Source organism: Meles meles, chromosome 2 (genome assembly GCF_922984935.1).
Source record: "Meles meles chromosome 2, mMelMel3.1 paternal haplotype, whole genome shotgun sequence".
NCBI classification, from domain to species: domain Eukaryota; kingdom Metazoa; phylum Chordata; class Mammalia; order Carnivora; family Mustelidae; genus Meles; species Meles meles.
Genome location: NC_060067.1, coordinates 156,169,958 through 156,282,413, shown reverse-complemented (window position 1 = coordinate 156,282,413; position 112,456 = coordinate 156,169,958). Strand labels below are relative to the sequence as shown.

The window sequence follows — 112,456 nt, the reverse complement described above, 5'->3', positions numbered from 1 at the left end:
TGTCATAAGCAACTTTTGCTTTATCAAAAGTAACATTTAATTTTTTGTTTCAGAGAGTAATAAAGATAAAACGGTAGACTATTCAGAAATAATTGTGTTCCATTGTTAGTTCTCCGAAGAGGATGGGGAGCCAGCGGTTTCCAAGAAGACAGCAGGGATGTTTGGGGAAGTGCCAGAGCACGTGTTCTGGAAACTATCCAGGATGGCAGGCACCATGGACAGGAGAGAGTCCTGAGGAGGAGGACTTGGTCAGCCCAGGAGACAAGCCCATTTCTTTCCCAGGTTGTGTACTGCTGATTGAGAGGGAACAGTACAGGTGGCCTGAAGGGAATAGGGGCAGGAATTGAGGACAGGAAGTCTAGGAAGGTTTGGGGTACTGAAGTTCCTCAATACAGCAGGATCCTGGAGACAGAGGGCATGAGGTTTGCAGGTACTGAATTTCCAGGAGGGATCCCCTGAGAACCTTCTGGTCTCCCTCTTTCTATATCTGGCCTCTTCTGGAGAACAACATCCCCACTGGAATGCCCCTGCTCTAGGATCATGTGTACACAAACAGCAGCTTCTGGAGCCCTAAATCCATATTGTCTAGACCCTGACTGATCTGGGAGTGAAGCCAAAGCCACAATCCTTGCCTGCCTCTTGGAATGAATGCCTGATGCCTCAGAAGGCTCTGCAGAGGCCAGAGGACTCTAGAGTTAAGATATCAAATGGTTGGGGCACCTGGGTGGCTCAGTAGGTTAAACCTCTGCCTTCGGCTCAGGTCGTGATCTCAGGGTCCTGGGATTGAGCCCCGCATCGGGCTCTCTGCTCGGCAGGGAGCCTGCTTCCCCCCCCCCCTGCCTGCCTCTCTGCCTACTTGTGATTTCTCTCTGTCAAATAAATAAATAAAATCTTAAAAAAAAAAAGAAATCAAATGGTTTACAGTTTGACTCTGTCATTTATACTAATAGATATTTGTTGAGTACATACTATGTGCAAAGCACAGTTGTAAGCTCTTTATGTTGAACTGCCACATTGTCAGCAGGGGGAAGACAAGCAAGTCACAGTATCTCTGTATCTATTCATTTTGTAAGTGAGATATATATATATGGATTTATCATGGAAATATCAAAAAACAGGGTTTCTCAAACTTTAATATGCCAGTGAATCACCTGGGAATCTTATTTAGATGAAGATTATGACTCAGGTTTCTAGCAGGGTGCAACATTTTGCCTCTACAGCAAGCTCCCAGGGGCTGCTGCTGTTGCTGCTGGTCCAGGGACTGCACTTGGAGCAGCAAGGACTTGACAGTTGGTAGGCAGTTGGCAGACACTCAGTGATAAGTATTCTTTGAATGAATGATTAAATGAGATATTAGATGCAAAACACTCATAAACTGTAAAGTGCTGTGCAAGTGTATGTAAACATTATTCTAAGACAATAAGGTTGGGGAAGGACAAACTCCTAGAAGAGTAAATCTATAGAATAGCAGTGAAGTGAAGAATACTGTTTCTGCATCAGACTACCTGAGTCCAAATCTCACCACTCAGTGGGTGGAGCTTGGGCAAGTAATTTACCTTTCTGTGCCTCAGTTTCTTCATCTGTAAAATGTAGTGAAATGTGTACCTCAGTGGGCCAATGTGGGACTTATTGAGATGATTCACATAAATCTCTTAGCACTGGGCCTGGCATAGAGTTCAGTATGTTTTAGTTACTATTATTTGTCTCCTGGATTTGGGGCAACCCCAAAGCCCACAGGAGCCTGGGCCTCAGCACCTAGCTTTCTAAGGGCTACGCAACCAACTCTTCTGTCTTCCTTTGTGCCCCTGATTTCTCCAACAGGATTAAAGTTACAGTGAACATGAAAATCGAATATACAGCCACCTCACAGTCAGCGAAAAAGGAATAGGAGAAAAGCAGTAAAATCTGGTGAGGAATCAGACTGCCAAAGAAAGAGTTTGTGGATTCTGAGCCACAGAGAGGAGGTTTTACCTGTGTATAGAGGCATATGAGTTTTGTGACCGTCAGTGAGGTACTTAAAATCCATGGGTCGTATCTTCTTTGTGCTGGAAACATGACTGTGAGGAATATACATGTGTTATGTGGATAGTCTGACCTGCAGAGTCTGACCTGCACTAGTGCCTAATAAGCAGTAGGTATTTTTTTTAGCATGATTTCTGGGCTGACCTCTGATTGCTTGAAAATCAGGCTTTTATAGTCTGGTGACCACAGGCAAGAGAACATTGGTGCCCCCACATGGTGAGTGCAGTAACTGCAAGGGTGGGACCTCAGTGCCAGTCTCAGGAGCCTCCCTAGATGGGTAGGTGCTTAAGAGTGGCTCTTCCTCACACCAGCTCCATGGTTTTCAGCAAGTTCCCTCAACAATGGTGGGACAGGAGGGTTTGGACCAGATGATCCCCGAACCCTTCATGATCTGTAAATGAGTCAGACCTGGTCTCCCAATCCAGGTATCCTTTCTTCTAGCGGGGTTCAGTTTTCTTTCAGTTTGACTCTCCCAGGCCATCTACTGGAAACCTTGGCAATACTAACTTCCCCAAATCCTTAGCAGCTTGTGTCTTGTAACCCCATTGTATTCCTGAAGACTCCAGACCCATATCCTCCCATAAGGAAGAAGCTCCCAGGAATTCCTCAGTGAGGCTGTCCCCGTGGGAGTAGCTGGATTTTTAGGCTGCAGGGCCTCCTGGGAGCCTAAGCAGCACCAGGGCCCCTGACAACTGCCCTGAGACTGTTTGACTGCTTGACTTCACAGCTTTAATAGAAAGGTCCTACCAAGGGCCAGGATACCCTGGATGGAGCTGACCCGGTCAGTTTGGCCAACAGAGCCTTCCAGCACTGGACTAAACCAGAGCCTTGAAAGCAGGAGTTCTTAACCTGGGGTGTATGGAGAAGTTTCCAGAGCTCATAAAACCCTTAAAATAGTGAATAGTGTGCAAAATCTCAGGGCATGGGTACCTTTCTGAGAAAGTGGGTCTGGCTTTTATTATATTTTCAGAGGAGTCTAGACCCCCCAAATCTAAAAAAAAAAAAACCCACTGCCCCAAATTGCAGAAATTTACTTAGAATACTCTCTATGCAGGACCCTGCAGGAAGTCTCAAAGTGTGTTCCAGTTCCATGACCTGCGGTCCCTCTCAAACCTCTTCAGTGCAGCTTCAGTGCAGCTGTGTGGTGAGGGAAGACACCTGCGTCACTGGATTTAAGAAAATGCACCGGAACTAGCACATAGCATGCTTTCCCCTGCAGTGTGGCTGCCGCAGAAGACCCGAAAAATGTTTCCCGCTTCCCCTGCTTCCTTTGCTGGCATCAGGTTTCAGAGTCTATAGAACATTCCTCAGTCGCTCGTCACTGATGATAAATTCCTATCCTTATGAGGGGCATTTAGAAAGGACTGATGGCAATTGGTCAGGTGATGTAATTCTACTTGGGGCCCCAAACGAAATGTGGCTAAGAAGCCATAGCCTGCTTCTCTTAGGTTGAGATGAGCAGATTGTCGACAGCATCTAAGGGAATTGGAACATGTGTTTATACAACGGCTGCAACATCAGAATAAGTAGTCTCCAGGATGGCTACTTTGTGACATGATACTTATTGAACGTATAGCCTCTGAAACATTTTTAAGTCATTACTTAGGTCACAAGAAAAAGGTACAGTTTTCCATTTGAAGAACCTCAGCCTGGAGTCTCCAGAGGAAACTTTTCAGGTATTGGGACCCCGAGGTTTCATCTGTACCAACAAGAGCAGGTAAGATTGAGAGAGAGGTGGGGTGTCTGGGTGACCCAGTTGAGCATCTGCTTTAAGTTCAGGTCATGATCCTGGGATTCTGGGATTCTGGGGTCGAGCCCCACTTTGGGCTCCCTGCTTAGGGGGGACTCTGCTTCTCCCTCTTCTTCTGTCCCTTCCCCTGCTTGTGCTTTCTCTCTTAAATACATAAATACATAAATAAAATCTTAAAAAAAAAAAAAAGATTGAGAGGTGAGCCCCTTTCTTATAATTTCAGAGCTTTTGGCCCAATCCTGGATGCTAAACCGAGTTCAGTGTGTGTCTGGGGAATAATGTCTTTATGTCTTTTCCTGACAATTCTCACAACATGACAAAAAGGAAAGGCAGCATGGCAAGGATAATTTCAGGTTATTGGAGCAATCATGACTGCTTAGAACTCAAAGGGACTTTAAAGATCTCCGAGGTCCAAAGCATTTCACAGATAAAGATGCTAAGGGGAAGAGCCTTTTGGTGAACGGCCCCAACTCATGCAGCTAGATGACAGCCAAACAGAACTATAATTCTGAAATCGCAGGTTCCATCTTTGGCTCTTTCTGGTAGACTTCCTCCCTCAGTGTTTGAGGAAGAGGCATGGATGGAGATGGGTCTGGAATCCATTTCAGGAGTATACAACAGTGGTCCCCTTCTAGAACCCCTGGGGCCCTGTGATTGACCCAGTAAGAACCCACAAACTGTTTTTAAATAGTCAAAATGGCCCAAGGTAACCATCCATCTAATTGCCATATCAGGATCATAAAGCAAACCAAATTGGATGTCCTTGTCCTTGCCGTGGATGGGAGGTCAACCAGCTCAGTCTATCAGCTATCTGGCACTTGTTAGCAGGGATTAGCAGTTATGTCTTTCTTCTTTTAAAAATGGAGGTGTCACTTACATGTGGTCTGTTTTTGATCTATGAAAAATGAGGAAAAGCCTAAATAATCATGTAAATAAAACAATTTCAAATCATGAGAATTATGGCAGGGGTAGGATGGGGGGAAGGGAACTTTGGCCATGGTAAGGCTGGGAGCCATATTAAGGAAATCTCAAGGTTGAGCTGCACCAGGAAACAGTTATCAAGGATGTCACAGAGCCAGGGGGTACATGGGTTGACCTCCCGAAAGTGTTTCCCACCCATATCGCTAGAGCAGTGCTGGGGGATTCTTTGAATAATAGAGCATTGCCTTTAGGATGAAAAGCACATTACCTATTGTTTTGTTTGGCAGAGAGGCCTGGTCTTAGGCCTAGTGAGGATTCTGTTATTTCAGTCTTTTCTTACCATACCCATCCCCCATCCCAGCTCAAACGTCTCAGATAATCAAGAACCCTAGAAATAATGGACATTGCCAATTTTTTATTTTCTTGAGTTCCAAAGGAAAAGAACAAGGGAGGAAAGGAGAAGTCTAAATTGTTTACATCTCATTAGAACCATTTCATTTGAGCAACTCTACCTTATAGAAGAGGCCACACGAAGGGTGCCTGGGTGGCTCAGTGGGTTAAAGCCTCTGCCTTCGGCTCAGGTCATGATCTCAAGGTCCTGGGATCGAGCCCCACGTCAGTCTCTCTGCTCAGCAGGGAGCCTGCTTCCCTTCCTATCTCTCTGTCTGCCTCTCTGCCTACTTGTGATCTCTGTCTGTCAAATGAATAAATAAAATCTTAAAAAGAAAAAAAAAGAAGAAGAGGCTGCACAAGAGACTGCAGTCCTTGTAAAGGGTCTACAGTACAGTCTATTTACAAGTATTGTGCTTCTTCTGAGTAACTCCTAGCAATCAGAGTTTCAACTGGTTAGAAACCTGCCACTCCTCCGTGATTAGAGCAGCAGGTACCCCTATTTAAAAACCTCTTATAAACCTTATAAAATCCTTATAAAAGGATAGGTGGAGCTGGGCCCATCCTCGTTTCTCAGGTGAAAGGGGGCCACCGCAGTTGTAGGACAGAAGGCAATCACCAGAGAGCAGGGAGTGGAGAGGTTGGAGTGTGTGTATGTGTGTGCGTGTGCGTGCGTGCGTGTGTGTGTGTGTGTGTGTGTGTGTGTGTGTGAAGTGTAGGCAAGGAGGTCTCATTTATCACCCTTCACTCAGCAGGAGAAACTCCCTCTTTGTGTCCATCTGAAGACCTCCCCACAAAGGGCCTGCAACCACTTCTAGAGGCTGGGCCCGAGCGCTGGGTGCCTTGCAGGTTTTTTCTGAACTCCTCTGTTCCTGGTAACTGCCAGCACCACTGTAGATCACCTCTGAAAAACTGAACCCACGCGCTCCAGGCTTCAGACCAAAAGCAAACCGGACTTGGAAAAATGAGTTCTGTTTTCATGTTCTCTGTGCTTGGATTGTTTAGTTCTCACAGTTACTGAACAGTCTATTTGCAAGCGACATGCCACAGCTCCTAGAGGGGAGACAAAAATCCTCCTGGACCCAGTGTGGTTTAGAATAGCGGCATGCCCCAGGAGGCTGCAGGACAGAAGCCTCAGTGGCTGAAATAAAAGACACATCCGGGGGCAGAGACCTTGGGAATCCAGGTTCCACCAACTCCCAGGCTAAACTTTGAAGCTCTGAGGCTGGTTCTTGGTTATGGGATGACACACCTATTTGGGTTGTTATGGGAGATGGCATTTGGTGTTCTAGCTTCAAGCAAGGCAAGGATGAGATCTGAAGAGTAGTCTCCAGAGTCGGAAATGATCAAAAAGCAAAAAACGACAACAACAACAAAGCCTCCACTCCAAAAGCAGCTTTCAAGTGGCTATTTCTTATGCACTCAGTATTCAGGTGTGTCAAGTTCTAGGAGCTCGAGGGGTGGGAGGTTCATCCAAATAACCCGTACCCAGTTCCATGAGGTGCATGTCCAGTGAATATAAACATATTTCCACTCTTACCATCCCAAGCCAGGTATAATCACAGCTAAACGTGCTACAAAAATTAAAAAATGCTCTCCGACTATTATTTTAAACTGCACTTCCAAAGGTTTTGCCCTAGCAAGAGGTGAGAATGTGAAGGATTGATTAACCTGGACACATGCCTTGTCTGCTTCACTCACCACATCAGGCCAGACATTCACTGTAATGATGCCATCGTTGAGAGGGCGCCCCCCATCTCCAATCCTTCCACACCAGCCACTTCCTGCCCCTCTGGGAATTGCATCGTTTAGAATATCCTGATTGATAGCAACTTGACCTCTTCTGAGGATGGACGTGATCTGGGGAAGCAACCAAGTCTGGTGAGCAGGGAAGCTGAATCCAGCTTGCTGATACCATCTGAGCTGAAGAGCAAGTTATGACTCTGAATGAGGTTGTTCTGAAAGCCATTCCTAGGGGCCCCTGGGTGGCTCAGTCATTAAGCATCTGCCTTTGGCTTAGGTCATGATCCCAGGGTCTGGTTTGAGCCCTGCAACGGACTCCCTGCTTGGCCAGAAGCCTGCTTCTCCCTCTCCCACTCCCCCTGCTTGTGTTCCCTCTCTTGCTGTGTGTCTGTCAAATACATAAATAAAACCTTAAAACAAAACAAAACAAAAAAGCCATTCCTAAAGGGAAGTGGCAGATGTCTTCAGCCAAGACTTAGTCATCAGATAACGTGTGCTTCCCAAAACCAGCATAAATCCCATTAGGGTTTATGTTTTTGAATCTCTTATTACTCATAGTTGTCAGTCATTCACTACACATTCTTCTGGATTATGCCTATGTTTATTTAGTAGGTTTAACTCTTCCTTAGCAAATTTAAAAGCTTTTCTAATTTTACATAAAATATTGGTTGTCCTAAGTTTTTTTCCCCTTACCTGCTCAGAAATAATGGGGGGGGGTGCTCTGAAAAGCCAAGGCCACAGTTGCCCGTGGGTTTGGCAAAAGCCAGGTGAGAGCAGCAGGCGACCACCAAGAATAGCTCTGAATGGGGGCAGGTTTGCTGGTGTGGGTCCCATCCCACAGGTACTGAGTCAGAGGGTGGCCTCAGGCCCACTGCCCCCACTCCTAGCCCACTTTTACAATGAAGTGATTAAGCCATTCTGTTGCCTAAGCAAGTGAAGACAAATGGATAAGGGACAAGTTTTCATCTCTCTAGAAGCTGGTTTGGATCAAACCATAAAGAAGTGGACGAGGGCAAGAACAAGTTAGGGTGATCTTAAGCCAGGTGGGCTGGACAGACCACCGCCCTGCGCTCTGCCTCACGCCCCACCCCCCACCCCTGCTGGCCCTGAGGAAAGCTCTAGAAATGGCCCCCTTCATCAGACAGCAATTGTTGGGCCAAAGGAACTTTAGTTGATGGCTGGCCCGACCCTCTATTTGGAAACCAAAGCGTAGAGGTTACCGGGCAAGGTGGCAAAATAATCAGTAGCAGGGCTCAGAGGAGGGTTCTTTTCACTAGCTACCATCTCATATAGAAGTCCTGGCCAACTGTCATAAATGAGTGAATGGAGAACACAATTTTGTGCAGTCTATGGGCAGATCCGCGAAGGGGCCTCCGTGACTCCGGACTACCTCGCAAAGGGCAGCATCAAGCCTCCCAGTAATAATGACCTCTGAAGGAGGAGAAGGAAAAGAGGAGTACAGATGAATTTATTAGTTAAATACTGATTTTACAGCCATTCCACCTTAAGACAATGTTAACAGGTTTGTGGGTTAGGAAGGTACACGAGGGTGGCCTTCATGGAAGAAAGCGATGTAAATGATGATTAAAACAGAATCTTGGCTTAAAAATATTCTCTGCTACAGCCAGGAGGATTTGGGGGTCGGGAGCTGGGCCTCTGAGGGGAGAATGTAGGAAGGCCACAGTCAGCTATAGCTCTGCTGCTGAGGAGGCCCAGGAAAGAGGAGTCTCTGTGAGCCCCAGCATCACGGGCAGGAACAGCAACTCAGACCGAAGAAGGCCAATTCCAGATGAGCACAGGGCTGGAGGCTCCCACAGGGCCCACCCTCCGTGTCTTCTCTGTCATCGTCTTTCCATCTGAGTTCGGTTTTGTTGTGTTTGTTTGCTTTGATGTTGCAACATCCGGAGCTGTTTGATTCCCGGACAAGAGACTCAGACTTCCTGCTGAGGAAAGGAAGCAGGTGCTGGAGCTCCACACCCCTTGGATGAACTTGGCCTGCTGTCTGACCAAGAGGCACATCTCTACAGAACAAGAGCGGCCGTCAGCGAGATCCAAGTACAAGAGAGCCAGAATCCACAGAAAGCCCCTGCCCCGCCCAGGGGCCGGCCCCAGCCCCGGGGATGGTGTCCACCAGACATGCTCTCCGGAAGGATCTCAAGTCTTAGATGAGTGTTTGTCAAACTTGCTTTAGCAGCAGAACCTTTATGTACTTCCTCGGACCCTGACTGTGGGTGACAGGGTGGAAGAAGGATTTGGGGCACGGCTGAAGGGGAGGCTGCTGTGGCTAGACTGCCGAGCTCCTGTTTTGCAGAGCGAGACACCTGTTCAAGCTGAAGGCAGAGCTGAATCACTCAGCAGTGGAGGGATTTTTATTTTCAGAGGCCTTGGGCGGTGAGGAGAAGGGACTGGAGGTTTGAGCCGAGAGCCAGGGAAAGGAACTCGGGAGAGGCGAAGTTGCCAAGGTGTGATGTGGCCAAGGCACACCTTGCAGTGGGTGAAGCGGCCCTCTCCTCCCTGTCCCCGTGAAGCATTCAGTGGCATCGGGGCCACACCCGACACTTCCTGGGTCAAGATTCGGTACTGAGGAATGCAGGGGTGTGCCAAGCCTGAAGGGGGAGTGCTGGACAGAGGCAGCAGCGGCCTGGAGGGGCTTGTTGCATCCACACACGTCAAACAGGTGCCCTGGTTCAGGCTGGACCAGGGGTCCCAGCGCCTAGCCACCTCCACCCACCCTCAGAACCCCAGTGCTGGGAACACCATGGAAAAAAACCACCATCTCAGGCCACAGTGGTGGAAGGGAAGGGCAAAAGGACATCGAGTCTCTTGCAGGGGAGGGTTGGGGTGGAAAACAAGAGAGAAGTCTCTTAGTCCACAGAAGGGGCTTAAATGTGCTCATGGTGAAGGGTGGGTTCTTCCAGGTCAGAGTCTGGGCTCTTCCCAGGAGCCCACCCTTGAAAAGGCATCTGACAAAATCCAACACCCACTTCCCCTAACCAAACTGTCAATTTCAAGTTTCTTCCCAGTTGTTCTTCTGGAGTCATTCCCCAACAGAACGGGCTGGCTCCTGGGGCCCCAGAGCCTCATCGCTGCCGTCCTCCAAGTCCCAAGTCCGTGCAGGAATCTGAGGAGGGAAGGAGGTGACATTATGCAGTGATTATGTCCCCATGACTGTCAGACAAGGCCAGACTGTTCCAAGGGTCCTGCTTGGAGCTGGGCTGCGGTGACTGGCTGACAGAAGATGCGTAGCCTTGTGGGGAGAGTTTCAGGGCTGAGAGGACCGGGTGGATGGAGGGCCCGTGGCTGGACATCGCACTGACTGAGAATGTCTGTAAGCAAAAAGTATAAGATGAGCTCAATGGAGTCATTCCTCAGGACTCGGGATGGGGAGGGTCTGGGCTGGGAAGGGGAGCCCCATGACACAGATGTCCCCAGGCTGGCTCCCCCACCAGGAAAGGGATGAGGGGAGAGGACCCGAGGACAAGGTCAGGATAAGAAACCAAGCAGCACGTGTCTCGTTTTTCCAAACCCCTGTGCCATGGGATGTGAAGGGTCTGTGTGATTCATTTGCTGCTTCTGAGCACTGGGACCCAGTAGGGGTGTGGATATTGTGGTTTCTCAGAAGGCTCTGATAGTTACATGAGACATTTTCTATGGTTTTATCACCATCACCATCAGATCTCCATGCCCAGAAGGGGCTCCTGGCTCTCCTGGTTCTATGAGAACAGCTTCTTTACCTTGACAGTAAAAAGCTTTTTAGGATATAGCCTCCCTCAAGTGCACGTGGAGAACAGATCAGGACTAACAGGAAACAGTAACCAAGTGTGGGACTATCCTCATCCCAAACAGGGGAACCAAAGAGGGAAGGGGTTGGGGAGTCGGAATGCCATCATATTCGAAAGAGGGAAATGATAGTTTTGCTGACCCGTCTTCAGGACACATTTTGAGGCCAGAGCTGTAGCTGACCCTCATCAAATGGCACCGTGCCCGTGACCTCCACACCAACCCTCTGTGCCCACCCACCCTGCCCCTTGTAGTTTCCACACCTTTGCCCATGCCAAGAGGGTCATCTTCCTTCCCCTCTCCCTGTTAAAATCTATCCATCCTGAGGCCCCTGGGTGGCTCAGTCGTTAAGCATCTGCCTTCCACTCAGGTCATGATCCCAGAGTCCTGGGATTGAATCCCGGCATCGGCATTGGGCTTCCTGCTCACTGGGGAGTCTGCTTCTCCCTCTGCCCCTCCCCCAGACTTGTGCTCTCTCTTGCGCTTGTTCTCTCTCTCTCAAATGAATAAATAAAATCTTTTTTTTTTAAGGTTTTATTTATTTATTTGAGAGAGAGATAGAGAGAGAGAGCATGAGCGAGGAGAAGGTCAAAGAGAGAAGCAGACTCCCCGTGGAGCCGGGAGCCCGATGCGGGACTCGATCCCGGGACTCCGGGACCACGACCTGAGCCAAAGGCAGTCGTCCAACCAACTGAGCCACCCAGGCGTCCCAATAAATAAAATCTTAAAAAAAATCTATCCATCCTTCAAGGTGAAGGCCAAACCACCTCTCACTTAGGAGACAGGCTTGCCCAGAAAGCCCATGTGCCACCTTGTACAGCCCGCTACAGTCATATGGCCATCCCTCAAGGCACACAGCCTGACTCAGGTTGTGGGTTGTGTCCCAATGTGTCCCTTCGCATTCCCTGTGTCCAAAGGTCCCAGCATGGAGGAGCTACTCAACATTTGTGTGTCACAGCTGTGTGCCCAAATCATCCTAACTTGATCAGATGTGTTAAAACAGACCCTCATGCAGACAACCTCTAGCCTCAGTGGGGCCCCAAGGCCACCAAGCAACTCCTGCTGCCACCTGCTGGGGCCCAGCTACAGCTCCCGTGTTCCAGTGCTGACCCAGCCACCTGGTCCTTGGCGGGGTACCACCGTCCCACCGGCGGTCCTATGCCCCCCGCCTGGGGAGGGGTGTACCTGGGACATGGAGCTGCTGTGCCCGTAGTGGGACGACAGCCCGGGCTCTGTCTTGATGGGACGCATCTCTTCGCTGCTGCTGGTGGCTGCGTTGCTGGAGTTGCTGGAAGCGCTGCTGGCGGGAGGAAGGCTCTCACCACCCGAGGGACCTAGAATAAGGCAGAGTCAGGACACCCAGACCAGCGGCAGGGGCAAAGGGATGGCAGTCCTTGGAGACAGCCAGAGTAGGTCCATGCTAACGGCGTTATTTATAGTTGCCAGGGAGGGAGGCAGGGTCCTTCATGAGTGCTAGGCAGCGGTTCTCAAAATGGGACACACGAAAATACCGGAATTTCAAGGGAACTTTCTCAAGGGACGGGCTCACCACCCCGGATTCCAAACCCTTGAGATCACATGTGTCTCAGGATTCAAAAGTGTCTGGATTTTAATACAGTATGTTACAGAATACTTCCAGTGGTGCCTGAGGCAACACCCCTTAATGAAGTACATTCATGGTTCTGCAGCAAAATACGTCAATCTCCACACATGAGATAAATAAAGGCTATAAATAGCGGAATCTGTTCACATGAGGTTTTGCTGCCTAATCTGGCTCCCTGGATCTGGAATTTCGGAGATGGGGCTGTTCCCCTGAACTAAATGCTCGCTCTCCCTGTCCCTGCGGCATATAAGGTCATGACGTTCCCCAGGACATGGTGCTGTACTTCTACAACAGTGTGGACACAGGCAGAGAGGCAGAGGGCCACTGGGCTGGGACATGGAAAATTCTAGCGAGACTTACTGCCCGAAGGGGTAAGCGCTGTGGAATCTGGGAAAGGAGAACTTTGGCTATGGTCTCAGCAGTGGAAAGGGGAAATCTGTTTGTCATGCCTTAGATTAAAAGATAAAGTTCCCATCGGATCAGCTGATTTATTTTCTGTGCAATGGCAGTTACTTCCCGTGAAATCTTTAATTGGGTAGCGGTGCTGAGGAGGGAGCACTCTTGATAGGAACATGAGTCGTCCTCACTCTTCACCTAGAAACTGAGATGGTACAGCGCCTGCGATGGAATACGGACCCGGAAGTGTAAAACCTTGGGGTTTAATTCCAGGTCTACCCACTCATGGCTGTGTGACTCTAGCTAAGTTACTAACCTCTCTGCGCCTCAGTTTGCTCAGGAGTAAAATGGGGATAATGAGTCATATGGGGAGCTTTAAGGACCAATGAACTACTAATGGTAAAACAGCTTTCTAAAATGCTAGGTACTACATGATGTTAACTGTGCACTGGCTTACAAATCAAGGCTTACTGATGGGGTCCTGTCTTCCTAGATCCCAGTTATCTCAAGGAGAACATAAAGGAACTGAGCTCTTGAATGGCCGGCTGCAGCAAAGAAGATGGAGGGACAAGTAGTGTTCTTTTCTGTTTCTGGCTCCCAACCGCTCCAGCTGGCCCACTAGTGCCTTTGCACCTGGCAGTCATCACGCACCTTGAACTGAGCCTGCTTTAAAAGCTCCCCAGATGTTGCATGGTGATGCTACTTCTCCCTGGGTTATCATTCTGTCCTGAATAGTGGGGGCTGCACAATGCTCTCATGCCTCACTAGCCTGGGCTGGCCCACCCAGCCAAGAATACCTGGTTTTCACATACTCCAAGGGCCACGGAGTTAGTCATACAATTACTCACAATTCTTTTCCTCACCTGCTGGTGTCTTAGATTTATTAAGGTTCTTGGGCTTCCGTTTTCTGGTCTGAATCCCCTCTTTCCGCATTGCAAGAGGCCTTGGGACCTAGAGGGTTACAAGTCAATATATATGGTTTTCCACTTATACATGATCTGTTACAGTATTTAAACATGCACACACACTATGAGAAGGCAACATCAAAGCAATTCCTCTACAAACCTCAGGGCTGGGACTAGGTGAGTCAGCCCCAGGCACACCTGGAGAAAGAAATCAAATATGTATTGAGCTCCTTTACTACACGCTGTGTTACACTCACCCTAGAGAAATACAGGCGTAAAGGCAACATTCCTTCCCTCCAGAGTTTCAGTTGACTGGGAAAGACAGACAAGCAGGAAACAACCAAACTCATAGGTGATGTGGGAGAATGGAGAAGAAACACTAAGCTGTGTTCCCAGCTAGGGAGGAGGGGAAGTGGTACAAGACCATATCAATGAAGGCTTCACTCAGGAGGTGATGCCTAAGTTGTGGGAGGTCAGCAAGTAGACAAGGGGCAGGCATTTCAGGCAGCAGGAACAGTTTTTGCAAAAACTTTAGTTTATCAGCAAAATCAGGACACGATGAAAAGGACAAGGGGGTGCTATTAATAATTATGCCAAGAAAATAGGCAGACACTGGGCCAGCCCCCGTGAATTGAGAGTTCAAGTCACTCTACTTAGAGCAGTTCAGCACTGCGTTAAGTCTAGTTGGGGCCAAATGTGGTCTTTCCATGGGGGGTGGGGAGCAACAAGAGATCCTGTTGGGGACACTGCCCTGTGGCCAGGTCCTGAGATAAACTGCCATGGACAACACTTTTATTGCACTGACTTCTCATAAACAAGCAGTGACTGTCAAGTGTCATGCTCTTGAACCACGCACAGGTGCCTAGACAACGGTCTGGGGAAGAGGCTTGTTAGATCATCTTTCAAGTATTTTTAAATAGCATGACTTCCCCACATTTGGTTTCTTAGGCCAGGTCAACCAAATCTTTTAATTCCTGGTCCCTGCTTGTCTCCTGGATGGGATTCATAAAGGCCATGCTTGAAACACTGAAAGAAAAGTAATTACCCACTTCAGAGATTAAACATGGAATGGTTAAGGGGTGCCTGGGTGGCTCAGTGGGTTAAAGCCTCTGCCTTCAGCTCAGGTCATGATCACAGGGTCCTGGGATGGAGCCCCACAGCGGGCTGTCTGCTCAGTGAGGAGCTTGCTTCCTCCTCTCTCTCTCTCTCTGCCTGCCTTTCTGCCTACTTGTGATCTCTGTCAAATAAATAAATAAAATCTTAAAAACAACAACAACAAAAAAACCCCCATGGAATGGTTAAGAGAAATGCAGCTGGTTAGATGAACCTGAACCTGCCTTCTGGTCAACTGAGAGTTGGATCCAACAGTATTCCCACCTTTGGAGGAAAGTGTCCTCTCTTCTCTCTAGCCCCCAACCCTGACTTTGGCCCATTTGAAGCCCATCCTGACCTCAGAAGAATATAGCCCTCATGTTTATGCCCACCAACCTCAATACTTTAAAAAAAATTGTGTAAAATACACATAACATAAAATCTATCATCTCAACCCTTTCTAGTAGTGTTAAGGATATTCACAACGTCATGCAACCATCACCACCTTCTGTCTCCAGATCACTTCTCATCTTGAAAACTGAAACTCTGTCCTCATTAAACACGAACTCCCTATTTCCCCGTTTGCCAGCCCCTGGCAGCCCCTATTCTACTTTCTGTCTCTATGAGTTTGATTAGTCTGGGTACCTCGTGTAAGTAGAATCACATGGAACTTGTCCTTTGTGACTGACTTCTTTCACTTAGCATGATGACTTCAACATTCATCCACCTGGTACTGTGTGTCCGGATGTCCTTTTAAAGGCTGACTGGTAATCCATTGCAAGAACAGACCACATTTTGCTTACCCAACTGTGGACACTTGGGTTGCTTTCACCTTTGGCTATTGTGAATAATGCTACTGTGGACATGAGGACACGCATATCTGTTCAAGGCTCTGCTTTCCATTCTTTTTGGATCTATACCCAGAAGTGGGATTGCAGGGTCATTTTCTAATTCTATTTTTTTAAATTTTTTTAAGGACAAAATCTTTTTAATACCTGCATAATATTCCTTTCCCCATTTCTTCTACCATTCCCCTATTGAAGAACATGAGTTTCTTCAACCATTTCCCTACTGAGGGTTTTTTTCCTCCATTCTCTCTATCACAGTGACTCAACAAACATCCTTGATAAACTTTTCTGCAGAAAGAGGTATATTTTCTTATGACTGGTCTTAACTATATTTTGGCTATTTTTTTCTTTCTCACTAACAAGAAAACATGGTACACATCTCATGAGGAGCACTGAACAATGTACAGAATTGTTGGATCACTGGGGCACCTGGGTGGCTGACTAAGTGTCTGACTCTTGGTTTTGGCTCAAGTCACGACCTCAGGGTTGTGAGATCAAGCCCTGTGTTGGCACAGGCTCTCTGCTCAGCACAGGGTCTGCTTAATACTCTCTCTCCCTTTCCCTCTACTCTTCCCCTCCCTCAAGTAAACTAAAAAAAAAAACCTGTTGAATCACTATATTGCACACCTGAAACTAAAATAATACCATATGTTAACTACACTGGAATTAAAACTAAAAAACTAATTTAAAAAAAGAAAGAAAACATGAGAAGATTCATGAAGACTAAGGTAATAATGCCCCCCCACCATCCCTCGGTCATCACTCCTGTCCTATGGGGCAACTGGAGTACCGGCCTCTTACGTTTCTTACACTTGAAAACATCTGCCAACATGTACGCACACATACAGATCTACACATGTATGTACGTGTGTGCTCATCCACCCATCCATCTGTATCTGTCTGTGTTTAACACAACCACACCCCCATAGTATGGGGGCATAGTATGTATATTACTTCACAATGTGCTTTTTTGTTACTCCAAGTCAAGATACATGGCTCTAATTTGGTATTTCTTAAATTTCTGCACAATACTCCCCATCATAATATCACCACAATTTAATCAACCATTCCTTTATGAGGCTTTAGGATGGTTTCTAGTTTTTGCCAGTACAAATGCTGCAGCAATAAACAGTTCAAATGTCATTACATACTGATTCTTTTATCGTTTTACAGGCTAGCTTCCCAAAAGCAGAGCTGCTGGTCAAAAGATATGTGTGTTTTTTATCCTTAATAAGTACTGCCAGGGACACCTGGGTGCCTCAGTTCATTGGGCATCAGACTCCTGATTTCTGCTCAGGTCATGATCTCAGGGTCCTGGGATCAAGTGCCACATTGGGCTCCTTGCTCAGCAGGGGAGTCTGCTTCTCCCTCTCCCTCTGTCTGCCACTCCCCCTGCTTGAGTGTTCTCTCTCTCTCTCTGTGTGTGTGTCAAATAAACAAAATCTTAAAAAAAAAAAAAAAAAAAGTACTGCGAGGGAAATTTCCCAATGAACACTTGCAGTAAGTCACATGCCAATCAATACCATAAGAGATCATTCCCCCAAATCTACACCAGCCTTTAACCACACCGGCTCCAGAGCTCGGACTCCCAGCCTCTAGGAATGTAGAAATAAATGTCTGCTGTACACAAGCCACGAGGTCTGCGGTGCTTTATGGCAGCCCACATGGTCCAAGACAGCCTTTAAGGTTCCTTCCAAATCTCAGTGTCTTTGCAGAGAGGGCAACGATGACGTCAAGTCTGCAAGTGGCAGGACCAGTGAGAGCTAGGGGATGGGGACGCTGGTGCGGCTGGGGGGCAGGGGCGGGATGGGCTACTCACGCCATGGAGCTTCATGTAGAGGCCGCAGGCATTGCACACCGGCTCACCCTCAGCGTTGCGGCGCCACAGCGTGGTGGTTGTGGTCTGGCAGTTGGCACAGGACAGGCCCACCCGGCGGGAAGCCGACTGCAACAGAGAAGCAGACCCTTCATGTCCAAGCGGAAGGCCCGCCGCTGCTGCTTTAGGTCGGGGGAGCCCCCAGGGGCTGGCCCGCCCTGAGTGGGTGGCGAGGTCATCTGGCAGAGGAGCCCTGAAGGAGAACCTCCGAGCAGTTGAAGGGCCAGATTCTCTCCTCAAGTTAGCCCTCCAGGCTGGGAGGGGGGCAGTACAGGGACTTCAGCCGCAGGAGGACAGTGAATTCTAATCCTCACTGGCATTAGTGGCATATCAATCATTCCTCAGACAGGGCCCTGGGGGCAGAAAAGCTTTCCTCAAAAGTAGAATAAATGTGAGGAAGAATTACTGCATTCAAGTGTCATCAGGGGCTGGATGGGCCTCGGGACCCCAAGAAAGTTAACCGTTAGGGCTTAACCCCTCTGTTCCTCCCTCCCTAATACACATGAAGCCTAGTTTGTGTTGGCCCAAATCAAATTATACTAGAAAAGAGCACAGAGCCAAGAACCAAAAACCCCATTACAAACCTTCCCAGCCATAGGGCCCAGCACACCCTGCTTAATCTCCCCTTGGGCTTTGGGTTTTATTAACCCATCAGCTGAAAACAGGGTAAGGAAGAGTTCCCCTTCCTCGTGGGGTTGATGTGAAAACAGGAGACGTCCAAGGCAAGGTTGGACTGGGAACCAGGAAGCCCGGACTCTGGTTCCAGATGGGAGAGTTGGTATCCCTGTGACCGCAGGTGAGGCTGTTGGCTGTGCCGAGCCTCACTTTTCACTTCTGCATAACGAAGGGCTTAAACTAGATGGTCTGGAACATCCTCGCAGCTGGAGCTAACTCTAAAGGTATCAGAAACTACTGTGTTGCCACCCATCCATACCTTCTTTTTTAAAGATGACTTGAGGGGCACCTGAGGGGCGCAGTCGGTTAAGTTTCTGCCTATGGCTCAGGTCATGATACCAGAGTCCCAAGATCAAGCCCCACCTTGTGGGGCTCCCTGCTCAGCAGGGTGTCTGTTCCTCCCTCTCCCTCTGCCCCTCCCCCTGCTTGTGCTCAATCTCTCTTAAATAAATAAATAAAATCTTTTTTAAAAACAAAAAAATAAAATATAAAAAAGATGACCTGAAGTCCAAAATTCAGACCCTGGGAATTTCCCACCAAGCTTGAGCCCCGACGCCAGCTGCCGAGAGAGGGAGAGACAGGCAGACTTGAGCAGTCGGGGTCCGTGCTTACCAGCCGGCGCTGGGGCTTGATCAGGGGCCGGTTGATGCCATTCATCTTGTGGTAGAGGCCGCAGGCGTTGCACAGGTAATGCCCCGTCCCGTCGCGCCTCCAGAGCGGGGTGGACATGGCCCCACAGTTGACACACTCCCTGCCTTCCGAGAAGTCATCAAACATATCTACTGGGTGGAAAAGAAGACGGAGGATTAATTCTTCCTGTTTGTGCCCAGAAACCTTAACTTCGGAGAATCCAGAGGCCGAGCACATGATGCCCTCTCCTTGCAAGGAGTACAAGGTGGATCAGCTTGGGGGGCCTCCCTTTTCCGGGCTCGGACCTCAAGCACTGGAGGCTCAGCTCACAGGACTGTCAAGGGAAGCAGACAGTCATACTCCTGGGTATCGCCGGCAGTTGCAGCAAGGCTCTCACTGGTCACGAGGAAAGGAAGACTCGACCAGCGATGGCCAGCAGGCTGCATTCTCGTCCCTCTCTCTCCTTCAGAGCCCCTAGCCCTGAGGTTCTCACCCAACACTGAATTCCGCCCAGACCTTTCTCCCCTCTTTTGTCCCTTCAAAGTTGAGATTCCTTTTCGCTTTCAATAAAAATAGGAAAACAAACAAAAGATTTACTCCAGAAAATTTAGAAAATAAAATGTGTAAAGAAAATACAAATGGGGGTGCCTGGGTGGCTCAGGCATTAAGCATCTGCCTTGGGCTCAGGTCATGATCCCAGGTGTCCTGGGACGGAGCCCTGCATCAGGCTCCCTGCTCAGCAGGAAGCCTGCTTCTCCCTCTCCCACTCCCCCTGCTTGTGTTCCCTCTCTTGCTGTGTTTCTCTCTGTCAAATTAAAAAAAAAGAAAATTTGAATGATATGTAATCCTCTGATTCCAAGATCACCAGTGTTATTAACCTTTTGTTCTATTCTAACCTTTGCAATACTTCATGTCTTGACACATACTTTGCCTAGTCGAGGTCAAGCTACATAATTTTGAGCCTATTTTTTTGCACGATACCAAGGCATGTTTTCCAAATTAGAAATTTTTCATCAACTCATTTTAGCATAGTACAGAATCCCATCATATCAATGTGCCATCCTTCATTATCATTAAACTTTTATTTAATCTCTACCCAGTTTCTGCTCATTTTGTGCACAAATCTTAGCATTTCTGCCTATTCCTTTGGATACTCCTCTAGGAGTAGAATTACTGAACCAAAGGGACTACATTTTTGGAAAGTTTTTGAAATTTTCAAACTGCCCTGCAAAAAGGGCTGTGATTCATTTTTGCTCATTTTTGTCATTTCAGTGTATCTGTATGATATGCTGTATCAGAGTTTGACAGTTTTTCCTGCTTATTGGTCCATAAAATACAGGTCCATATTGCAAGCAATGGTGACTTAGGGTCACTCACTTCCCTGGGCACACCGCCACCACTCTCAGTCTCCTGCACTCACTCACTCCCCGACCTCTGTTGTCCAGGTCTATAGAATTTTACAATTTACAAATTTCACTCATGCCCATTGCAGTTGCCCTGCTTGAGATAGGCTGGGCCAGGTTTCTTATTCTGTATGACCTGTATAAAGCCTGGCTCAGAACTTCCAGAAATCTCCCTGACTCCATATACAATGCTTCGTATTTTGAAGAATATTTTATATTCCACCCAGATTTTCTGTCCCTAAATGCAGCTACCCTGGTATTTGGACTATTCTTATCCTACTACCAGAGGCAAGAGTGGATTCCTCTCTCTTAACAGGGTGGGGGATACTTGGAGAGGAGGGGTTTTAAGAGCTCTCCCTCCACCAGGACCTAGCACTGGGTTTTAAGTCACACATTCTGCTAGTACTGTGGCCCAGTTACTTGCTGTAAGGGAACGTGGGCTGAAGAAGAGGATGGTGTGGGGCCCTCCCTCAACTCTGGGTACACAAACAGTCATTTGCACCTGCAAACAAGTAGCTGTGTGTCCACACCGAGTCAACAATGTGCAGGTGTGAGGGGCTATTTGCTCAGGCCAGGGAGCTGAGCACACACCGGTCACAAGAGAGGCTATTTTTGCACCTGGGTCACACTGAGAACCCTCCAGCAAGGTCACCTGCTTCCAGAGCCACATACAGAACGACAACTCCCGTCCCAGTTTGCTTCCCTGCGCCAGGGTGAGGCAAGGAATGAGCCCGCACACCACCCTCGCCACCATCACAGCCACCTCCACCTCCAAACCCGCCAAGGGCTGCCCTTGCCGGGAGACAGTCAACCCTGTTCACAGAAGGACCTTGGAGCAAGGAGAGGCACTTGCAATGTCGTCCTTTGGGCGGGTGTTTGCAGTGAACACTAGATGGCACTCCAGCCTCAAAATTGAACCAATATGTGGTCTTCGAGCCTAAATCGTGCTTGGGGATGGAGGACTGTTTCAGATCATTTTCCCAAGCCAAAGCTAATGCTTTGTGGGATTTTTTGTTTTTTTGTTTTTAATTATGGAAAGGTTTAAACACACTCAAAAGTGGACAGGATGAACTCTTATTTAATCATCATCCAGTCTCCAACAACTTGTGGCCAGTCTTTTCCCATGGCTCTCTCCACCCTCTTTCCTCCATCCTGAATAACTGAAGGAAATCCCAGACACTCTACCATTTCATTCATAAATATTCCAGTATGTAGGTCTCACAGATAAAGAATCACACTCTCCTCCTTTTAAAGATAGCAAACCGGGGGGCGCCTGGGTGGCTCAGTGGATTAAGCCGCTGCCTTCGGCTCAGGTCATGATCTCAGGGTCCTGGGATCGAGCCCCGCATCGGGCTCTCTGCTCCACGGGGAGCCTGCTTCCTCCTCTCTCTCTCTGCCTGCCTCTCTGCCTACTTGTGATCTCTCTCTCTGTCAAATAAATAAAAAAAAATTAAAAAAAAAATCTTAAAGATAGCAAACCGGGGCGGCTGGGTGGCTCAGTTGGTTAAGTGACTACCAGGTCATGATCCTGGAGTCCCGGGATCAAGTCCCGCATCCGGCTCCCTGCTCGGCAGGGGGTCTGCTTCTCCCACTGACCCCTCTCCTCTCATGCTCTCTCTCTCTCTCTAATAAATAAATAAAATCTTTAAAAATAAATAAATAAATAAAGATAGCAAACCAGGGGTCACTGGGTGGCTCAGCCTCTTGCATCTGCCTCTTGGGGTCCTGGAATCGAGTCCTGCATCAGGCTCCCTGCTCAGTGGGGAGTCTGCTTCTCCCTCTGTCCCTCCTCCCTGCTCATACTCTCTCAAGTCTCAAATAAATTAATAAAACCTTTTTGAAAATACCAAAAAAACAGATAGACAAACGGGCTTCTTTCTCATGTTCTGGTTTATCTCAAGAAGACCCTAGAGACAAAAACCTCATAATCTGGTCCTCTTTTGGAGGGGAAATCTCTTCTCTTCACACTTCTGGTTTTATATGCAGGGGCAGAATCTCAATGAAGAAGCCATCCTAGCAAGTACAGGTTTCTCTGCTACTTACTGGCCTTATTGAAACCCCGACCCAAAGGTTTGCCTTAGAAAACTCCTTCACACTTGTCTCACAGAATAGGTTACATTCAAGGCAATTATTTTACTGGCCAGGAAAAGGCCCTGGAGGTTGGCAAATAGGTATTTGTCACTAACAAGTATTTACTGAGCCTCTGCCATTATGTCCCAAAAGCTAAGAGGGAACCTTATTCTCAGATGGCTAATAACCGAGTTGGGCAAATTGGGCCAAAATACCAATAATGAGTTAATAATAATGCTCAACTCATTTTCAGAACACACCTTAACCAAGCTGGGATTTGTATGGCAGATATTTCTTGTCTAGGGTGGGAAGTGCAGAAGTCAGACCCATATTAAAGGGTCTGGTGTTAATGACAGTAGCCAAAGGAAAATACGGGATAGGAGGTCAAGGCCATGGTTCCTCAAGGGACCCTGTCAGATGTACCCAGTCTCTCTACAGTCCACACTACCCCTCCAAATCTACAGAAGTTTCCATGTTTTCTACCAGAAAGGCTTGCCATCCAACCTACTCAGTAACATGTTACAGAAGTTTAAATGATTATTATGAAGACATGGTAACAGGTAACAACCGAGGAAAATGTTTGGCCATCACCTCACATTAAAAGGGCAACACAGAAACTGCTAGGCCCACCCTGATGGCAGCTAAGGCCCCCAGGGAGGAGGGAGTTTTTGGTAGACCAGCTATTATAAAGTGGACTTTTCTCTTAAAAATGCCATTCTGGAATGCCATAGTTGTCTCTTTTAAAAAAAAATCTGGGGGTATCTGGGTGGCTCAGTGGGTTAATGCCTCTGCCTTCGGCTCAGGTCATGATCCCAGAGTCCTGGAATGGAGCCCCACATCGGGCTCTCTGCTCAGCAGGGAGCCTGCTTCCCTCTCTCTCTCTCTCTGCCTGCCTCTCTGCCTACTTGTGATCTCTCTGTGTCAAATAAATAAATAAAATCTTTAAAAAAATTAAAAAATAAAAATTTTTAAAAAATCTGATAAAAAATTAAAACAAAAACAGAAAGACTTTCGATCACCTTGAGCAGCTCCCAGTCCGCGATGGGGGGACTATTTTCCTCTCTTGCATCACACACACACACACACCCCTACCTTGGACAGAAGAAAGGGGAGAGCGAAGTTCAAACCCTGCTGCTTAGCAGCCAGGCTGCCAGAAGTGGGAGGTAATAGGCAGTGAGCCCCAGTGGCAGGAACATCCCCTGGTGTGAACCCTGGTAACCATCATCTCTTATGCCTTCATTAGAAGCGCGCTGGGTGGAACTTCCCAAAGGGCAAGTGGGCAGGGGCCCCGAAACCAGTTTCTCTGCCTGATTTTTAAGGGTGCAGCTGTGACCTTCACTTATGAAAGCCCTACCTCTCCAGTGCTGGGCATCACAGGAATGGGTCCAACCACTTAGAAGGCAGTGAGAATCCAACTCTCTCGGAAATGGGTCAGCATTACCCCACCTCCGAGGAAAGACTTGTAATAATAGTTGTAAAGTACTTTGCAAATAAGAGGGAAAACTCGCAACAATGGCTGTAAAGTGCTTTGTAAACACCAAATGAGATAACAGTGATGGATTATTGTTAGGTTTGGAGGGGTGGAGAGGGAGTTGGAAGACCCAGGACAAATCTTGGTGCCGGGTTTTTGCAGGGGGAGGGGATAGATAAAAGAGCTAGGAGATTTGGGAATCTGACCTTTCCACAAAGCAAAGCACAGGGGTGGGGGCCATGTGGGCTCAGAATTGTAAATTGTGTACCACTCTCAGACCTGGCCAACTTGGAGACTTGCAGGCAGAGAAGGAATGGCAGCACACGGCTGATGGTGTATCCCTGTGAGGCCACAAGGCTGCTGCTCATGGGAAATTGTAATGTATGACATTTAGCGATCAGACACACAAAGTGAACTGGGCCCTAACTCCGAGAATGGGGATCAAACGCCTCACCCCCATCCATGACCCACTTAGGAAAACATTGTTTTTAAAGAGGGAAGCAAACACAGCCTGATTTCTGAGGCATACGATTTCGTAGGGATGTCCCTAAGAATTATGGCAGATTACTTCTACCTAAGTGCCTGAAGAGAAAAATGTGGGCCAGGAGGTTGAAGGATCCCACCCCTGACTTCCCCACAGAGAAGTGACGCAGTCAAAGGCAAGACTCCGACCTCTCCCCTGACCTGCTCCATCCATCTTGGGGAACACACCCACAGGCAGGGCTAACAAGCAAGTCAGGGAGGGTGAAGGAGGAGTTCGGCTGCCTCCATTTTGACCTCAAACTTTTCAGGTGGGTTCTTCTCTCCAGTTTGTCTCTGAGCTCAGATGGAAGACCCAAAGGGCAAGGGATCCCATGCTGGGAATCAAAACTACCCCCTTTCTTAAGGAGGACTACCCTGGGCCAGCAAGATCCTGCCCCTGATGGACTCCGGAACAGTGATGGCTTTGACTCTCACTGCCCACTTGCACGCACCCACCCATGTTTGCCCCCTCCCCATTTTCCTTACCTAAACCTGAGAGTATTTTCTGAGCCTTTGAGACAGTCTTTGAGACGCTAATCCACTGTTTCCTGCTGTCAGCCTCACGGAAATAAATCCCCTTCTGTTTCACCACCACTCGGTCTCTCTGCCTTTGGATTCTGTCTGTGGGGCGTGGCCTGACCTGGTCTGTGTGGGGGCCCCAGAGCAGGGGTGCAAGAGCACCCCTGTGCCCCGACTACACTGGGAGAAGGAAAGGAGGATGAGGGAGAGGAGAAAAGGGGGAGAAAGAAGGGAAAGGAGTCAGAGGCCAGGGTCATGCTTAGCAACATCTGCTGGGCACTGCCTGAAAGCTGGATTTGTCTCTCAACCGCTGGACCTTGCCAACGTGAGTGCCAAGCCACCAGGTGGGTGCCACAGAGCCCAGTTCTGCTCAGGCCTTCTGTCTTCTGAGGGGCTTGCGCTCACTAAGGAAAGCCTGGTCTCAAGCCGGAGCCCATGTCGAGCCCTCTCCTCCACCTTCACCCTTCACCCTCCTGACCCCACCGACCTCAGGCCCTTCACTATTTCTGTGGGGGCACTGACGCCCCAACATCTGACATGTGCCTGCTCTCCTCGCCCCTGCAGCAAGGGTTGGGCATAGAGATATATCAGACAAAACTGGGCAAACATCCTGCTCCAAGTTGTGTTGGTCTAGCTGGAGATACACAACCCAAAACAAAGAACTACACGAAATGTGACAGCAGCAATGGCTCCCGGGGTCTACCACGCACCCGCACTCCTCCACCCTCGGCTGCACATCTAGCTGTCCTAGACCATGCTGCGATCTATCTGGGGAGAGAAGACACAGAAACACAATGGAAACTGCCCATGCTCTGCGCAGCTATTCAATGCTATAAAACAGGGGCCAGAGGGGATGCAGGGCCTGGGCAGTGAAAGGGGAGGTACCTTCCCAGAGACCTCCCCAGAGCCAAAGGGGCTTCAGGATCAAAGTCCCCAGCCCCACCCATATGTCTCTTGCTGAACCCCAGCCCCATGTCCCATCCAAAGTTCACCAGAGATTGTGCGTGGATTTCCTGACAACCCTGGCTCTGTCCTCGGGCCGGCGCCTGGGACTGGGGCACAAGGAACAAACAAATCCTGAGGTTTTTCTGGCAGCCTGAGTCTTTGGTCTTCTGGGCTTTGTCAGGCCTGGCCTGTGACAGGGGCTGCCAAGGGGAAGGCAGACACAACTCAGGCAGCGTCTGGGCTGGCAAGGATCAGTGCACCTAATCTGAAAGCTCTTGCAGCCACCGAACAGCAGCGGCTCCTGCCAGGCCTGGCCAGAGTAGCCCAGCCTGGAGCCCAGGGCCGCTGCTTCCGGGTGCTAAGGGACAAAATGGCAGCGCCTCATGGAGATTACCCATTCCATTCTGACCATGGTGCCCTGAGATGCAGAACATTTTTAGCATCTTACAATCAAGAAACAGAGAATGATCTATATGAAACATGTAGCATGCTACATTTCTTAATAGTCACTGGATGATGTGAGAGACCTTTAAACTTTTCTCCAGGTGAATATTGTCATTGTAATGGAAATAAATTTTCACCTTTACACACACACTTGCACGCAAACAAAAAATACTAGCGTTCATCTACGTGCCGGGCTTCAAGCTTGGAAGGAAAGTTAAAGCATGCGACTCAGGTTAAAAAAAACAAAACAAACAAACAAACAAAAAACACCCATGAAGAAGCAAGAACATTCTGAGAGGAAGGAAAAAGCACCAAAACCAAGAAGGGAGGAAGAGAGAAAGAAAAAGAAAGCAAAAGGAGGAAGTAAAAGAACAAATGAGCCTGGAGAAAAACATTTACAGTCCCTTGCCAAGAACTGATAGCCCCTAATACGCTAAGAGAACTGACAAATTACAAGGGAAAGATGAGATGAAGGCTCCAATCTGTGACTAGACCCCATCACTGAAGGGACTATGCAAAGAGTCAACCATTTGTCTTTCCTTTCTGTGACCAACTGCCCCTCCCTTGCAGATCTACTAAGCCCCCGAATATCTGTCCCCAGTCCTACGTGGTCTATGCTCCTATGGGGGCAGAGTGGGAGGCTCTGGAAGAACGTTAATGTGCTTAACGTGGCTCAGAGAAGATCCTGCTGAATCAGCAGCACAGCTGGGATTGCAAACCCACACTCACTGACCAGTCTCTTAACCGTGGGCCCAGAATCCCACGAGCTCCAGCTCCTGACTTCACCCCCCTACTGGGACCCAATCCTTTTCTCCAGCCGCAGTGTCAACAGGAACAGTCCAAAAATCAGAATATGGAAGATAGTTAAAAGTCACAATATCACAGCTAGCGGCAGGGGCTCAAAAAGTCCAGGACCAGGTGCTCTGTTTTCCCGACTCATCTGATCCCAGAAGCATCTGAAGGCACATCTGTTTCAATGCTCTTCAGCACACCAAATTAAGAAATGCTCCCTAGCCTTCACTTTTGTGATTAGATTTTGAGACCTTCAAGAATTCCTACACATGAGACTAGAATTACAGCATAAAGGTTTCCCCACAAAGTGCGGGGTCACTCTCTAGCCCCAGGAGAAATTTCTTGGTGTTGTACTATTTGAAGTTGATCCTCAGTGATGACTGGGTCCTGAGCCTTTGGCATTGTACAAAATTAAATCCATTCATGACAGAGACTGCCACGTTGCTATTAAAAGTTCTATGGTGTTAGGGACTGACGTATGACTTCATTTGCCAGATCTGGAAATTAAACCCTCATACACTCCCAGGAGAGGGTCTCCATGGCCCCTTCCCACTGTGATCCATGAGGTGGGATACCATCTTTAAAGGAGCCCAATGAACAAAGCAAAAAAGGGAATACTCAAATTGTAATTTGTAATTCCTATTTGTAAAACTTTCCCTAATGTTGTTACTTTGTCCTAACACTGTTTTGCCCAGTTGTCTCCTCTGGGCTTCTCTCTCTGGGCTTCACTCTCCCTGCTTCCTGCCCATTGCCATCCAGTGGATGAGAAGTCTAGAGTCCTCCCTGTGGGACCTCGGGCAGAGGCCCACGGAGTGTGAGCTAAGACCAGTTAGCCTGCAAGAGCCTGAGTCTCCACAGGCTGCTGTGTCCAGCGGGTACCCAGTCCTGATGCCCGTCCCCACACACCAACCCTCTTAAATATGGAACCACTGGGTTTGAGTCTCTGCCTTCGGCTCGGGTCGTGATCTCAGGGTCCTGGGATCGAGCCCCGCATCGGGCTCTCTGCTCAGTGGGGAGCCTGTTTCTCCCTCTCTCTCTTCCTGCCTCTCTGCCTACTTGTGACCTTTCTCTCTGTCAAATGAATGAATAAAATATTTAAAAAAAAAATATGGAACCACTGGCTTGCCCTTTTTCTGCAAGGTCTGACTAGGATGCCACTTCATTCGTCCTCTAGAATGAGACACTTCTGAGGGAGAGGAGCTGATAAGTAATTACTCTGGGACAACAAATTTAAAATCGGGATGCGTGGCCCCTCTCAGCAGATTGCTGGCTGTAAGACCATCTCACTTATTCCCTCTGTAGTCCCTGCACTCATTTCTCCCCAGTGTCACCAAGTGACTTATCACTGGGCTGATTTACTGCCTCCCACACAGGGTGCATGCAGAATGCAAGGAAAGAGGTGTGTAAAATTACTCAAAATGCTGGGCTCCCTAGTTGGCTGCTGATATCTCACAGCTCCAAGGGTTCTGGTTTGCTTCAGCTCCCTGGGTCTGGCCTTAGGCTCAGCTCCAGCCAAGAGTAGGCTGTGTGGGCATTAGCAATTGAAAGCATCTGCCACTTTTTGGAATCTGGGTACTGAGCCCAAACTGCACCCTTCCTTCCCTTCTTCATTGGCTATGCCATCGGTTAGCTCTGAACATCCCCTAATCATTGGTCCCCTTGGGCTGACTCATCTCCATTAAACTCTAAGTCTCCTAGAGGGCAGGTGGCCTAGGGTCTTAAAAACTGGAAATGATGTTTGGGTGATTCCATGAACATTCAAGGGAAGAAACCAAGTTCCAGAGAAGGTGAGTGACTCACGTGAGATTGAGATTCCAGAACATTCTGTGACCTGATCCTTGCCCTCCCCGGCACCATACCACTCTTAACGCTGATTCACTCTATCTGCAGCACTGGGCATACAGCAGAAACCAGTGCACATTGACCGATCAGATTTCAAGAAAATCCAGCATCCTGAAGTCTCTAACAAGACAGCAATAATGCTGTAAATCTAAGGCTCTGCTTGACAGCCTGGCCGTACTCCTGGACACACGTAATAATTCAACTGAGGTAAATACACAGGGTCAGAGGTTCTCATATGTATATAATGTGTGTCTATATAATTATATAACAGATGGATGGTAGATACAGAAAAGAACTCCATGATGCACTGATGAAACTGTTCGAATAATACCCTGGATCACATCAAAGGCACCCCCTCCAAAAGACAGAGGGAAATGTTTATTTTTAAGATGTTCATGGCAAAATACTGGAAACAACCCCAAGGTCCATGGATAGGGAAATGTGGAAGAAAACTGAGATGCAATAAGAAGAAAAAAAATGGGAAAATATGAGTTGATTTTTAAAATGACAATTACATAAGATTTTCTCCTCCCATAACACAGTTTAAATTCATTAATGAAGCAATTAATAAATAAGCATCTGTGTATCTAGGGAGGAGCACAGGAGGCACTGGGAACAGCAGGGCAAAGGTCCAGAGCCTGGGGGGAAATGGACAGTTAACAATAACACCAAGAGACCACTGAGTGTGTGGTTCCATTTCTACGAAATATCCAGAATGGGCAAATCCACACACAGGACATAGATAGTGGTTGCCAGGGGCAGGAAGGAGAGGGAATGGCAGTGACTGTTACTAGGTATGAGGTTCTCTTTGGAGTATTGAAAATGGTCTACAATTGCTTGGGAGATAAATGCACAACTCTTGAATATACTAAAATCCCATGCATAGTACACTTTTCATTTTATTTTTTAAGTACGCTCCACGCCCAATATGGGGCTTGAACCCATGACCCCACAATCAAGAGTCCCATGCTCAGGGGCGCCTAGGTGGCTCAGCCATAAAGCGTCTGCCTTTGGCTCAGGGCATGATCCTGGGGTCCTGAGACTGAGCCCCACATAGGGCTCCCTGCTCAGTGGGAAGCCTGCTTCTCCCTACCCCCTCCCCTGCTTGTGTTCCCTCTCTCCCTGTCTTTCTCTGTCAAATAAATAAATAAAATCTTTTTTAAAAGAGAGAGACAGAGAGTCGCAGGCTCTACCTACTGAGCCAGGCAGGCCCCCCTGAAGAATACACTTTAAATGAGTGAACTTTACAGAACATAAAGTGCCTACAAAATGACTAACAAAAATTTAAATGAAATTTTAAAAAAGCATCTCTGCCTAGGAATGGGAGGATTGGAGATGTCTACTTAATGTCTTCAATTTCCTGGGATCCTCTCATTCCAAAGACAAAACGCCTTCTCTATCTTGGGCCCAAATGCCTCCCCCACACAGGGTCAGCCCCCTCTGGGCCCGAGTGTTCAGTCTGGCGGCAGCTATTCTTCCCACCCCACAGGAGGGAAGAGAAAGGCTCTTTCCAACGTATAGGACCAGGAAGTGCGGGGATGTATACGAAGAGCTAATCAAAAGCTGCCTCGCCAACACTGGTTCTGCATCCTCCAGGTTCTGGGGTGCGTAAATGTCCCTCTCTAGGCCTCCTGCCAACCTGTATCAGTCAGTCATTGAAATGTGCCCTGGGAGTGGGGTTGAGGGAAACAAGCAGTCCCTGCATTGATGGTGAGTGTGACATGGTACAGCCTGGTTTTGGGGGCCAGGGGGAGTACAACTGGATTATATCTTAGCAAAAGCATGGGCCATGTGATCTAGAAACTCCATTTTCAGATGGATTTTCATTCAGAATTTATCCTACAGATGCACTTGCACTTGTGTAAAATGGCTCATATATGAGAATATCTATTGTGCGGTTGTTTTGTTTTGTTTTTGCAACAGCAGAGAATTGGGAAACAACTTATATGTTAATCAATATGGAACTGTTTTACTCAAAGTACACTATGTAGCCATAAAGAATAAAGATCTGTCATGTATTAATATGGAATCTTTTCCAAAATACGCTTTGAAATAGGAGAGGCAAGGTACAGAACTGTACATATGATACCCTCTTACAAAAGAGGAGTCTATACACACACTGTTTGCATATATAATAATACCTGTAGAAGGACAGACAAAAAAACGGATAATGTTGATAATACTGCCCTGATAATACTTTCAGGGGAACCTCCAGGTGGCTTAGGGATGCTTTTGTTCTCACATTCTTGTGACTCTTTTGAATACTGAACTATGTTCATTTATTTCCTATTTGCAATAAATAATTTTTTTGTATGTAAAATCGATAAGTAAATAAATATGCCGTAATATCACCACTGTTTCATGAAACATTATTTTAAATTTAGAGCAGGTTCTATTTAGGCCAGTTTCTATTTTCTGATTTCCCATACAAGCATCTTACCTCCTCCCATTTTCCAAGTGGGTTCTCAGTCTCACCGCCCACTGTCTTCCCACACCGTGCCCTGGTTCCTGTCTCAGGGGGTCCCCAGACAGGCTTCCACAGGCAGGATCAGGCTCCAGGCAACACTGGATCTGACTTGGCTTCTAAAGCTCAATTATACACATGTACACTGCCCATTTAGACCTCGTTCCTTTTATTATAATTAGGAAGACTGAGCAGGGGCTTTGGCCAGACCCTCTCTCTCAGGGCCATTTGAGTAGACTTAAACCAGGCCGGTCTGGGCCCGGTGGACTCTGAAACCCCTCTCTGGCTTGTTATACGCTGGCAGGATAAAAAGGAAATACTGAACAAATTGCTAGACGAGCTCCCTCAGGGACCAAGACAATGGGTCTGGAGGGAAAAGGCTTTTCCTTCCAGCCCAGCAGCTGTCAAGAGGAAACAACTTCCCTTTCGCCTCCTGGAATGGCAGCAGCCAGCCAGCCAGCCAGCCAGGGAGATTTATGGAGTTATAATGTGACCTCTTTATTGCTCTGAATGCTAGGGAGGCATTTCAGGGGAGATTTACGCCTTTTAGAAGGGGAGGGGAGCCAAGGTGTAGAAACATATACAGAGGGCTATTTTCCCTTCTGGGGGTTTCTTGAGGATTACTTGATCAAACCAAAGTTCAATTTAGTCACCACCGCTTTACATCTTCTGCTAATCCACCTAGTTTTCCTACAAGCTTTTTGCATGAAGTGTGGAGTCTAAGGAGAATCAGGAGGGATCTGCTTTGAATTCAGTTAAGACAAACAACAGAAAACCAGGATGAAGACCGTGTACAGCCATGCTAGGAAACTGTGCCTCCCTAGCAAGGGACCTGGGCTATCTTCATTTTACCTGTCTATGCCTAGGATCGGCTTTGTAAATGAGGGTGCGAGACCAGATAATCTAGGTCCTTCCTAGTTTGAAAATTACCCAGAAAATTACCTAGTTTGAAAATTAATGTCAGATCAAATGTATGAATTGCTCTGCTCCAGTGATTTTTCTGTCAGTTGCTGTTTTGAGCTGTGGAACCCTTTCTTCAAAGAAAATTTTATTTGAGGAAGTCTGACATAAAACAACGGAAGAATACAGCGAATGAGGTGAAAGGAAGTCCCAGACTCTTCTCAAATCCCCCTCTACATACTATTACTCACACACCTAATGGCCCTGAGGAAAGTCCTCCAACCACTAGAGGGCGCAGGAGCATAGCTGCTGGAGCATCACTCAGGACTCCTACCAGTGATGTGACTGGGATCCATCCATTTCTTCAACATTCCATTTACCAAATACAAAGGCTGGGAACAGTGAGAACCAATTCCACAAGCGCGCAGGGGTGGAAATGTTTACCAACAGTAATTCTACCTGTCTTGCTCTGGTCTCCACAACTCAAAAGAGGAGTATTTGGAAAAGATGATTTCTAGCTCCTTACTTTTTAAATCATCCAATTTGGCACTACACTGTAACCCTTCTCATTTATGTATTTTTTTTAAATTCCCCCTTAATTTAACTGCTATGAAAATTGAAGCAGTACAGAAGGATGTCACATGAAAAATAAAAAGTCTTCCCATTACCTATATCACACTCCCTTTTCTTTAAGATTTTATTTATTTGACAGAGATCACAAGTAGGCAGAGAAGCAGGCAGAGAGAGGAGGAAGCAGGCTCCCTGCTGAGCAGAGAGCCCGTTGTGGGGCTCTATCCTGGACCTTGGGATCATGACCTGAGCCGAAGGCAGAAGCTTTAACCCACTGAGCTACCTAGGCGCCCCCATATCACACTCCCTTATAGGCAATGGTGGCTAATAATTTTTCTATCTTTTCAGACATTTTGTATCTTATTAATTATAATTTGTATTTTAGAAATTTAGAAATAACATAAAAGCACCAAGAATAAAATAATTATCCCTTGCATTCCCTGTCACCATCTCTTACCCAGTCACTATTTTGAACTTAGACTATATCATTCCAATTCATTTTTGTATTTTTACAAAAATCTGCACCTCTGAACATCATAAGTCTGATTTTGTGTTTTTTAAGTTTACTTGAATGCCTTCACACTTGTCCATCACATTTACAAATTCACTTTTTTAAAAATATGAAGTGTGTCAGTAATTGAGAAAAAATAACAAAACACTCTTAAACTCATTACCTAGCTTTGTCAATCTTAATACTTTACCACTCTTCAGATATTTTTAAAGAAAAAAAAAAACAACATTGCAAATACAGTTCATTCCTCTGTGCATCCCATCATCCCAGCCTCTTCCTTCCTTCGGTGGAAATAACCTCTATTTTGAATGTCATGTTTATGATTCATGTGAATGTTTTTACTCTTGCAATATATGTATCTTTCAAACAATATGTAATATTTTTGTTGTTTTAAGCTTCATAGAAATCACATGCAACTTTTATTTTTGCCTATTATTATGTTTCTGAGTTTTAATTATGTTGATAAACATGGAGGTACTTTGAGTTGCTTTTATAGTTCTCCACTATATTAACATATGATTTAATTTTTCATTTCCTTATTGATGTATATTCAGGTTAATTTCAATTTTTGCTGTAGTAAATGCTGCAGTAGGCATCCATGTTCATATCTGTTTATATACTTAAGAAAAGTTTCTCTAGGATATACTAGACATGCTATAGACATGCTCAAAAATACATTTACAACACACTTATGTTTGGTTTTGGTTCTGTTTAACAACATATCTGTCAGCTTCTGGTAAGTTATGCTAAAACGAATTACCCTGCAAATCTCACTGGCTTACTATATTAAAGATTTACATTTTGCTGTTCCACAGGACAGGTCAGCTGCAAATTGGCTGAAGTTCTATCAGATGTGTGTGCTTCACCCTGAGATCCAGGCTAAAGGTCCAATCTCTATCTGGGTCTTGCCAGCCTCATGGCAGGGGGCAAAAAAGTTATGTCATGATGGCTTTTGAAACCTCTCCTTGGATGCTGTACAAGTGACTTCTAGTCCCATGTCACTAATCAAAGCAGGAACCATAGGCAAGCTTGTGTGATCAGAGCGGAGGATATAACCCTCTCCCAGGAAGGGGCTCCTGGGAAGAACAGTGCCATTTGCCTGAACACAAATGAGATCATACCATAAGAACACTTCTGCAGCTTAGTTTCCTCATGGAAGCACATTTGGACATCCCCCCATATCAGTACAGATCTACCTCACTCTTTTAAGATTTATTAGCTACATTTTAAAGGGCATGATGCTTACAGGGCACCTGGCTGGCTCAGTCGATGATGCATGCAATTCTTAATCTTGTGATTGTGAGTTAGAGCCCCAAGCTGGGTGTAGACTTCACTTAAAAAATACAACAAGGGGCACCTGGGTGGCTCAGTGGGTTAAAGCCTCTGCCTTCAGCTCAGGTCATGATCCCAGAGTCCTGGAATCGAGCCCCGAATCGGGTTCTCTGCTCAGCAGGGAGTCTGCTTCCCTTCCTCTCTCTCTTTCTCTCTCTCTCTGCCTGCCTCTCTGCCTATTTGTGATCTCTGTCAAATAAATAAAAATAAAATCTTTAAAAAAACAAAACAAAACAAGGTACATGCCACTTACATTCTATTCCCTACTTCCCACAGTTGTTTCGCTGTACTTTTGATATCTGAAAGGATCCAGTGCTCAATGGCCGTCTTTTTATGCCACAGCTTCCCCATTTCTTATGCCTTGGCCGATTTCAGCAGGCAGTTTTCACACAGAGGGCTGTAATGAACATCCCTGCATCATATATCCTGCCCTAGGATATATTCATCTGTTGATTTCTGATAAGGCAACTTCTCCCCCTCTTGTCTTTTTTATAAAAATTATCTTGGCTAGGGGCATCTGGGTGGCTCAGTGGGTTGGGGCCTCTGCCTTCAGCTCAGGTCATGGTCCCGGGGTCCCGGGATCGAGCCCCACATTGGGCTCTCTGCTCGTCAGGGAGCCTGCTTTCTCCTCTCTCTCTCTCTCTGTCTCTTTGCCTACTTGTGATCTCTGTCAAATAAATAAATAATCATTTTAAAAAAATTATCTTGCCTATTCTTGTACAATAACTCTTCCATATAAATTTGACAATCAGCTTGACAGGCTGCATTTAAGAAATCCTGCTGGGGAGCACCTGGGTGGCTCAGTTGGTTAAGGGGCTGCATTAGGCTCAGGTTATGATCTCAGGTCGTGATCTTGGGGTCCTGGGATCAAGCCCTGGTAGGGTGTCCTGCTACATGAGGAGTCTGCTTCTCCCTCTGCCCCTCCCTCCTGCTCCCGCTTGCTCTCTTGCTCTCTCTCAAATAAATACATAAAATTAAAAAAAGAAAGAAGGAAGGAAGGGAAGAAAGAAAGAAAGAGAGAAATCAAATCCTGTTGGGATGTTTGCTGAGACTACATTAAATTCTTGGATTTGCTTGCAGCGTTTGGAAGAAAGAAAACTGCTGTATTTTCCATCCAAGAACATAGTGTCTTTTGCCATTCTGTCATAGCTTCTTTGACATCCTTTAGCAAAGTTTTGATAGCCTTCCCCATAGCGATCTTGCAAATCTGTTTACCAAAGCTGACCATTCTCTCATTTGCAGATAATGAAAACATTGGCTCTTTCTTTCCAATCCTACTTATTTTCTTACCTGGGAAATTTACAACCTGCTGGAGAGTTGAGAGGTATGGATCCTCAATGGGGTCTGAATTTCCATTGTATTTGATAGTATTTCTGTAGATGGGGGTAGTTGTTGTTTCCTACTCTCACTGGGGATGAAATTTTTACTTTTGGGGGTTCAGTTTGGTTTGTTTTTTAACCTGATTTGTTGGTGTTCAGGGAGGCCTGGGAAACATTTCCTCAGCTTCTTTCACATGAAGTGTCCACCCCTTTGTTCACAATACATCCTTCTCAAATCCTATCACTGGCTCCCTTCCGCTCACTAGACTTCCTAGACTAACCCAGGGCTTCCGTGAGTTTACGTGACCATTAATTACATCGACATTGAATTACCTATTTTATCCTTGTCACGCAGTATCATCTAGATCATTCAGCATTATTTTATTCTTTTCTGCCAAACTACACTTTGATCCTAAGCCCAATTATAAGCACACAGAGATCAGGATATATTTCATGCCTTATTGGGTTAAGTTTTGTCTTCTCTCTCCCTTTTGCACTCTAGTCTAGAAGTGGAGATTCCTTGCATGGAGGCTGTGGAGACCTCAGCTCTGGGCCTTTCTTCCTCCCATCCAAAACACCACGGCAGAGTCCCAGGGCTCCTGAAGCATATTTGATGACAAAGATCTCGTCGTTCAATGCATCCTTTCACAACTTTTGCTTACTTGGCAGACATCTAGGGAAAAGTGTGAAGCTGCTACAGAAAAGCAGTATGATACAGCAAACTCGGGAAGGACAGTACTACCAACTCTGACATTCATACTGCTCACGCCTTCGGAGAAGGATACAGGATGTGGTCTTGAGAAGAGAGAAGTTCTACAGTTTATTCTCCATTCGCTAAGCTTTCACATCGTCTCTTTATTTTTTATTTTCAATTACAGTAAAATATACGTAGACGTACCACTTAACCATGTTTTTAAGTGTACAGTTCAATAGCATTAAGTATATCCATACCGCTGTGCAACCCACTTCCAGAACTCTTTAATCTTGCTAAACTGAAACTGTACCTGTTAGAGAACTCCCTTCCCTCCAGTAGCCCCAGTAGCCCCCATTCTATGTCTTGTCTCTATGGATCTGACTACTCCAGGCACTTCATATAAGTGGAATCATATGGAATTTGTCTTTTTTGTTTTTCTTATTTTAGAGAGAAAGAGTGCGTGAGCTGGGGTGGGGAGGGGCAGAGGGAGACGATCTCACTCCGACTTTGGTTGCTGAGTGTGGAGTCCGATATGAGGCTCAATCTCATGACCCTGGGATCATGACCTGAGCGGAAATCAAGAATCAGACGCTTAACCAACTGAGCCACCCAGGTGCCCCAGAACTTGTCTTTCTGTGGCTGGCTTATTTCACTTGGCATGATGTTCTCAAGGTTCATCTATGTTGTAGACTATGTCAGAATCCTCTTCCTTTCTGAACAAATAATCCACTGTATGTCTATACCATGTTCTGTCCATCCCTTCACTCATCTAGGGACACCTGAGTTGCTCCCACCTTTTAGCTACTGTGTCTCTCTCTTTTTAGTCAATAATGTATTCATCTTTACAAAAAAGAGGAGCCCACTGGGGAGAGAGAGTCCTCACGGCAGGGTCTCCCTAAGGCTCTTCCAGGAAGAAACTCAGAGGCAGCAGTAGCCACGGAAAAGCCAGGATGAGAGGAAGATCCTGTGGTGGAGAGATCCTGAGGAAAGGAAGACCACCCAAGTGGCCCAGCCCTGGTAGAGGGGCTTGGGAGCACGTGTGGTGGCCTCGGCATGGACAATTCCTTGAAATGGGAGGGCGTGCGCCATCAGTGCAGCCAACGCTGCCAGGAATGGGATGGGCAGTGGCCCCAGAAATCAGGCTGACCCAAGGGCCAACAGCCTCAGCCCCTTTGTGGCCCTGGGCATCCTGCAGCCTCAATCTCCTCCCCTGCTAATGGACACTGCAACTCCTGCCTGCAGGACAGGCATTGGGAAAAATGAAACAATGAAACAATGCCAGAAGGGAGCAGTGACACCGTACGCTCTCCGAGTGCCCACCGGGCCTCGATGCTGCCACCAAATCTCTCCAAAGTGCCCGGCAGCTAGCCAGGCTGGACACGGCTGTGAGTGCAGACCCAGGCTCCACGCTCCTCTTCGCTGCCTGTGCTTCTATCCAGTTGCTGTCCTCGGTCGGAAACAGAGGGCCAGACAAAAGGCCCTGCTCCTGATCACTACAGCACAAGTAATTCACTTGTTCCTATTTTTCACCTTCTACTATTTTCAGCAGAGTCATTAAAACACTCCCACAAGTCTTCATCCTCCTGTTCCCATTCACTCATTTTTGCCAAAGTACTGGAAGCCCAGAAAGCCCATTTGGACAGTGTGCAGCTTCCACCAACACTCCTGGGAAGACAGGCAGGATGGGACACCAAGTCCACATCACTCCTCTTGGAGAGGCAAAGGCACAAGGAGACCAAGGTCCTGACTCCAGCCCATAGTATCAGTCAGAGACGAATGCCCAGACAGGGGTATATACTGGGTTAGTAGAGCAATTGCCAAATGAAAGAATAAGCAACTCCTCCTTTTCTTCATATCTTTCTCCAAACCCTCACAGTCTGGCAGGCCCCATGGGTTCCATGCATTTCCTGGCAGAAATCCACAATCCAAGCGACTGGCCCCCCTGCTTCTCAGCAAACACAGGGTAGCGCCATGATCACGTTAACCATAGTACTATCTGATTCAGACCCTAAAAGAGACTCCAGGAGGCAGTTCATGGTGGAAGGTGGGGAGTCTCACTTATTCTTGGAGATTCCCAGAGACAGACCCCATGACGCCTTTCCCAGAGGACACACACTCCCTCCGTGGCTGCAGCAACACAAACTCTTCTTTCTGAGCACAACTCAATGTTGTTTTTGTTTGTTTGTTTGTTTGTTTTGTTTTTCATTTTATTTAGATCTCACTAGAGGCAGACAACTGCTTCCAACCCCCTTAGGAGGATTTTAAAAATATTCTAGGGGCCCCTGGGTGGCTCAGTGGATTAAGCCGCTGCCTTTGGCTCAGGTCATGATCTCAGGGTCCTGGGATCAAGCCCCGCGTCGGGCTCTCTGCTCCGCAGGGAGCCTGCTTCCTCCTCTCTCTCTGCCTACCTCTCTGCCTACTTGTGATCTCTCTCTCTCTGTCAAATAAATAAAATAAAATCTTAAAAAAAAAAAATTCTAAAGTTATGACAAAAGTCACTCTTCAGGTATCTACAACCCCAATTAGCCTCTGTTTATGTAAAACGTCCCCCTATGTGGAAGGAATTATAGACACAACCAAGTTGGATGTGGGGTCTCTGTCCTTAAATGTAGACTGATACTGAGAATGAGGGCAAATTCTAAAACCCTCATTCAATTCAACTTGGTAGCAACCTAACCCTGTGCAAGCTAGCCCTTTATTAGTGGGACCAAACAGATCCTATTTGATCCCTTTAATGGTAATAGCAAACATTTATCAACAGGGGACTAATGGCTAATATTTAAAGATACTCCCAGCATGTCAAATACAATGGTTGATGAACATTATTTCCTATTATTCACACACTAACGCTATGAAGTAGGTTCTGGTCAACCATGTGCACATGGTAACTGGGGAACACCACAAGAAACGCTAGAAGTATAAATCAGGTGCTGACTCCAGACCTCAACCACGAGATTCTTCTGCGCCTCCGACTATCGGCTGCCCGATAGTAAAAAGTTGGAGGTCCCAACAAGGAACAGAAGCAGAAGTTTTGAAAATGATGGAAGAAAGTCTGGCTAATGCGCTCTGCCTTCACCATGAACAGCTGGTGAGATGGTCAGCTCTCCCCTCCCCAGCAGATCCGTCTTCTTCGTCCTTCTCCCCCTGACGGCCCCTTCTGCCTAGCCCTGGGGAAGGGGTCCCCTTTATTAATGCCATTCCTGGAGCTGTGTTTACACAGGGCAGGAAACTTAATATCAACATTCCCTGAAGGAGAGTGTCTTGTCACCTCTGTGAAGCACTTCAGGCAGGGGGAGACCAGCCTCCTACCCCAATCAAAAGGCACTTACACCCTTTAAACAGAGTCTGACGGGAGAGTTTGTTTCTACAGAGACTCTTGGAGTTCCTGAGCCTGTCTGTTATGATGAGGTTGAGAGGCAGTAACTCGTATACACAAAATTCTCCCTGGTGCCTCAAGAGGCTCTCTAAGATGGATCTTGGGAATCTGTTCAAAGTGTGGAGGAAGGAAAACAGTGGATTTGGGCACTCTATAGGTAGGAAAGGACAAACTCGATGAGCAAAACTCCACAAGTTTCTATAAACTAGTAGGGAAAGATTATAATCGATCTGGCTCTGAGGCCAGAACATTGATAGGATGTGAAGACTTTGCGGGGGGTGCTTAGAAAGCCCAAGGGGGCACCATCAGGGCCCAGCAGAGCACCATAGTATCATGGAATGAGCCCAAGTGATTTTCACATGGTAGAATTTGGAGGGCACCTAATCTTTTTTTCTAGCTTCCTCTCCTGGCTCCTCTTATCCAGCTTCTATTACCTGGACTGCCCCACACCCACCCCCCCCCACCTTCAGCAGAGGCTAGCTCTGCAGAGTTCCTCTGCGCCTATCACTTTCCCCCATACACCAGCCTTGTTCCCAAGGCTTCTATCAGGATGATGAGCCTACAGACGCAAGCCCATGCCACCTGTGCCCTGGAAACTTCACCTGCGTGTCCCTCACCCTTAGCTGCCTCTTTCCTTGTCACCTTTGAGAAGACCCCTGGGGTCTTCCATGCTCTTCTCTCTCCTCCTGCCTTTTAGGTTTGGGCTGCCTTTTCAAGATTCTTACAACCCCTCAATCTCCTCATTTCTCCCCCCAACCCATACTGGGTCCCTTTCCCTGTACAACCAGTCATGGATGGGGACACAGTCATTCCTGGGCTTCTGTCTCTTGGTTCGTCCTCTTACAAGGATGCATCCTCTCCTCCCCCTCAATGTCTCAGTAGGGCCAGACTGCAGGTATGAGTACAGGAGCCAAAGGACCCATATGTACACTTTAGGATGAATTCCAGGCCTTAACTTTTCAGATAATGAACATTTATTTAGTATTTACCACGTAAGTGTATCTCAAACCCCAAAATGAATGAGGTATACCCTGAAAATACTTCTAGTCTACTGGAACTATAAGAAAAAGATAGCACCTTAAGATATAGTGAGAACATTGGCCCTGTTTGATTCTCAGGAGTTCTGCCTGGAGTTATGTCAAAGGCTGCCTGCAGAGATAAGCCCACTGCAGAGATTCCAATGAGGGACCCCATTCCAACTTTCCTGCTTTCACAAGATCCACCTTCTGCTCCCTCTTTGATACCAAGAGGCAGTGTGATCGTGTATTCTTTGATTCTTCCTTGTCTGTTTCCAATTCTTCCATAGTCAAGTGAGCGAGAACAAGAGAAAAAAGCTATCTACATAAAAAGGCCATTATGGAATTATTAAGGTAGAAAGAAAAAACTGAGACCATCAGATATTAGATAATTTGCCAAGGTGCTGGGTAATAATTGCTGGGTAATAATCAGGAGGTACTCAGTGTGCAGGGTTCCGGGGTCCACGCTCCTCACCACCATGACAGACAGCAGCAACTCTCCCCTCTGGAGTCAAGAGCTAGATTCGGAAGCTTCAATTACCCTGGCCTTCCTGTCAAACACCAAGACCCACTGAGCCTAAACGGTAAAACCCAAGGGACTTTCCAGAAATACAGAATGTGCTCTTCCCTCCATAGGAAAGCAGTCAAATAAGAGACTCCCAGTTCCTGCCTGGTGCCCTTCCTAGAAGAGCCATTTATTTTCCAGGCTGACCCAGCAGTCAGAGGCTGCCAGGCAGAAGGGGAAAGTGATTAATCAGATTCCCTAGTCCCTAGGCCATGGAGGGAATGTGGGGTGAGAAACTGTACTTACCAATGTACTCAATTCTGTATTCAAAAGTTACTCCAGATTCTTTCAATCCAGGAAATTAAGGAGTGGACCAAAAAGAAAAAGTGGGGTGGGGGGTGGTTTATGAGCTCCTTATAGGAAATGGAATCCCACAGAATGAAGAAATGACTTGGTTTGGTCCACATGAGTGGACAGCGATGTGAGGCCTCCAACCCTGGGTTCCTGCCTTGATCTTGTGTCCCATTTGCTACTGTGTGTCCCCTCCTTCCCACCTCCACCGCCACCAGGAGATTATCAGCTAAGCAGGAGGGCTATACAATAGGACCCACTCTCCATGACAACATGGAAGAACGACTGAAAATTCAAAAGAAATGAAGCAAATTGAATGCAATTTCCAGGTGGGCAGCTTCAAAATGACCACCCCTGGGCCTGTGTAAACTGGGGTGATGAGAGGTGTATGAAAGTAGTCATCCACATACCTCCCACACCACTTTGTCCTCAAATGAAGGCTGTAGAGACTCAAAAGAAAGGTAATGACTATGGTTTTCACCCATGCCCTTCTTTGGCCAATCTGTCCTGGTGATTTTCTCTTGCCTTTCCTTCCATCCCTTTTACTTTATTCACTCATTCTCCAGACTAGAAAGTACTTCTGACAGCCTATCACTGAGCCACTGCTTTCTGTCTCCATGCCAGCCAGCCAAAACACACACACACACACACACACACACACCCTACCTCTCTGTGTGTACATATTCCCAATTTACTGATTCAATATGTTTGCCCTTTAATCATAAAGCCCCAAACTCCTCTGCCCAATTTCAAGGCCCTGCATATCTGTCCCCAGCCATGTCAACTTTGTCAATCCCTGAAGTGGAACCAGGCTGCTCATGTGCTGCGAAAAGTTTTGAGAAATGGGTGATAATATACAAAATGCCCAACGTGGCCATCTGAGGGGGAGCACCACATCAAGAGGCAAGAGGCAGGGTTGTCCACCAGGAGTAGCCCAGCTTATGTTGTAGAAGAGGAATACAAAGCCAAAAGCTGGAAACACTGGCAGTAACCCCAAAATCAAAAGGCAAGGAATGACCAAACACACACACAAAACTGGCTTCAGTAACAGACTGTTCGTCAAAGTGTTGATGTTGCTTCTTGGAGACTCTATGGATGTTATGGCATATAGCAAATGTGAAATTATGATGCGGTTGTTGAGAATGTAATTTTGGGTGTGGATGAAAGATTTATAGCTGCAAAGATCCATGAAAGATGTAAAAAGGTGCAGCTTCCATGGAAAACAGTAAGGTGGTTCCTCAAAACCACACAGAATTACCATATGATCCAGCAGTCACTTCCACTTCAGGTCTATGCCCCAAAGAACAAAAAGCAGGGGCTCAAACAGATTTTGTGGAGACCGCTGTTCACAGCAGCCTTGTTTACAATTGCCAAAAGGCAGAAGCAATCCAAGGGTCCATCGCAGATGAATGGATCAACAAAATGTGGTCTATACATACAATGGGATGTTATGCAGCCTTTACAGGAAGAACATTTCTGGCACACTCCACAGCACGGATGAACCTTGAGAACACTATGCTAAATGAAATAATCCAGACACAAGAGGACAGATACTGTATGACTTCACTTACGTGAAGTAAATAGTATCAAATTAATGGAGACAGAGAGGAGAAGGATGGCTGACAGGGGCCGGGGAGACGGGGAATGGATACCCAGTTTCAGATGGGGAAGAAGTTCTGGAGAGGGATGGTGGGTGATGGCTGTACGATAATATGGACACACTCAATGCCATTGAGCTGTACACTTGAAATAGTTATTTGGTCAATCTTCTGTTGTGTATATCTTAGCACAGTTAAAAAGAAAAAGATGCATAAAGGAAAGTAAAAGCATTTGAGTCCTAAATTTCAATGGGAAGTGTGGTATCGTCACATGAAGTCTTTTATCTTATCTTTGGGTGGGATGGGGAAGTTTTCCCTCACTCTACATGGAATGACTAACCCAAGAGCAAAAAGCACAGCTAGCAGAGTTAGCTTCTGGGAGGAGAAGATGCTAAGAGGAGCTTGGAGTATTTTGTCACGTGAAAAGCAGGAAAGGCTCAGACATAGATTTTTGTCAAAAGAATGCAGGAGCCAATTTGGACAGGTTCCTACTGGCAAAGACAGAACAATCTGAGCTTCAAACAGGATAATAGCTACATGGATTATAACAATCATATATGTTTAAATCTCTGAGTTCTTAACAATACTAAAAAAATGTCACTGGTAATATTTGAAGGATGTCAGGGAGCGAATTCATTATTTTGGAAAGTAAGGTGAAGGCAGCAAGCATTCACCTTGCCTTTCCTTTGCAAACTGTATCTCAGGTTAACCAAATATTTGGTAACTAAAGTATTTTTTATTGTTATGGATGTATTTCAGCTAATAAATGAGATCCTTAGAATATCACCATTTGCAACCCCTAATGGAATAATGGATCTGGGCAATGTCCATCAATGACTGCTCAATGTGATTAATTCTATTTTTCCAATTACAGATTTACATTAAAAAAAATAGGACAGAAGAACATGTTAAATGTCATGCAGAAAATGCAATCAACAGAATCTAGGCTGTAGGGCAGGAAAAGTCTATAGGAGGAGCCTAGTTTCTTTAGCAAATATATTGCAACAAAAAAGAAGGGTAAAAAGGGAACCTATGGATTTAAAAAAAAATTGAGAGACACATCAACAGAGGCACACATGACTCCACAGAGGCAAAATATGGACCTGGTTTGGACAAACAATCTAAGAAAAATAGACAAGTAGAAAATCTGAACACTGAGGACATTTAATGATATTAAGGAGTGATAATTCATATCAGAGTGACACCAGCATGGAAGCTATATATATTTTTAAGTGTCCTTGTATCTTTTCATACAGAAATATTTATAGATGAAGTGATAAGTTCTCGGAATTTCCTTCAAAATAACATAGTATGGTGGAAGGGGGGCATATAGGTGAAAAGAGCTTGTCATGAGTTGCTATTTGTTGAAGCGAGGGAATGAAGAGAATTGAACTTAAAATCTTTATTTTCACCTCTAAACTTCCTGGGAGGTAGATGCTCTGGCTAATCCATCTTCTGGGTCTAGGGATGCACACCTGCATAAACAGTATTTTCCCCCCATAGTTCTCCCCATAATTATCTGTATTCCTCATCGAGGCCACTCCCGGCACCCACCTCAGCTTGAGAGGCAGTGCCAGAAGGAGGTGGGATTACAAAAGAGGGTAGGAGCCCACCTCCTGGATTAACCAGGTCCATCTAGGTCTTCCTAGGGAAGAGATCTGGTTTGGGAACTAGGGTTGGCCTAGAATTTTGCCCCTTCTTTCCACCTCAGCCTAGATGCAAACCACACAACCATGTGGTGCCTTACTGCTAAGACACATACACTAACTCCTCCCAAACATCCTTCTAGCATGTGGCCCCCTTTCCATCGGAGTTCTTTCTCTGACTGGGGAAAATGGATGTGAAAATACAGCGGGGAGACAGGCATCGCCTTGTGGACACACCATAGGAATCCCCTCCACCAGGAAGCCTGGTCTGGGGTGGCAGGCTTGTGTAAGTATGCTAAGGGCTCCGGTGGAACCCAGATTTACCCTGCCAGCGCCCTCCCTGCACCAAGAGGGCACATTCACTTTTCATCTCCCCTCCCACGCTGTACGCTGCTGGGATAGAGAGGCCATCTTGTTCATTTTTGATCTCCAAAGCCTAACAAGTATGCAGCTCACAGGAGGCAGGCAAAAATACCTGTTGGCTGGTTAACTGACAAAACAAATGGTGTGTCTGGGTCTAGCGTTTGGAATGGAGCTCCACGGGCTCCTAGAAACTCAGACACCGAATGGATTTGGTCATAACAGAAAAGCAAAATCAAAGGAACAATAAACTGAGACCAGCTCTGAGGTAACACAACCCATGGTTTCCAAAAGTTGTTCTTACATATTAGGAGCTAAGTAATTTATTATGTCTAATAAAAAATACAACTGCCCATCAAACCCCAAATCTCACAGACACCATTGCTTCAAATGAGGCAGGTGGCCATGGAAACCAACGTTACAGAGACTGCACAAATTTGAGTCTGATGCTCAGGCAAGCCCAGAAAGGTTATAAGTTACTATGATAGCTTTGGTATGAGGGAAGACAAAGCCAACAATAACTATTATTCTGGAAGATGTATAATACCCTGGATTTTAAATACCCCAAAGGGCTCTATAGGGAGCAGCCCTCCCCCTTCTTACCATTTCCGCTCCTGGATGGGCATCTGAACCTTACAAATGCTTGCCCTGCACCCAAGAGAGGCATGCTAAGGCATCCAAAGTCATGCAGCAGGAAAAGGAGAGCACAGGGTCCTTCACCTCATTGACTTCCCTTTCTGAAAAGTGGGCTGAGGGGCGCCTGGGTGGCTCAGTGGGTTAAAGCCTCTGCCTTCGGCTCAGGTCATGATCCCAGGGTCCTGGGATCAAGCCCCACATCGGGCTCTCTGCTCCGCAGGGGGCCTGCTTCCTCCTCTCTCTCTGTCTGCCTCTCTGCCTGGTTGTGATTTCTCTCTGTCAAATAAATAAAATAAATTAAAAAAAAAAAAGTGGGCTAAAAGCTACTGCTCACAGCTGACAAACCAACATACCCTGCAACTGGTTGCCTCACTTCGAGGGGGAATCACATCAAACGCACATATGTTCTAGCTTTAAATTGGCTACATACACAATAAACTGAAAGACAGGAAAACTGAGTTTTTACACACAACTCTCCCATCTGACTGGCTATTTATTATGGGCAGTTCCTCCTGCCAATTCCCCATCATTGCTCTACTTAAGGGATCTAACTTCAGGAGCCAGCCTGGGTCACTGATCTTTAAAAACTTTCTTCAGTGCTGAAATAACTAAACAATAACTTTTACGACTGTTTAAATATATACATATACGCATGCCTCTATATGTATGGTAACCAAGAAGTCAAGGATTAATGCCTAACCGTGGTTATCTTTGGTGGTAAGATTACCAACTATTTGTGTACTGGTGTATATGAGTTTTATTTTTTCCATATTAAACATACACGCAGTTTAAGAAAAGAAGGATAATTAAGTGTTACTGATACTATTTGAAAAAAAAAATACTATTTGCTTTTCTGAAGCCATCTTTGACCTGGAAAACATTTTCTTTTTCAAATAAGCAGTATTTTCCTATTAAGTGTGTACTCTGTGAGAACCACATTCTTTATTTAGGGTCAAGTTAAGTTCTTTCTATGTGCTAGGGAAAGGTTTTATTTGTTGTTTGTTTTCCCCCCACCTAGTCAATTTCGAGGGGTAACTTGTATTATTGCCTCTCTTTACCTGGTTTGATTTATGATCTTGGAAGTCAGGTCATTCTTTTCTAGGTCGAAGAGAGAACGAAAAAAAAAGTTCTCCCCACCTAATACCTGATAAAATATCTGAAAAGGTCATTGCAGACCTTGACAGAAACATACAATTTCAACCCAATCTGATAAAACAACAACTTGAAAACTTTTATCAGAAGAACACGTAACTTGCCATTTCCCAGCTCAATTGACTGAATTTTTTTTTATCTGAAATGACAGACATCGTAAGATAGGAAAAGCTGCAGATAAGAAACCAAAGTGAGTTGTCTTGAATCAGATCCGATTGTCTGCCCCTGGTTCAAACTCCCACACCTGCTCTGAATGGGTCAATGAGAGTCTCTTGGCACGGTCCCTGAGGGGTTTGGAAACACTGTAGAAGTGGTGAACTTTGAGACTTCGGCGTTTATTCTGCGATTATAATTAACCTGCTCACCAGTTGCTATTGATCAATTCTGAATAGAGGTGATAAAGTTTGACTGGATTTCTAGAAGTAAAAATGGAGCTTTAAACCGGAAGGGAAAAAGGAAGGTTACAAAAGTAATTTAAGAATCAAATTCCATTTGAAGATCTGCAATGAGGGAATCCCAAAGCCTCCCGTTTAAATAATCCACCAAATTGTGGTGGTATCTCCTTGATTTCTCATCCTCTGAAACAAAGCAGATCGGTGACTCTCGATGCACAGTGAAAGACAGCCTCACGTTCCACTCACAGAGGCTTTTCCATGATTTTAAAGGTATGGAATGGCTTACCTGTCTCGATTTTATTTCTCCTTTGGTGGAAAAAAAGAACTTGGAGCCATGAAGTCAATCTGGAGACTTCTGCAAAATGCTGAAGGCCAGAAAACCAAATTCCCTTCATTCAGATAAGAGGCTTGAATATCCTGGCTCAATTCTGATTACAGAGCAGTAATAGATAAAACCATAGGCCCCCTGCCAGAAACAAGAAAGCTTTCATCCATGGCTTCTGTGCTCAGCTCAGCTCAACTCCATTGGGGCTCAGTCACTATCCTCATCCACACATCCACACCCCTATTCTCATCTTCATTAAAACCATAATTACTACAATGCTTTTCTCCCCTCCTTTCTCAGCTCCTACCTCAGATACATATGAATTTTCAGAGGAAAGGAATACAGAAAAGCTGGTTCTAGGTTTGTTTTAGGAAAAGGATTTTTTGATAGGGCCATATGGTTTTGCCCTTCTTTTGCAAGCAATCCCCCCAGAATCAAAGAATCCTCTAGCTTGGAGGGTCTGAATTCTGGGAAGCCTCTCTTTAATTCTCTGCACAGCAGAATCGGGAGGCTAAAAAGGAAGCTGAAGCAAGGTAGGGATTCCTAATGTCCTACTCACTGAGTGCAGGGAGGGCAGAATCAGAATGAGATGGAAGACCACTAGAGAGAATAGGGCACCTGAAGAAGCATTGGTGGGAAGTAGGAACACAGAGGGAAAACTACACTGGGGAAAAGGAGCAGGTGGAGACCAAGTAATAGAAAATCCTAAAGCTTAAGGGGCACCTGGGTGGCTCAGTCATTAAGCATCTGCCCTAGGCTCAGGTCATGATCCCAGGGTCCTGGGATAGAGTCAGCAGCAGGCTCCCTGCTCACCAGACTGTGTGCTTCTCCCTCTCCTTCTGCCTCTCCCCCATGCTCTCTCTCAAGTAAATAAAATCTTAAAAAAAAAAAAAAAAATTCCTAGGGGCACCTGGGTGGCTTAGTGGGTTAAGCCTCTGCCTTTGGCTCAGGTCATGATCTCGGGGTCCTAGGATCGAGCCCCACATTGGGATCTCTGCTCAGGGGAGCCTGCTTCCCTCTCTCCCTCTCTGCCTGCCTCTCTGCCTACTTGTGATGTCTGTCTGTCAAATAAATAAATTAAATTTTTTTAAAAATCCTAAAGTTTGAGTCTTTCAACCACCCTGCACCTTATGGTCCTGAAGGGATAAGCGTCCTCATCTTAAGCTTGGCAAAGGCAAAAGGAGGTAAATGAAAGAAAAGCATGGAAGTCCTGGAAATTGAACCTAACCTGAGTTCTAAGCCAGAGCTGTTGCTTACTGGGAACTTGGGCAGACTACTTAATCTTTCTGACGTAAGGTAAGGCTCAGTTACGTCTCCTGCAAAATGGAGATCATATCTGCCTCTCCAGAAGGACTTAAAAGTCCCTATCACCTGACAACTTCCCCACTGGCCCTTGATAAAGGATCCAACTTACTATATATAAAATGCATTACAGAGAGCAAGATACAGGCACACATATAGCACAAGATAGAAGCCCCTGTCCCTAAAAACTTGTTAGCTAGTTTCCCAACACGAACGTATCCAAACTTGTAAATGTATTTTACGTAAACTAAAACAGATCAGAAGTTACTCCTATTATAATCCCACCCATATTAACTTCCCTACTTGTTTTAGAAGGAGACAAAGAAATAGCTCTATAATAGCCAATAAAATGTTTAAATTATCCTTCAGGGACTAATGCTACATGAGACCATAGAAAGTCAGTAGAATGGAGTGATACCTATTCCCAAACCATGAGAGGGCTTTATCACCTGCACCTTATTCAGGATGTGCAGATCAAAAAAGTCACCAGCAGACAAAAACTTTCAGATGGCAAAAAGGCTCCTTCAAGTTCTTAAAGCAGCAGCATCTAGGGGCCTCCAAGAATTGCCTCTAGAGCAAGGCAATGGAAAAACCCGCAGTCCTTCCTCTTCCGTATGCAAACAAAAGCAGCAACATTTGCAACAGGCTTCAGCTCTAAATTCGGTACATCTCAATTGCCTTAAAAGGACAGGCTGAGGGGCTCCTGGGGGGCTCAGTCGATTAAGCGGCAGACTTTGGCTCAGGTCCTGATCTCAGCGTCCCAGGATTCAGCCCTACATTAAGCCCCACATGGGGCTCCTTGCTCAGTGGAGAGAGCCTGCTTCTCCCTCCCCCACTGCCTCCCCTTCCCCGCTCCTGCTCGAACTCTCTTCTCAAATAAGTAAATAAAATCTTAAAAAACAAAACAACAACAAAAAAAAGACAGGCTGAAAAAAATTGGTTAAAAGACTTACTTTGCCTTGGCGGAAGATAATTTGTTTTTCTAACATCATCCTTTCACAGCCTTTTTTTCTGGTTCTAGCCCCAGTATAACCTGAGGGACAACAGCCACACCAGGAAAGGGCACCTGTGTCTGTGCCCCCAACGCCAGCAATTTGACAATTGCTGAGATGTGCTACCCACAGACATTACTCAGCACAGGATAAGGGTTTTTTGTCCCCTTGGTAAAGCAATCTCCTGTTAAATAAGCAAAAACCAAAAGCTAAATTCAATAAACAACAATTTATACTACAAAGTACTTTTCCTGTGCATCCGTAACTCTAAATATAAAAACCTGTTCTAAACAAAAAGAGGGAGGGAGACTTTCAGGAAGTTATGTCATGAATGCTGTATGTCTCTTTAATAACTTAATTGGCTTAATACGTTTTTTTAATTGGTAATATATTCATAGAGTTCAAAATTCAAAAGGTTCCCTTTGCACACCAATTTTCCCAGCAGCATTATTCACAAGAGGTGGAAACAACTCAACTATTCATGATGAATGCATGGATTTAAAAAATACGATATATACATACAATAGAGTATTACTCAGTGTTAGAAAGGAAGGAAGTCATATGACATATTACCTCAAGGTTCATATGGATGAACCTTGACAACATTAAACTAAGTGAAATAAGCCGGTTACGAAAAGATGACTACTATATGATTTCACCTACATGAGGTACCTAAGTAGTCAAATTCACACAGACAGAAATTAAAATGGCAGTTACCACGGGTTGGGGAGGAGGAAATAGAGAGCTGTTGTTTGATTGGTACAGAGTTTCAGTTTTGCAAAATAAAAAGTTCTGGAAACACGTTTCACAATGATATGAAAATTATTTATTTATTTATTTATTTATTTATTTATTTATTTTTAAAGATTTATTTATTTAATTGAAAGACAGAAATTACAAGTAGGCGGAGAGGCAGGCAGAGAGAGAGGAAGGGAAGCAGGCTCCCTGCTGAGCAGGACTCTGGGATCATGACCTGAGTCAAAAGCAGAGACTTTAACCCACTGAGCCACCCAGGTGCCCAGATATGAATATATTTAACACTACTGAACTATTAACTTAAAAATGGCTAAGATGGTAAAGAGTAAAATTGAATAAAACTTAACCTTAACCTCCTTGTATTTTAAAAGTATTTTATGATTTAATGGGCTAATAAAGAAGCATAGAAGTGACTACTAAAAAAATGGTTAAGGGAAAAAAAAATGGTTAAGGGGTGCCTCAGTGGCTCAGTCGGTTAAGCAGCTGCCTTCAACTTGGGTCATGATCGAGTCCCGCATCCGGCTCCCTACTGGATGGGCAGCCTGCTTCTCCCTCTCACTGCCTGTGCTCTCGTGTGCTTGCACTCTCTCTCAAATAAATAAATACAAAAATAATCTTTTTTAAAAATTAAAATTAAAAATGCTGAGTTGCTTAAAAGTTCAAAAGGTTCTACAGGGCCACCTGGGTGGTACAGGCGGTTGAGCGTCTGACGCTTCGTTTTGGCTCAGGTCATGATCTCAGAGTCATGGGATTAAGCCCCACACCAGGCTCCCAGCTCTGCATAAAGTCTGCTTGAAATTCTGTCTCCCAGGACACCTGGGTGGCTCAGTCGGTTAAGCCGATGCCTTCAGCTCAGGTCATGATCCTGGAGTCCCGGGTTCAAGTCCCGATCAGGCTCCTTGCTTCGCAGGGAGCCTGCTTCTCTCTCTGTCTCTGCCGACCACTCTGCCTGCTTGTGTGCTCTCTGTCTCTCTGACAAATAAATACATAAATAAATAAATAAAATCTTAAAAAAAAAAGAAATTCTCTCTCCCTGGGCCCCTCCCCTTTGAGATTCTCTCTCAGCCTCTGCCCCTCCCGCTGTTTGCTCTCCCTCTAAATTAAAATACATAAATATTTAAAAAAAAAAAAAAAAGAAAAATCAAAAGATTCCAAGGCATATGTAGTAAAAGTGTTTTCCCCATCCTTATCCTCACCTACCCAGTTATCCTCTCCATGGGCAATGGACAATACAAATTCCTTGTAGTTCCAGAGATAAATTAAATATTTTCAAATGCATATACTCTTCTCTCTCTCTTCTTCTTTATTTTTAAGTCGGCTCCAGCATAAGCCCAACACAGGACTTGAAGTCAGGACCCTGAGTTCACACCCCTAACCAAATAAACCACCCAGGCGCCCTGATCATTCCTTCCTTCCTTCCTTCCTTTCTTTCAACACAAGTAACTTGCAATATACATATCCTGTACTTATAAGTATCTTTGGAGAGGACTCTATACCATCATATAATGAATTTCCTAAGAATTTTATTTCTTTATTTGACAGAGAGAGAACACAAGCAGGGGGAATGGGAGAGGGAGAAGCAGACTCCCCACTTAGTAAGAAGCCTGATGAGGGACTCGTTCCCAGGACCCTGTGATCATGACCTAAGCTGAAGGCAGATGCTTGATGACTGAGCCACCCAGGAGCCCCTGAACTTCTCAATTTTTTAAAAAATATTTTATTTATTTGACAGAGAGAAATCATGACTAGGCAGAGAGGCAGGCAGAGAGAGAGGAGGAAGCAGGCTCTCTGCGGAGCAGAGAGCCCGATGTGGGGCTCGATCCCAGGACCCTGGGATCATGACCTGAGCCAAAGGCAGAGGCTTCAACCCACTGAGCCACCCAGGCGCCCCAATTTTTTAAGCCTACGTGATATCCTATTGTATGTCTGATGTGTATACAAACAGTCCCCTGATAATAAACATTTAGATTATTCCCAGTTTTTGTTATTACAAACTGGGCCACAACTGGGCCAAAATTAATTCCTAGAAGTTAAATTTCTGGATCCAGGGTAGCCACTTTATAATTTGGATATCACCGAGGACCATCTGTAAAGTTTGTAACAATTTACACTCCTCCCAACAGGTATCAAAGTTCCTGTTTCCCCACATCTCAGAGTATGTTTGTTTTCTTAGCTCATTTAAGTCAGAAGAAAAAAAAAATGGAAAGGGATATAGAAGAAAGTGTTATCTAAAACTGTCTCCTATGCATCATTCTACCTGAGTGCTTAGAAAGTGCCTAGCAAATGTGGCCTGACCTTTTGATGGGACACAATTGGGCTGGTGACAGATCTCACTGGGAGCAGTGACACACCCCTGGCCACCCCGCACACGCCTGCCCCACTTCATTGGTTCTCAATCTAGCACCACAGACCAGCCCCAGCTCTGACTGACCTGCTCAGGGTGGTAACCGGAAAGTCAAACAACTTTGGTTTTCTCGGAGACTGACAAATCATTCTCTAGCCAAACAAGCTACTTCAGAGCTGATCTTGCAAAGTTCCCTATATAAATGAACTGGCTCTGAAAGAAAACGGTTTCATTGATAAGCAGTTCCCCCAAAGACCCAGAAAACACTTGAGTTTTCCACTGACCTCTACCATAAACAAACTCTCATGACCCCACGAATGAAGCAAAGCTTTTAAAGAGATCACCCGCTGACACTGGGTAATATACATGTATTTGACTGTGTGTGTTTTTTTTTTAAATCAACCCTTAAAATTATTTTAAAAATTTGAGATCCTTTGACAGCATTATAATGCTTGTTTCTCTGTTACCCAAGAATTGTTATTGCATCATAAAGCGTATTTTCTTTGCTTTTCCAGTCACATCTGTTACAATACTATTTCCTTCATGGCATATGTATACATCATTTTCCACGGCCTCCTTTTCTGCTTTAAGTATTTGCAGGCACTAATTAAAACAAAAATCAACTTTATTGTGCTATAACGTACATACAGCCAAAGACTCCTGTTTTAAAAGTACATTTCCACGAGTTTTGACAAACTGATATACCTTTGTAACCACTCTGATTGGTTCCTTCACAAGGAGACACAGCTCTCCTACCTCCCATTAGCTATCTCCTGTGCATACAAACATAGGCTCTAGCCCTTGAAATGCAAGAATTCCCTGCCCAGCTCCTCGGGCAGAGGGTAACCCACATCCCCTTAAGCACTCTCAGTGCCCAGGGGGTTATTCTTTTTTTTTTTTTTTTAAAGATTTTATTTATTTATTTGACAGGCAGAGATCACAAGTAGGCAGAGAGGCAGGCAGAGAGAGAGGTGGAAGCAGGCTCCCTGCTGAGCAGAGAGCCTGATGAGGGGCTCATTCCCAGGACCCTGGGATCATGACCTGAGCCGAAGGCAGAGGCTTTAACCCACTGAGCCCCCCAGGCGCCCCCCAGGGGGTTATTCTTAAGAGAAGCCACATTCCATATTCCATCTCAACAACTACAATCATGTATGAGAAAGCGTTCTTGCCAAACCTAATGTTCGCTCACCTGGAGCAACACAACGTTGAAAGGATGTAGGCTTTTGCCTTTCAGGTTTTTTTTTTTTTTTAAAGATTGATTGATTGATTGATTGATTTGAGAGAGAAGGGCAGAAGGAGAGGAAGAGGGATTTTCCATCAGACACCTCACTGAGCTCAGAGCTGGACATGGGGCTCAATCTCATGACCCTGATACCATGATCTGAGCTAAAACCAAGAGTCGGATGCTTAACCTACTGAGCCACCCAGGCGCTGCATCAGTTATTTTTACACAGTCATTCTCTCTCTCCCTCTTAACTGACCTAAAACAACTTTGGTGGTTTCTCAAGGGTTCCAGAATCCTCTCCCACCCTGCTCCCTCTGTCCCCAGGATCCCCAGTGGGCCTCTGAAGCAGCCACTCTGTGTGTTTTGACCTGGGCAGAGTACTGTGGCAATTACCTCCTAGATCTCTACTCAAATATTTGCCAAGTGCCCAGCATGTGCCTGGCACTTAAATATGACTAAGACTCTACCTGCCCTCAGTAAGGTCACATAATTCCATTAATGCAGCCTAATTAATGATGTCAACGGTTGTTTCAGGGTCAGGCTCATATTGAACTTGGAATGAACTTAAGTTCATATACATTGCGGTCAAAGTGGAATAACTCCTTCCAACCTAAGTGCACGGCTTTACAGAGGCCCTTGTTAGCTTCTCGTACTTTGATTTTTGTCTTTTCCAATAACTAACATACAAACTCTGGCAAGATATTAACTATTGTTAAAAACAAGGCAGTTAATACTTCATAAAAAATAAAGCTGTTCTCTTCTTTCTTCTCACTGAAATTGAAACTAGTTTCTGAGGTGTGTTAGTCTGTGTGATTTTACCTATGGCTGTAAATATCTTATTTACATGAAAGCCAAGCTGTGTTGTATCATTTCACAGTACAACAAAAGGTGATGGCAAATGAGAGTTTAACTTTTCCTGTCTTTTTCTTTTTTTTTTTTTTTTTTTTAAATTGTAGGTGCTATGCTTTTCCTGGCCAACTCCTGCTACTTACCCTTCCAGACCAAATGCAGATGACACCACTTAGGTGAAGACTTCGAGATTCCTAGACAGAAGAAAGAACCACTTCTGTTTTCTCTCTTTTCCTCTTAGCTCATTACTGCAGCATGCTACTGGGTCATTTATCCATTTTCATGTCTGTTTAGAGTCACCAACCATCCCTGTGTATTGGGGACTGCCCTAGGTTTAGCACTAAAAATCCCAAGTCCTGGGAAACCCCTCAGTCCTGAGAAAATCAGAAAAAATAGGTCACTCTACATGATCGTGAGTAGCTGCTTAACAAAATAGCCATCTTTTATGGGCCAAAACCAACTACTTCGCAAACACTGCCTTATTTTTCTAATACAAGACAACACTGAAAGTAGTTAGGATTATCCTATTTCACAGAAAAAGAGGGGAGACTGAGAGGTAAGTAATTTGCCCAAGATCACAGGGTTACCGGGACTGAATGATCGTTTGCCTGTCATACTACCATACTGTCTTGCCATCTGGGGGCCCAGTGGCAACTCCAAACAACAGGCTCTCAATAAATATCATGGAATCAGTAATCACTTGTCATCATGTTTCTACCCCTCAGCATCAACTAATATGTCGAGGCTGGTCCTTAATAAAGTTAGAGGCATTTATAGGAGGGGTCATGGGATAGGATGAAAAGATTAAAAAGATGTATTTATTTACATGGACTGTTTTTGAAATTAACTTGCTTTTAGGTAAGTGCCACCTACAGAACATGCTGAGGATGGGAATGCCAACAGGTTCCACATGTCTCACGTTCTCTCACAAAGATAACATGGAAGCTTTCACGAAGACCATTTAACACACTTGGCTCTGTATAGAGGAGATAATCCAGCTGCTACGCCAGGTGGGACTTCCTGAACTAGTGGAACAGAGCAGCGTAGTGGGGAGACAGGCCACACTTCTCAGCGAGGAGGTGCCCCTTGGAGGTTAGCTTGTCATCTGTTGACCCTGAAATTTGGGAAACATTACTTACTCCAGCATCCTCCTAAATAGTATGGGTTACATTTTAGAATTTAAATACTGTGTGCACTCACCCAGCATTTTTTTTTATATTTTATTTATTTATTTGACAGAGAGAGAGGTCACAAGTAGGCAGAGAGGCAGGCAGAGAGAGAGGGAGAAACAGGCTCCTCACTGAGCAGAGAGCCTGATGCGGGGCTCCATCCCAGGACCCTGAGCATGACCTGAGCTGAAGGCAGAGGCTTAAACCACTGAGCCACCCAGGCGCCCCCATCATTTTTTTTTTTTTAAACATTGTTGTGGTTGTAATTCTGATGACCAGAAAAGCATATGCTCCATTTTTGGACTTTGAACTTTTTTTTCCCTAACCAAACACCAAATTCTCATTGCAGGTTACAGGGGTTAGGAAGCAACCTTTCCACTCTCACCACAAGTTAAAAGAAGTGGAACTCTGGGGCCATTTCTCCCTAATTTAAAACATAATGTCCAGAGAGAGAGTTCTAGAGGCAACGGAGAGTTCTGAGAAAACAGAGACAACGCTCACGCCCCCACCCCCCAACACACACACCCAACTACCCACTCCCAGCTGCCATTGTATGGAGATGCTTCAAGCAAGCTATCTGGCTCAGGCCCTAGGAGAGGCTCCGGAGCCAGTTGCCCCTCCTCCCCTGGGGGGTGCCGTCTGGCTCCCCTGAGAAGGGGAGGGGGAAACTAGGAGCCACAGACCCAGCCCCGGCGCCACTTCCACGGTTAATCAGTTTACCTGGGATGTGTATTTGGCTGGACCCCCCTGGGGACCTTCCCTGGCCACCCAGGGTCAGAGGATAATTTAAAAGCTCTTCAAAGCCAGGGCCCTTCTCAGAGCCACCCTAAGACTGGAAACCTGGGAGGGACAAGCTTTACTCTTCAAAGTGAGAACAAATGTGAAAGGATTTAGCACTTAGTAGGTAGTCAATAAATGTTAACTTTGTTTCTCAGGTCTGGGCTTCCCCTCCCCCGCAAAAACCATCTCCAACCAAACCCAATCCTGGTCCTCCCTGAAATTCCACAGGCCATAGGTCGTCTGCATTTTGAACTAGTGGTTCCTACTTCCTTTACTTTGCCTTTCCAAAGCAAGCAGACCCTTTCTCAGACTTCATTTTGTTCAGTCTGTAAATCGGATCCAGAGTGCCCACGTTTGCCGTAAGTTCCCAGTTTTGCCATTTCACAGGAAATATTCAATGGTGCCCATTAGGATTGTTAATTCTAACCTCAGCCCTCAGGACAAGAGGACGCTCAGTTTAGGGAAACTGCTGCATAATCTCCATTTAAGTCAGGTATTATAGAGAAGCCCTTCTGGGCTTCCCGTGGCTCCCCTGGACGCTGACCAGGTAAGCGCTTTCAATACATCCCCCACACCTGCCACCGCAGACCCGCGCAGGGCGCAGTGCGCTCTGGCCCCGGGGCACCCACAAGGGGCCAGCCCCAGTTCAACCCATCTCCATTGCTCCAGTCCCTCCTTTGTACCAGGTGTGAAATCCCGACAGGAGAATCATCTGCCACTCGGAAGGATCCTCCAACTGGGCCGCCAAATGGCCCAAAAGATCTTGGGCCCTCGCCAATGTAATCAGTTCCCTGCTGAGGACACCAAGGGAGGGCCAGAGGAAATGGGAGCAGAAACCCCGCGATCGCTAACGCTGCCACCAAGGGCTCCCGGAGCTGCCCCTCCCAGCTCTCCAGTGAGCTTGTCACCCTCCCGCAGTCACCTATAGATGGGCATGGCGGGGTCACACAAACCCGACGTTTGGGGCTTAACGGAGACACACTCAGACCCTGCCACCCTGCAGTCCTCTCTCTTTCAGAAAAGCACCAGAGAGTAGGCTCGCTCCCGCCTAACAGAATCTGGGTTCTCTGGGGCTCTGACTTTCACCGCCGCCAGCGTTCGGAGCCTCCAGCTTCTGTCTTCCTTGGAAACGCACGCGTTCTGTCCCTTCCCTGCCGCCCGCCACCCCACACGACACTTGTGAAAAATTAAATGTCCCAACAGTGCTCACGACAGCCTGCTCCAGGACCCAGCCCGGGTGCTTGCGCTCAGTACTCACCGAGATTGGGGTGTCGGGCAGCGGGGTTGGCCCTGCCGGGCAAGCTGTGCAGAACCGGGCTGTCGAAGGGACCGGCGGAGGCGGCCGCGGCCGCGGCCCAGGACGCGCCCACGTCGGCCATGTAGGCGGGGTAGGGGCTGGAGTAGGAGCCTGCGAAGCCCGCACGCCCGTACTGCTCGCGGCCCGTCAGGCCCGCACCCGCCGCTCCGCCACCACTGCTGTAGGCCGCGGCTTCCCGGGCCGCGGCGGCGGCGGCGGCGGCCGCCAGGGACCCAGTGGTTCCCGGGAAGGAGAAGCGCGGCGACACCGGCGGGGGGGTGTAGGCGGCTCCCTCGGCTCCCGCCTGGCTCCAGCCCGGGCTGCCCTGCTGGGTTCCGGGCCCAGCACCCGACGGGGCCCCACCGGAGCTGCCGCCGGAGGTGGCTCCGGACGCGGCGCCCCCGCCTCCGCCCTGGAGATAAGACAGGCCCAGCACAGACGAGGGCACCCGCGGCGTGGGCACGTAGACTGGCGAGGACGCAGCGCCCGCGCTGTGCATGAAGGCGCCGGGGCCGCCCGCCTCGTAGGCCCCGGGAGGGGGGCCGTGGTTGGCCGCCATGGCCAAGCTCTGGTACATCGCCCCCGAGAGCTCTCCGCTTCGGAGTCCCGTCACTCGCGGTCAAGGCGCAATGCAGGGGGAGACAATAATAATAATGATGGAAAAAACAATAATAATGTACAGGTGAGAGTCTGTCACATAAACGCGGATCAAAAAGCAAAAGTAAAGAAAAAGAAATCTCTCAAAAATATACACGTATTAAATCCAGCATCGAGCAAAAAAGACTCTAGGCTCTTGTTTAAAGGAAAATCCCAAATTGAAATTTTGGTTCTTCCTGGAGGTGCTGGATGGAGGAGGGGCTGAATCTACCCCTGGGCCTAGAGGTCCCGAGCGCCTACGAGTGGCAGAAGACGCGGGGTGGTGCCTGGGCGCCTGCGTGGGGCACCGGCCTTCGGGTCACGCCGGTGGCCGTCGCCGCGCACAGTCCTCAGGACACCCGCAGACTCCGGCGTTGGGTGCAATAGGCTGGTTCCAACGCAGAGGGACCGGCTGCGTCCTTCTACAGGTCCTAAAAGGGGAACAACAAAAAGAGGAAGTTCATCAGGAGCCTCTCTATGCTCGAGGTTGCTTCTCTGGAACTGTTAGCCCAAGAAAATGTCACTCTCGAAGAAGAAGAAGAAGCCGCCTGCGGCTCCTAAAGAAGCTTCAGTCTTTGTCGTGCGGAGGCCCGGGGGTCTGGCTGCTTCGCGAAAGCCTAGAGAGGGCAGTTTTAGGGACATGGGGCTTCACGGTTATTGGGCATATAATTATGGGTAGTGACCCAGGTTTTTTGTTTGTTTGTTTGGTTGGTTTGTTTGGTTTTTTGTTTGTTTGTTTGTTTTTGGGGTTTTTTTTTTTTTTGGTATTGCTTGTCAGGAACGACTTTAATTTTGCCTTATTTTTCAAGCATATTCTTGTCACAGTATTTTCTAAGTTCAAGGGTTTCCGGTTTCCAGGGCAGTGCCTGGGACCCAAGAAATATCCCACCTAACCCCAAGTGTCCCAGGCTGTGAAAAAACTTCAGATTGCCCGTGAAGGACAAAGACAAACTATAAAAACCAGCAACCGAGGAAAATTTTGTTTGTAATTTTTTTTTTAAGTAGAGGTAGAGTCTAAATGTTTATACATGAGTACAGTGTCTGGTGAATTTCTGTGAAAAGGACTGTGAAAATTCTTATCCATCCACACACTTTACCATGTGGAAGTCAAATCAGACGAGATATTTTTCCTGCAAATAATTATATTTTAGCAATGTTGCAGATTGGGTTTCAAAACCAGAAAAGTGAAAGGAATGTCCAAGTTCACTTTACAGAACTACTCCCTGGGCCATTTGGATTTTTACTGAATGGGTTTTTCCATATAGAATCCCTGGTTCCCCCATGTAGGGAATCAGAACACCAATGACACTGCTTGAGGGGGAAGAACCATCCATGGGACTTGGTTATATCCTCGTATCCTGCGTTTTTATTTTCCCAGGCCATTTTTTCTGAGAAAATAAGGGCTTTACGTTCTGAAGCACCTGCTTTGTTCCAGGTCCTTATTGTCACAGCTCCACTAAGGAAAAGTGTGTCACTTCCATTTACAAAAGATAGAACTGAAGCATTATTAGAAAGTTTTGAAACTTGTCAAAGATCAAAATACAATTAAGGGGGGTGAGGGACAGAATCTGTGGGCCTCCAGGGTTTGAGCCTGACCGCTACACTCCCACTTTTCTCCTCAAGACGAGGTAGTCACTTTTAGCAGTAGTTTCTTTTTCATTGCAATAGTAGAATTAAAGACATTAATTGACCTTTATTACACTAAATCCAGGCTCCATCACTTACTGAATGGATGACTTTAGACACATTACTTAACCTCTGTGCCTCAGTTTCCTCATGTGCAAAAATGCAAATGTTAAAGGCATCTATCTTGTAGAGTCACTTGAGGATTGTGAGGATTATAAATTAATATATAAAGCACTTATAACAACAGGGTTTTTATAAAAGTTATAACAGGCACAAAGTTCTATACAATTGTTGGCCATTCTTATTACAGATTTCTAGTGTGCCATAAGACAGTGCCTCAGATATAATCATACTATAATAAATGGGCATCTTAATTATTGTAAAAAATTCTGAAAATGGAATTTCTAATACATACTATATAATGTTTTTAACCATTTTTGCAACATCACTAATGATAATGGAGTTAACAGGACTGTATTCTATAGTCACATGTTAACTCTGAGATGGTTTGTTATTTGCTTTCAAAACTACACGACAGCTTTGCGCAGTGGCAGTATCGTAGCCAATGAGGTTTATCCGAGGCGCGATTATTGCTAATTCAAAACTACATGACAAATTATTGGTTTGTTAGACATTTCTTTCCAGTAAGAAGTCTAGCTAGACAGTGGATACAAAAATATTTGATCTGAGGGGTACCCCTCTTAGTCCATGGATATGACTCTTGATCTCCTGGTTGTGAGTTCAAGCCCCACGGTTGGGTGTAGTGATTACTTAAAAATAAAATGTTAGAAAAAATTTTGATCTGAGATCACTAGCTTCACTCTTTGAAAATGAGGTACTTCATTTTGAAAATATTGAAAATAGTACCTCATAGGAATCTCTGGGCTTCAATAAGTAAATACATAGGCTTATTTTGATAAAATATTCAGTATTTAATTTTTACACCAAATAGTTTTTCTATTTCATTGTATTTTCTCTAATATTCAACTTCTGCAGTTCTAAAACATAACATCATACTTTTTTCTCACATAACTGCAGGAAAAGAAGATTTATAATTTTGTAAGACAACTTCCAATATACATACAGATGCTAATTTACAAGCTTTAAAATGTGATAAAAATGCCATAAATCTAGCATTTGTCTTTATTACATGCTCTGCCTTTTTTAAAATGGCTGGTACATTACCTGGACGTTGGATTACTGAACAACAGAAGGTGGAGAAAATACCCCTCAATACCTTTCTGGAAAGACAAGAAATCATTCTGCCTGTTTCTATTATTAAGCCTCAGTTCAGGCATCCGCGGAGGTAGCAGCGCGAGCTACTGAGAATGGCAGGTCGGGCCTCGCCATGGGGGCTCAGGCCTGCTCCCTGGTTTTTCTTCCCTTCCTGACCATGCATTCCAGTTCACCTCAAATTCACAGACCAAACAGGAAATGCTTTCTTAGTGATTTAGCTCACAGCTCGTTTCAGATTTATTTCTGATTGCGGGAGGATTGAAAGCTTGCCCTAATGTCCCCGTCTATATACAGATCGCTCCAGCTCTTTCAGCTCAGCTCGCGACTCGGTTCTCGGCCTGCTGCGCAGAAAACTGTCACACACGAATGCACCACACTCGCCAGCAATAATAAAATTGGCCGCTGCTGGGGAAGGTGGAGACTCAGAAGTTGGGTGGGGGGTGGGGGGGTATCCCAATTCTTTAAAAGCCTGAAACCAGCTCCAGGCTGTCTATTCCTTTTCTGAGGAACCCAGGAAATACTCTCCTGCGCCGCTTCCCCAACCTTCCCCCGCAGGGCCACCGAGCTGCCCCAAAAGCTACCAGCCCTGGGTCCCTCTCCACCGTTTCCCAACCGAAAGGCCTCTTCTTTCCCTCAGCCTAGTGGCAGTTTACCACCCAGGCATCCTGCTCTCCCTGAAGGACCCCCTGACCCCCAGCTCAAAGCTAAGGGACACGGCAGATAGCCGTGGCTGGAGGAGGGACGTCACTGCTTTCCTCCCGGGTTCCGGCCCTCGGCTACTTTCGCCCAGAAGTAGTGTGAGTGGGTGAGGTTGTTAGCTTCGTGGGTGGTGTTTGACTCCCTGGACCCCAGTCAGGAGGGCTAGGAGGCTGACCAGAAGGGCATAAAAGGTCCAGGCGCTCAGTAGCCGTTCCCGAGTTGGAAGCGCCTCCCTGGGGCCCGAGGCCCAGTCGCGCTGCCTCCCACCACCACTCTTGAGTCTCTTGAGTCCCGGGAGTCCCGACGGGCCACGCAGCTCGGTCTGAGCCCCTCCGTGCGGCCTGTCCCGAGTCAGTTGGTCAGTGTGATTTCGCACGGCCATCATCCCCATCCAGGACCTGCCTGGGAGGTGCAGAAACAAGGGCTGGAGAATATACACGCGGGGGCGGGGATTAAAAACGTTCAAGTTCACACACACACACACACACACACACCCAAAAGCACTTCGAATATCCCTCTTCGCTTTCCCTCCAAATCTTACTTTGATTTAAAGACTCTATTAAGCCAATGCCCGAAGTTGAGCAGTCTTTGACCAATTGGGGGGCGAAGGGGGTGACCCAGGTCTCCTTTCCATCCACCAGTTACCTCTCTACTCCCAGGCAAACAGCGCAGAGGAGCCCTGGATTCGCGGACTGCGGGAGAGAGCATGGCGACGGAAGAAAAAGCCGTACCTGCCGGGACTTGAGCTTCCTGGAGGGCGGGCGCGCGCTCCCCTGGGCGCCCCGGGAGCTACGGCAGCAGCGGTGCTTCTCGCAGCCACTGTGCCGGCCGCCTCCGCTTCCCCCAGCTCCCAGCGCGGGTCCCCTCGCCCCTGCGCTCGCGTTCCCGGGCGCTGACTGGCCTGTGGGAGTCACGTGCAAGGGCGGGGGGCGGGGGTGCGCCGCAGAGGCTGCACCTCCGCTCGTAGCCGGGCTGCGGGGCTGTACAAAAAACTCCCCCAGCAGGCAAAGTCCAGGCGCACGGATCTCGGAAAATGCTAAAGCGCTACTGCCGGGGCGCGGGGCTTCACCCACCGCCGTGCCTGAGGTCGATTCGGTTTGCAGTTTTGTCCAGGGTCAGCTTTATTCAGGAGCTCCCTTCTCCTACCTCCTCCCTCCACCCCATCCCCCACCCGCGCCTCCGGGTGGTCCGGGTCTCGCCGCAGCCCTAGACTCGCGGGACAAGGGGCGGGGCTGGTAGAAGGAAAGGTGACCTCTTGAGAGAGACCCCTAATCGGCTGTAGAGCTCCGGGTCACCAGGAGAGCCCGGCTGGCTACGAGTCTCCGGGAGGTGGTGGAAGGCGGGGATCCTGCTAGCCTCGGACTGTGAGGGGAAAAGACACAAAATCTGGGACTGGCCCACTCAAGTCAGAACGCAGTGACGGAAGCTTCCCTTTCGCCTTCTCCGCGAGGCGGCCTTTCCAGCCCTCAATTTTATGTATCTATGCAAAACGTGCACCCTTTCCTGTCGACGCTTCCCATCTCCTACCCCCTCTCAGTTTGATCTTTCCGTTTTCCCTGCAGCCTGCCGCGCGGCTGCACCAATCCAAAGGACGTGGCGGGGGCTTGGGGAGCTTGGCAGTCCCCCAGGAAACCAGGAGTCTTCCAGTCAGCTCAGCACCCCCCTGCCCCAACACACCCAGAGTTGGGGGCGGGAAGGGTGGTAGGCCTGAGTCTGGAGTCAGCGTCAGTGCCTAGAGGCCCCCGCGCAGCGGGGCTGCGAGCCGGAGAGTCCCTCAGACAGGTCTAAAGGTTAATAGAGCAATCACAGGGCCCTATTACCGCGTAAAAATAACCCATCGATTACCGCAGCCTTCAGCCCCAGATAACAGCCGGCCGGTGGCTCTCACGCTTTCGGTTAAACTTTTTTTTCCTCCCCTAAAGCCGAATTTTCTCTCAAGAGCAGGTTTTTCATACCGGATTGGAGGGGTCGGGAGGGGGCCAGAATACCACCCTTCACGAAACCCGTGCCGCTGCGAAGGAAGGGTAAGGGGTTACGCCAGCTTCCGCTGTTGGTAATCAGCAGTGGTCCTGGCCTGCTCGAGGGCAACCCGGGCGCAGAGGACAAGACTAGGACGCGGGGCTGATTGGAAGGAAAACCCCAAAGGGATCGTGGCCAACTCGTGGGGATTCTCAGGAAAATCCCGGAGGAAGGACTGATCGCGGCTGCGCGGGGGAGTTCTTTTCCCTGAGCGAAATGTGCGGAGGATCAGAGGGGCCCGGGGGCAGGAGAGAAAACTGAGGTGCGCCCCGCGGAGCTGCCGAAGTTCTGCGTCGGGGCTGGACGCACCCTCGCCGCCCCACCGGGCCCCCAGGCACCTGCTCGCCTAGGCCCCTTTGCGCCCCGGAAATTTGGGACGGTCTGTTTAGGGACCCTGCTCCAGCTTCCTTCAACTCCTCGCCAGCGCCTCTGCAGATTTTGGCGCTGGCAGATCCCAGAAGTCTAGGAACTTAAGAGGGAGGGGGTCCTGGGGACCGTGGAGGCTGGAGATGTTTGTGGAGACACTCAGCAGGCGCACTTTCAGAGGAATGGCGGCTAAGGGTACGCGACCCCTGCTTGGTCTAAAAGGATATCCCCATTGGCCTATGAGGGCTTTCTGGAGAATTAAACGTGTGGGCTTGGACAAGCGGCAAGATGTTCTAGCCTCTCTGTTTTCGGTGGGGATTTGTGGCTCCAGCGAAGCCCTAGGTCACAGATCCGCCTTCCACCGGAGACCCTCAGAGCTGAGCCTGTGTCCTGAGGATTTTCTTAGTAACACGCCAAGGGCTTGGGGCTTAGCATCTGATGGAGCGGCCATCCAAGCGTCCTCACCAAAGCCAAGGACACAGACCACTCCCAGGCGGGCTTCTACTAGCAGTGCGGGATGGCCCGCGGCTGGAGAGCTTGTGTGCTGAGGTTCGCTTTAGCTGGGTGCCCTGGGACAAGCCTCCCCCCGTCTACTGCCCCCACACAAGGCCTCCCGGAACTTCAGTCTCCTCCTCCGTGGAGGGGTGTTGGGGGGGGGGGGGCGCAGAACAGGCCCTGCCTGCTCTAAGTGGCTGTTGTGAGACCCCAGATGGAAGAGCCTGGTTTTTCTATGTGCTCGCTTGCTAGGAACCCCGGATTCACCGGGAGTCCTCCTCTGGCAAGGGACCCGACAGAGCCCTTTTATCCACGCCCCACTCTGGAGCAGTTCAGGTGGGCTGAGGCCTGGGAGCCTTGGGAGATTCACTCCTTCTAGGAATTCGCCTGGGATAGAGAAATTTGTGTCTCTTTCTTGTGGCTCTTATCTCTGGGCCCAGCGCCCCAACTTTCTTCCCAAAGCGTTTAGCTAAAAGACCGTCCAAAAGGTGAATAACGAGCGGTCTGTTCTTTTCGGGTGTTTGATTTTCCCTCACTCCCTCCCTCCGTCTTTCGGTCGGCCCCCTCCCTCGCTAGGGCAAGGCAGTAGCCCCCGCGTCTGCCGAGCTGTTGCCAGGAGCACGGAGCATTTCAAGGCCTCCCTGGCCCGCCGGCTGGAGGAGGTTTATCGGCTGCCGCTAAGTTCCCAGGCTTCTCTCTCGCTCAGGAGGCCGCTGGGAAGCGCGCGCGCGGGGGGGGGGGGGGGGGGGGGGGGATGGGGGGGTGCTTTGAGGTTCGGATTCTTGGCTATTTTTAAGGACATGTCCCTGGGCTGGCCTGGGATGGTGGCCCAACCCCACTCACGGCCTCTTTCCTCTTTTCTTTCCCATAGTCAACAGGGAAAATTTAATACTGTAAAAATCTTTTATCTCTTTTTACTAAGGGCCTGGTCTAATGAAGAGTCACGGTATGAAATTTTAGAAATAAGAATTACTTAGACGCATTGCACACTTTTTTAAAAAAAACCTCCGCAGGATACAAGAATAAATTGCATTTTCTTGCTCCCTTAAGGCCTTGGGGACTTGCGCTGGTCCATACCCTAGTAAAATCGCAACTGTAGAGTGGACTTGGTGTACAGAGGAATCTGAACTCTAGTTCCCTGAACAAAAGAGTTAATAAACTGTGGACGATGGAAACCACGGAGACACCAGCCAGGGTCTCCCCTCGCGGGGTAACCGGATTTCCTGGCGGGACCCGAGCCAGCTTATTGTAAACGCAGCCCAACCTTAGGTGTCAGAATCTCAGATTTGGGTTGGTAAAGCCATTCGGCAGCATGCGGAAATCAGCCTCCGTGGCCGCCTTAAAAAAGCCAACAACGCCTGGAAAAACACGGGGCTCGCAAAGTCTTAAAATCGGAACAAGAGACCCCCAGGAAGAGAGAGAACCAGAGAGGGGACTAGGAAGTCCCTCCTAGGGACTAGGAAGTCTTTCGTAACGAATTCTTCGAGATGTAGACTCTTCTCTGCGGACTTGGGCGCAAGGGCTCATGACAGACATGCAGAGTGACCCGCACTGAACGTAGGCTGGGTCTGGTCCCCACACGGCCCTCGAATTCCCCCACCCGGCCGAGCAGTCCTTCTCTGCCACTCCTAATCCTCACTCGCGCGACCCACCCTGCCCCCTGTGCCACCCCCGCCTTGGGCGGAGCTGGGAGAACCAAATTGCGGAGCCGGGCTAGTCCCCGCTGACACGAAGTTGGAGAATGAATTAAGTTAAGCTGCTAGACTACGTAGACCTTTTTTCCCTCCTTGTACCTGGCGTTTCAACACCCAGAATTCTTTGTGGGGTGGGGTTGGGGGTATCGAGGACATAGAGACACCCTCCCCCTACCACCCAAATGAGCTCAGCACCCCAGGAAGTGATTATCAGCCTCCCGCTGGCAGATGTGAGGAGAGAAGGCAGTGACGCTTTTTTATTCTGTCTTGTTTTTAAAAATACTATTACATAGGGTGTCTGGGGGGCTCACTTGGTTAAGCCTGGGACTCTTGATTTAGGCTCAGGTCTTGATCACAGGGTCCTGAGATTGAGTCCCTCTTCCGCTTCGGGCTGGGCGTGGAGCCTACTAAATATTCTCTAGCTCTGCGTCCCTCTGACCCTCCCCCTCTCTAAAAATAAAATAAAATAATTTAAAAATACTATTCGGTGTTGCAAAGTGAAGCCAAAGTCTTGCTCACAGACCTCCTTTAAAGCCTCCTTGGTGCTTCTGGCCCTAAGGATCCGAGTCTTTGATACACCCCTTAATATTTTATATTCATTTCCAAACTACCAAATACTCTCAAACTCCTTTTTTTTTTTTTTTTGGAAGAAACAACACTAGGGAACTAGAAGAAGGAAGAAGAGACGGCATTACCATCTCATAGGAGCAAGAACTCAGAGACCCAGAGAGGTTAAGACAATTTTCTGAGGTGGCAAAGCCAGTGCATTGGACAGTAGGTCTCAGATTTAGATTCCTGAGTCTTAGTTCTTTTTTCCATTCTTATTTAATATTGAGTTTCTATAATGTAATGCTTTTCTATCTTTTTAATTTTATTTTGTTTTAAAGATTTTATTTATTTATTTGACAGAGAAAGAGATGGTGAGAGCAGGAACACAAGCAGGAAGAGTGGGAGAGGGAGAAGCAGGCTCCCTGCTCAGCAAAGGCAAAGCTTAACAAAGCTCAGCAAAGGCAGAAGCTTAACGGCTGAGCCACACAGGTGCCTCTCTAATTTTTTTAAAAGTAGGTTCCGGGCACCTAGGTGGCTCAGTGGATTAAAGCCTCTGCCTTCAGCTCAGATCATGATCTCTGGTCCAGGGATCCAGCCCCGCATCAGGCTCTCTTCTCTTCTCAGCGGGGAGCCTGCTTCCCCTTCTCTCTCTGCCTGCATCTCTGCCTGTCTCTTTGCCTACTTGTGATCTCTGTCTGTCAAATAAATAAATAAATAAAATCTTAAAAAAAAAACAAAAACGTAGGTTCCATGCCTAGCATGGAGCCCAGTGAGAGGCTTGAACTCAGGACCTTGACAGCAAGACCTGAGCTGAGATCAAGAGCTTAACCAACTGAGCCACCCAGGTGCCCCTGAAATGCTTTTTAAACCTGCCTTTTTTTTTTTTTCAAATATCTCTAAATTTCCTTTAATGAGGATGCCTAACAGAACTGCTAGTGTTCCCTCTTTCATTGTCATTCTCTGTCAAATAAATAAATAAAATCTTTTTTTTTTTTTTAAGCCCATACTTGGGGCGCCTGGCTGGCTCAGTGGTTTAAGCCTCTGCCTTCGTTTGGCTCAGGTCATGATCTCAGGGTGCTGGGATGGAGCCCTGCATCGGGCTCTCTGCTAGGCAGGGAGCCTGCTTCCCCCCTCTCTCTCTGCCTGCCTCTCTGCCTACTTGGAATCTCTCTCTGTCAAGTAAATAAATAAAATATTTTTTAAAAAAACCATACATCCCAAAGCTATTCTGTTCTCTATTGAAAAAAATTAAAATCCATTTAAAATAAAGCAGGTCATGTCTCATAATCTAAGAGCTCAAGAGAAAGGAAAGAAAAGCAAAAGGAGGCCCCACATTTTCATTAAATTTAGGAAGGATGCCAGAGGCTTTTTAAATGGGGAGCGCGCTCCTCAGTCCCAGAGCAGAAGAGGACAGAACTGAAACCGGCCTCGGCGCCCGAAAGTCCGGGCACTTGGGCCAGCGGGTGTGGAGCGGGGAAACTTAAGCTTGTGGTGGCCATACTGACACTCTGTACATGCCCCTTTCCCCCTTCCCAGCCTGGCTCCCTCTCTCCCTCCTCACCCAAGAACCTTAAGAAAACTGCAGCAAACGGGAGCTTCCTGCCACCACTCTCCAAGCTGTGGGGAGACCGACTCCTGGCCTGAAGACTCTCTGAGCTGTCACGAGGGCACCTACTCTTTGGGGACGAAAACTGTCACCTCTGGGATATCTCTTGGTGACCCGGGCCGGAGTACATTCACTTGTGGGTCCTCCCTCCTCCTTCACTGTCAGGGACTTTTAGAAGCTCTGGCCATGCTGGGTCTAGAGCAAGAACTCCATAAATGTTCTGGGCATCCATAAAATGTTAATTTGCTTTATCCATAATCCTTATGTTCCCTGGAATTATAAATTCGTTTTTCTGTGGTTGGTTATACACTTCACTCCCCACACACACTCCAGAAGGTAAGCTCCAGCAGGGCAGCAACTGTGGCTGGCACTTAGTAGATACTCAATAAATGTTTGTTGAAGGATTAAAATTACAAAAGGGATTGCTAACGGCATTCCTCAAGGCTGAGGGGAGTTGGAGAATGGAACACTCCCCTCCAAGGGGAATCTGTCTCCTGGCACACAGTAGGTGCCCAGGGTCACCGCCAGGACACGGAGGCCCAGGCTAGACACCAAGATTTGGGCCACTCGAGAGCGTTTATCTGCAAGGCTCAGCCCCACCGTGGCGGACTGCAAATCTCCTGCCCAAATCTAGGTTGCCTCTAAGGAGACCCCGGAGTCCCCGGGCTCTGGAGTGTGCAGAAGAAGGGATTTCCGGGCTCGGGCATGCAGTCAGGATTTTGGAAGCTAAATTGGCCTAGACAATCCGGATTAGGGGCTGAGACCGCGGCACCTGGCAAGGGAGACACGGGGCTCCCCAGAACAGAGACCAAGGACTGACAAAGGACGCCAGGTGCGGCGTCTCCCGAGGCACGGAAAGCCCAGACCCATAAATTATGAAAAGATGGAGGAAGCCAGCCAAACACTAGGACTGAGAGAAAACGAAGGAGAGGGTTTATGCAGAGAGAAGAAGGGAAGAAGAGGGGAAGAAGGGAGAAACAGAGGAAGGCAGGCAGAAATGAGGACAGAGAAAAACCTAGGGAGGAAGTAGAGAGTGAGACAGGCCTGAGAAAGCCGGAGAGGGACGGAATCATTCATGTGTTCCTCCCTTCGTTCCTTCTCTATTTATTGAGCACCTACTCTGTGCCCCCCCAAACTTTCCAGGAACTTGGATTTGGCATGGAACAAAATAGAGAAAATTCTGTCTCCAGGAGATTACATTCTATAAGAAGAAGCCAGACAATAAAAAAGTCAAATCTATAGTGTTAAGTGGTGAAGTCTTATGGGAAAAACACAGCAGGGAATGGACACGCAGAGAGAGAAATTAGGAACGGAGACCAGAGAAAAGAGAGAGGGGAAGATAGGAGAGAAAAACAGAAATTCAGAGGAAGAATCAAGATAGGAGTCAGAAGACGTGGCAACAGAAACAGAAAGAGATCGAGACCCCCAGGGAGAGGAGAAAGCCATCAAGAGAAAAGGGAAGGAAAGCGCCAGAGCTGGATCGGAGGTGGGGGGGGGGGCAGATAGGGACGAGGTCAATCCGGAGTCTAGGGCTCCCCACCCCCACCCCGCCCAGCTCCCGGGGCGGGCAGTGGTGGTGAAGAGGACACCAGCGGCTGGAGCGTTTCCAGGCGTCAGACCCCGATACACATATCGGGGGGACTTGTGGGGCCACCAAAACACATGATGTTCCCATCGCCAGCTCCCGCGCGTTTCCGCCCAGGCTGCCCCCTCCTCCGCCAGCCCCGGCACCCTTCCCCTGGCCACGGAGCTCGAGGTGACCCGGCGCTGGAGAAGACGCCCAGGCAGGCGCCGCGACCTGGCGCGGCAGAGCGAGAGACAGGAAAGTGTCAAGGAAGCAGAAGCCCAAGTGCGAAAACAGCGCGGGGAGGGGGGCGGGTACCGGGAGGGGGCAGGGACGGCTAGGGGTGCTGGCGGCTGGAGGCCTTGAGGTCCTTAACGCCTGTGAGGACCCACTCCACACAGGCCGGGGTTTCCCTGTAACGGACAAAAGTCCGCTTCACACGCCACCACCGCACAGTTGTAGCAGGTGCCCATAGAGAGTGGCCTGTTCATTCTAACACCCATCCCCGCTTGGAGGTAGTTATTGATTGGGAATAATTGGTTTCTTGCACCAGCTGGAGGAAAGGGGGGCATGGAGCTTGCAACAACTAGAGGGACATATTCCTCTCCAAGGGTATGTTCTAAACTCTGACCTGAGAGAATAAGAAGAACGAAAGATCCCTGGCATTCTATTTCTTTCCCACCAGTTTCAACTTGCCTGCGCCTTCAGCTGGGTATCTGTGTTTGAAAGACGGGGGTGCTCAACCTTTAAAGTTTGCTTTCTTCCACAACCCCAGGGCCTCTTCTGCAGAGGTGCTAATAAACAGCAAATTGCCACAGGGCAAGGAAGTACTGGGAGACAAAGCAAGAAGCCAAGGTCTGAATGAAATGTAATGAATAATCAGCACCTAGATAAAGGGGAGCTTTTCACTCATGGAGGTGCGGAGCTAACTCCAGGAGTTTCTGCTAACCTTCTCCTACCCTGCCTCCGCCCATCTCATGCCACCTCGCCTCCAGAGCTGGAGCCTTTCTCTGGGGAGGGGAAGAATCTCCCACTCACCCTCCAGAAAGTCTGCAGAGAAGCCCACACTCTGCTTGGAGGGCTGAGAGCAGATAGTATAAGACAGAGCCTCATCAGTCAAAAGTGATCAATTTCTCAATCCCTATGTGAGAAGTGTCTTTACTCCACTTCAAAAGCCCTAAATTATCATCCCCCCCTCCTTTCTCTCTCTCCACTACTCTCTGGTTTAGCAGCTAGCGCACAGTCATTCTTCCCCAGATTCATTCATTCATACCTTTTTTTTCCCTCCCCCCCCACCTCCATATATGACTATTGTCAGGGACTCCGATATCTTCACCCCAAACTCTTTGAATGTGGCTGCTCGGCAGATGTATTCTTTGCAGTTTGCTTCAGGATAAGAAAAGCTCAACATAAGTTGTGTTTTAATCTATAAAAGAGGATTGCTGGTATCTTCAAAACCTACAAAAACTGACCCAAACTTGAAACCACACAAACGATTCTCAACTGGGAAATATGAGACTGATCTCAGGACTTTGAATCCTCAACTGGGAAATAGATAAAAGGGTATACATCCATACAACAGAATACTACTCAGGCACAGAAGAATAGAAGATAATGAAATGCCAATGCACACCGCAGCACACATGAATCTCAAACACACTAGGGCTGAGCGAAAGAGATCAGACTCAAAAGACTAAATGAATCCATTTATATGACATTGCCACAAAGGTAAAACCATAGGGACGGGAAAACAGATCAGAGGTTGTTGCCAGGGGCAGGGGGTGGGGGGAAGGGTGACTACAAAGGAGGAGGAGGAAATTTGGGGGCATGCTGGAGCTATTCTGTATTTGGATTGTGGTGGTAGTTACATCATTTGCGTGTTTGTCAAAACTCAAAGAACTGTACACTAAAAAGGGTGAATTTACTGTAAGGGAAGTTCATCTCAATAAATCGGATTTTTAAAAAGCAGGGGCAAAATGGAGTATTGCTGGGACAGGATAAGATTGTTCAGCCCTATACTCTCTCTCACTCTCCCCACCCCCCCCACCCTTGTGCATGCACCCAACCCCAGTCCTTATCGAGACTCTGCATCCCTGGTACATGTTCAACTCCCACCTAAAATACTTCAGAAGAGTGATTTATATACAAAAGAAAGCTTTGCATCTTTTTCAGAAGGATCCAGTTTCCAAGGCTGGTCCTCCCTATTGCTCATCCTTCCTGGAGGCTAGCAGGAAATTCAACAGCAGTCTATCCTGGACACAGCTCTGGGACCTGTTTCACACATGTCCCACGCGACCATTCATGTTTCACCATGGGCTGCAGGGAGGGTGATATGTGAGGGAGGGTTATTCTGTTCTCTCATCTGGAGAGTCCTGGAGCTAGGTATCAGAAGCTCAGAAACTGCTAAGTCACTTTCAGCAACACCACCATTCCCCCAGGGAACCTGCAGATGGTGGAGGATGGAGAGCAAAAGACCCAGCTGGCCAGAACCCAGTCTTTCTAGGGAGACTGGGTTTTGTCCAGCTGTTCCCATGAGGCAAGAATAAGCCAAGGCGTGGCCTTGGAAAAAAATGAATTTACCCCTGAGAGTAGGACTATATTTCTGAATGGACTAAAGGAAAAGTATTTGCTGAAACATGGTCTTTCTGGTACACGATTCTACCCACCCCACACAATAGTTCTGTGGAGTAAGTGATACTGACTCTGATTCTTACACCCATTGTCATGACACCCAGCTGCAGTTTAGGAAGTGCGCTGGGATGGGCAACCATTGAGTGGGTGGTAATGGGAAGACAGTGTGGCCTGAGGCAGATAAAACCACACTTTGGACATCTATTTTATAGAAATCATAGTCTAGTGGCCATCACAGGGGAGCCCAAAAGCCACTGATTGCCTGGGCCATAGGATGGCTCTGCTACCTTTCCTGCTCAATATGAGAGAGGGGGGTGGGGGGGAATGTGTGTGTGTGTGTGTGTGTGTTGATTTCTACGCTTTCCCAGAGTTGTTGATAATATCATTGTTTCTAACTCCCAAACCACTGTGGTCATGGAAGGAAAAAGAATGTTAAGGTTAACAGGCACCCATTGGTCATTAGCTTTAATCTTGTCCTTTTCACTTGAATTAAAAAACCAAAATACCAACACTAACAAAATACCATCCTAAACAAAAACAGAACAAAACCCCACAAAATACTGTGTTTCCTGTTAGAAACAAAGCAAACAATTTGGCTTTGTCCATTTCCCTGTTACTCTCATCCCCATCCTTGCAGAGCTTGCTAATTAATCAGTGCAAGGACCAAAAGGTGGGAAGGGAAAGAAAGATGTGAAATGGATGCCGGAATCACAACTACAAGAGCATGATGGCAGGCAACATCCTGGGGAACAAGGAAAGGAACCCTGGGGACCACCAAGGATCTGACCTTACCCCCTGGGAGGCCTTGGGTAAATCAAGGACAGGGTTGTGGGTCATAGACTTCCTCTTATGAAATGAAATTGGACACCATGATCTGATAGTGCATTCAGCCTAGATGTCTTCTGAACCTGAATTATTTGAATTTTCTTACAAATGTTGCAATTCATAGAGCAAACATTTATTGAATACTTACTATGTGCCAGGCACTCTGCAAACTTTGGAGAGATACAAGGATGAACACAAGCCTCTATATTCGAACTATTCAGATCAGCGAGAGAAACAGTCCAGCAAACAGGCAACGGGAGAAAGTTCTGAAACAGATAAGTGCATGAAGAGAAACAATGTAAACTCCTTGCAGGTGGGAGGAGGAAGTGAATGAATCAAGGAGCTGTATTATTTGTCTGTGTAGGTGTCTATCCCCGCCCCCCATACTTTTCCTTATTAACTATTGTCTTCCCAGACCTAGGGACGCGGTGGCCTGAATTGGGAGTAGGAATTATGAGGACCCAGCACAGTTCATGCACTGACAGGCACATCCAAAACTTCCAAGGTGCACGACTTCGCCCATTTCATACATTTCACGTCAAACATGCATATCAACATGGTTCCTGCACAGTGCCAGTGTCCCCAGCGCAAGGGCTGGGAGTCGGGGTCACAAGATGTGGGCTCTAGATTCCATCACCACCTGGTAGTGTGATCTCAGACATGCCCAGTCCCCCCCCCCCCCCCACTTCCCATCTGGCTCTCAGTTTCCTCATCTGTGAAATGTCCTATGTTGTGCTAGCTCATTTCTAAACTCCCTTGCAGCTCTTTAAAAACATATGAACACATCCTTAAAAGACACTAGGATTAAGAGGTGGAATAAAGTCAAATATTTGTTGATTGATAGAAAAATGCTTCCTCCGAGCCACGCGGGGCTGTTCGGGGGCACACACACAGTCGCCCGGCCCCCTGGTGAACACAGGCCTCTCCCGGGTCTCGCTCTTCCGAGGGGGTCGCCAGCTCCCGGGCCCTGCGCACCGCCTCCCCGCCCCATCCCCCCGCGCGGGGTGCCCTGCGCCTCCGCCCGCGCAGCCCGCGCTGGGCCGGCGTGATGGATGGCCGCGGAGCCGGCGGCCTGTCAGGCCTTATTGATGAGGTGCGCGCTGACGGCCGCCGCGTAACCCGAGGCGGCAGGAGGCGAGCGCGGGGCGGCCGGCGGCCGCAGACTCGGCGGCGCTCGGGGTCAGCCCCCGGCCGGCCGCGCCCGCCCCTCCGGCGCGCCCCAGCCGGCTCCGCGGAGGGGGCGGCGGGTGCGGAAGCGCCTCCCGGGGCCTGGCGCCCCGGTGCGCGGGGCCCGCTTCCTCCCCGCGGTCGCCTCGCTTCCCGCCCCCGGCTCGCCCGCGCGCCTGCCCTCGGGGGCCGCGGCCGCAGCCTCGTCGGGTAGCCTGCACTCCTGGGCGGGGCCCCCTCTCCCGCTCTGCCCCCGCCCAGACCTCCGCTCTTACCCCGGGCGGCGAGGCCGGTGCAGGCGTCCGAGGCCGCGGTTACTGCCGGCGCGGCCAGGGGAGAGGAGTGCTTTCCCGAAGCGGAGGGGCCGCGCCCAGCGAGGCGGGACTCGGCTGCCGCCACTCGTCTCGAAGGCGACACAATTTAGGAGGCGAGTAGTCAGTTTCATGGCAATGAAGCCGTGCGTGGGAGGAGAAAAGTCAGGACGCAGGCGAATATTCCAAGAGTTCATTAGACATTCATGCAGTGATAGATAAGAAGATACGGAGATAAATAAAAGTAAGTACATCTACACGTAAAGACAGTAATGTTCCCACATGGCACCCCCCCCATATTTGTACACTTATTTTCTAATTGCGCAAGTATTCTTTTACAATAGCAAAGACATTTCCGTGGCTCTCCTTGTGATACGACCGAGCTTAGTTCATTCTAAGGCCAACGGCTTAATTTCTCCCAGTTCCTCCTTATTCCATCTTGCTCTGCCTCCTTTTCTTCCCACTGCCCTTTCAGAACGAGAAGAAAGGTTGCCCGGCTCTTGGGTGGGCGCCTGACAGGCTGCAGAACAGGGGCAGGTTGCCCTAGCCCCTCCGCTTTCTAGTGAAAGCGCCCAAGGCCGCCTTCTCTGTCGGTACAGGAAGGTGAAGATCATGGACAGGCTATCTGCAAAGCACCTTCAGCTAATGCGAATTAAAGAAGTAAGTCAACACTGGAGACAACTTAACCTGAAGAGCTAAGGGGCACAAGTTGTTGTCTTCCCCACTTTTGGCAGGGATTAGCCTGACAGGTAAATGGCCCAAATTCTGAATTAGATGTGACCTAAGAACTGAAAAACTGGTAGTCTTTTTTGTCTGCGGGACAGTAGAGCAGAGGTTGATGTGGCCCAAGAAACTCATTGGAGTATGCCCCTTAGGCCAAGAAGGTCAAGCAACGCCGAGGCAGCAGGTGGTGGAAGCTTATTGATCTGGAAGTTCTGAGGCTTGGGTTCAAATTGGGCAACTGCCACCCAGTGAGCAGCCAGACTGCAGGCAAATCACATAACTTGTCCAAGCTTTAATTTCCTGTCTGTAAGATGAAGAGACTGAACCCCTTCCTACATCAACATTTGTAACATAAGGGGCTCCTAAATTAAAGATCACCAAAACATGCCCTTCTGTGCCCCCCAAAGATTTGATACCAAGAGGCTCATTCCTGATCCTGCACAGGAGAAGGGTGAGTATGCCAGACCTCTAAGGCTAAACCTAATCTTAGCCACAGATAATGAACGTGTTGAGCGAGGAACCCAAAATATGAGACCCGTCTGAGTGTGTATGATAAAAGACTTGTACTGCAGAGGAAAACTTCAATCCATTTACTAGGCAAACATTTATTGAGTAACAGCTAACACTGGGCTGTTACTATATGCCAGGCATGGTGCCAAGTCTGTTGCATGGATTGATTAGCTCTTTTACCCACACAATCACTCTATTTCCCCCATTTTATAGATGAAGAAACTGAGGCACAAAGCTATTAACTCATCCAGCTTGATAGGTAACAGAGCCAAGATTCACAGGCAAGTAATTTGTCTTCAGAATTCAAACACCGTCAATATGAACAAGGCACTGGTACTGTGAGGGAAACAGAAGGGGGAAAGCAAGGGCTTTCTCCTTATATATCCTTCTTAAAATTTTTTTCTAAATAGTTTAAACGTCTATTTCCAGAATCAATCCCTTTCTTCCCTCTGGTTTCACAACCTTTAACACACTGCATTTCAGTTTACTATCTCCACATGTTGGCCTGCCTCCACATGCCCCTCTTCCCCAAATTTCACTCTTCTTGAGGACAGAAAGCCTATATTTGATATCTTTGTATTTTCCATAGTTCCTAACAGGTAGTTGATGTTTTAAGAGGTCTTTTGATTTAAACTGGGAAAATTGGAGTTTCAACTTGTTGCTCTGTAGTGTAAAATCCCTCTCCTTTATGACTGAAGAAGAGCAACTGAGTGCAAACATAGAAAAGCTCATGTGCAGGAGATGCCCCGTGTACCTGTTGGTGGGGTGACTATGGCTCCACGTGTGTACCTTTGGCTCACTTATTGGTCACAGGACAGCATCTCTCTGACACTGACATTGAGGTGGTGTGCTGGACCAGGGATTCTGGTCCAAACCACTCATTCAGTATATGAGGCAGTAAGGACTCAGAAAGGGCTACAGACTTACCCAAAGTCACACAGCTATTTCATGGCAGGGCTGGAAACAGGAGTTCTGAGACCCATATTGTGTGCCCTGTTCTTCCATTTCAACATGCTGCTGTAGGAATTGCTATCTCTCCTTTCTATAAATCTGAACCCCAAGGCCACACTTTTCTCATCCTGATACAATCACCTGGGTGAGAAGATTCGCGATAAGGCAGCCCTGAGCTCTGGGGTAGCACTGCTGGGCCTGCCCTTTGCAGGAAGTGGGAGTGAGTCTGGCCCAGCCCCAGTAGGGAAAGGTGGGGGTATGAGGATGTGGTCTAGGGTCTCAAGGAATCATACATTCAAACTCCAGTCATTCCAAGCCTCTTTTTGACTGAGGATAAACCAAGACAAAAGGGGCTCCCAATACATATTACATTTCCAAACTGAGTATCTTCCAAATATCCTGTGGACTTACGTATATTCCAAGCTTCACAATAAAGAAAATAAGACAGCAATGTTGGAGGCCATGTAATGGGCAGAGTTCTGGACTTGATCCAACGATCAAGTTTTGAGTCTCATCATTTCACAGAGTGATCCTATGTTCCAGTTTATGCCTGCTATCCTGAGCAATTATTAGTAGCACGCATAATCAATTTGTCACTTGAACTCTCTGAGCCTCAGTTCCCTATCTACAAAGTAAAGGGTTTTGAGTAAATATCTTTTGTTTTCTTTTCACTGGAAAATGCTTCAATTGTATGAATGTGGAGCTCAAGAGAACCCTGTAGCTTCTTTTGTCTGGGCAGCTGAGAGTAAAGTCATGTATGGGTTGGTGATTGCTGTTATTGACATTGAACTTTGGGCTTCAGGTTCACCATTGACAAACTGGGATTGACTAAAAATAAACTAAAAATAAACCAGCTCTTCTGAATAATTTGTGAGAATTCATTAGAGCTCACTTCTCGAATGAACAAATCGTGTTAACTTCATTCGTTTTTGGCGTATGTTACAAATATTATAATTGCTCTTGGCCCCTGTGAGTCCTTCTTCCATCTCCCCACCAGTTTGTTTATACTTAATATCCAGCTAAAGGGAAGAGACAGGATTTTCTGATTTGGTTCTTAATTGGGGCAGTCAATTCACTGTCTCATATTTTGTTTTTCGTTTTTCCCTGCCCATGACGTTTCACAACCCTGTTTTCATGATAAAGAATTGGTGTTGGGGACAAGATTGTGGCAAGGCCACCTCAGTGTGCTCCTTGTTGTGGCTACCCCAGCAGTCAGCAGTCTCCCCTTTCCTCCTTTTCACCCATATAAACATTCCCCTTATACCCACTGACTCTTCCCTTCGAAATTCAAGTGCGTGTGTGTGTGTGTGTGCGCGGGCGCTTTATTTTGTCATTTCATTAAGCTTAAGAAGTCCTTGATGGCTGGAATAGTATATAGTAACTCTCCAGATCTCCCACAATGCCCTGCACATAGTAGGTGCTCAGTACATGTTTAAAAGAAGGAATTAATGCTTGAGGAAATCTAGAGTCCGAATCTGGAGTTCTGTATAAGACATTGCCTATTTGTGAAATGCAAAAATTTGCCTCAATTTCTTTTTTTTTTTTTTTTCACATTTCAGGCACAGCCACATTGTAAACGTATGGCTTTGTAAAACACTTTATTTTTTACTGTTTTGATCTTACGTGTATGGGGGCTCTTAAAGTGCTATTTGCTTCACTTTATACCTTGCACCTTGGAGAGGCTGGATGATAAATGAGAGATGAATAATTCCTTATTGCTACTTATCTGCTAAATCTATAAACTAGTGTCAGCATTTACTCAGTCGGGTTTAAAGCTATGTCTGGTATACTTATTAACCTGCTTAAAATAAGCCATAAAAATGGGCTTGGTAGGCAGTTTTTTAAACTAATTTTTAAAAATCACATTGGTCATTTTCCACTAACTCATGGGATGACCTTTGGCAAATCACTTAACCTCCTTGGGGCTCACCTGCAGAATGAAGGCGGGGGAGGGGGGTGCGGCGGCAAGGGGCAGGGGCAGTGTGCTAGATCAGCTTTAAGAGACATACAGCTCTTTTATTCCTTGATTCCATGATTTTCAAATGAGGAAATTAAGGGATCCTGGGAACACCTATTAGAGCAATTACAAATCAGTTTATATGGACTATCCCATGAATCCTTGGCATATTCCTGGCTGGTGGGGGAGGCAGCACTTGGTGCAGGGCATTTTCAGTTGCATTCTGTTACTTATTAGTGCTGTGACCTTTGGCAATGCAACACTTCTGAGTCTCAGTGACCTCATCTATAAAACGGACACAATACTCCAATAATACATGGATTACTCCAGAGAGCAATCAACTGTGAAGATAAGTGTGACCAGTATGTGAAAGCACTTTGATAGATGTTATTCACTGTCCCCAAATTTACATATGAGAGAACCATTTGAGGTACCGTTTGGTGTGTAACATGGTCAAGGGAAGAATTGTTTGACTTCTTTTATTCTACTTTGATTACATATTGAAATTATTTAAAAATTATATGGAGATTATGTAATCTTTATATAAAAATATAGAAAGGTTGAGTCTTCAAGAAAAACTGGTGTCTGATGGGACATTTCTGGGATAGTCATAGTGGTAAGAAAATCAGTCAATATCTTACTGGCCTAGAGACTTAGGAACTCCCAGCTAGTAGAAAATAAAGCATTTTCCAAAGGCTTTGAAAATATGTGTCCTTCCCAGCTCTGGTTCTCCTCACATCTCCTACCCTTTGGTCTAGGATGCACCCTGGCCATGTCAAGAGTACACAAGTTCTGCCCATGGATTTGGGTTTGATTTCCTTCAGAGACAAATGTGGAGAAGACAGTAATTGTGGAAGATTTTTGTAGTAGAGAATTCAGTCAGCAAAAGTGCCCGCAACATCCCCCCTATGAGAATTATTCTTCAAGACAGAACTACCACTATGTCTGTAATGTGCAGGGGCTAGCGAATGTGACATGAAGATAAATATGGTGACTGACTGGGTCCTCCTGCTGCCTTGTAGAGGAGAAGGGAAGAGATGAATAGTCTATGAAAGTGTAATTCTACAAAAACTAATTTTGGTGGTTCCACCAAAATTCTATTCGTATTCCCTTACCACCAACCAGCCAACTAAATCTACAAAGGCTGACATCCATGTTAAAAAAAAAAAAAAAAGTGTGGAGAAAGAGAATAGGAGTGGTATTTCAAGTCTATATTTCCTGCTGTACTCAGACTACAATTTTTATTTGCTAAATATTTATTGGCTAACTAACAACAATGAAACAGACCTCTAGTTTGATGTTACTTTTATCTTCTGTTGACCAAATGTGTTACATTCAATTAAAAACCTCAGTAAAAGGTCTTTTGAAGTTTTTTATAATTATTATTTTTAAGGAAACTCTATATACCCAGCATGGGGCTCAAACTTACTACCCCAAGATCTAGAGTTGCATGCTCCACCCACTGAGCCTGCCAGACATCCAGAAGGTTCCTTGAGTTTATGGTGGGATTTTGTTTCTTTTTGTTACCATTCTCTCCCCAACCCCATTTCACAGTCTGCTTATAAAGGGGGAGGAGAGCAGCCTTCATCTTTATAAACTGCTACTCCTTTACCTACAAATTAAAACTCTTTCAGGTCAATAGTGGCACCTGACATTCATTAAAACTTGCCTTGTAACTCATTTGGTCTTCAGTCCCATCCTTAGCAGCTAACTTTGCTTCCACAAAGGTCTTCTTTTTGAACACCCTCTCCAGCTTTTGGGCCACCCCTATAGGTCTGACTTCCCTCCCCTGTTCAAACTTTCCTCCCCTTCTCCCAGAATAATCAGCTTTTATTTGCAGCTGGACCAGCACCTGGCCTTACATTCCAGCACATCCTTCTGCCAGCAAAGGGAGTTTTGAGAAGAGAAAAAGTTACAAGAACTTAGACTATGTTTTCAATTTCAGAAACACTCAAGGTTACAAGTGAAATTCTGAGACAATCTGGATGGCTGTGAAAACATTTTCTAAAGGGGGGAGGGGAGACCTCTTTGTGGAAAAATCACTCCTACCGATTGTAAATGTCTTCAGCCAGGAATCCAGAGTGGAGAACTATTCTTGGACTTTTAGTCCATTGAGTTTTAGGAAGGCTAATGCTGAATTTTCTAAAATAGATAAGCTTATGTTGTAAGCACAATAGTCATGAAATCTTAGGAAGAGACATATGTTGGATCTGATCAATCCTCCCCACCCCTCTCAAAACATTTCTTTCTCTAATTTCAAAGAAACAGGAACTCATTGTATTTCATTTGGAAAATACAGGAAAGCATATTAAGAACAAGAAAAACTATCCCTCACCACTCACCCACTGACAATAGTGTTTTCCCTTCCCCCACCTCTCTCCACCAGTTTCATACTGTGTAGTGTTTTTGCAATCTTCCTTTTATTTTTTTTAAATATGAGACGTTTCTATATCGCTAAATATTTTTTATAGATTTTGTTTACTTATTTATTTGAGAGAGAGAGAGAGATTGTGCTCAGGAATACAGGGGGAGAGGCACAAGCAGACTGGGTGCTGCACATGGAGCCCAGTGCCACGAAGGGCTCAATCTCACAACCCTGACATCATGACCTGAGCTGAAACGGAGAGCCCAAGGCTGGCTCAACCGACTGAGGCACCCAGGTGCCCTTCTATGTCATTAAATATTTTAAGGAAACGGTATGATGGCTACGCTTTGGGTTTTGCATTATGTAAATAAGCTCTTACTGTTTAGAGTTTATGTTATTTTCTGCTTTTTGCTATAATAAATAGAAGTTTGAGGTATCCTTGCCAAACTGGCAGACATAAATTTTGGTAAGTAGAGCACCTTATAAGCCTCTGATTATTTCCTTGGGGTAAATTTTATTACTGGAAAAGTGGGTCAAGAATATGAACACTTATTAGGTTTTGGATCAGAACTGCAAACTTGCCTTCTAGAAATGTTGCATCCAAGATTTCCACTACCACCAGCAGCACTCAATTTTGGGTAAGATAACTTAAAAATATACCTATCAATTTGTCAGGCAAATTTCCATCCTTTACCAGACAAATTTAATTTCTGAAGGGCTTTGGGACTACGTGTAAGAAACAAAACAAACAAAGCCACATGAAACCAAGGGGGATATTGGTGCCTAGCTGAATGAATCCCACTATGAAGATTATTTCATGGACCAGGGAGAGGTCCTGCCTGTCCTTTGAAGTTTTTTGTTGTTATTTTTTTTTTAAGATTTTATTTATTTATTTGACACACAGAGAGAGATCACAAGTAGGCAGAGAGGCAGGCAGAGAGAGAGCGGAGGAAGCAGGCTTCCTGCTGAGCAGAGAGCCCTATGCGGGGCTCGATGCCAGGACCCTGAGATCATGACCTGAGCCGAAGGCAGCGGCTTAACCCACTGAGCCACCCAGGCGCCCCTTTGTTTTGTTTTTTAAAAGACTTTATTTATTTGAGAGAGAGAGAGAGAGACTAAGAGAGCAAGAGCAATGCCTGAGTGGGGGAAGGGCAGAGGGAGAGGGAGAAGCAGACTCTCTGTTGAGCAGGGGGTCTGATCAAGGGCTTGGTCCCAGGACAGATTGGGCTGAAGGCAGATGTTAAAGGACTGAGCCACCGCGCGCCTGGGTGGCTCAGTGGGTTAAAGCCTCTGCCTTCGGCTCAGGTCATGATCCCAGGATCCTGGGATGGAACCCCACATCGGGCTCTCTGCTCAGGAGGGAGCCTGCTTCCTCCTCTCTCTCTGCCTGCCTCTCTGCCTAGTTGTGATCTCTGTCTGTCAAATAAATAAATAAAATCTTAAAAAAAAAAAAAAGGACTGAGCCTCCCACGTGCCCTGTCCTGTAAAGCTTATGAGGAATTCATAAATGAAAAATAAATATTAAGAAATTTACCAAAGATAACACAGCCAGTAAGTAGTACAGATGGGATTCAAATCATATTATTGTAACACTGGAGTCCAAACTTTTACCTCTGACCCAGGGACAATTTGCATTTAGTGTTTCATCAGATCTAAAGTTTCCAGAACATTCTTTGTCATGAGCTTATTGTCCAGAAATTGCCTTTTGTAGCCTTTATGTTTTTAACCAGCAAATGAGAATAATCTCGGATTATCTACAAAAGAAAGTTTATCTTTGAAGAAGGTGGCTCTCAACTATTGAAAAGCACATTCATACATCTTATTTCTTGCATATGCCAGAAATAGAAGAGAAATAACTCTCTTGATGTTACCCAGTTTGCAGGTGGTTGCATTAGGATCAGAAACAGACTCTGGTGATTCTTTGTCTACTGCCTATAGTGTTTTCCATGCTAACATATATCTTGTTGGACAAGTGAGAATTGACTAAGGCCCATAGAGCCTTAAAGTTTCATGGGGATGGTGTCCAGAACGTGGGATCTCCCTTCCCAAGAGAAGTCTGAAGGGGAAGTGGCACAGTTGGGTTCTTGGGGGTATTGTGGGTTGCAGCAGCTTGAGAGACTTAGCACTGTGAGCTTAGATGTGGGCAGGCAGTGATGGTCTTCTCTCAGGGAAAGACCTGCCAATCCAGTGAGTAACTTTCAAGTGGAAAACCCAGGCAGGAGTGATTATTACTGAGCCAGTGGAGGGTAGAGACTGTTGCTGGCCTTCTGGGGAGGGGATTCCTGCATTGAATGGAAGGCTGAAGCAGATAACCTCTGGGGCCCTTCTAGCTCCCGACGTCTCTGATTTGTATGTGTTGGAGTAAAGAAGTGAGCAGTCACGGGACTGGAATAGTTGATTTAGGGTCCCACCCCAGTCGCCAGTGGAGTTCTCATCTTGGGCAAATAATTTAACCTGTCAGTACAAGGCACAATGCCTGGCGCAGAGGAAAGCTCTGTAAATGTTTGCTGAATGAATGAACGAAAGAATGGTGGATGGATTTAAGTCTCCCAAGTCCCGAGGAATACTGGTGAATATTGGATTCTTCCAGTGCCCTTTGACTGGTGCGGAGTTTGAAAGAGACAATAGAAAATATATTGAACTTCTTAAAAGGAAACGGGATCCCCTGAACCCCAAGGGATTCTAATTCATCTTTATATGGACAATGGGTAGAATTTTATTTACCAGTGTCAAGAAGCATGCCATGCAGTGGTCAGTTTTGAGTCCACACAAAATTCTCTACTTCATTAATCCTTCCTGTCGCCAAATGAGGCAACTCAAAGCCTCCCCGAACAGGGTGGGGCAGCCAGACCGCATCCCTCCCTCTACCCCCGCCCCGATAAATGCCGAGGTCTAATGGATTGTTCAAGCCACTGTCCAGATTAGATAGCAAGCCCCTTCGTTATCGTGGCTGGAGCAAACCCCGGCGGCCACTACGATGAGAGCTTTCTAAGGCAGCCCTGAGAAGCCTGGGGGAATACAGAGGCCAAGAGAGAGCAGAGAGCTGCTGACAAATCCTGGGGCCCCAAGGCTGTTGCACATAGAGCCTCTTCTCAGAACTTGCCCAGGACCCTCGATCCTGTACCCACTCCCAGAGCATTTAAGGAAGCAGAAATCCGATGTGGTCAGTAGTTACTATCTGAATTCTAGGGAGTACTAAGACAGTAACTCCTGAATTCTGCAAATGTCAACTTTCAAGAAGCTAGGAACACTTGGAAGACACGCCCCCCCCCCCCCCCATATCAGAGAGGCGCATTTGCACAGACACTACTACACCGGGAAGGCTGTATCCCTCCTAATTTCTTGTTGTTTTTTAGTCACCACAGAGGAAGCATAGCTGCCTTTCTGATCTCTCTTCCTAATTCTCTGTGCTCAAGTTTTTACCTGTTAATGACTCTGTTTCTTAAGGAAATGTTTCTTTAGAGTTTTAAGTGTCTTAAAGAAACCGTAAGTTTTTTTCTTATGAGTTATTTTTTCTGTCTCCAGTTATTATCTAAAAGCAAAAAAAATCTATTTATCAACACTTATAAAAAGAAAATTTCATGTATGCGCTAACAACAAATTCTACATAAAACAATGACAAATGCTCAAAATCATTATTTATCTACAAGGATATACTAATTGTTCTATCGTTATTATGATAGAATTACTGTGATATAACAGAAAGCAAATAAAATCTTAGCTGGTGAACAAGGGAAAGTTATCTATTTATACCATATCAATTTCCTGTTAAATCTTGCAGTTAGTGAAAAGCCATAATAAATGGTGTGGCAGGACAAATCATCTGGCTCAGTATGTAATGTTTCTATATTAAAAGAAAAAAACCTGCGTCGTGGTTTTGTTTTTTTGTTTTTTTGTTTTTTAGTGAATCAGTGTTGTTAGACATCCACCCAGTCATAGGAAAATGATTTTATAGTGTGCTATTTATTTAGAGGTGGAAATTTAAGAAATTTCTTAAGGGCAAACACACAGCTACTGTGTAGTTCAATATCCAGAAATTAAAATAACTCGCCAACACGACGGCTTCTCATTCACCCAACAAGACATCTTTATCCAGTAAGTTCTACATGCAAGCAGACATCCAAATTAATAAAAACGAATTTACCATAAGGAGTAATGATCTAGAATTGGGATGAGAAAAGAGCAAACGAGACGCTGGAAATTTTAAAGGTGGAACGTGTGTCTGGGATCATCCCGCAGTCGCTAAAATCAGCAGGGTCTGCAGTCGACAAGGACCGGGCAAAACTGAAAGGCACTCAGGTTAAAAAAAAAAAAGAAAGAAAAAGAAAGAAATAAAGAAAGGGCAAATTTTATAGATAAGGAACAAAGTAAGGGGGAAGGATTTTGATTAAGCTAGAAAAGGAAACGCAGGAATTGAATTAGAGGGAGGAGAACGAGAATCACAGAGGGAGTCGGGGGTGGGTGAGGAAGAACGAAGGAAAGGAGAAAACAAGGCAAGTTAAGACAATACTAAACGAATAAAGAAAATCTCTAAGACCCACGTGTAGGGTGGATGAGAGAGAGCAACAAACACATCACAGTATCTAAAGAAAAAGCCGCAGCCATTCCGGACTCCGCGCTGCCGAACCCCGACCCCTGCGAACGCCTCACGGCGCCTGGACACCCGGCCCCCCGCGCGGGCATCTGCTGCATGGATTGCCGCCCCTGCCCCTGGGCTTAGCGAACTGTGGTTTGGGAAGGGTCTGCGGACAGTCTTTCCTAAGACCGGGGGGACGGGGGGGCCTGGGAGCTGTCGAGTTTGCGGCCGAGAAATGATAAAAAAGACAGTGTCCTTCGCCAGAACTCCAGCTTGCCCAGGCCGGGAATCCAGTGGCTTCTGCACAAGCCCCAGGTCCCGAAGCATCGAGAATTCACTACTTCCGGCCTCCGCGCGGGCCGGGGACCAGACAGAAAATATTAAGGCTCTTTGAACCGGGCTGAGGGAGACTCTCTGAACTCTGTGTCTGTAGCCACTAAGCCCTCGAGCTCGAGCTCGGGGCGCCATCCATGCCCCTTAGTAACCCTCCGAGAAAGGACTGAACCAGTGCCTTGCGGACTGGAGTCGGATTCGCTGCGATCCTCGGCTAGGGTGGGAAGGAGCTGTCTCTCTGCACAGGGGTGTTGAAATGTAGAGCAGCCTAACTCGTGGGGAGTGTGTGCGTGTGTGTGTGCGCGCGCGTGTAAGGAATTCCCGTTTAGATGAAACTCCTGTTGTAATTTTTGGCCTCTTCTGGAACCTTACGTGGGCGGTAGCGCCTGGAAAGAAAGCAGAGGAACGCGGCTTCGCTACACTCCTTGCTGCCCTGACGGAATGGGGGCAACAACATTGGGGCGAGCGGGTCCAGGGTCGCGCCAGCCCCCGCACTGGGAAAGGCGCCTGCGGGCGGCGGGTGGATGCTCTGTCCACTTTCCCCGCAGCTCCCGGGTCCATCTCCGCGTTGAGCATCCCCCGGGGCTCTGGGCTCCGCCAAAGGGCTCCCGCGGAAAGGGCGATCCGGGACGCGTTTTGAGCAGTACCAGGGCCAGGGCCGAGGTCACGAGACTGATCGAGACCTGGACTCTGCAGTCTGCGGCCTGGGCTTTCTTGGCCATTAGCCCTGCTCGGGGACGTTGGGTCCCACCTGGATCCTGGGGCTGGAGACAGCTGGAGCGACCCCGTCCGAGGTGACCTGACCTATGCGGCGCCATAATGGTTGAAGGCATTCAAACCAATGTAACCTCGGCCTCGCCAGGAATAGAAATGATAAGAGGAAGTTCCGCTGCTAAGTGGCAAAGAACTCAAATGGTCTAGTTGTTTATTTGCAAAGATCCGCTGGTTCAAGAAGGTAGTGTCTCGCGCTCAAGGTTTCCTCTGAGCCTCCTGTTGTTACAAGAGCCCTCTTCACCACCACCGCCCCTTTCTCCACCTGGCCACTCGGGCTTTGCACGGAAGGTCAGCCGGAGGGACCAGAGGCTCGGGAAGTTAAACGCACCCGACGGGACAGTAGCGTTCTTTGGGGCTTCCATCCCAGGCTGCATACTTCTCACTGGGGCTTGCCCTTGGCAAGGTCGTCTCTGATGAGGAGTCCTTGATTTGAGCCCCTTTGCAGGACACCCCAGCAATGTAACTTTGGGCAGAGTAACTTCTCCCGTCAAACGAGGTGTGGGAGAAACACCACCTCGATGTGAAATGCACCATCCAAAAGGGCTTAAAACTGATCACTAATTAATACGGCCATCGCCTTTCTAAATTTTTTTTTTTTTTTTGGCTTTAGGGGCAATTCTCCGCCTCTTTGAGGGGTCCCTGAAGCTTTATTGAGTGTTCACCTTATTTGGGAGTGTCCATTACCCACTCCCCGCTCCTCTGTCCCTTAAAAAAAAAGTTATTTTTCATTTCCTTCTCCAAACTCTCGACGCGGTTAGGACTGGTCGTCCCAGACCCAGCCCATTAAGGCCTGCTCGGGCACTTTCAAGGTCGTCATTCCCTCTGGGCCGCGCCGCGAGGACCCCACCCAGTCCACTGGACCGGGTTCCTCTCCCTGGCTCCGGCTGCCTCCCGCACTGTGGCCCAGGGCTCCTGCCTTGAGCGCCGGATGCTGGCGTCCAGACTCGGAACTCAGCAGTCCGGGGTTCCTTTTCATTTCGCCGGGTGCCTTAAGAGGGCTGTTCCCTTCCCTTCCCTCCCCGGTCCTTCCTACCCTCCGCCAGAGCCTGACGCCGCCGGGTTTATTGACCTTAGATCGGCTGCGGGGGCTTATCAACCCCGGCCCAGCGTCCCGCGGCGCACGACCCCCCACTCCCCACCCCCCAGAGGCACGGTGGGAGCCCTTCTTAAGCTTTTCTAGAGACCTCTCCTTGACGCCCCATCCCTACTCCGCTCCCAGAACCCACAGAAAAATCTCCTGATTCTTGTGATCCTGAAGAGAACCGAGGCAGAGCCTTGAGGGCCACGGACATTTTCCCGTGTCGCCCTTTTATCTAGATAAGGCAGGTGAAAGTGCCTCCCTCCCTCCCAATTATTCGGATAATTGTCTCGAATCTCCACTCGGTGCTGTGTTTAGACAGTTGGAGATTGATCGTTTGAATTTCTTCAGTATCTGTCCTACCTCAGCCCTCAACACCCTCTTCTCTACTGTCCCCAGCCCTAAAACATCTCTGGGCTTAGAATACAGACTATAATTTTACCTCTTATAAATCGCTTGGCAAATATAACTAGGCATTAGAAAGTCATTTGAAATGCATATTTTATTGGGCTTGAAAAATAGAACAGGGATAAAGAGCAATGTACTACCATTTCCTCAATACCAACCCCACAAAACTGTCTTACCTCCCCCCTGCATTGAACTGGCCAATGCAAAATCTTTCACAGACAAATTCTTTAGAAGAGAGAGGAAATGTCTATGTCACTAAAAATGACCTGCAATGTATTCTGTAAAAAAGTCCATAAACCGGGATTTTAAAATATCCATTTACTCTAGGCTGATTTATCAAAATAAGACTGATAGAAACAAGACAATTATCACTACTACTAATAAACAAGCCTACCGGATTTTGTGATGATCTGTAGTGAGATTCTAGCAACCTTTCACAGTAAGGTTTCCCCTTATTTTCAGATCAGCATTTCCTTAATCTTGCGCAGCTAAAGACCTTTCAATTTCCTTTAATTTTGGCGAATACACAGAAGAGTGAGAATGTCTGCACAGGGGGAAAAGAGATGAGGGGGGGACAGGAGATAGGCAGGGGAAAGATAAGTAAAGCAGATGAGTGTAAGTTTTGAAACAGCTTTTTAATTTTTCCTGCTGGAAGCAAGGCTTCGGGAGAGGGAAACATGAAGGAACAATTTTCCATTCTCTGCTAATATTTGTAGTCATTGCACAGGCACCAAGAAACTTTGCGCCAAATCCTACCCAATTCCAAAATAGCACTTGCTTAGTCCTAAACCTATAGTGTTAAAATATGCCATAGTCTGTTTTCAACCTTTGGGCAAGGGGAGGAATATCAGACGAGCGGCTGATTTTGAACTCTCCCACAGCCTTAGCTGTCAGGTAAAGAAAGCTTCACTGTGGACTCCCAGTCTTCTCCTTCTCCACCTGTGTCTTCTCAAAGCTGCTCCTCTTGTCTTTACCCTCATCTGTCCTTTTCTTTTGGACTCAGCCCTTTTCTCCGCTACAGATAGAATTCAAAGCTCATTTGCCCCAACTCTGGATTTAGAGGAAGCAGAGGTAATTTTGACTTGGGAGCAAAAGCATATGTAGCCAAGCTCTTCAAAGCACAACCTGGGCTTTTTACAATCACTGCTTCACTTGCAAAACCCACCACTCCTCCTCCTCCCCATCACATACCTGGCTCCAGAATAAATGAAAAATTAAACCCTACACCTATCCTGGCTGACCCTTGGCCTATAAAGAGGCAAAGCAAAGTGTCAACTGCTGAGGCCCATTCACGAACTCACCAATGTAGCCAACAGGAAACACTGGTGAGACTTTCTGCCCTGAAAACATACCGGACAGGTCTGACATGGGTCAGGAAGGTTTTCCTTAGTTTTCTCAGGGGTCCTCAAGACTGAGCATCAGCAGCATGGCCCCCTGGGTGGGGGGAAGCCTAGTGATCCGTTGTGTCCCGGGGAAGCAAAGGCAAGAGGGCCCCCCCACCCCAGCACCTGGTCAAATGGCTTTAATTGTTTGTGTTTTATGTATTTGTTTACTTTTTCTTAGGAGATGGACCATTTCTGATTGTTGGAGTGGGAGGCTGAACCCGGAAATGGAGAAACTAAAATGCTACCAGGTTGTGAGAAAGAGAAAGAGAAAAAGTGGGAAAGGAAGCCTTGCCTCCGCACTCTGGCCCGCCAAGATTCTCCTCCTTTCTTCCTGTCCTCAAAAGGCTGAGGGCTTCTTGCTCATCCTCAGGCACGCACTGGTAGGTCCTTTCTCTCCCCCTTTCCTTCACCTCCCCTTTCCCCACAGTCTCTGACTCAGCGCTCCCACTGACCATCTATTCCTTCCGCCCAGCTGCTCTCAGCTCTCCTGGCGGCCTCCTGGTAGCCTGCATCTCCCTCTCTGCCCAGACCGAGGGTCCCCCAGGAAGGCCAGGAAAGGACTCACCCACGGTGGGAGAGGCTCCCCGCGGCCCAGTGCAAGGCAGACTCTCAGGATCGGTCTCCGTCCCTCAGTCTCAGGGATTCCAGGCTGTTCTCAGCGGGGTGGGAGGGAGGCGTTGTGAGCTGCGTCTCCCAGCTCCCTCGGAGCTCCCAGCTTTCCCCTCGGAATTAGATAACAGGAAAAATAGATAAGAGAAGTGGTTCATTAATTCAGCAAGCATTTTTTTTTGGGGGGGGAGTGGTTTGTGTACAAGTGGAAGGAAACCCTGTTAGGGAACGTGTTCCTAGTAGGACATTTTTTTAAAAAGTCAATGTTCACAAAGTTCGAGAGATGCTTCTGGAAGGTCACTCAGAAGGACTGAGACAGGCAGGAAACAAACTTAAGGAATCACCATTTGTGGGGAAAAGTGCTGGCTTCACAGCAGGAGGCTTCTTCACCCCAAGTCTCTCTCAGAGGCTTCTCCTGCCTTCCTGAGGTATTCGCTGGCTGCTTCCCATGGCCAGCTTTGGTGCCACCGGCCCCTGAGGGTCAAAACCACAGTAATGGCAGTACTGCTCTTCCTAGTATGGCAATCCAAAATAACAGATTTTCAAAGCACTGGTTCCTGTAGAATTTCCAGAGCTCCAAACAACAGGAGCAGGTGGGCAGATCATGTAACGGTAAGAGAGAATTGAGACAATTGAACTCAGAGAGGTTAGAAATGGGCCAGTGGCCCAGTCACCCAGCAAGGAAGGGGTATGTGATTCATTGATTCTTCATCTGGCCATGAAGAAGTCACTGTGTTTTTAGAGTTGGAAGAATCCTCAGAATTCCAGTCTCCTACCCAGAGCAGGAATCCCCAGTGAGGTGATCATCTGTACTCTGTTTAAATACTCCCGGTATGGGGAGCTCATCACTCTACATTGCATGGAGGTACAGTTCTACTGGCCACCACACTTCCCAGTCCCCCAGATGATGCAGGCTTGCAGGGCTGTGTCAGTCCCACAGGAAGAAACGAGGTGGCGGCTGTGGCCTGATTGGAGACATCAGGCTACCAGGTAGGAATTCTACCCTCTCAGGCCCTGCATGAGTTAGGGTGAGTTTCATCTGTGGAGTTGGTACCTCCCAAAGGCAGTTCTTTTTTTTTTTTTTTTTTTTAAGATTTTATTTATTTGACAGAGAGAGAATACAAGTAGGCGCAGAGAGAGAGAGAGAGAGGAGGAAGCAGGCTCCCTGCCAAGCAGAGAGCCTGATGTGGGACTCGATCCCAGAACTCTGAGATCATGACCTGAGCAGAAGGAAGAGGCTTAACACACTGAGCCACCCAGGCACCCCCCTCCCTTTTTTTTTTTTTTAAAGATTTTATTTATTTATTTGATAGAGAGGGATCACAAGTAGGCAGAGAGGAAGGTGGGGGTGGGGGAAGCAGGCTTCCTGATGAGCAGAGAACCTGATGCAGGACTCAATCCCAGGACCCCCAGGACCCTGGGATCATGACCTGAGCCCAAGGCAGAGGCTTAACCCACTGAGCCACCCAGGCGCCCCCAAAAGCAGTTCTTAATAAGAAGGAGAAACACAGCACCTTTATATTTTAGCCTATTTCCCACTTCCCAGACTCTCAGAATTTTTACAACAATCTTCTGCAAAGAGAGGAAAGAATGTGCAAGTGATGACTTTTTTTTCCACACGGAGACCAGGGAACCTGAAAGAGAAAAGGGAAGTGAACTGCCAGAAATTAAAAAGCACGTGTACGGTGGAAAAGAAATGAGGGAGATGAAGGCCTGGGAAAAAATAGAAAACATAAGGGGAAAATGAATATTTTTCCCTCCTAAGAATTTTCAGTTACGAATGTTTTCGTAAGTGATGAATAAGGTGTCTATTATTGTTATCTGTCTTTACACTCTTCCCCCGCCAAATAGCTTGTAGGAACTACGCCACAGGAAGATTTTAGTATAAAACTCCCTGTGGTGTCAGATCATTAAAATTCCTAAAGAGTGAGCTGAACAGTGTAAGGCTGAGATGCAGAAGCTTGGGTCCACCTTCTTTCTCCCGGGGCAGGGTGTCTGTGCGAGAGGACTGCCTTGTTCCCATTGACTTCCCTTTATGGACTTTTAAAAAATCATCATGGTAAAATATACATAACATAGAATTTACCATCAGAACCATTTTTAAGTATGTATCCTCTTCCCAAGCTGAAACTCTGTCCTCATGGAACATTTAACTCTCCATTCCCCTTCCCCCAGCACCCCCAAACCCCCATTCTCCTGTGTATCTCTATGAATTTGAGTATTCTAGATGGAAGATAAGTGGAATCATAAAGCATTTATCCTTTTATAACTGGCTTATTTCATTTAGTATAATGTCTTCAAGGTTCGTCATGTTGTAGCATGTGCCAGAATTTTCTTCCTTTTTTAAGGCTGAAGAATATTCCGTCATATGGATAGATGGCTTTTGTTGACCCAGTCATCCATGGATGGACATTTTGGCTATTGTGAATAATGTCACTCTGAGCATGGGTATGCAAATACCTGTTTTCAATTCTTATGGGCATATCATCAGAAGTGGAATTGCTGAACCATGAAACAGTCTATGTTTAATTTCTGGAGGAACTGCTATACTGTTTCCCACTCCTTATGGAGTTCTGATCTAAAATTTGGAGAGGAGCTATCCATCCTTTTAAACAGCAAAGACCTGGAAGCAGCAACTTCCACTTAACCTAGTTAGGGTTCTTTCCGGGGGCAGACTGCCCTGCTTGCTGAGAAGTTTGTCAAAGGGAAGGATTTTGCAGTAGAGAAGGAGGTAGTGCATGAGATTCTCTTGTGAATTACATTGCAGCAGAGAGAACACTTACCTCTTTATTAAAAGATTAAGGGACGTCCCTTCTGGCATCCAGGTGCAGTGACCGCAGCATCTGGGTTTGAATTCCAGCTCTGACATCTTTTTGCCTCGGTTTTCTACACATGACCACAAGAACCCAGGAGCCTCACAGCATAACTGCTGGGGCCAGCGATACCCAGGAAATGCAAGCTATAGACTGCACATTTTTGTGTGTGTTCAGAAATTTTAAAAATAAAAACAATCATGGGATAGTTCATGAAACTTCACATGTTTTCATTTCTCCCTCCATTTCTGACTTTTTTCTGTGTGTGTGTGTGAGGTGGAGGGGACCAAAAGCCCATTTTGGTCCCCTGTGGTTTCAAACTTTCCAAAGGTTTTTATGTATTTGGGGGAACCTGAAACTTCACCGTCCTGAGACTCGCTTTGGGGCTCTATCCATCCAGTCCAGGCTAGCACAGGCCTTTCCTGGAAGAGGTAGGAGTCCTTGGCCCCTCACTGACCAGAATGGTGAAGGGTGGCATGGTGAGACAGGACCAGGGAAGCCAGCTATGCTTTGGGCTCAGAATTAGCAAAGCCTCCTGCCAGCTACTACTCAGTGTGCACATCTGGAAAAAAGCAGAGTATCAGACATGCTCATGTGCTTGTCCTATTCAGCCAGAAGGTAACCCCAGAGAAGAAGACGACAGAACTTGTGATAAGAGCAGCCAGAACTCTCTAAAAATCACTCAGGACCTATACCAGGGAGAGAGTCTGAGACAGACTTTCTGAGGATATGAGGAATACCTGTTTTTAGATCTGCTTTCCCTATTCTTTAAAACACACACACACGCAAACACACACACAGAGTTTTGATTAGCTTTTTATTATTAGCGTTACATATTTATTGCTAAAATTGAAAGCACTATAGACGGTAGGGACGCCTGGTGGCTCAGTCAGTTAAGCGTCTGTCTTCGGCTCAGGTCATGATCCCAGGGTCCTGGGATGGAGCCCCATGTCAGAGTCCCTGCTCAGAGAGGAGTCTGCTTCTCCTTCTTCCTGCTGCTTGCCCTGCATGTTCTATCTCTCTCTCTCTCTCTCTCTGACAAATAAAGAAATAAAATCTTAAAAAGAATAAAAGTACTCTAGAAGGTGGAAAGCGATAGTCTTTCTTACCACCTGCCCCTCTTTTCTCACCAAATAACTCTTAAATTCTGACTTCCCTTCTGAAAGCTGTTCTTTCTCTGGGGTATTTGACAGTAAACTTATGATGAAGAGACAATATCCAGAAATTACATTTCTTCCTCTTGCATGAGTAAATTAATTAACATCCTTAAGCCTCTGTTTTCAAATCTATACAACGGGCATGATAACAGTTCTTATCTCGTAGGGTTTCTATGAGGGTTTTTAAAAATATTTTCTTTTTTTAAAAAAATATTTTATTTATTTATATGACAGAGTCACAGTGAGAGAGGGAACACAAGCAGGGGGAGTGGGAGAAGGAGAAGCAGGCTTCCCACCAAGCAAGGAGCCCAATGTGCGGCTCAATCCCATGACCCTGGAACCATGACCTGAGCCGAAGGCAGATGCTTAATGACTGAGCCACCCAGGTGCCCCAGGGTTCCTATGAAAGGTAAATGAGATGGGAAGCATTTAGTGTGAAGCCTGGCATTAACATAAATGAATGAATGAATGGATGAATGAACAAATGAGTGAATGAATTAAGTGTTATTAATATTAACTGTGGGCAGAAGAGGAGGCTTGCGTTTAGCTCAGTGACCCTGCTCTGGCCACATGTGCCAACCTGTGTCCAGGCAGGAAATCATTGAATAGTTGCCTGACAAGTGCTGACCAGTTGTCCAAGAACCCTTCCAGTCTCGGGAGCTCATGGCTGTTCTGTGCTTAGCAGGCAGTTCCTCCTCCTGTGATGACATTACTGTTGGTAAGTATCTCCTTGGTAAGGGTGGGTACCTTATTTGAGCCTGGGTCTTTAGCAGCTCTCCTTGACTCTAGAAGTACCCGCAGTCCCCGTGGCCTAGACAGAGGGGAGGACAATGGGAAAACAATGGTCTGTGGGGCCAGGTTCTGACTTAATTGCATTTCCACCCTGTTCTGACTTCTCTCTCTTCTCTAGCCTCTCTGTTTCCAATTTTTAAAAAATTAAGATACAATTCACATCTCTTAAAATACACTCTTATAAAATGTACCATTCAGTGATTTTTAGTGTATCTACAGGCTGTGCAATCATTACCACTATCTAACTCCAGAACATTTCCATCACCCCACTGCATTCGACTGGATTCACTAGACGTTTACTGACAGTTTCTTCAGTACAATCCCAGGCTCTCTAGGTTAGAGCAGTCCTTGGGCTTTTGTTAGTCTCAGGTCATTGCAGCTTGGTCTTCTGTGTCTGCACCCCCAGTCTTCCTCCCTCTAGTCCTGCGCTTCGACTTGACGAACCAGGTCCCCACGAATAGCAACAGTTCCTTGGGTTCTCATCATGTGCCAAGCATGAGGCTGAGCACTTTGTGTGCATTTTCTCTTACCCTTTTATCTAACTCCACGGAAGGGCCTTGAACTCGGGACTGCTAGCTTCAACCCTGATATTCTTCTTGCCGTGCCAGCGGACTCTGAACCTCATTGGGCCCTTCCTCAAGGATGTTCTCCTTGTGCTCTCTGCTAGGTAATACTTGTGTAGCGGTTTACAGTTTGGCAAGCACTCACCTCTGTTCTCTCATGTGACCCATTAACCTTGTGTGTTCAAGAGCCAAAATTCTTTCCCTCCTTGGCAACTAGATGCTCCCTCCCCGACTAGATCCATCAGATTCCAGGTGTTTCGGTCGTGTCCAAGACTAGGGCAACATTTTGTTATTCTCACTTAACCGACGTCCTACTCAAATCAGTCTTTTCATAAAGCTGGGGTTCAATGTGCACATATTTGCAAGCTCCTATCTGCCGTGTTATATAATGGCACGTTTGGGTTTGCTTGTTTCTCCTTGTGGAACATAAAGTCTGCAGGGTTAGGAATGTCTGAAAATTTCCTTTTTAAGGGCAGAGAGGACTTTTATGGAGGACTAGTCCCAGCACTTGGCCTCTCTCTTCTCTTCCTCAAGTGTCAGAATCCTCTTTCCTATGGGACATCTATTTTTACTGACTTAGTTGGAACCAGTGTCCCAAGTTGGCCAATTCGAAGATGCACTCAGAGTTTTCCTGAGAATTTCCAGCCAGGGCGAATAATGAAAAAGCCGTCTGTCTCTTGGGCTTTCAGAGTTGGTGGAATGTGCATCTTCAAGGTCCACACATGGAAGAGGGTCTGCCAGGTAATGAGGACCTTGATGACTCATTTTGAACCCCTAGATGCAACTGCACCTTTACTAAGCAGATATGAATTTTTTTAGACACTTGCAATGGGATGAGTACCAATATAGGGCTGCGCACACAGAATACTTTAGAATTTCATTAACTGGCTGGCCTGTATAAATGAGGAGGTTGTGGAATTGAAGAAACTGAATTTCCTTTCTTTTCATTGTGACAATTTCTATCAAATTCTAAGTGATCAAGCCTCATTTGACATTACATACTTTAAAAGGAAGATAGTGCCATCATTCTTCTCATCTTTGGCCATCCTCTGTAGTTTATTAAAAGAGATGTGTACAATTAAAATAGAGGAGGGGCACCTGGGGGGCTCAGTCAGTTAAGCGTCTGCCTTAGGCTCAGGTCATGATCTCAGGGTCCTGGGATCAAGTCCTACATTGGGGTCCCTGCTCAGCAGGAAGTCTGCTTCTCCCTCTACCCTTCCCCCCGCTCATGATCTTTTCTCTCACTTTCTGTCTCAGATAAATAAATAAAATCTTTAAAAAAAAGAAAAGAAAATAGAGGAAAGGACACATTATAACCCAAATGTTCTTCCTTTTACAGGCCTTAGCCATAGGAAAGTCTCTTAGCTGCTAATACACCACTGAGTATATACAATAATGTTTAATAGAATGTTTATATACTTAATAATTTTTATATAATAAGTATATTAATGTTTAATATAATAAGATTACATATATTCACAGAAAGACAATACAGAGATGTTCCTTGTACTTTACAGCTTCCTTCAATGATTATATCTCACATAGATATAGTACAATATCAAAACCATGAAACTGGACAGTGTGTGTGTACTGTTCTGTGTCATTTTATCTTATGTAGATTCACAGAACCCTTGCTACAGTTAGGATATGGAACTATAGCATCACCATAAATACCTCCTGCCCCTTGTACTACTACTCCTTTCTATTCACACCCAACCCCCTCCCAACCCCTGGCAATCACCAGTTTTCTCCATCTCCGTAATTCAGTTATTTTGAGAATGTTATATAAATAAAAATCATACAATATATGACCTTCTGAGATTAGCTTTTTATTTTATTTTATTTTTTTAAAGATTTTATTTATTTATTTGACAGAGAGAGAGAGAGAGAGAGAGAGATGACAAGCAGGCAGAGAAGCAAGAAGAGAGAGGAGGGAAAGCAGACTCCCCACCAAGCAGACAGCCAGATGCCTCTCTACGGAGCTTGATCCCAGGACCCTGAGATCATGACCTGAGCTGAAGGCAGAGGCTTAACCCACTGAGCCACCCAGGCACCCTGAGATTAGCTTTTTAAAATCTTCATAATATCCTTGAGATCCATCCAAGTTGTTTCATATATCATTAGTTCATTTCTTTTCATTGTTGAGTAGAATCTCAGTACGGATGCACCACTGTTTATTTAACCAGCTGAAGGACATTTTTGCTGTTTTAACTTCTTGGCATCACAAATGGAGCTGCTAAAGTAATTGTGTACAGGTTTTTGTGTGAACGTAAGTTTTCATTTCTCTGGGATGAATGCCCAGGAGGGTGATTGCTGCATCACATGGTAATTGTATGTTTAGTTTTGTAAGAAACTGCTAAACTGTCTTCCTGGGTGGCAGTACCATTTTATATTTCACCATCAATGTGTGAGAGATCCAGTTTTTTCACAGCCTTGTCAGTATTTGGTATCTCACTATTTTTGATTTTAGCTATTCTGATAGGTGTGCAGTGATATTTACCATGGTCTTAATTTGCACTTTCCTGATGGCTAGTGATGTTTCTTGAAAATCTTTTCATGTGCTTATTTGCAGTTGTATATTCTCCTCAGTGAAATGTCTCTTCATGTCTTTTGCCCATTTTCTAATTGGGTAGTTTCATTTTTTCCCTGTTGAGTTTGAGTGTTCTTTATATATTCTAGAGACGAATCTTTTGTCAGACATGTGGCTTGCAAATAAGTTTTTCCTGTCTCTAACTTGTCTCTTATTATTTTATTTATTTATTTTAAAAGATTGTATTTATTTGCTTTGAGAGAGAGAAAGGGAGAGAGTGTACGTAGGAGTGAGGGGGAGGGGCAGAGAAAGTGGGAGAATCAAGTAAAGTGATTTCTCCTGTGTTAGTCTGCTTTTTCAAAGTTATTTTAACTATTCTAATTCTTTTGCCTACCTACATAAATTTTAAAATAATCTTGTCTTTAGTCACGAAAAGTCTTACTGAGATTTTTGCAAGAATTGCATTAAACCTAAATATGAATTTTGAAAGCATTGGCATCTTTGCTATGTTGAGTCTTTCAGTCCATGAACATGGTATATCTTTCCATTTATTTAAATCTTTCTTATTTCTTTCACCAGTGTTTTGTAATTTTTAGTATATAGTCTATACATGTTTTGTTAGACTTACTCAAGTATTTTTTGAGCAATTGTATATAATACTGTACTTTTAATTTCAGTGTTCTCATGTTCATTGTAACACATAAAAAATATAATTGTTGATCTTGTATCCTATAACCTTGCTGAACTCATTTCTTAATTCTAGAAAATTATTTTTGTAGATTCCTTGTGGTTTTCTATGTAGATGATCGTGCTCGCTTCGGCAGCACATATTCTATGTAGATGATCATGTCATCTGCAAATAGGCATACTTTGTTTCTTCCTTTCTGATCTGCATTCCTTTTGTTTTCTTTATTTGCCTTACTGTTCTGGATAGACCTAGTACTATGTTGAACAGAAGTGGTGAGAGTGGATATACTTGTCTTATTCTATCTTAAGGAGAAAGCATTCAGTCTTTCACCATTAAGTATAATGTTAACTATAGGTTTTTTATAAATGATCTTTATCAAATTGAGGATTCTCCCCTACTCTTGGTTTTCAGAGAGTTTTCTTTGTGAATGGGCTCAAATTTTGTCAAAAGCCTTTTTCTGTACCAATTGATATGATCATATTATTTATCTTTTTGTGTTTATTAATGTGGTGGATTGTACTGATTGATTTTCAAATATTGAACCAGCTGTGCATCCTTGGAATAAATCTCACTGGTCATAATGTGTAATTCTTTTTATATATTGCTGTATTCTATTTACTAATATTTTGTTAAAGATTTTGCTTTTATTTATTTAATTTATTTTTTTTAGGGTTTTGCTTTTATATAAATGAAGGATATTAGTCTGTAATGTTCTTTTTGTGTCTTTCTTAGTGTTGTTTTGGTATCAGGGTAATACTAGCCTTAGAAAATACATTGGGAAATGTCTCCTTCACTTCTGTTTTTAGGAAGAGATTATGTAGAATTGGTGTCATTTCTTCATAGTCATAATATTTGGTAGAATTATCCAATAAAATAATCTGGGCCTGGATATTTCCTTTTTGGGTATTTAAGTTATAAAGGTAATATTCTTAAGAGTTATAGGGCTATTCAAATGATATATTTAATAGTAAGTAAGTTGTGGTAGTTTGTTTTTTGGGGAATTGGTCCATTTCATCTAAGTCATCAAACTTGTCTGTGTAGAATGGATCATAGTATTCACTTTTTGTCTTATGATGTCTGTAGGGTCTAAAATAATATTCGTTGTTTCATTTCTGATCTTGGCAATTTGTCTCTTCACCTCCTTTTAAAATTTTCAATTTTGCTAGAGTTTTGTCAATTTTACTGATTTTTTTTAAGAACCAGGTTTTTATTCCATTGATTTTTTTTCTCTATTATTTTTTTATTTTCAAATTCCATTGATATCTATTCTTGCCTTCATAATTTCCTTTCTTTAACTTGCATTGCATTTATTTCACCCTGATTTTTCTAGTTTCTTGAGGTAAGAGCTTAGATTATCTGAGAACTTTTTCTCTTTTTAAATGCAAATGCTTAGTGTTACAAATTTCTTTCTTTGCACTGCTTTGGCTATGCCCCTCAAAATTTTTCTTAAAAAATTATATCCTTTACAAATTGAAGAACTAAGTTACAACAAGATTACAGTTCAAGGCACACAACTAGCCAGTGGCAGAGAAACCTCTGTCTCCAGGACTAGTTATTTCTCCTATATTCTACAGCTTACCTTGTGATTTTATTTCACTTTACCACAGTACTTTTTTTCTTTTTATTATTTATTTATTTATTTTTAAAAGTTTTTTTTATTTATCAGAGAGAGAGAGAGAGAGCACGCACATGCACAAGCAGGCAGAGTGGCAGGCAAAAGCAGAGAGAGAAGCAGGCTTCCTGCTGAGCAAGGAGCCCAATGTGGAACTCCATCCCAGGACCCTGGGATCATGACCTGAGCCGAACGCAGCAGCTTAACGAACTGAGCCACCCAGCCATATCCTTTTCTTTTTCTTTTTAATTGTTTTTAAATTGAAGTATGATTACCATACAGTGTTACATTAGTTTAAGGTGAACAATATAGTGATTCAAAATTCTGTATGTTAATCAGTGCTCATCAAGATAAGTGTACTCTTTTTTCTTTGTTAGTTTCAGAGGTAGAATTTAGTGATTCATCAGTTGCATATAACACCCCGTGCTCATTACATCAAGTGCTCTCCTTAATGCCCATCACCCAATTATCCTTTCCACCCACCACCCCTCTAGCAACCCTCAGTTTGCTTCCTAGAATTCAACGTCTCTTATGGTTTGCCTCCCCCTCAGTGCTTTTTAAAAACATTGAAATATAATTGAGATAAAATATATTAGTTTCAGGTGAACAATGTAGGGACTTGATATTTGTTTATATTGTGAAGTGATCACCATAAATAAGTCTAGTTAGCATCCATCACCTTACATAGCTACACTTTTTTTTTCTTGTGATGACTTTTAAGACTCTTAGCAATTTTCAAATACACAATACAATATTATTAATGATAGTCACCATGCTGTACATTACATCCTATGGCTTATTTATCTTATAACTAAAAATTAGTACCTTTTGACCCTCTTCACTCATTTTGCCCACCCCTCATCCCCCACCTCTGACAACCACCAATCCGTTCTCTGTATCTATGAGTTCATTAAAAAAAAATTCCGCATATAAGTAAGATTATATGGCATTTATCTTTCTTTGTCTGACTTATTTTGCTTAAATAATGCCCTCAGGCTCCATCTATGTTGTCATAAATGGTAAGATTTCATTCTTTTTTAAAGGGTGAGTAATATTTCATTGCGTATGTACAATACTTTCTGTATCTACTCTTCTGTTGGTGGACACAGGTTGTTTTCCTGTTTTGGCTACTAAAAATGATGCTGTAATGAAGATGGAATTGCATGTATCTCTTTGAATTTGTATTTTTATACTTCAAATCTTTTATGTTGCATTTTCACTCAGTTTCGTATATTTTATGATTTTCCTTGAACCATAGATTATTTAGAAGTGCCTTGCCAAGTTTCCAAGTATATGGAGATTTTCCAGTTATTTTTCTGCTATTGATTTCTTGTTTTTATTTCATCATGGTCAAAGAACACATTCTGTATGATTTCAATTCTATTAAATTTGTTGAAGTTTGTCTTATGAGTCAGGATATGGCCTATATCAGTTCCATGGACATTTGAATAAAATGTGTATTTTGATGTTGTGTAAGTGTTGATTATATCCTGTTGGTTAATGGTTTTCTTGCTGTGTTTTTAATTTTTTTTTATGGATTTTATTTATTTGACACAGAGAGAGAGAGAAATCACAAGTAGGCAGAGAGGCAGGCAGAGAGAGAGAGGGGGAAGCAGGATCTCCACTGAGCAGAGATCTCAATCTCAAGGGCCACCCATGTGCCCCTTTATGGTGTTTTTAAAAGGATCTCTTTGTACAACTTTTTTAGTAGGTGCATAGGTATTGCATTATATGTACATAACTTATCACTATCTACTGGTATCAACATTTTACCAGTTTGAGTGAAATGTAGAAACTTTACTTCCCTTTATATTACTTTACTGTCTCCCATTTATAGTATTTTCTTAAGTATTTCCTCTACATACATTGAGAACCAATCATATCACTGTTATAATTGCAGCTTCAACTGCCAAATAGATTTCTAAATATTTAGGGTGCCAGGGTGGCTCAGTGGGTTATACCTCTGCCTTCAACTCAGGTCATGATCTCAGGGTCCTGGGATCAAGCCCTGCATCGGGCTCTCTGCTCAGTGGAAAGCCTGTTTCCCCCTCTTTTTCTGCCTGCCTCTCTGCCTACTTGTGATCTCTGTCTGTCAAGTAAATAAATAAAATCTTAAAAAAAAAAAAGAATTCTAAATATTCAAAGAGAAGGAAAATCTATTGTATTTACCCTTATTTGTGTGGTTCTTTCTCCCTTCCTGGTGTTCTAAGATTTTTTTTCTTCCTCCATTTCCTTATTGTTTAGAGGACTTCCTTTAGCCATTCCTTTAAAGTAGGTCTTCGGCAAAAAATTCTATTAGTTTTCCTTCATTTGAGAATTCTTTGATTTACCCTTATTCCTATTGGATATTTTTGCTGAGTACAGAATTCTGAGTTAACAATATTTTTCTCTTAGCATTTAGAAAATATTATGCCACTTTCTTCTGACCTCCATGGTTTCTGTTGAAAAATATGCTGTCATTCCAATTGTTTTTCCCCACAGGTGAGTGTCATTTTTCTCTCACTGTTTTCAAGACTTTATTCTTTGTCTTTATTTTTCCAAAGTTTGACTATAATGAAATTTGACATAAATTTTTTGAAATTTATCCTGTTTTGAGGTTCACTCAGTTTTTTTTTTTTTTTAAAGATTTTATTTGACAGAGAGAGATCACAAGTAGGCAAAGAGACAGGCATAGAGTGAGGAGGAAGCAGGCTCTGCTGAGCAGAGAACCTGATGTGGGGCTCCATCCCAGGACCCTGAGATCATGACCTGAGCCGAAGGCAGAGGCTTAACCCACTGAGCCACCCAGGCACCCCGGCTCACTCAGTTTTTTTGAATATGAATCATAAGTTTATGCATTTTGCCAAATTTGGAAATTTTCATATATATATTTTTTAATACCTTTTTAGCCTTGCTCTATTCTCCTCTCTTCCTGGACTCCAGTGACATGGATATTATTTTTTTGTTACTGTCCCATCATCTCTGAGGTTCTTTCCATTTTTTAAGTCTGTTTGTTCTTTGTTGTTCAGACTGGGTAATATTTATACTGTTCTTTTTATTTATTTATTTATTTATTTTAAGATTTTATTTATTTATTTGACAGAGAGAGAGAGAGAGATCACAGGTAGGCAGAGAGGCAGGCAGAGAGAGAAGCGGAAGCAGGCTCCCTGCCGAGCAGAGAGCCCGATGCGGGGCTCGATCCCAGGACCCTGGGATCATGACCTGGGCCGAAGACAGAGGCTTAACCCACTGAGCCACCCAGGCACCCCTATACTGTTCTTTTTTTTTAAGATTTTATTTTATTTTTTAAAAGACTTTATTTATTTATTTAGATTTTGACAGAGAGAGACAGAGCCAGAGAGGTAACACAAGCAGGAGGAGTGGGAGAGGGAGAAGCAGGCTCCCTGCTCAGCAGGGAGCCTGATGTGGGGCTGGATCCCAGGACCCAGGGATCATGACCTGAGCTGAAGGCAGACGTTTAACAACTGAACCACAGGTGTCCCAAAGATTTTATTTTTAAGTACTCTCTACACCTAACATAGGGCTTGAATCTATAATCTTGAGATTAAGAATTGCATGCTCCACTGACCAAGCCAGACAGGCACCCCTACTGTTCTATTTTCAAGTTCAGTGATTCTTACTTTAGTCCCCTTCATTCTGTTCCTGAATCCACCCACTGAATTTTTAATTTTGGTTACTGTATTTTTTAGTTCTAATATTTCTATTTGGTTCTTCTTTACCTGCTTTCTTTTGCTAAGAATTTCTACTTTTTCATTTGTTTCAAGTGTGTTCGCAATTATTTATTGGAGAATTTCTATTGTGGCTTCTATAAAATCTGTGTCAGATAATTCTAATGTGTGTCATTTTGGTTGGTTGTCTTTCCTTATCAAGATGGATTTTCCCTGGTTCTCCATATAAGGAATGGTTTTCTTTTATTATTTTTTTAAAGATTTTACTTATTTATTTGACAGAGAGAGAGATCATAAGTAGGTAGAGAAGCAGGCAGAGAGAGAGGAAGAAGCAGGCTCCCTGCCAAGCAGAGATCCCGATGCAGGACTTGATTCCAGGACCCTGGGATCATGACCTGAGTCGAAGGCAGAGGCTTTAACCCACTGAGCCACCCAGGCGCCCCGCCAGAAATGATTTTCAACTGAAACTTGGACATTTTGCATATCACATTACAGGGCAGGATCTTATTTAAATCTTCTGTTGTAGTAGGTTTCTGACACTGCTGGATATTCAGGCTCCCCGCTATGCCTCTACTGATGCCACTCTGAGATCATTGGAAGTATGTTGTTACTCTGTGTGACCACCACTTATACAAGAAAAAGGATGGTCTCATTGTCAGTGTGTGGTGGTGAAAGTCCTGACTCCATTAGGGTTCTTGGACACCGTTCCAGTTGAGCGTGTTGTTGCTTTGTTGCTACGGGGTAGGGTTGTGAGACCAGGCTTCCGGCTTCCTGTGTGATTTTCATTGATAATGGAAAGTGGGGGACTTCACATAAAAATGTTAAACTTTATTGAGGTAGTAGGAAGAGGTGGAATAAATGGAGAAATATACTATTCTTTTAGATGAGAAAACTCAATGTTGAAAGATACATCGATATTTTAGAACTTCACAAATTTATATTGACATTTATTCAAAACACTAAAGGAATAAAAATAGCGATGAAAGAAGAGTAATCATAGGGGACTTGACCACTAAATGTTAAAATGTATTATAAAGCTGTAATGAGAGCAATGAGGCATTGATGTAATAATTTGCAGAAAGATCAATGGAACAGAAATAGGTAGTCCAGAAATATACATAGGTGTTTGCTATGTTATAAATGTGGCATTTCAGAAAGAACAGATGATTCAGTAAAAGTGTTTGGAAAACTGCTAACCGTTTATAAACAAATGTAAACATTTGAGACAAGTGCTATCTCACACTATATATATAAAATTTAGTTGGATAGAATATATTAAAAAAATAAAACCACAAAAGTTGTAGAAAACATACACTGAACATTTATGTAACCTCAGGGAAGGAAAGACTATTCTATGCATGACAGATATAAAAAAGCTCTCACAAATCAGTTAGAACAAGACAAGTCTTTGATACAAAATTAGAAGAAATATATGAATAGACATCTCACACAGAAAAAGAATAAAAATTGCCATACAGAGTTTTAATTACCTGGCAGAGACCAATGTAGGGGCTCAATCTCATGATCCTAATATCATGACCTGAGCCAAAACCAAGAGTTGGACACTTAACTGGCGAGCCACCCAAGAACCCCCAGACTGTGCTTTCTGAACGACTAAAGTTATCAGATAAAATTACCACATCATCTGGCCAGCAGAGACTATAGCATTTGGATAGAGATGCCGGGTAAAATTCAGTGTATATGGGACATAGACTAAAATATGATTTATTTGTCTGAAATTCTAATTTAACTGGGTATCCTGTGCTTTTATTTGCTAAATCTGGCAACTCTAAATATGGAGAACCCACTACCACTGTTTTGTGGTCTGTAGATGGGGCCATGTGTTGATGGGTATGGTGTGTAAATGGGGGTGTCTTTATAGTTAGAGGGTACTTAGGGCACTGCATTATGAAAGTACCCAGTTCCAAAATTTGGATTAGTACATTATGACAACCCAGCGTTAAGAGTAAATTGATATTTGGGGCGCCTGGGTGGCTCAGTGGATTAAGCCGCTGCCTTCGGCTCAGGTCATGATCTCAGGGTCCTGGGATCGAGCCCCGCATCAGGCTCTCTGCTCCGCAGGGAGCCTGCTTCCTCTTCTCTCTCTGCCTGCCTCTCTGCCTACTTGTGATCTCTCTCTCTGTCAAATAAATAAATAAAATCTTAAAAAAAAAAGAATAAATTGGTATTTAATGAAAGTGGCCTGTGAATTGAGTCATGAAGGATGGTGGATTTCTCAGGAATATTATCCAAGTACATAACATAAAATGTTGGACCTAATCCCTGCCTGCTCCACCTACTATTCCCATAATTCCTGTTTTATGATTTGTTTTTCTCAAGTCACTCATGCACACTGATTCACCAATGCCTCAGAGCCTCCCTCTATTGAGCTGGCCTGTGACTAAGCCGAGGGGGATGGAGTCCATAGACTAACTCACTTGGTGCTGCTTTCAGGCTGAAAGGGAAGGAGCTGGGCCAGGAGGAGCCATGCTGAGTTGGTGTTTTTCTGGGAGTAAAGTCTCCTCTTAGGAAGGTGAACGAACTCTTTTCTTGCTCTGCTCTACAAGTCACCTTTTCCTGGTCGATTGGTGGAGAGTGCACCCTCTGACAGCCTATCGTCACAGGATGATTTGTTCCCAGTTCTTGAATAGTGTGACAATTGAGAGTCAGCATCTCAAAGGGCATGCCCTTTCCATTAAAAAACAAAACAAAACAAAACCCGTAAATACAAACATTGAGCTTCAGGTTTCTATCTAAGAAAGGTCTGGAAAGGCACTGCAGATTCAAAGCTAGGGAACCTGGTCCGATGGGATTAAGAGATTGGGGAATGAGAGTGGGGTAGGCACTTGTAGTTTTTGTACCTTATACACGTTTGTATTGCATGCCAAAAAAAAAAAAAAGCTTTTTACAAAGAGAATGTAATGATTTTTTGATAGGCCAGTAACGAAGCGGTAAAATTAGAGGCCAAATTCTAAACTAAATCTACTCCCAAACACATTTATTTTCATTCATTTTGAAATACTGCATTTCCCATGCTCACACATGGCCCAGCTGTAGTCATAAAATGTGTGCTACTTTGTATTCTGCTATGGTGCTCAAAATTTTATCACAGCTGTTTCTCTACGTTGCTATAAACCCTAGGGAGTCCCTGGAAGGATGGACTTTGAGTTACCAGTGACTTGCATCACCAACTTGTCTTCCTTGACCAGCAGTGGGAATGGGAGGGGTGGGGGGGTGTTCTTTTTTTTCCCCCCTTTTTTCATCTGGTAAATGAGGCATCGGAAGTAGGTTTTCTCTGGGGTCCCTTCCAGGTGTTATCTATTACCTCCATGAAGCACATCATAAATAATGATCCTTTGGACATAATTCTTTGTAAATCTTTATTTAATCCACCAGCCTTTCTGTTGTAATATTGTTTGGCGTAACACAGCTCATCTATCCTCAGGATAGACACGTGGTGGTAGACAGAATTTTCGCTTTTGTAAAAGGAGAAACTGAGTCTGGAGGTGTGGGATGACTTACCACAGTGTCGGTCTCTTATCAGGGCAGCCCTGGGATTCAGTTGCTCGTATTATGGGTGATGGATCCCAGATGAGATCTCCAAAAAGCAGACAATACCAGGCGGCTTAAGCATGATTATTAAATAGATCCATCATGGTCCTGTCAGCTCCCTTTTTTCTCCTCTTTAGATTCCAAGTCGCTCTTTTTCTGTGGCATTTCTTTGGGATATATTCATGAATGGACCCTTGGAACCAACACACACACACACACACACACACACACACAAACACACACACACACACACACACACATACACGGCAATTTGGTCACACCTACGAAGCAGATAAAGCCAAAGGGAGCCTGCAGAAGGATCTGGAGATAAAAAGTCCGGTATCTGGGCAGGTAACACCCAATTACAACAGAGCAGTGTTGACTTACACTTTTCCTTATCGGAGGAATCAGGTATTTGTGTAAATCAGAAAAGGATTTGATGGATACTACTTCATTGGAGTCTCCAGCCAAAGGACAGGTTTGGTTAAACAAAAAATATATTCTCCTTATCTACAGTGGCAACTATCATGAAACTCCCCGTCTCCCTTCTACTCCTCCAAGCCTTATAAAAACGAGGGCCTTATCTCGAGTTTGTAAGAGCCTAACGTCTAGCGGGGTCTGTGCTAAAATCACTCTGACAAGGCTGCAGCTCAGGCTCAGCTAGGGCCATTCGGGCAGATGGATGATCTTGGCTTATCTCCAATTGTCCGGGCCATAAATGTCTTTTTCTTAAGATGCGTGTTTAGACTACCCAGGGGAAAAGAACAGGTACCATCTCGCCTGACGGGAGAAAATCTGCAGACTTGCTCTGCGACGTTCAAGGGCCATGGTGGGAGAGAGCACAGCTCTGAGGAGGAGGAGGAGGAGGCCGTGGGTTGCCACCACCACCAACCCATCCAGAAATGAGAATGCCTGCAACAATGGTGAGATGGGGAACCCCGAGCAGGGCAGGCTTTGGGTAATAAGACATAGGGACGGGGGACAGACTCAGAAAAGGGAAGAGGGTTCAAGTGGGGAGAGCGACTTGCCTTAGACAAGACAAAGTTGCTGAGATGTTGGGGCCACTTCTTAAAGAAGCTGGTGGCCTCTCAGGTGTCAGGCGGTCACTGGGGGTGGTGGGTGGACTTCAGTTAGAGGAGTCAAAGACCTGCGTGAAGTTCTGCCCCTGACCTGCTGGGAGGCCTTGAACAAGGCCCTCTCCCTCTTGCAGCTCCAGAACTGGTCTTTTAGGACCATGCCCCATGGTGCCCGGTGTCCCAAGGTACAGGAAGGCAGCAACCCATGCCTGCATTGCTCGGGCTCGAGGTAGATGGCCCCGGAACTCACAAAGGGCATGCAGGGAGCCAGGGGAACACTATGCCCCCTTGAGTCTTTTCCACTGATCCAACTGGACTTGGCCTTTTCCCTGGCTTCTAGGCACACTTGTTTTTTGAATACAAGTAATGAGCTTGTCACAGTGAAAACCCTGGGGCAGCCTGGAATGACCCAGGAGCATCCTATGAGGACTACACAGCACCCCCTACCTTCCCCCAAAGAGGGGTATCTAATCTCACGCTTCAGATGACCCGGTGACACAATGCCTCTCTCTTCCTGGGGAAACTGCTTCAGAACTAGACTGGCTGGTCTGAATCTTCCCTCCAGCCACTTCGTCTAAATATGGTTTCCCTCCTTAGTTTTAATTTGCATTTCCTTAATAGCTAGTGATGCAGAACATCTTTTCAGGTGCTTATTGACCCTTCTTATGTCTTCTTCTTCTTTTTTAAAGATTTTATTTATTTGACATACAGAGAGAGAGAGCCAGAAAGGGAACACAAGCGGGGGGAGTGGGAGAGGGAGAAGCAGGCTTCCCTCAGAGCACGGAGCCCGACATGGGACTCAATCCCAGGACTCCGGGATCATGACCTGAGCCGGAGGTAGACGCTTAACGACTGAGCCACCCAGGTGCCCCTCTATGTCTTCTTTAGAGAAATGTCCATTCAAGTCCTTTGTTCAGTTTTTAATGGGGTTATTTGTTTTTTCTCTGTTATTACTGAGTTGCAGAAATCCTTTTTTTTTTTTTTTAAAGATTTTATTTTAAAGTAAGCTCTATGCCCAAAGTAGGGCTTGAACTCACTACCTTGAGGTCAAGATTTGCAAATTCTACCACAGACTCTGCCAGCCAGGTGCCCTTAGTTGTCGAAATTCTTTAGAGATTCCAGATGTTAACCTCTTATGAGATATAGGATTTGCAAATATTTCTCCCATTCTGTAGGTTCCCTTCCCAGTCTGTGGATTGTGTCCTTGGGCACACAGAAGTTTTAAAGTTTGATGTAGTCCAATTTCTTTTTCTCTCTCATTGCTTGTGCCTTTAGCGCCATCCTTTCTTAGTTTAAAGCCATTCTTTTTGGTCCTGGGAAGGCAATCAGGGCTCAGTACATTGGCCCAGCTTGGAGAGAGAAGGATTCTGTCCTGTATCTCCACAACATTTACTGTCCTGTACTTGGAGGGACAGATGGTGACAATCCAGGACTGTCTTCCCTCTGAAGCCACGGGCAAAATTTGAGATTCACTCTTGGTGTTTAATTTCCTTTCTGCTCAGCCAGCTCAGCCTTATTACAACTATGGTGTCATCTTTCATCCGAAAGCTGCAATTTTCTGAATTTGTTGACTCTTAAGAGACACATCATAGAGACCACAGTTGTGGACAACTTCAGGGTCCTTACGGTGTCAAATGGAAGGATTGTGAGACGTGGGCTGGACTCCAAGAGCCAAGGACGCAGGGATTTTCATGAACATGGGGCCCCAGATGGTGAGGGAGAACAGAGCATCATAGCCCTGTGCTCTCCCTGGCCCTATGGGTCCTGGCATATGCATGTGTGTGTGTGTGTGTGGCAGAGAGACAGAGAGAGAAAGGGAAAGATTGTAGCTACTTTGTTCCTTCCCCAGGGAGAAGGCAGACCCTTCTGTTCATATTTGGGCCAGAATCTGCCTTTTCCCTTCAAGGCTGACTCTGCTTTGAGAACTCTCTGACTGTGGTTCAGCTTCAGATACAAGCCTGTAATTCATTTTGTTTTTACTCTGAAAAATTCTATTTTAACAATGAAATTAATTCCATGCACAGGACAAATGGTGGAAAATAGAAACATACAAGGAAGAGTAAAACAGAACAACCTCTGTTGGGATGTAGCCTCACATTCCATCCCAATGTGTTTCTTTCCAGGTTTGGTAGAGGGAGGGGTGGGCTGGTATGCAGAAAGACAGTTAGACAAACAGACATAGCTACATAAGGGGGTGCATATTTTCATAGTTGATGTCATCCTATATTTCATTCCTTCTCTCCCCCCAGACCTCCACACCTCCTCCCCTTCCTCGTTCTCAGCTTTTTATCTCATCCAGAAAACAGAAGACATCCACGTGCTCCTACCTCAACATCCACCCACCTACTTCTCTCAGGGCCTGTCTGTGACCCTTCTTCCCATCTGCATGTGGCCTCACTGCCCTTGCTC

At 45.9% G+C, this 112,456-nt stretch overlaps 1 protein-coding gene, 1 long non-coding RNA gene and 1 other non-coding gene across 10 annotated transcripts; 2 read left to right on the top strand and 1 right to left on the bottom strand.

The window, feature by feature from the left end:
- Window positions 1-8,272: 8,272 nt before the first annotated feature.
- GATA4 (GATA binding protein 4) lies at window positions 8,273-91,697 on the bottom strand. 7 transcript variants are annotated; one of them, XM_045988151.1, is made up of 9 exons: window positions 91,553-91,685; window positions 75,892-76,019; window positions 74,598-74,715; window positions 58,465-59,570; window positions 18,614-18,783; window positions 17,270-17,395; window positions 13,469-13,556; window positions 11,792-11,940; window positions 8,273-10,152 (listed from the first exon to the last, which is right to left on the bottom strand). In XM_045988151.1, the coding sequence occupies exons 4-9, from the start codon at window positions 59,078-59,080 to the stop codon at window positions 9,970-9,972; spliced, it is 1,332 nt and encodes a 443-aa protein (XP_045844107.1). In that variant the 5' UTR covers window positions 59,081-59,570; window positions 74,598-74,715; window positions 75,892-76,019; window positions 91,553-91,685; the 3' UTR covers window positions 8,273-9,969. The 7 variants fall into 7 exon arrangements, with proteins under 7 accessions (XP_045844107.1, XP_045844116.1, XP_045844140.1 ...); XM_045988160.1 differs by lacking the exons at window positions 74,598-74,715; window positions 75,892-76,019 and having other exon boundaries at window positions 91,553-91,697; XM_045988184.1 differs by lacking the exons at window positions 74,598-74,715; window positions 91,553-91,685 and having other exon boundaries at window positions 75,892-78,469.
- On the top strand, window positions 61,302-61,448 carry LOC123937655. The gene has a single exon (XR_006817513.1). It is a non-coding gene; the product is annotated as a U4 spliceosomal RNA (small nuclear RNA).
- On the top strand, window positions 83,890-95,047 carry LOC123931271. Of its 2 annotated transcripts, none has more exons than XR_006816249.1 (3): window positions 83,890-90,927; window positions 91,166-91,367; window positions 94,422-95,047. It is a non-coding gene; the product is annotated as an uncharacterized LOC123931271 (long non-coding RNA). The 2 variants fall into 2 exon arrangements; XR_006816248.1 differs by having other exon boundaries at window positions 83,890-90,961.
- Window positions 95,048-112,456: the final 17,409 nt, after the last annotated feature.

What these genes read in the sequence shown, in the direction of transcription:
- GATA4 (XM_045988160.1), bottom strand. Translation starts at nt 59,080, where the DNA reads ATGTACCAGAGCTTGGCCATGGCGGCCAACCACGGCCCCCCTCCCGGG. An exon ending in TGCCCGACACCCCAATCTCG is followed by an intron (nt 18,784 to 58,464) that starts GTGAGTACTGAG and finishes TTTTCCACCCAG; the next exon opens with TAGATATGTTTGATGACTTC. An exon ending in TCTACATGAAGCTCCATGGC is followed by an intron (nt 13,557 to 17,269) that starts GTGAGTAGCCCA and finishes GTAACCCTCTAG; the next exon opens with GTCCCAAGGCCTCTTGCAAT.